This window comes from Vanellus vanellus (genome assembly GCF_965231255.1).
Source record: "Vanellus vanellus genome assembly, chromosome: 3".
NCBI lineage: Eukaryota > Metazoa > Chordata > Aves > Charadriiformes > Charadriidae > Vanellus > Vanellus vanellus.
In genome coordinates this window covers 59084568-59228746 of record NC_138907.1, presented here as the reverse complement: position 1 = coordinate 59228746, position 144179 = coordinate 59084568, and the positions used below count along the sequence as shown (strand labels likewise).

The 144179-nt window shown below is 41.7% G+C and overlaps 1 protein-coding gene across 1 annotated transcript; it reads left to right on the top strand.

Moving 5' to 3' along the window:
* The first annotated feature begins 31644 nt into the window (after nt 1-31644).
* On the top strand, nt 31645-99102 carry CNKSR3 (CNKSR family member 3). The gene is made up of 13 exons (XM_082481326.1): nt 31645-31759; nt 66956-67119; nt 78304-78506; nt 79898-79985; nt 82851-82892; nt 84783-84902; nt 86641-86700; nt 89496-89564; nt 90325-90471; nt 92161-92285; nt 94824-95032; nt 96868-96957; nt 98448-99102. Exons 1-13 carry the CDS (start codon nt 31708-31710, stop codon nt 98744-98746), a joined length of 1668 nt encoding a protein of 555 aa, XP_082337452.1. The 5' UTR covers nt 31645-31707; the 3' UTR covers nt 98747-99102.
* Nucleotides 99103-144179: the final 45077 nt, after the last annotated feature.

The following is a 144179-nucleotide window of genomic DNA, read 5'->3' as shown; positions in this document are numbered from 1 at the left end:
CTGGAGGTTTCAGACAACCATAATTCACACTGTCTGAAATACAGCTCAATTTCTTTTTGAAAGGAGCCTTTCTCAGAAGATTCCTGGCACCTCTTGGGTCCAGCTGGATCAGAAATAAAATACAAATAGCCTCTCTTTGAATTCAGTGTTTCTTCCTTGGCCACAATGTCAATTAGGAAGTCAGCAAGGGTGTGTACGTGTGTGGGTAGATAAATGAATAAGTGAGATTACTTTAGTTATTCCTGTAGATTTAGCTGCCACCTTTGTGGTGATGACTGTAAAAATCTATTTCCAACCTCTCCCTCTTTCATATATAACACTAGACGTGTCATTGGTGTCTTCCTCAATCAGATCTTCTCTATCTCAGTTCCTCCCTCACCCCACCTGGGCTCCTGCCAGGTCACATAGCTTCATAAAAGCCCTGAAATCCATTCCCACAGCCACCAAGATCTGATTCATCCTATGACTCGTTTTTCTCTTGCCTATTGCAGGTTCTTTGTTTCTGTTTGCACAGTCCATAAAACCTGCACTTGTACAAGTAATCGTGTTAGTTACAGCCACTAGTGATGTCCTGTCCTTTCACTGACAAATAAGAAGGGAATTGAGTGCAATGAAATTGCCAGTTTATTGTTTGTTCACCTTGGAGAATCTAGTCAATTTTATTGACTCTGATTTTCTGAATTAATGCAGCTTAGAGGGCCAGAACATGAACAAGCTGAGGAAGCCTCTTCATATTTTCATATTATCGGGTCAGTTGTGGGAGGCTCCAATTTGCTTCCCATCTGGTGGCAGTGGCCTGTGTGGCTCTAGATACTTCTTTGAGTGACAGAGGATGGAAGACAGGATTCAAGGGTGCTATTCTTGATATTATATTTCTGTATGGAAGAAAAAGGTTTTATTTTATTCCTACCCACCACCTATCTAAAAACTCTCCTTTTTTTCCTTGCCGGATTCCTGGAAAGGGAAATCAAAAAGCATATTCACTCAGATTATCCAAATTGAAGTGATATACCCTCACATCTAATAGAGGGTAGTCTGTCTGTTTCTTTAGGTGTGATTTGGGAACTGCTATCAAATGTATTATGTATGTATTATACAGTATTTCCTGAAGATGCTAGTGAAGACCCTATTGTGTTCAACAGTGTTCATACTTACAGTATCTCCAACAAACTTGCCATGCAAATAGCCAAATCAAACTGAAAGGCAAGGAGCTGAAGGGCACTGCTGAGTCAGACACACCCCATGGCTGGCAGTTCTGATGAGAAAAAGACACGATCATCCAAATCTCAGTTCCTGGCTTTTCCCACTGGCTCATTGTCATTGACTGGTGACATGGTTTATAAATCCCTTAAAGAAAAAGAGAGACAGATGGAAATTGCATTTAAGAACAAGTTCGTAATAGCATTTTCCCAGCTCATCCTTCTAATTGCAGGGTTAAAAGACAAGAAAAATTAATTAATATAGAAAGAGATAAATCCTAGTAATTACATTCAGCTGAGGATTTGGATAGGCTGAGGAAATAGGCCTTGACTGCCAGGCTGTGAACAGACCCATTAGTGACCTTGGGCTCAAGCACAGCACTCCCAAGTTAAGCTGCTCCCTTTTTTTATCTGGAAGTGTCTCGTTGCTTCAAAAGGGTTATAGCCCTCTGCAGTCACTGAACCCGAAGACTCGGCTTGGCCATGGATCAAGCGCGTGAAGAACGTGTCATCTTCTCAACATAGAAAACCTTTCTCGAGCAACGAACTCGAGTAGCAACACAGGAAATTTGTACTGGGAATAACTAGAGCCTCTCTGCTCCTCCCATGAAGGGATATATAATTCAACCAGTGTTTGAAAGTGGGAAAAGAAGAGCATATCACAGACAATTGTTACTTTTTTAATCTAAATTTTCCCGGAGTCTTCCTGAGTCCTTGGTGTGAACAGTTATCGCTTCATAATGAGAGGACGCTCGAGAGGACACTATTGTTCTCACACATAGAGCCAAGGGAGGAATTTACTGTTTCTTATTGCTTCGTTTGCCTCCGTTGGCAGGCTCTCCCCTCAGTGAATGAGACAAGAAGCAATGTTGTAGTATCATAATTTGAAAGGGCAAGGGCAAAACCCTCGTTGTTTATATCATCCTCTTTTACCCCTCCAATGTGACTGTAAACACCTGGATGTTGTTTTTTGCCTGTCTACTGATTAGACAGGTTCTGCAAAGGAGAATGACTCTGACGCTGTAATAATATTGACCTGGAAAATTGGTCTGTAGAGCTTCTGTATGAAATTCTAAAACCTTCTTACAAACATTAATGAAAAAGCATTTCACAACCTTCTTGTCTGACAGGAAAGTGTTATTGTCATCATTTGATGTCTGCAAGAACTGGGACAGAGACTGCGAGAGTCGCTCAAAGTCAAGCGACAGAGCTGAGAACAGCATCCAGCTCCCTGTGCCTCAAATACATAAAATGTGGCAGCTTCTCAATCCATTTAATTTCTCTAACAAAACAGATTAGTGTAATGAGGAGGTATGTAAAAAAAATATTAATCTGTGTGGTGACACAGATAACATTTTTTTTTTTCAGTAGAAGTTGTATGAGAATGCTGCAGAGAAGTCACAGCAGATACAAAGGGTAATGTGTCAGTGCAGTGTCCCTGTGTGAGACCCTGGGGTTCTGTTTCTGTGTCCTCTGTTCATCTTCTGGTGAAAGCTGGTGCTTATCTGTGCAAGGATGCACAAATCTAACTATTGCTTGATCGTTACAATTGCTGAAAAAGTCTTAAAAGAAGTCTGTGTTCAGCGTTTGACTACTGACAAACATGCTTGGACCTGCACTGTCCTTTTTGATGTATATAGGAATCAATATATTATATTGGTTCACCCACACCCGAATTTTCTTGCAGCAGAAGTAAGCAGTGATTCCATTCCCATGCAACAGTCACCACATTCTGTTTTTTCACCCAGAAAGAAATGGGTGAAGTTTCTTCAGATACTAGGCAAGTTGCATCACAGTGGATTAAAACAACAGCTTGTTCTACAAATCCTTAAGGATTAAGAACACTTATTTCTAAACATTAAATCCCAGCAAAAGGACAGGAGGAGTTTGTTTTTGGCTTGGAGCAATATCACAGCTGATAGCAGAGACATTGAAGAAGAATATAGTCAGCAAGGCTGGGAAAATATATAAAAATAGAATTAATTTCATTGTTTTTACTTTCTTTTGTTCAACAGGTTATTGCATTGCCATATGCTTATATTAGAGACTACAAACTAAGCTTATACTTTGATTTTGATTTCAAAAATAGTTTATATTCTCTTTTGAGTTAATGAATGAGAAGTATATTATAGGTGGAAATAATTACCCTCATTCATTGGCTACGCATTCTACCTACAACAAATAAATTCCTGCTGAATTTTGGATGCTTACCAGTTTGAGCTATTCCATGTCAAAACAATGAAAATGCATTTTCCCTGAGTTGCGGTGCTGTAAACTTAAAACCAGATGGTGGATTATCTTTAAAATAACCTTATTATAAAAGTCTCTTTATGATCTTGTCTTTTTCTAATTCATTGTATACTCAAGAGTCTTCTTTCCCCATGAACTCCTAACAAATACCAGGGAAATAATTGAGGGGGGCAGGATATTGTATTGTCCTCATTGAACTGAATTCACTCAGAGCCAAACAGGTGTCAAAGTTTTCCAGGGTTTACGAAGAGGTCAGCCACACTGGGAAAACACCAGAATGTGCTACCGTATGTCTACATCAGAGGTGTAAATTGATGAAGCTCCCTAGATGTAAGAAATTTTTTTTTAATCATCTAGCTAAACTTTTGGGGGATGAATTTTAGGCTATAATATATTTGCTCTGTATTTCCCCCAGAATGGTCAACTTGGCCTTTTAGGCTTCTGAGAAAGATGTAGTGGCTGGGAATCTTCCAGGTAAGATTCAGGTTTAAAATCCAGTTTGGTTTATATGTGAGGACCCAAAAAATAGTTTTAAGGAGAAAAAAACCCCTACAGTAGTTTCTTATGTTCCTTCCCACCTTTTCTCTTGTTTTGTTTTGTTTGGTATGTTTTGGAACCCTTTGGGAATGAAAAGATATATTCCTCTTAAATAGTATTAATTATGTGTCCTTGCTACTAAATGAGAAAGAATGTCAGCACTTGCTCTGGTCTTCCAATGCACAATGAGATGTTTTAGCATCTGTCTAAATATTGCATCTACCTGATCTGTGCTTTGTTGTCATCTGGTACTTGTATTTCAAAAAAATCTGATATGGTAAGAAATCACTCAGCAGCCAGGAGGGAAAGAACAATGAAATGTAGCTGTGGAAACTTCTGGCGGTGCATAGACTGTCAGTGTGTATGTAGTAGAGGTCCTCCTCCGTAGCAGTGTTATAAGGCTTAGAGATTGCAACCTGCTTTAGATGTGCAACACTTACCCACGGTGTTTCATTTGGGAGGTTGCCTGCAAACGCTCTGACGTGGTAGGGAAAGAATTCAAACTGAAGTATCTCAAGCTGATGAGCTTTCAGAAAAGTATGTTGCTGCTCCAGCTTATTTGAGTTCTTAAAATTTTAATGCAACTCTACAGTCTCTTTGGGGATAAACCCCCTGACAACAGTGGCATAAAGAATAGGACTGAATCTTCTGTATGCCCCTGTGTGGCTGGGACAGCATCAGTAAAACATGGAAACAGATATACTGCACTTAGCAGCTACTCTAAGAACCACCTGTTGGTAGGGCAGACATTACAACCTTGATGGGTATTTTTGATAACCATCTGTATCCCACAACTGCCCTGTCAACTACCTGGGGTTCTAACAGTTCTCCCGCTATATTTTACTTGGGAAAGGGGTGGCAGGAGGTAAAAGCTTGCCAGTGTGTTTTTTCTGGGTGTTGAAGAAATGTTGCTCTCTCCCTTTGAGTGTCAACAACGAAGTACTTTAACAAGATTCCTGCACTTTCACAATTTGCTTCTGAGATTCAAAGCTTTTCCAAATGATAAAGGTTACGCCTAGACTGTGAGAGGGATACGTTCATGGCTCCCCAACATCCTGTTTTTTTGACTTTCCCAATTGTCCATTGCTCTGTTTTGGCATCCATACCATGGTTATTATTACTACACACACAGTTCAGTTTTAAGTATCGTGAAATAAGCAATGGCAGTAACTCTTATATTCTCACTATGCACGGTCAGACGTCTCTGTATCAGATGGCTCCAGCTGGGTACAGTCCCTCCCCTGACTGTGCTTGTGCCTCTCCTGTGCAGTTGCTGCTGTGCAGCTGCATGACTCCTACTGTAAACAGATTAGCTGGTCCTCCTTAGAAATAATACCGCGTCATCAAATTATTTTTGCTAAATTATCTATGCTTTGATATTTCTTATGCAGACTATTGAAAATCTCCAAAACCGTATAAGGGCATAATAGAGATGAAGGCGGTAGAATGCTATAACTCACTCTCATTCTGTGATAGAAGAAATGTAAACTTTGAGGATGAAGAATTAATATTTTCCTCATTTGCCATATTTAATTAGCTTGTAGGTCTGTTGTATATGTCTAACATAAGTCACACAGATGGGTTGCGCTGGATTTCCTTGGTGCATAAAATAAATATATTTTTAAATAATAGATATATTCCTATTAAATATTACGCAGCTCTTCTATGATAACTTCTTCTAGGTGGAAGTATAATTTGTTATAGTAATATTAGATGCATAACTTCTACTTGTCAGGCTGGAGGAAGCTTTTATTTAAAGGCTCAGCCCTATGAAGTGTTGTATACCTTGGACTGCCACTGACTCCAGGGACAATCTAAGCATCTAAAAGAAATGTTGAGCACTTTTTAGAACTGAACTCTGCTTCCCTTAATGGGGTTGTGAGGAGTAGGTGACAGTGTTGCAAGGCTCCCATGCCCAGTGTGCCCTTAAAAAATGGGGACTCTGCTGATTGGTTGTCTAATTTCATTGTCTGACTACGGGGTGATAGCTGAAGCTGAATTTTTGTTCTGCTGCCTGTGCCACACGCTGAAACAGAAGAATTATTACTTTTCTGTTCACTTTTTTGGGTTTAGCATCCCCGTGTCTAGAGCCCAAGAAACATTTGTCCCAAACCCTAGTTTCTTTGCGTCAGTATCTGGAATAAGTGTTCTCCCTTCAAATACAGTCTTGGGAACTCAGATGTTTAGTATAACCAAAACGCTGTAACCCAAAAGCAAGCTTTCACTGACTCAAATTCACACAGGACGTGTAAAAGCTGTACATCTGATGCAAAAAGAATTGGACTGTATAATTACCATTCTTTCTATGTCCTTTCTGGATCAAAACTGTCTAGGACAATGTCATAAAAGACATCTGGCTGCAAATTATTTGCCTTTCAAGAGCTTATTATTTCCTATTTTTTTTTTTTCTGTAAAATAGAGATGGAACCTCTCTATTGCACAGAAGTACCTTTCTGGCCTTCAAACACAAAGAAACATTGTGTAGCGATTACTGGACTGCATGTTCCTCTCTGTCTTCCTGTACATCAGCATGTTGACATTTCATCAGTGACATGAATTTTCCGTGTGACTTTTATCTAATTATTAAAACCTGCCTGCATATAACTGTTTCAAAGTTATCTACTCAGAATCATTACTATGCTTTAAAGTGCTTACAACTGTGAAAACCCATAGACAGATGTTTCCTAACGAGCAGTGTGTGCCATGGCTGGCCGCATGTGAACAGCAGAAATACGAACTTTTCAAAACAATACACATTTTGTGGTCGAGTTTCTCCAAACTAGTGAGTGTCCCCACCAAAAGCAGTTTCCTGGCAGAACATAAGGGTACAGCAGCTGTTTGAACAAAAAAAAAACAACCCAACCCTGTTGCTGGGGTGGTTTTGTATATCCTCAATAGATTTTTTCTTTTTTAAAAAACCACCCAAATTGGCACTGGGAATTCACAAAATAACATGCATAAAAGGATCCTCCTTCATATGCACTAGATATAGGGCATCACTGCATTTGTGGTGCCATTAATTCTGTATGCCAGGCTTCTTGTTTGGGAAGCTGAGTGAAAAGTTACTTGTCCAGGAGTCAGACACATTTATCAGGAGGGAAAGATACTTGTCTGAGTCCATACTTCCTACCTGACTAAGCCTTGCTTTCGGAGGTCTGCGTATATTCAGATCCCATTAAATCTACTACAAATATTCTTATTTGGCATATCAGCTTATTCTTTCCAAAAAATAAAAAAAAATAATTACCCCAAAAGTGGTAATTTCAGTTTAAGAGGTATATTTTGTTAACAAATAATTTGTGCTTTGGTGATTTTAGGTACATAAATGTATTATTATTACAGAAAAGAACATTAAAATTCATTTCACCCATCATTAATTACAGGCTTTGTTTATGTGTTTGTCTTAGTTTCTGTATTTATCACAGAAGTTTAACAAAGTCAGTGTGTTACATGGGATGCTTTACTGATCATCAGTATTTTTCTGTTATTCATTATTTTTTCTTATGGGAAAGAGGAGAAGGCATACACCATGTTGGTACTCTGATGTTCTAAAATGCTTTAAAATGCTGGCTGAAGGCATTCCCTTATATATAGTAGAGTTTTACATATTTCTTTGGGTTCTGCCTAGAACAGATAGGCTTTGGAATTTTTTTTTTCAGAAGTGAAAGACACATATTTCTTTGTCTTCTTTATTCTAGGCAACATGTACTAAGGAAGACAGATTTTAAAAATAATCATTATGCTTCCAAATATATTTAATATGTATGTATTTGGATACATATTATTCACTTTTGTATTTTGTTTTATTACTTGCTTCACAGAACAAAGAAGGCAAAGAAACTCTTGGAAATACAGGCCAAAGAAATAGCGTGTGAGAGCGTGTGTGTCTGCATGCAATAATTTATATACCAACTTCATTATAAAGTAATATGATCCATCTAGCTAGCAATGTTTCCCTGCTTCATTACACTGTGCACAGAAAAAATCTGAGCTTTACATTAGAGATCTTGTTGTATTCATTGCCATCTGAATCTTTTGCCTCTTTCATTGTTCTGCTCGTCTCAATTTAAAATGCAGTTCCGATTTTGATCTCAGACTACTATAAATCCAAAATAAGTCTAACAACTTCAAAGAAGTTTATTTCTGCTTTACATAGTTATAACTAAGATACAAATCTGGCCCATAGGCACATTCATTTTATAGCGAGTTAAAACATGTACCCTTACTATTGGCAAATCTTTAAGGTTAAGAGGCATACGTGTGCTGTTAGAATAGTAGCGATGGTGCTGCTTTTTTTTTTTTCATTCAGAGCTATTTTCGGTTCCTTCCCCTTTGACACAGATTCCTGGTAACAATTAAAAGCAGCTCTTCTTAGTACAAAATTGAAGCTGATAGCTGAGCACTTTATGTATCAAATTCATTTTCTGTTTAGATGATGATTATCATACATGGAATAGAAATGTGAGGTCAGATTGTCCTTTTCCTTACAGTGGTGTAAACCATCAGAGACGGGGTGAAAGATGGTTTCTGGGCATCTATTCATGTTTGATGTATGGCTGTCAAAAGAAAGTGATGCAGAAACAGGGACTGCTTGTGCCTTTGTGGACTGTCCCTGCTTGTGGACTGTCTGCTTGGAAGGTAAAGCAATGCACTAGGTCATTCACAGCTTTCCCCTCTCAAAGGAGCCCGAGCTGACACTGCAGCACATTGCATTAACGGGGTTTGCCTTGACCTAGGTGGAGATGTAAGACTTGCTGAAAAGGGCTGCTGCCATTGTCCCTGCAGACTGTCACACTGGAGTTACAGCTCCAGTGTGACACAGCTGTTTGACACAGCTGTTGCCCATGCAGGTTGAGATGGACTTGGTATCTGTGCTCTGTCTGTGAACAGACTCTACCCCAAAGGTGAAAGGAGAAGCGAATAACCTTGTCCATCACAAATTCCTACAGCGGGCCTTTAATCTGCCTTAGTCCACAGGTGCTCTTACTGACGTAAACTACTCAGTGCCCCAGCGTCTCACTGATTTCCTCCAGGCACTCAGAGAAGGTGTTCGAACCTTCTTCAGGATCAGTCTTAGGGACTCGGGGCTGTCCTCTTTTCATATGACCTGGGCTAGCCAGTAATATTTCTTGGCATGATTTTAGGCTTACTCCCCGATTTGGATTTCCAGGTGCCGACAACAGAAGGTTCTTAGTGGAAAGTCCCTGGGATGTTGACTCATTTCCTCTTTTTTTCCATTAGGGTCCAGATTTTCTGACTTTCAGCGTGCACAACCAGGGATACTTATTTAATTTAGCATTCCTGAGTCTAGGCATAATGCCGGGAATTTATTTTATCAGTGGGTGGGGTGGGCAGATGGTGGCATGGCTTTGGGCATTTGCCAGCGGTTGGCAATTTCATTTGTTTATTTTTCTTTAACTGTGTACTCTGCCTACACATGACATTATGGTAATGGGGGCAAATACCCATGAATAGTGATGAAGGAGAACAGCTTCTAAGAAGATCTCCATTATGGTGAAAGGGTATTAAACTCACAGCCTACAGTCATCTGCGCGGACTCCGTGCAGCCTATTAACCCAGTTCAACAATGTAAGTTGGTTAAAGTATCAAACTCCGGTTCAGGAAAAGTTTCCCTTCAAGGGCAGTATGAAGGCCTTAAGTTTAAGTCAGTGGGATTTAAGCACACACTTTTTTCCTGAAGTAGGACTTTGCTAAGTTTCATTCTTTCTAGCTAAGCTGCAGCATTGCTGTCCATTCTTCAGAAAGCAAAAGCAACCAGAAAGTGCATTTTCGCCGAGATTAGCTCTTGCATCCAGAGTCAGTGGAAAGTCTCACACTGCAGAGTCCAAACAGACTGCAATTGCATTTGGAAATGGCCAAAAGTAGGGGGGAAAGGGTCCTGTTTCGAAGGTGGTTGCTGGAGTAAATGCTGACAGTGTGGTCACCAATGGATGAAGAAGACTTGCTGTCAGCTTGTGATGTTTTGCCAAACACATACTTCAATGTAAGAGCAGAGGCACTGTAGAGTAGAGAATAAAGGAACAACGCATATGCTCCTTTAATACAGACTAGAGTAGATGTAGGCAGGAGCAGATCCTCCTGGAAACTCTGCTGAGGCACATAGAAAAAAGCATGATCATCTTTCCTACACAAAGGAAAGTCTCATTCACTGTCAGTAAAAATCTTACAGTTGGGCCTTAAAAACAGTATCTGGAAGACAGGAAATGCCATCTGTATCACACACTGAGGGTGTTAGTTAGTGACATTGCCTGAAATTGCTCCAGTGCTTGCAAGCTCACGGTACTGCAGGAGACCAGGGCGCACACAGCAGCGCTACTGGGATCCAGCGCTGTGCAGAACGTGGTGTGGCAGTTGCCTGCGATGCAAAGGCCTGCAACTGATGTTCATTAAAACGCCATCAATACTTTGATCAGGGCTGCAAGTAAGTACTTAGCTGCTTCTGTGTACCTTTGTAGGATAACGCTTTCTTGTGTAAAGTTGATTACTAGAAAAACTTGCAAGGGATAAGCTTCAACCTGGCCTTGACGGGGCAGACTGTTGTGTGAGCGTTACTGTCATATGGGACAGCCTGTGCCTGAATCTCAGAATGTTTATGTGGCTTTTCTGAGTGTTGCAGGTGCTTTGATCATAATTCCTGTAATAGTCCAGCCTGTAAACACTCAGCACAGCACGTAACCAACACTGTTTGGTGCAGCTAAACCTTGTGTTTGCCTCATGGTAGTCAATGTCCATTCTATTTTAAGGGCCAAGCTTTCTGGTTAAGTTATACCTCTCATTACAAACTCTGTTCAAGTGAGTCCTATGATGCACCATGTCATACACTCAGGCGGTGGCTGTTTTGCATCACTGGAGATGTTGTAAAACCCCAATGCCCAGCCCAGCCCTAAGCCAGCAAGGTGCTTGGTCTAGAGCTCATATGAAGCAATGGGCCATGGCAAGGAAAATCAATTCAGCTAACTGACTTAAAATGAAACATCTCAAGTCAATTCAACAACTAAAAATACTGTTTTTCCCAGAAAATGAAATTTAAATATAATTTTCCTCTGGAAAACAACAACTTCACAGGAACTACATTTTCTGCTGGAAAAGCATTACAGTGAGAGAACCTTGATCAGCTCTAATAATTTAAGCACTGTAGCTTTATGGGGTATTATTATTGACTTTGGCAAATAAACAAATGTGTCCTTTGCTCCCCCCCTTTTTTTTTTTTACCTCCTTTGCCCTCCTTTCCCTTTCTCTGCTTCCATTGCATTGGCCCTAAAATGCTAACTAGAGAAACAGATCATCTGACCTCACCCATCTAGTCATTTTTCAGCTAATTAGTTTGTGCTCCCAACCCCCAAGCGATTTTCATGTAAACATGTTTCAGGAAATATGTTTCATTGGGGATAATTCCCTTGCCACCCTCAAGTTCAGGCAGGTGTTCTGTTTGTTTTTGTACAGGTTCTTATTCTCTATCATTAGTCTTTGTAAGTCATTATTTTTAACTGCTTTGATCTATTCAACAACTTCAAACTAGCCTAAGTAAGAGTTGACTCCTGTATGTTTTCATTGATTGATTTTCGTGTTATATTAATGTTCCTAAACACAGCTTAGCTTCGTTCAGCTTTTCATCTATGCTCAAATAAATGAGATTTCTGCCACAAATAGGTCCCACAGACCTTTCTTTCCCACAAGAAGAAATACAGTTCATCACACAGCAACAGCTGTCAGGTAAAACCGCAGCCTACATCTCACTGGGGATGCACGTACTGTGTGGTGGTCTGCAGGAAAGTTCCTGTGGCTCTGCAGGATGCTCAGCTGTGGCAGGTCATGCTGCGGAGGTCCAGGTCTTTCAGAAGAATACCAAAGATGACCAGAGCAACAGCCCCACTCCAAATGCCAACCTTCAGCTTGCGCAAAGGGAGAAACGAGTTCAGGGGAAGCAAATTTATGCCCTGAAATCTTCTTTCTTACCTCCAACTTCTACCTTTCCCATCTCTCATCTCCAGCTGTGACAAAGCTTGGCTTACCTTTAAAATAGGTGATGTTGCTTGATGATTATATTGAGGTATGTAATTATTGTTCTGTATTCTTCAGCAGATGATGCAGTAGGTCATGCTCCTGTTTTCTCATAAGTAGTTCAAAAAATTACATAATCCTAGAGGAAAGGCAGGGCCTCTTGGTATACACATCTTATGAAGAAGAGCAGGTAAATATGCTGCCTAAGAATGTGAGTTTTCAGAGATCCAATCACATGACAAAGTAGACTACAGGGCAGTAGTTTGTTGAGGTGGCCAGTGAACATCGAGTCTTCTCTCTCAACATGCTGAAAGCTGAGATGACATGTCAGACCACTTCTAAATGAATTGGAATTTTATGTTTCATTTACCCAAAGTCCCTTTCAAAACAGAAAAAAAAGTCTGCTGAAGGGAAGGTGTCAAGCTAAAATATTGCCAACTTTTCTTGTATTCAGTGAAAAACATAAAGAAAGGATGCAAAATTACTGAGGGAAATAATAGTATCTATCTAAAGCCTTTCATCACCACACCTAGTCTGGTCAGGTATACATGAACCTGCATCAATGCCATTAGGCTCTTTCTTCCTGAAATGAGCTAGGTGGGTTTGTTTTGTTTTGTTTTGTTTTGTTTTGTTTTGTTTTGTTTTGTTTTCTGTTTGTAAAAGAGAAACAAATAAGAATGCGTAGGATAAGAATTCTCCTCCATTGAATCCTTTGTAGAATTCCTGTTGGCTTCAGCCAGGAGAGCAGCAGAGACACTGCAAGTTTCCAAGAGCCAGCTGTCAAATACAGCACATAGAAAGCTATGATTTAGCATTTCCTCCCTAGGGTTTCCCGGTAGAGAGTCTAAATGCAGATTATGGCTTAGGGAACCCGCATTCTCCCCAGGGAGATAAAACAAACACGCCCAACAGTCAGAAAAGAATCTGTCCTCATAATATTTCCAGCTTGCTTTCAAACCAGCTGGGATTTCCATGCTGTGAAACTTGGATCCGTATGCGAACGACTGTATACTACTCTGACCCTAATTTTACTTTGAAGCTTTAGCGTTTCGTCCACCTCAGGGAATAATGCAAAATGGCATCAGCATGGACCTGGAGGAATAAACGTATTTGTGCAACACATTTGGCCTCACGGTTAGGCATTCTTGCTGCTAAACTCCGTCAGCAAGTCATTCATGGCTTTCATGGGAATTTTTGCCTCTTAGTGCAAAGATAAATAGATGCAAATATTTCTTCCTTCCCAGAAACAGAAGTTATGTGGGCATGATTTGGCTTGACAGTAAAACCAGTGCTGGCCTGGCTGTACCACCAGGGTCTAACAGGCTACAGCTTTAATTCACTTAACTGCCATGTCAGCTTGACTTTCCCTTTCCAGCTGTTGTGAAGACAGAACTACTCTTCTCCTGATTCCTTATACCAGCCTGGCTGATGTGCCCTTCGTATGAACATAGCAGACCCCAAGGTAGATCAGTACATATTTTGTTATTGCTGCCTTCAGGTTAATTCAAAGAGGAATGCATCTACCTTGTCTTCTGTTCCTGTATCTCGATGCTTTATATGGCACTTTGGGGTACGTTCTGACTTTCTTGCTATAGGGTGCAGGCGGGTCTTTTCCAGGTAAGCATAATAACTGCCTTTTCAAGGCACAATAGAATGAATTACCAACACTGTTTGTTCGTGCAGGAGTAGTAGCAATAACGTTATGATAGATACGATGATTGCAGATACAAGAGGGTACTTTCTTGAGCACTCGAAAGCCTTCCTGTGTCTTATACCTACACCACACAAATTAATCTTTTTCTGCATTGCCTACTCCTGTTGGTAACCTTACAGAAAACGTTCACATAAATTCATCTGTAGCTAAGGATTTTAGTTTATTCCCTTCTCTAGGCTTCTGAAACTAATTAGGACATAACTAATTATTAAATATAGGATCCATTCACTTTCCCCTCAACTTGCAAATCTGGAAGCAGAGTGGAAACAGACCTGGCTCAGTGTAATCTGTAACATTACTTACTTTCATGATCTCGTTTTTTCCCTTGAAATCTAGTTCCCTAGGGCTTACAAATCTGAGGCAAATGGGCTGATGATATTTTTCAATTATTTGTTGATGGAAAGGGGGGCAAACTGATCTATGTAACCAAATAAGTTTTAAAATAGGTCTTTTATGGCATGCAAAGACCTGCTTTGTCTTCACAAAATTAGCTTGTTCTTGTAAATAGGCAGTGCTTAACAGAATACAGAGATTTTTTTTTAAAGTGTGTTTTATTTGTATTATCGTGTAGTGTTGTAAGGCCATAGCAGCAGAGAGTTGCTTGAATTTACTCCAGATGTTGCTTAAAAAAAACCAAACTGATTTTTGGCAGATGTTTGAAAATAAAATATAGACCGAGACAACTAAGAACTTCTGAAAATGCAACACTATGTTATAAACTTCTCATCAATGTGTAAAGGCTCATTGAAGTTATTTGCTGCAGTAGAGAAAATTTGTGTTGAAGGTAGTTTCTATAAATGAGCTCAACTGTAATACCAGCCACTAGAAAATGCCACATGGGAGACAGATGATGTCAATTTGGAAATGCTGTGATCAGACACTGCACTTTGTTACAGGAGGAAATAAATCACGTGTCATACAGAGACACAAGAAACTGATCTTCACAGCTCCCACTGCCAGCTAGTCGCTTTGATTTGGACTGTGTTGCATACATCACTGTTGAAATATTATTTTGATAAAAGCAGAACAAAAGTAGAATGTTTGGACTGAAGTTTTAAACAAGACACTTGTATGAGATGGTAGAAATCTAGAACACTATTTATTCCATCTTTCATTTATTTTTTTAATTGTATGAAACCTATCGAGCACCTTGTGCCGGGCACTACTGGGATTGACGCTATCACTAGTTTCCAAGCTTCCAGTCTCCACTTGATGGTCCGACAGATGCCTTGCATGGAATCAATCTGTTTCCTCTCTGTGCCCCACCCCCAGCTGTCCCCTGCACCCTTCTACTGGAGTTTATCTTCTCTGCTGCTGAGTTGCCGCGCAGCCTGAGTGCTTGTGCCTGGGCTGTTCCAGTGCATACGAATAAATAAGGCATGAGCTAGGGCTGAGAAGCATTTCAACGTCCTAATTTAAACCATCTTACCTATATTCATCACTGGATGGTGGCCACTCTCATGAAATAAAGATGCTTTCTCTTCTTTGGTCTCTTGCAGTGATGGCTGTGTTTGGATGAGGCAAGCGGGAGCCTATAGTCTTTTTGTTTGCCGACTGAATGGGTGCAGAAGTCAGGTGCGGTGCAAGCTTCACCAAGCTCCCTAGCAAACAAAGTTAGGTCACGATTAAGAAATGTGCCTAGGTACGTTCTCTGCTTTGAGCACCAGAGTAGTGCTCAGATGCTCAAAATGAACCTGCATGCTTAAGCCAGGCATGATATTCACAGTGCTACTGAATCAGCAGCATGGCTGTGGCTGCAGGCAGAAGATGTGAGCTCTGGGCCTTTATCTGCTATTGATTTTTGAAGGACTGTGTGCAAATCAGTCAATGTTTATCACTTTCTCTACCCTCTGAGACTCAGTTATTTGTGCACTTCCTTGAGCTCCTCAGATGAAAGTCTATGCAAGGACAAATCAAAATACAGTATCATGATGTAATTCAGTGAAAGGAAAATATTCTTTCTGCTTAGCTTTGCCCTATAAGGTCAACATTATATTTTTTCCTTTCCTTTTGAAACCAGACTTCCATTAATGTCAGTGAGACCTCAAAGTGCCTTTTCCAATAATTCTTTTGAAATATCTTTTAGTAACAAATATTACGTTGCTGTTCTGCTAAAGTATTGGGTTCAGCAGATGCTCCTCATGTTTGTAACATCATGATACAACAGATGAACGAGAGTCCTCTTTCTTCTCCGCTAAAATGCATGTGACATTGTGATATACGAGTCTTTTTTCTCCTCCACTAATATACATGTGATACAGATGTCCATCTCAACTTGTTGCATGAGAATTTGGCTGCTCGGTTTCCACTAGCATGAGGAATTCCGTGTATTTATTTGGCAGCACAGATTTTGATCTATGACAACAGCGCTGAAGCATTTTGGGACAAAAAAATGGATAAAAGCCGTTACCTTTCTATTTAAACTTGGACCACATTCTGTCTAACATCAAATGACAGAGTTAATTATATTTCACAGGATTGCTGAGCCCAGTATAACAAAATGACCTTTGGGAAAGAACTGAATATAGACACATGGCCAAAGATCATAAAAAATACCTGATTTGTATTATCTGCTTTATCAGAAAGCAAATTCTCCTTTTGATTTTCTCCTTTCTTTCTCTGTAGAATGATTTTTTCCCAACATTTCTAGAAATATGGGATGTAATCCAAATGGCTATCTTGCTCACTCCTTATATACAAGTGGGTTTTTTCTAGCTTTTACGTTATCTCATTCCTTGGAATTTGGGGGACAAAGGGCAGCTATGGGAAGACACAGAAGTTGAAGTTGCCAAAAAGTAGGCATTGCGGGCTAACTCCCCAGGTAGCCTGCTATGTATTATTACTTTCCTCTGCTGTATCTGTGGTTTTATTTACGCTATTTGCTTTCCTAGTCTTTGACGTGTTGGGCCTGCCAGCTCCTTTCCCTAGAGTTTCTCCATTCCTCTATCACGCTGTCCCTGGCAGTGAAAATACCCTCCTACAGCGAGCGCTGCCTCCTCGAGCCTTCAGTTCGTTCTCTAAAACACGTGAATGTTGCAAGGCCAGTACCAGCTCCAGTGTACTGCTAACTAAAACTAAACAATCCTGCCTTCTTCTTTGGACACCTCCACCCTCAGGAAAATGTGATTTCTCCACCACAATGCTGGGCAGGTGCCCGTAGTTTGGTGGTTATCTCGGTCTGGTTAGAAGATGAGCTCCTTGAGGTACAGGTTAACCTTAGGCTATTGTCTGTATCACCCAAGTACACGACTAGCACATAGCTCTGAGTAACAGACATAACAGCAGCCCACAAAAATCAAAAACTGTTATGCTGTTAAAATCTTTCCAAGCTGCAGGTGTCAAAAGTAAAGTGCTTCAGGAATTGTGAGGAATAAGTCAAGTTTAAAGGGTTGTTAACATATATGGAGAAAATATTTTAAAAATTAAAATAAGTTCATCCAGCTCCTCAAAGCTGAGTACAGATGGAATATATATTGCTTGCCCAGATTGACTCATTCGAACGCTTTGGCTGCCTCAAGTTCTTTCTTTTTCCTTCCCACAAGTGTGTAAATAGCCAGATATTTGGACAAATAAAAACAGATCGACCTTTTTGCAGACTGCTGGATAAGCTGAATGTATAAGGACTGCACAAGAACTGCCTGGTTAGAGATGCTGTCACTTATATAAACCTCCTAAAAAATGATCTGCTAAGTGACTGCTGAAGCCACCAAGACAACTGAGGTAATTATTGCCAACTCCTGTTTTAAGCAAGCTCTGTAGCACAGTTAAAACCACAAAAGCAACATATCACTTGCAAAATGAAACCAAAATCTCAATAGATTTGGAAAATTTTAATATCAGTTACTAGCCAGTTATCAGAAGACTAAGGAGTTAAATGGGGAAGATAAATAGGTGGGAAAACCGTAAAGATAATTAACCAATAATGACCTTTTGAAGCAAAAAATGCTGAATCTAATTTTATTTGTATTGAAGTCAGTGAGAAATCACTCACTGATTTCCTGTACAAAACACTCTGTGTCAACAGAGATTGCTATGAAATAGCATTTGAAAAACGGAGACATACGCAACATCACAAATTGTGACAACAAATGTCACAGTCAGTACTTACAACTTTGACTAAGTTTCAGCAGATTTTGGAAAAGAACAAGGCCAACGTGGGATATCTGAGATTAGCACCAAATGTGGCTTAGTTAATTTAAAAAGATCCAAATAAGGCCGTTGGTCTTTAGAAATAGTAGTTGCTTAGTATTCCCAGGAGAGTCTTAACAGGGGTCTGTATACCCCAAAGAGTCTACACAGAAGTTGCCATAAACCACACATGTGATATCTCAAAACTGTCTGTATAAGCACAAGAACACTGCATGTTTTAAAAGACTGGGAGAATTTAATGTAGTGGTATGTATCCAGGGGAAGATTTATCTGAGGCCTATTCTTATTTCTGTTGGATTGAACAGTTAAATATGTCAACAAGAAGTCATTCAAAAGTTCCAAATATCCTAAAGACCTTATTCTTGCATTTATCAACAAATCTTCTGAAGCATGATATTAAAAGGTAAAAAAAAGTAAAAAACTCATGATGGCAGAAAAAGAAATAAAATCCTACTGTTCTGCTGCCATAAAAAAAAGGATAAATGAATACAAAATCCCACTAGTTCCATGAAAGCATTTCTTTACTTTTTTTTTTTTACAGAGATCTATGAAAAATAGCCCCAAACTGCAGCCATTAGAGACTTTGGTTTACTTGGCAGAGGAGGACAGTATTACTTAAAAACAGAACTTTCTGTTTGTTTGGTTGTTGTTGTTGTTGTTGTTCATGGCACTTTTTGTTCCTGCAGCTACAATGTTTGGAAGAGCTACCCGTTGTAAGTGGCATTAATGAAAAAAACATACGGAATCAGAAAAAGATGAGAAAGCAATACCTGTTTCTGCTTCTGAGATATTTTTGTGTAGAAAACCAAATACTACAAACGCCCACTTGAGCCTTACAAATTTTGTAAACATTCTCAAAGGCAGTGCTAAGAATTGTTTACATAAGTTGTGCCAGCTGCTTAATGGTTAAAGACTTTACCTTTCTTCACATTGAAGCAGCAGGGAAGGAGACACATAGAGGAAGAACTTGCAATTAGGAGCAACGTAATTGATCATCCAAAGACCATCTGGAAAATTTGCCTGGTGATGGACAAACTGCTGATGAAGGTTTCAGGATTTTAACACTTAACACCCAACACTGTACTATGCTTAAAGTATGTGTGGACTTAGGGAAAAACTATCTGGCGCCAGTACTTTCTGCTTGGCCTTGTGCATTACTTAAAACCATGAATGTACGTTTTCAGAACTGTTTCTTCACTTGGAGTTAGCTAAATGATTGATCAGCTATGTTTTGCATTACAGAGATTTTCCTTAAAAAGCTAACAAAGCATCTCTTATTTACATGGACTGTTTTTTATTGCTGCTTATGGGGTTGAATGCTCTTAAATCACATACTAATTATATTACTGAGGTTTGTGCCTCCTGACTTACAATGGTATGGTCAACTAAGAAAAGCTCATCTTTGGAATTTTAATAAAAGCAGCTATTTGATGACTTATAAGGAAGTGGGAATATTTTTTCACATATATGATTTTTTCCCTTAAATGAGTCATCTCAGCTTAGCCCACAGCATTAAGGTTTGATTCTACAAAGTACTTAAACACAAGTGTAACTTTAAACATATGACTAGTGGTACTGTTTCAAAATTAGCCCCATCGGTGATGCCCCTAAATTTACAAATGCTGAAAGACCTTGTTGAATCAGCAGCTTCAGCAAAATTGGCAAAGTTGTGTTGCTCTGGATCACTTTTAGTTGCTCCTTTTTTTTTAAAGCCTAGGTCTTCAGAACAAGAAAACCAGTGGGAAAAATTCATGATTCAACTGACAGTAAACAGACAACGTAGTGATAATACCCAAATATACAGTACTGTGAAACCGTGTCTATTAGTAGATAATTACCTGCAAAGACAGAAAAAGACTCAAGCCCCACCAGGCAAGTACTCCATTTCTAAACCTCTTTTGTTTGAAAATATACCAGCAGCCTTAACTACAGATTGAGTTACCAAACATATAGTAGTGCAATAAAACCCCAGGAACTGATCACAATAAAGCTAGAATTTGTCAAAAGACAGTAAAATATTGCTATATAAAAGTATTTTCCAGTACAGTAATACTGAATGAAAAGGGAGTCATGAAGCCTTTAGTATATATATTTTATTTTTCCTTTGAATTTGGCTCCTTTCAGAAAATAAACAAAAGGTGCACAGTGCTGCCTGGCTCTCCCTTAGTCTTTCAGGAAAAAGGGTTTCTGTTGATTGCTTTCATGTGCAGTGTACATGTTCACCTTTTCCATTAAGAAGAGGTTTGTGTTTTGACACAAACACTGCAGAAGAAACTGCCTGGGATCCAAAGGAGGCAGGCTTCATACAAACCTGCTGGAGGCAGTAAATGAAGAATTTCATTCACGTTAGTTGATTAGGCCTTTACAGGGCAAATCCTGACCCTGCTAAGGGTCAGCGAGTAGAGAAGCTTCTCCTGGCCTCCAGAGCCAGAATTTACCCCAGAAATCCACTGGGAGTCCTGCGTGGAAGTATGCCCTTCCCAATTCTAGTATTAAAATCTTGTAGCATCTTTTTCAGTCATGGTTAAAATTACCGTTGATTTGGTCCTATGGGACCTGAAGGTGTTCAGCTTTGAGATATCTGCCCACCCTTTCCATCTGCAGCCATGGGGCACAACAGCATTGATGAACCCCGGTTTCTCTTTCTTCTTGAACAAATTTGAGTAAAACCTCCTTAGCCCTCCCTTGAAACCATCAGCAAATGACCCAAACCAAGATGTAAACCAAAGAGAAGTATTTCAAGATCACTGGAAGGACTTAAGTCATCAAATCTTGCTAATGTTGACAGGACCTTTGCATATAAATCAGTGGAGGAGGGATTCATCTCACCCCCTTCCCAACTGAACACATTTGCCTTCTGGTGATTTCTCCCTGTGACTACAGAAAGGGAGGAGAGGCACTAAGCAAGGCTGATCGTAGATGAGATCAGTCTTTCTCTTGGACTTGTTTTGAATACTGACACTCAGATGCTCACACAGGACTCGGTATTAAAATGAGCGTCTCCCAGTGGCCGGGCCAATTCCCCTCTGCTTTCTTGAAAAGCTGTCGTTTTAAGAAAACGCAAGCAGGATCCTCACAAATAATTGTCTGTATATAGCAGGCCTGCGATGCTTTGGCACGGCTGCGTAGGGAAAACAGGTTCACCAAAGGCCACCGCTGCCAATGTGCTCAGCGCACCATACCTTTCTGTGCCTTGCTCTGTTAGAGCTTTTGTTCTCTGCATCCTCCCATGACCATGAAAATCACTTCAAAATTGAAGAACAAATGCCAAAAATATACAGTGCCATAAACTAAACCAAAACCACAATAAAAAGAAGTAGGGCCCAAACTAATAAGTTGCAAATACACCTCTGTCTGCATGGGAGGGACGGATAATTGAGGGCTGAATGAGGATTTTGAATTCACGTCGAATCCTTGCAGTGCTGTTTCTCTTTCAAGGAGCATGTGAGAGGTGCCAGCCTTCCAACGAAACACTAAATATTTAAAAACAACAACCCCACTCATCTGGTGGCTGGGTTTGAAAGAACAAACATCAGCCCATTGTCTGGCTTCTGCCGTCATCTTGTGCACACAGAAAGCCAAAGACTCCAAATAATTTTGTGGCCTCAGGCATCAACAATAAACAATGTATATTTGATGTGTTGGCTTAATTTCTGGCCACTGAATCTGCCATTTTAAAGCTGTTTCCATGCCTTTTTTTGTTGTTATGTTCAAGTCTTTATATGCCCTGCAAACTTTTTTTGTTTCTCAAGTCTTCCAGTTTCGTGTTTAGGATGCTGTTACTGAGGAAGAGATGACCAAAGTGCTCTTTTACACCAAAAGACCCCTGTAGACATGAATCTTGCAGAAACTTGCAGTTCCAGTCTGCTGAACTCCTTGCCTGTTGCTAAACTTTCTAATTAAATTGTCAAATTTTGGGGAAAAAGTCCTGAAAGCAGGCGAAAGGAAACATAATTATCCTTGCAGCGGAGACAAAGAATACTTACTGAATGCGGTTTCCAAAGTTTTTTGCCAGACTTGTGCTATGAAAATTATTGTCCAGAAGGGAGGCTGTAAACCTATTTTTGAAGATCAGTATGTTCCAAGAAGGACTATTGTACTTCAGATAATTGCTTTAACCTTTCTCGTATGATTTATAAGGTCTTCCAACACTTGTGGTACCAACATTTGTTTGTGAATTTTATTGCTCTCAAAGCAGTCACTGATTCAAATGACAGACCTACTCTTTGGCCCCTGCAAAGCTGTATTTTCAGAGGATTAAATGATCCCTTTTTCCTCTCCATTCGTCTGAGCTCCTCTACCCCAGGGCTTCACTTTGCATCCCAGGCTCAACACAACCAATGAGTCAACTCTTTACAGAAGCAAGAGTAATAGACAGTCTAAGGAAGTGTTGTACATAATGTAGTAATTTATTAAAGGAAAAAGCTTGTGATGAATGTACAGGACATATTTCAATGCTGCTCCTTGATTAAGGAATGACAGGTATAAACTTCTTATCAATGATGATAAAAAAGCAGTAATGTACAAAGCAAACTGTTGAGCGTGATTAACCATTTCATTTTCAAGCAGTGTTTTATAATAGTGGTACTTTGTCAATACCAACAGCACTTGCCACAAGGGCAAGTGCCACAGAGTCGAGGTATTTGCTTTCTCCTCAGATTGCATAGGCAACGCGTGAGGAGGGCTGGCCACATAAATGGTATAAGCCACAAAATCTAAAAAGCTTTGAAAGAACTAGCTGAGCCAGTCCACTAGGAAACATTGCTAGGGCTAGACTGGGGAGGTGAAACCTGTAGCTAGAAACAGCCCTGGGAAGCAAACCAAAATCCTGTGGGGCAGAGGGGGGATCTGAACCGAGATGCCCCACAGCCTGGGTGAGGCTGCGGCTCACCCAGCTGATGGATGAAGCCCCAGCATTTTCACCCAACTGGTTTGATCAGACCTACTCTGAATATGCCTTTTAATTCAGGATCCCCTTGTGCCACAGGGAAGTGAACAAAGTTAGCACGTGAACCCAGAAAAGGTCTTGGTCAAGAGGTAGTCATTGCTCTGTAGAGCTTGGCCAAGCCTGGACCAAGGGCCTGGGCAGATGTGTGCCAAGACAGCTGCAGCAGTAGTTAAACAGTGGTGTTAAGATATTATTGCTGTCCCTCCTCCCCCTTCTCTGCTCCTTCCAGCAGACCCTCTGCCACAGAGCCTCCCTTTGCAGGGGAGTACATGGAATTATTTTTGGAAGCTCTTCAGGTGCTCCAATGGTCAGTCAGAGGTGAGGTTGTTAGCAGCTGCGGGAGGGTTGTTTGGACTTTGAACCCAAAGATACCCTTAAATCCCCTTAATCTGAAAGCATTTTAACATGTTCTTCCCACTGAATTTAACAGAATTACTCTCATGCCTAAATTTAAAGCACTTCAGGATCAGAGTCTGTCTTAGTCTTGCATAAGCTGGCTGTGACAGAGCAAGGCTTTGAACTTACTTCTTTTGAAATTGAATTGGGCTGTCTTAACCACAAGACCACAGGTATTTTGTGAGACTGCTCATGCAGCATGTTTGCAGCATGTTTTAAGATCTGAAGATTTGAGAATGCTATAGAAGATACTACAACAGTACCTTGCTTTCCAGCTTTCTAGAGAAACTGTTGCTGAAGCTAGTGGGATGTTTGATTCCTGATCAGGTTGATTGTCTTGGCTGCAGTAACCTGTTGTAATACTGCTGCCAACTCTACTCAAAACGTTTAAATACATGACAACTAGTGAAAAAAAAAATAATCAAACCTTCTGCTCAGATTTTAGGTATTATTTTTAATGCTAAGCAAATATTCAGACAATTTTCTTATTTCCCATTACTCTTTTCCCCTTACGAAAAATAACCTCTATTTGCAAGTAAAGCTCTAGCAGGTAGAATAAATGCACCTTTCTTGCATTTCAGAGTCTGCCAGTAAGTTTAGGCTATTAAGAAAACTTCTGCATGAACATACTTGCATATCTAATATCCTTTGCAAAGAAGCAGCAAGAAGGCGGCTGCAAAAGAGAGCAAGAAATTCTGTCTTCTTTTTAAGGCCATATAGCTTTTTAAAAAGCCTGTTTCTAGTTTACTGTTCCACTGCTGCATGTAGGCAGAGGCCCAGGTTCAGCCAACCTGGCTTTAAATCCCTTTGGCTGTTTGTTTCCTGATGTCTGAAGGCTTAAGTAAGAGCGGGAAGGAGGAGTTAGAGTGATTTGGGCAGAACATAGGCTTCTTGAATCAGGGTCTTTATATACAATATAAAAAGGACTATCAGCATGCTCTGTGCAGGAATAGCTCTGGTTTTCCATCAGTAAATTCCTATCTGTTAGACCTTATTTTGGGCAAATTTCCAGACAAACATGGGGACAGGGTGTGCTGACACCATCTCTGATACATGAGAGATGGTCTTCCCTGCTTTGGCCCACATGTCACCCTTCAGCAGGAGGAGGAGGTTTCCACCATCTGCGTGTGGCTTCAGGGGTGGTGGGAACATTCCATCTGTTCCGGTGACCCTTCTCCTGTGCACCGCCTGCCATTGCAGCCGCACTCCCCACGCTTCCTCAGCCCGGAGCAGAGCGATGCCTGAAGGGACCTGAACGGTACCTCTGCCTCCTCCTCTGCTCTTGCGCCGGGGGGGGGGGCTCGGCTGTACTGTGTCTGCTTCACTTGCCAGGGGTACAGCACCCTGCCACATCTCACCCTCTTGGCCCCTCCAGGCATCTGGCAGGATTGGGTCTGGGTCTGCCCCTGTGTGCCTTTGATAAATGACTGCTGGACAAACATCCGCAGCAGATGGGGCAGACACTACTCCTGCTAAATTTGCAAAGTGCTTTCCCTGCTCTACCAGCATAACCTTCTCTTTGCTAGTGTTAAACTCCCAGCAGTTGTTTTCCATTTGGGAACATAATTCTTCTGTATCCTATCAAACTGACTGATGGGGTGCATTCAAAACAAATCTTTCTTCTTGTATGCCATTTGGGCAGGGAAATGCGGACCAGGTAAAATCATCTCCCTATTTCAGTATACAAAAATGCTGTCATTTGACTTTAAGTTTCTCTTTAAGCATTGATATTGGTAAGTTTTGTAGTTTTACGCAAATCATTTTTGTGCTCTGTTTACCTGAGAGTCAGATAGTTTCATAGCCAGGTAAAGGGACCCGAGGTAAGCCAAAATAAATGAATAATCAAATTTCTATTAACTAAAAAAAATATTTATAATAAATTTATGTTTTGCAAAACAGGTTTCTCATCATCTTCTAAAACATGCTACCTCAGCACAGGGTGCAGTGGAGGAAATGACTTCTGTGCAGTGATTTGATACTCACTTAATAAAATTGCCTAGTGGATTAAAAATGTAAATGTATGGCAATTCAGGTCCTATTTCTGCACTCTTGAATGAAAAAAACCCAACTCAATAAAGTTTAGATTTTGCTTTGAGTAAAAACGTCAGGAGACCTTTCTTCTTACTGCTTAGCTCAGTTTAGCGGTGTCATCAATGTACATACATACACACCGATACTTATATGTAGACATATATATACACCTGTAGCAGCAGGCAGTGGCAACTTTTGCCTAACAAGGAACTTTGTGTAGGTTGTTTTAAGGCTGAATGGAAGAAAATAGGGACAATCCAAGTCTAGGATCCAATACAACTCTATCCTTAGGAAATAAATAGTGCAGGAACCTATGATGGGGAAAAAAAAATCTACGAGAAGTCTGATAGAGCCATTGCTATATGTAGGTCTTCCTAACTTAACTTTGGTTACAGATAAACCAGCCATAACTGTATCCCTCATTATTCAATATGTGTTGTACTATGACCAACTGTAGATTCACATAAAATTAAATTAATTTAATTAAATCATTAGAATCACTTTGCATCTGTCTCTTTATCTAACTATTTATTTCTTACTCCTTTGTACTTAGAAACATTTCAGGGCTTAGAAATATTTCCATTAACTGGGGTTAGCAATTTATTTTTATTTCTATAGATATTTCAGTTATTCAGAAAGGAATAAATATGCTAGATAAAGAAAAATAGGGTATTTCTCACCAATGTGAGATTATTAACTTTTGAGCAAAGAGGAGATGGAAATACAGAGATTATATGATTTGACTCAGGTCACCAAGGGAATTGACGTAAATATTATGGCCAGAATTCATACCTTTCTGATGTTTCCTTTTCTTGGCAACCAGTATTTCAGTTAAGGTAAGGCTTTTTATATAGTTGGTCCTATCTGAAATTACGATTTTTGTTTTGCTGAAAAAATAATTGCTTTATCAAAATCATGCTGGATTCATGAGAGTATTATATGAAATGACAGTACACCTCAGTCAGTGGGTTCTCTCCAGGGCACAGGGAAGGCATGGCCAGGCCATTGTTCTTCCAAAGTAAGTGCTCAAGCCAGGAAGACCCTCAGGCTATCCTCCTTATCCCATCCAGCTGAAAACAACCCTCTCTCTTAATACATTGTATTCAAAAAAGGACTAGGCAGACCTATTTCTCTCAACAGGCTACACCAAGATCTCCCACACCAGCATGTATAGAAGACATCCATCACTAACAATTCCAGTATCAAGGTGAGAAGTAGGATGTTGATTCTTATGCAACAGCGGTTTCCCATTAGTATAAATTTTTTTAATTACATGCTTATAGAACCAAACCCAGTTCTGAACCTGACTCACTCTGACTCGGTTACTTTACCTGTTGCAATTTCCAAATGAACTTTAAAGTCTTACTGACCTTACCAGGAAGCCCTAAATTCTAGTCAGGTAAGGTAAAATTCTCTTGCTACTGTGCAAAAAGTCCTAGTGACTTCTGTGGATCATGTGTGTGAGTAAGGTAATGCTTGGAAAATCATACGTAAATCCTAATTTTTTTGTAGTAACAGTAGTAGTGATGGACTGAAACATTATAAGTGACAAAAGGTCAGGGAATGACTATTCCCTGATGATCGTCTGTGGATTGTCAATAGAGGCAAACTGGATTTTCTACCCATATACAGGCTTTTGTTCACAATGCTTTAAATTTGGTAATTTTCAGAGGTTTCAACTGTGAGTATTAAATAAATAGATCTATAAGCCTTTCACAAATAATGTGCTGAAATACAGTGAAACCTTCTTAGACAATGCTTTGCCAAAGAGGATAAACAACTTCTCCTCAAAAACACACTTTGTAATATGCTGACCCCTCTAAAAAATTTGAATCAGTAAGAAAAATAATTTTTTGTGGCCCTGAACAGAAAACACACTTTTTAAACTTGGTATATGACCTTTTTCTAAACATTTATTCACCCCTCTAGAGATAAGTAACAGCGGTTACCTCTCTTTGGAAAGGGGCTTAAGACTCAAATGTGCATCCCCGCAGGCAGAGAGCTCTACAGCTGTGCAGAGCTGGTGCTGCCTGTGCAAATCTGCAGTGTGTGAAGGGGCCGGTGCTGCACAGCTCTGGTAGCTGGTAGCAAATCTGGTAACGGGCAGACTGCGATGCAGCAGTCAGAGGGACACGAGCAGCCATGTGATGTAAAGTCATGACCTGGTCCAAGCTCACTAAAATCTAAACTGTCCAATGGATTTTGCTGTGTTCCCGCTGTACCAACAGGTCTTTGTGCTAGATCAACCATTGTCTGTCCCCCTGATGCAGCTCAAAATTTGAATACAATCCTTGTACACTTCGGCTACTTTGTCAGAAATGTGATCATCTGCCTACCATGCATGATTCAGATTCACACGGGCGGCCTGGGAGGACACAGATTTGTTATTGAAAACTATGACCTACCAGGCAGGGTCAGTCACACTGTGTTTAGATAAAATGGTAAGTCCAGTGTTAAGCCAGACTGGAGCCAACATAGCTGCTGAAACGACACTAAGCCTTTCCAATGATTCAAATACATTTTTTCTTTGAAAGGATAAGTTTTTCCCAGCACACTTTCTGTTATAAAGTATCACCTGCCCTCCTTCTGCTGATCAGCTGCCAGGATAGAAACCTGGAGGTGACAAACACGGTGTAGCTTCCCCTGCCAGCTTGACAGGGGTGAGGCTGTGGGTTGATGACTGTTTTGTAAACCTTTGCTGTGGGGTGATAGGAGATTGCACAGTGCTGCGCCCATGACTGTGGAACCACGATCCTGGTCCGCACTGAGCTGCGTGTTGCCAGACTGCCTGTGCAAACTAACCTGATGTCCCTTTGAAAACCTAGTCTGCAAGGGGAAGTAAAAAGAAAGAAAACAAAGAAAGCGAGGAATCAGCAAACAACTGGTCTGAATCTCCTCCTCAAATCAAATAACCTATCGCTGAAAAATTACAACAAATGAAAAAATGTGCACTTCTGGAGAGCTGGTAGTCTGTTCCTTGCCACAGCAATGAACTCCGGACAAGGCTGTAAGCAGGGAAAGGGAACTCACATCTTTCCTAATACTGGCACATACCTCATAAACTAACCCACAGAAGCTCTGAAGACATACAGAGGGGCAGTGTTACATTTTGATTTGGCCTTACTGTAAATCAGACAGACTTTTTCTGTTTTTTTTTTTTTTTTTTTTTTCATTTCTTTTGGCAATGAGCATTTTTGAACAAAAATACCTTATTCTACAAACAGAACTCCTAATTGCATCATGCCAATTGACTACTAGTTAATCTCATCTCAAATAAAGATGAGATTGAGATGATGCAATCATGAGAAAAATCAGCTCAAAAGAACAGTTGCAATCTGGGCTTGGAGAGAATAACACAGGTAAGCAACTCAGCTACGAATCCCTTTGAGAAACTGGAGACATGCTGCCTTCCCCTGTCAGCCCCATTTCATTTGTCCAGAGCAGGTTGTAAAGCAGCTGGTGTTGGGGGACATAATGTAATAAAAGAACAGAGAGTCACTGCAATATCGTCTTGCTTAAAAAATACTATCAGGGAATAAGCAGATGAATAATGATTTATCAGATTGCCAATCTGCTAGCAAGTGACCAGCTCTGCATGCCTTACTCACAAAATACGGTGCTCATCTTATCCAAACCAGACACAGGGACTGGCCCAAGATGTGTGACAGAGAAGGATGACAACAGATGAATGCTTCAAACACCAACAGCGAGAGACATTTGCTTTCCTGCCTGCAACCTTGGGAAGCATCTGTGTAGTTAAGACAGAAGCACTGTTACATTAACCCTTATGAAACCATTTGTGGGGCACATAGCAAGGCCCAACTGTTTACTCAGGCCTCTGCAAGAGGGGGGAGCTGCTGTTTTGTTGCCCTTTAAGTGTGAATGACACACAGTTCAATGGGGAATCAAGAAACTTTTGGTTGTTGCACCAATATTAAAGCTGTGGTGAGCTGCATTTTAATCTTTCCAATAGGCAGAGCGGTTAACTGACAGGCTTAATGTTTCACAAGCTGAAAAGCAAATAAACAAATTTGCTATAATGACTTGACCTTATAATCAAGAACTAAAAATACAACCTTCAACAAAAAGAATGAACAAATTACTAGTTTTTAGGTATACATGCAAAAAGACTGTTTTTTCAACTATTAACTCCCTGAAGTAGAACTTGTGAAGTATTTCTTCTGCACCTCGTGGCAGCTCTCTGCAGCAGCCCGTACAAGAAGGCAGCTGTTCGTGCTGTGGTGGGAAAGCTGGGCGCTGCACAGCTGGGCGCTGCACAGCCGGGCGCTGCACAGCCACACACAGACCTGATAGCCCCTGTCCCAGAGAGCCTACATTTCAAGTACATGACTCGGGATAACAGATGGGTGGAGATGGGAGCCGATGAAAACAGTGGGATACCGGACAGTCTGAAATCCCAGCTGCTTACCCGCTCTCTAGTATTGCCAAGTTAAAATTTCACAGTGTTATTGTCACAGCAGAGTCCACTCTGCTCTTCCTCACTGAGGAAGAGGAGCAGCGAGACCTTCGTGCATGTTACAAAAGGGCTTTGGGCTGGAATTTGCTGCTGAACCAGATCCCTTAAGTGATGCATAAAAATACCTGGTTTCTCCATGTCTCCTTGCTGCTTCGTTAATGGAAAAGTGGTTGCAGGCTGAGTTATGTGTTCGGTAGCAAGGAATGGCGGAGGTCCCTATGCTGGGCACACAGTTTTGGGGGTCGGCACTTAAACCTCTGAGTAGAGGCTGCCACTCCCTGGGGGTTTACATGGGCTTCAGGAGGCGGCCAAGACACAAACGACACATTTACTCTGAGGAAAGCGAGCCTGAGGTCCAGCTGATGGCTTAATGTACCTCCCAAGCGAGAGCAGCAAAACAGAAGTAATCTATCATGGTGAAACGACCTCTGCACCCAAGGCCGCTTTCAAGTGCAGAATTCAGAAATAAAAAGCCCAAATGCCAATATCGGGACGAGCACGGTTGCAGGCAGGCAGTGGTTGCTGCTAAACTCGCCACGGGGCCATGACTCACACAGAGCTGCCACTGAAGCGGGGTGAAAAGCTTGGCCGCCGCTCCACCCCGTGGGACAGGTTGCCACTCCTGGGGCAGGACACTGAGAAGAGCTAAAGCTGCACCTTTCTTTAAAGAAAAGTGAGATTTGTCCTGGTGACAATGTGCCCTTGTCGCCAGGAAGGCCAATGGAATCCTGGGCTGCATAGGGAAGAGTGTGGCCAGTAGGTCGAGGGAGGTCATTCTCCCCCTCTACTCTGCACTGGTGAGGCCACAACTGGAATACTGTGTCCAGTTCTGGGCTCCCCAGTTCAAGAGGGACAGGGAACTTCTGGAGAGAGTCCAGCGAAGGGCAACTAAGATGATTGAGGGACTGGAGCATCTCCCTTATGAGGAAAGGCTGAGAGAGCTGGGACTCTTTAGCCTGGAGAAGAGAAGGCTGAGGGGAGACCTTATTATGGCGTACAAGTATCTAAAGGGTGGGTTGAAGGAGGATGGAGCCAGGCTCTTTTCAATGGTTCCCAGTGACAGGGCGAGGGGTAATGGGCACAAGTTGGAACATAGGAAGTTCCATTCAAATACACGGAAAAACTTCTTTACGGTGAGGGTGACAGAGCACTGGCACAGGCTGCCCAGGGAGGGTGTGGAGTCCCCTTCTCTGGAGATTTTCAAGACCCGCCTGGATGCAGTCCTGAGTAATGTGCTCTGGGCAATCCTGCTTTGGCAGGGGAGTTGGACTAGATGATCTCTAAAGGTCCCTTCCAACTCTGAAAATTCCGTGATTCCGTGATTTGTGTCACCACGCGGTCCCAAGAGCGGTGGCTTTTCAGACACAACACGCTTGTTCATGTAGTCCCAGGTACCATGCTGTTTCAGAGCGTCCTTCCAGTGCAGACTTATACCTGACAGCAGTCAAAGCTGCATGTGGCTTATAGGCAGTAACGACATTAAAGTGTGAGGTGAAGCGTCAGGTAATTTCAGCCTTTTGGGACTATTTCTTCCTTTCCAGGCAGAGCCTGAAAGGCCACAAGCGTTTAAAAGCGTTGTCCCCAGACGCCCTCCTTTCCTCTTCCTTCCCCTTCCCGGGAGAAGCCGCGGGAACCCAAGAACTTTCTCCTCAGCATTTTTCCAAGCACAGGGCCGGGGCCGGGGCGCAGCCGTTAACGGCCGGTCCCGCCCCGCAGCGGCCGCTAACGGCTGCGCCCCGGCCCCGGCCCCGGCCCCGACCCCGGCCCCGACCCCGGACCCGGCCCGGCGGGCGACTGCACCTGGGGGCGGAGCGGCAGCGGGGCAGGCCCGGTCGCGGCCGGCGGGGAGGAGCCAGGCCGAGGAGGGGGTGGCCGGGAGAGGCGCTGCCGGGATGGGAGCCTGAAGAGGGGACGAGTCGGCGTCTGGAGGAGGGCGGGCGGGTGGCTGCGGTCTCCCGCGGCTGCCGGCGGGGTCGAGCCCGCCATGGAGCCGGTGACCAGGTGGAGCCCGAAGCAAGTGGTGGACTGGACGAAAGGTAAGAGGGTGCCGGCCCGGTTCGTGCCATGGCAGCTTTCCGGTGCGGGGCTCGGAGCCGGGTTCCCCGGCGGGGCGGCCGCATGGCCGGCGGGGCGAGCGGGGCCGCCGCCGGGAGCCTTTGCCAGCGCCGCGCCGCGGTGGTGCCAGCCCCGACCTCGGCTCCGGCTCCGTGGCCGCCCCGCCGCTTGAGCCCCGGGACTGCCCCGGCGTGCGGCTCCCTGCTCCCTGTTGGCTTGTCTCCTTACCTGTTAGTGCACTTGTGCGTACTTTGCGGTGTGGGTTTGAAGTTTGGGGTTTGTTTTTTCTTCTTTTTTTTTGGAGGGGGGGGAGGGGCGTGGGGAAAGGGGGAGTTGAGCTTTGCGCCGTGGCTGACTCGGGGTACGTGTATGAGCCGTGGGGTCTTGCCAGGGCTCGGTCCCCTTCTGCTGTGGTCGTGCTGGTCAGTCTGCTTGCATAGAGATAGTAACTATTCTCTTCCGGGCAAATAGAATAAGTTAACTTCCAACTTTTCAAGCAAAAGCCGGTCGAAAAAAACTTCAGTTTTGTTAGTTAAGCAAAAACTAGCTCAAGTAAGCAAGAACTCATAATCCTGTTTAACGGTGATATGCTGCGCTCCCGCTCGGAGGGTTGAATAGGACCCGCTCCGTCCGTCTGTCCATCCATCCCTCCCTCCCACCCCTCATCTCTGGGGGGGGTGTGTGTGTGTGCTGCTTTCTCTCCCTCTCCCGCCTATCAAAACTTCCTACTCCCTTTCGAGGCTTCTTCACGATGTTGACATAGCTGCGGAAAGCCTCGGCGGGACCGATGTGCGAAGGAGGCGTTTGGGAAGCCCGTCCCTGCGCCAGCTCCGAGGGGCTCTGCCCTGGGAGAGAGGCAGTGGTGGGGATGCAGCGGGCGCTGGGTCGTGGGCTGCACCCGCGGGGTGTCCCGTTCCTGCCGTGGGGGACCTCTGCGGTGTTGGGTATCTTCGGACTTTTTTTCGACGGCAGATTGAACCTCAGTTTTGTCAACTCTGGTTGGTTGGACCCTGTGAGTGCTTTCTGAATGCCGACTGGGATATTGCTGTGGCAGTTCCCACTCTACAGGAAATAAATCGAAAGGGAAATAGCTATGAATTAGGTGAGGGATTTATGAAATGTACTTCTGTTTTCTTGTAGGACTACGTTTTAGTGTAATTATCTTTTGTTACATAAAGTGTTTTCACAGGCTTTGCTGGAGTTGACGTGAAGTTAGGAATGCTTTCAGAGGTGAAAGTTTCCCTGGATTAGAAGCAGCATTTACTTATAGCAGCCATTACTCCTCTGTCTCAGGACCATAATGCTGATTAGACTGCGTGCCTGTGGTCAGCACTTGGCAGTAGTTCTGTTCGAGACCGAGGCAGATTTGGAAAGCAGGCTCATGTTTTCATACGGCAAGGGATGGATACTCCCAGCCCTCTTGAGCGTGAACATGTGCACGGAGGGGCCGGTGCCAGTGAGGGACGGTCCAGGCAGCCTTTGTGAGAGGAGGATTCCATACAAATGTGCTGTGAAGTTATGCGTTAACATATAAATAACTTCCACAGAAAGATCTCTCTTTTGTGATTGGTATTGGTTTAAACAGGAGTGCATTGTTCCAATGAAATAAGCCTTTTGCTTTGGCATGTGGAATATTTATGTAATGCTTTTCCCTCATTGTGTTTTTTCTCTTGGGCGCTGAAAGTTTGTTACCTTGCCAGATTAAAGAGTAAACCTGCTAATCATTTTAAAAGGCTTTATTATACTTAAGCATGCTTGCCTTGCTTTCTTGCATAATTTATTTTACTCGCAGGTTCCTTGAACAGGTAAATCTTTAGCTGGACCCTCAATTAGCGTTATTCAGAATAATTTGAGGGCTGCCTGTAGTTGGGAGGTGGATCTTCTGAGTAATGCAAACACGTGTCCTTTGAAATGCAAAGGAATAAATTAAAGACTGCTGGTGACTTTTGTTTCTCCTGTTGTTTTTCAGTTTCTAGGTAAGCTTTCGACCTCTTTGGTGCACAATGTCATTTTATGTCACTCCCTGCACAACAAGACTGTAATAAAGAAACGAGATGTGGAAAACTTTTCTTTATGGGTACACTTTCATCTCTGCACATTAAAATTGACACTCTAATAGCTATCTAACAGCCTTATTAGCACAATGTTTCATAGTTTTATTTTTAATCTGAAATGGTTATTTACTGTGTGGTTCATAACCATTGGATTTTATCTTTGACCAAAGACCAATAGTTTGTTTTTTACCTTATGAATATTATATTTAATTCTCAAGGTTAGTTTTATAAAACAAGTGATTGGAGGGGAGCTTATGCCATTTTTTTTCTTACATGTGCCATCTAGGAGAAGTGATACCATGGTCTTCACTGAAATGGTCAAGCTCTGGGAGAAAGTATTTGGCTGGTAATATCTACTGTCTGTAGTTAGTGCTGTGGTGGCATGGAGATGTGTTCTAGAAGAATGACATAAATAGCTGGGGGGAGATGCCAGCTCCCAGTGGGGAGATGGGTTTTGCAGTTAACGGTGCATGCTTATCGTACAATGATATAAACATCTTGGAGAGATGCAAGAGTAGCAGATGTAAGTAGTGGATGTAAGATGTAGAGAGTAGCAGAAATAAGTGGTCTGCTTTACTCCATCTTAATGTTCAATGTAAAACTGAGAATATTTCTCCAGGAACGGGTTTTCTTTTTTTTCTTCTTCCAACTCTTTTTACAGTCAAACACCTATAAATTGATTCTTTTTTTTCTAAATCAAAAGAAGCATGGAAACTTCCCCTTCTTCCATGAAACAAACCCCCGAAAGCTAAGTCCAAAAGTAAGCTGTTTGACCACTGCTGGACAGTTAGCTTGTTTACTCTTGGTGAACTAGCCTTTTTTGTTTGTTTGACTGTGTGGGGTTTGTCTGTTTGTGTATTGTGTGTGTTTTTTTTTTTTTTTTTTTTTTTTCTTTGTTTTAAAATGGCTCTTGAACTAAGTTTTCTTAACAAGGTAACTCTTATCCTGAAGAGTTCGGTTCTGTGATTTTTGAGCTGTTCATTCCTGGGTAAATACTGTAAATAGCATCTATCTAGAATTTAAAATAGAACCTATCAAGAATTAGTAAGCTGAACATGAATATTTTTATAGGCAAGTTTTAAATAAAGTGCTCTGTTCATTGTTACCAACAACAGCTGATACAAAACATGGTTGCTTGTCTTCTCTTACTAATTCAGACTAGAATGCTGCTATTTTTTGCGAACAAAGGCGTTTTTTTTCTGGCGGAGAGTGCTGTACTGACAGTAGCAGGCTATATAGCTCATAAGAGTGGGTCTAGTTAAACCAAAGCTGCGAGAAAGAGTTGCGCAACTCTTTAGGGGCCATATTCGGCCATGAAAAGGTACTACTTTGGCTAGGATGCTGTGTTGATTTGACTTGTGGCTGGGTTAACATGGAATTTATGCTCTTTGAGTGATTTAGCCTGTTTTCCTGACTATACTGACAAGATGTATTTTTTTTATATATTTTTTTTATTTAGAATTGATCTTTGTTAGGGTATAAACTAACCTCTGGATGGTGTTGTGGTTGACTGGTGGCCTTGCTCCTGCACAGGCTAAGATGTTAACAGGCTCAGTCCTCACCTGTCTGTCATGGCACTGCCTTGTTGTGCCCATGAGACTGAATTCACCCAGAGCTCCTCAAGAGGGATTCCTAAATTATTCAGATTATTGTGGGACAGATGTATGGCCATGGATGTTGTAGCACATCTGCTGGTATTTGATTGTGGGCTTGCAGTTTTCTGGGCTATCCTGGGTCCACAAACCAGCAAGAACCTGTTTAGTTCCATAGGGCTGTGCACATGGAGAAATATCCAGCGCAGAAGTGACTTGATTGCACTGGTGTAGCAACAATTTGAAGGAAACAGAGTGATATGATGATATGGAGAAACTTTCTCTGGTCTCGGAAGCCCCTTGCTACTGAAAACCCCACAGCTAAGGTCATTCCTCAAAAGATGCAAGGAGGAGGAAAGCTGCATATGGGATAGAGCCTCTTGTGTGAGAAATGTTACTGCCTTATTAGAGAACATCGGTGTGCCTCCTCTTTGTTTGCTGTAGCCTGCCCTGTCTCTTCCCCCTGCCCCCAGGCCTCACATACTTATGTCAGTTGTGACTTCAAGCCAAATTTTACACGGTAAAGACAGTTTGACATGCTTGTGGTTAGAAGCCTCTGTTGTTGTGAGGCTCCATTACAATTTGGCCTTTGTCGCTGTAGCTGTACACTCAGCTAGCTGGGGATCACGCATCTGCTTTGGTCTCTATTGCACTCCAGGTTCGATTATTCCCTTCCTCAGTAATTCATGGATATCACTTATTCCTGTGCCTGTTACATCATGAAATACATTGATTTCCATTCCTGGTAAAGCTTTTGGGCAACTATATTTATTTATAGGTATGGCTGGAAGAAGAAAGAGAAATATGCGAATTTATTAATAGTTAGCAATTAATCGTGAGGGCATGTTGTTCTTTTCTTACAGCTATCTTGCTTATCCAGGGAGATTTCAACAAGGTCAGTTGTGTTAACTGTGTGTGCTGGGAGCTGCAAACCATAGCGGGATTTTAAAAACAATTATGGGTAATGCATAGCACTGGAGTTACTTTTTAGCTTTCCTTTTCTTTTTAGGTAATCTCAAATGAATGCTGTTGTGTTCAAATTATTTGGGAAAACCTAACACTAAGAAACTCGTGGTTATTTAAGACTGTGTATTTTGCTGTCAGTGAAGAATAGTAGAGAGCTGCCTATAACTAAGGCTGCAGAAGAGTCTCTTTCCTCTGTTTATTTAGTTGCTTAAAAAAATATTTGTATAGACTATTTATTAAATAGATCAGAAAATGACATTGAATAACCACTGTTTACAGATCTTAGCTGAAATTCTGAATATAACTGGCCTGTAATGTTTTACTAGCAAAAGGTGAATATACTAAATACATCTCTTTATATTTATTTTGTCTTAAAATTATTCATTGTTGCGAAGATCAATGAATGTGTACACACAAAAAAATATAAACCAAAGTTGGCCTCTGTGTTCATGTGTTTAGGTCATGTTTTTGTGTTTTTTGCTGTGTTGCACTTTCTTGAGCTGCTTGTAGGTTCTGTGATATTTCTTTTTTTTTTTTTTAATTTTTTTTTTGTTCCTCCCTGATCTTTTAATGTTCACAGTCAGCTCTGTTTATTTGCCATTAAGTTGCTGTTCAAACTATTTTAACCAAACATCAGAAAGTCTAAAAGTTTAATACAGTCAGCATAATGTCTGGAAAAACATAATTTTAAATGCTAAAATCACAACGGGCATTAGTGGACTGTTGATTGTAACCTTTGTAGAGGAATGTAGTGAAACTCTGACAATTAATTTTGGGTATGGTCATGGTTTAGGCCAAAATCCACTACTGGGGACCTGGGGAACCCCAGATGGGACCGACAGATGCTCCCCTCTACCCCTCTTCAAAGAGAGAGGCAGAGGAGGAAAAAGAGACTCATGAGTTTAGAAGGAACTAAACTACTTTAATGAAATCTTAATAATAAAATAAAAAGAAATAATGAAAAATATACAAAACCATATCAAGCTCCCAAGATGATAATCACGAGACCAGCTGGCACTGGGGCAATCCCAGGCTGGACTCAGTGACGGACGGGAACTGGATTCCGGATCTGCATTCAGGATTGGGATCACAAGCAGATGAACAGAGTCCTCCTCAGACGACAGCCATTGAAGGAAGAGCACTGACCCTTTGATCCCTCAGCTTTTATACTGAGCATGAGGCAGATGGGATGGAATACCCCGTTGGTCAGTTTTTGGTCACCTGTCCTGTCCGCTCCTCCCCGCAGGTGGGACCCCACTATGATTTTCGACTTCCGACCCTCCAACGGGGCAAATAATGAAGTCGGTTGGCCTTGGCTGTTATAGCAATAAGTGTAAGCAAGAGCCTCTCTGCATGCCATGCCTGGGCATCAGCTATAAACAATTGGCCTTATCACTCTGAGAGAGTGAACACTGTCTGCACAATATGCAGTTAATTTCAGTAGTTAGAGAGGCCCAGCTAAGAAGCGAAGTTACTGAACAAAATTGGTTCTATTTTACCTCAAGCCAGGACAGGTATACGTGGTATATTTGGGTAGTACCTGAACATAGGTAGTAGTGTTAAGAGTGAAGATGCTTGCCCAGTATTAACCAACTAGAGATGTAAGATGTATACTTGTTAAGACAAACTTCTGACTGCTTAGTAGAAGGTGCAGACATTGGCCAGTGGGTCAGTTGCTTTTTTTCTTTCTTTCTTTAAAGCTTTTCCTTGAGTGACAGGATGTCATTTGTATCTAATGTTGGAGACTTCTGTAGGAAAAGCCTAATTTTTGATGAAATGTTATGTGTGTGTGTGTGTCAGATTTTCATAACTCTTGTTATGTGCTTATTCCTTCCACTTCTGCCTGGGACCCCATGTTTTCAGCGTGTGAATCCTCTTGGCCAAGGAACATGCCTCTCTCTGTACTCTTGCAGTGTGCTAGACAGTGCTAAGGGAAGACAAAGTACAGGGTACTGGATAAAATGCATGTTGAATTTGTAATGATGTTTTATTTTCCTAAGTAAAAGACCCTGACAAAAGGCTATTATCCAACACATGCTACTAGATGAATTGCAGTTATGAGCGATGCGTGCATACAGCCTGTCAGCAAGTATTCAGAAATATGTGGGTTGCTCTGGGTGCTGTTTGTTCATGCCTTTTGATTTCTTAAATCTAAACTTCTGGATTGCCTGGTTTAAATCATGGTGTAACAGATGAGCTCCTTCCAGGCATGTCAAACAGACGATGACTAGTGACAGTTAGGGATTGCAAGAGGTGCCAGGACTGCTCAATTTTCAATTTGTTGCATTGTCTTAGGACAATATTTTCACTTGCAGAGAAGCTTCACACAGAAGGTTTGTTAATGAGTAAGTCCAAACAGCGCCTCTGTGAATCAAGTTGAAAAAGTTGATTACCATTGTGTTTTTTTCCATAAATGCGATGATGTTGGTCTTAATTTGTGCTTTGCATTTCCCTAACAATGTCACACAGTCAGGTCTCGTCTCCTTAGAGGGATGATGTTTCCACAGTGCCTCCTCGCTCTATCTGCCCCATACCCCAAATGTAAGTTCTGTCAAAAGGAGGAGGTAGTGAGGTCCTGCTGTTTTCAAGGCTAACTTGGAGTGAGGAAAGGAAGGGTGGACAAGAGTTAATGAAGCTGGGGCCTCTTAAGGAGCAGGCTGTCCCCATGTGTCAAAAGATGAGCTGTCAGGGAAGAAAACTGACCTGGCTGAACAGAGAGCTTTGGCTGGAACTCAGGAGAGAAAAAAAAAAAAAAAAAAAAAAAAATCAGAGTTTATAATCTTTGGAAGAAGGGGCAGGCAACTCAGGATGACTACAAGGATGTTGTGAGGTTTTGCAGGGAGAAAATTAGAAGGGCCGAAGCCCAACTAGAACTTAATCTGGCTACTGCTGTAAAACACAAGTAACATTTTTCTATAATTACACTAGCAGAAAAGGAGGGCTAAGGAGAATCTCCATCCTTTATTGGATGTGGGGAGAAACACAATGACAAAGGATGGGGAAAAGGCTGAGGTACTTAATGCCTTCTCTACCTCAGTCTTTAATAGTAGTAAGACCAGTTGTTCTCGGAGTACCCAGCCCCTTGAGCTGGCAGACAGGGACGGGGAGTGGAATGAAGCCCGCATAGTCCAAGGGGAAATGGTTAGCGACCTGCTACACCAATTAGACACACATAAGTCTATGGGGCTGGATGGGATCCACCCAAGGGTACTGAGGGAGCTGGCGGAAGTGCTCACCAAGCCACTTTCCATCATTTATCAGCAGTCATGGCTAACTGGAGAGGTCCCAGTTGACTGGACATTAGCAAATGTGATGCCCGTCCACAAGAAGGGCTGGAAGGAGGATTTGGAGAACTGCAGGTCTGTCACTCTGACCTCAGTGCCTGGGAAGGTTATGGAGCAGATCATCTTGAGTGCCATCATGTGGCAGGTACAGAACAAGCAGTGATCAGGCCCAGTCAGCATGGGTTTCTGAAAGGCAGGTCCTGCTTGACTAACCTGATCTCCTTCAGGTGACCCTCTTAGTGGATGAGGGAAAAGGCTGTGAATGTTGTCTACCTGGACTTTGGTAGAGCCTTTGACACTGTGTCCCACAGCATTCTCCTGGAGAAACTGGCTGCTCATGGCTTGGATGGGTGTATTCTTCACTGGGTAAAAAAACTGGCTGGGTGGCCAGGCCCAAAGAGTTGTGATGAGTGGAGTTAAATCCAGTGGGCTCAGTATTGGGGCCAGTTCTGTTTAATATGTTTATCAGTGATGTGGATGAGGGGATTGAGTGCACCCTCAAGTAAGTTTGAAGATGACACCGAGCTGGGTAGGAGTGTTGTTCTGCTTAAGGGTAGTATGGCTCTACAACGGGATTTGGACAGGCTGGGTAGATGGGCTGAGGCCAATGGCATAATGTTCAACAAGGCCAAGTGCCAGGTTCTGCAGTTGGGTCACAACAACCCAATACAATGCTACAAGCTTGGGGAAGAGTGGCTGGAAAGCTGTCTGGCAGAGAAGGACCTGGGGTTGTTGTTTGACAGCTGGCTGAATACGAGCTGGCAGTGTGCCCAGGTGACCAAGAAGGCCAATGGCATCCTGGCTTGTATCATTGTGGCCAGCAGGACTAGGGAAGTGATTGTTCCCCTGTACTCAGCACTGGTGAGGCCCCACCTTGAGTACTGTCTTCAGTTTTGGGCCCCTCAGTACAAGAAAGACATAGAGGTGCTGGAGTGTGTCCAAAGAAGGGCAATGAAGCTGGTGAAGGGTCTAGAGCACAAATCTTATGAGGAGCAGCTGAGGGAACTAGGGTTGTTTAGTCTGGAGAAAACGAGGCTCAGGGGAGACCTCATTGCTCTCTACAACTACCTGAAAGGAGGTTTTGTTGAGGTGAGGGCTGATCTCTTCTCCCAAGTAACAAGCAATAGGACTAGAGGAAACGGCTTCAAGTTGCACCAGGGGAGGTTTAGATAGGATATTAGGAAAAACTTCTTCACCGAAAGGGTTCTCAAGCGTTGGACCAGGCTGCCCAGGGAAATGGTTGAATCGCCATCCCTGGAGGTGTTTAAAAGTTGTGTAGGTGTGGTACTTAGGGACATGGCTTAGCAATGGACTTGGCAGCATTAGGTTTATGGTTGGACTTGATATTCTTAAATGTCTTTTCCAACCTAAGCAATACTGTGATTCTCTGTAGCAACCTCTCATGTATTTACTGTAGTTCTTCAGGACCCAGCTTCTTGTGGTCTTGAGGATTCCTCATGGAATTTAGCGTGTTTGTCCACAGGGCTGCAGCAAGAGATAGGAAATTCAAATAAAAATGTTGTTTGACTGTGGATCTCCATCTGATGTTAGGCAGGGTATACAGTCCTTTTGTCATTTGGGCTCTCATTACCAGAGTGAGATGCCTTTGGAGTCTGAGGCTCTCTTTCATATCCCTGGGCCACGCTTTCTTTGCATGAGGAAATTGCCTGCGGGTTTCCATATGCCTGCCCCCATCTTTTAAGAGTACAAGCAATAACACTTCACAGCTTGGAGGATCTGCGGGAGGTACACTGAATTAGATTGATCTGCTTCACTGGCTTTAAAAATTCATTACCTATTAAAATAGATATTTATGATATTATGAAATGTAGCAAATTTTCATCAAACATCACACATGCTGGACAAAACCAAGCATCTGTGTTTGATTTGATGAGATCAAATCACTGACCTCCGTAACTTTGATCTACAGACATGCATTCAGCATCTAGCCGAATTATATTGCATCAGTGCTGAGTTCATGTAGTTTCTTGTACGTGCTTCGATACCCTTTTACATGAAGATAGTTCTTTGTCACTGTAATGACAAAATCTGGTTTTTTGGACTGTTTCTTATACTAGAGGTTAGGCATAGCTAAGCAAAGCATCTGGTGTGCTGTTGCAATCAAAGCTCTGTGGCATAAATGTGATCTTATCTTACTCCTTGATCAAAGGAGAGAGCGCCATTTAAAACTTAATTGGTGTTCATCAAGGGCTAAGGCTTCTGCTAAAGCAAGTGTTGGTACACGCTTCTAGGCTAATGATCCTGATGTCTCTGTCTTGTATGTGCAAAATGAATGTTGCTTAGGTTGCCATCCTTTTATCTTAATGTCTTTCCTTATCTTACCGACTCTTGTATTACTGGAATGAAGTTTGCTGGGTGAATGCTTTATGAATGCAATATGCCCATTTTGTTATTAAATATGAGATATCTTGTCTGATATAGATGCTTTCCTATCCAGACAGAAGGGAAGGGCTCAAGGTATTGTCTCCTTTGGATATATTACATGTTTAGTGGGCCAGTGAGGCAGACTGGTTAAGAGTTTCTGTTGGGCCTTCTAGCTTTGGTAGCTTGTAAAAGACTGTTGTCTAATAAGAGAGGACTTCTGCTTTCTTTTGTGATATTACTGCTGTTGCCTGTTCCAAAGATGCTTTGTTCTGAGCTGCAGGTCTTGGCAGTACTTTTGTCTTCCTCCTGAACTAACATTGTGAAAGAGCCGTATCCTTGCTGTGATGGCCAAAAGGCAACCCTTTGGTGACAGGTGGACATGTAAATAGAAGAATGAAAATTTGTCAGTCTGTTTCATTGGGACAGCAATATCATAACTTCAGTGCCTTAAATTTAATTTTGAGTTGGCTGCTATCCCGCTGCTGCAGGGGGCAGAATGCTGTACCTGAGTAGGTATCTTAGCACAGGTTTGCTGAGAAAATGTGTGCTTGTGTGCTTGGCTGTGGAGCTGGGGAGGGAGAAGGGAACAATAAAGGATGAAAACGGTATTTTTGTTGTGTTGTTCCCCCCCCCCCCCCCCCCCCCCATGTAGGACTTCCTCTGAGGAAGGAGGGCTATAATAACAAGTTCAGACATGCCTGAAGAACGCAGACTGAAATACATGTACTGGGACCAGGGGATGGAGCTGTGCCCAGAGAGTATTGTAGAGGAAAAGTGGGAACCTAGTGAAATGCAGATACCTACTCTGACATGAGTGGTGTGTTGTTTTGGGTTTTTTTTTCTTCTTGCTTTTCTTTTCACCCTGAATAGTTCTAAGTTCTAGTGGTGATGTGTATTCACTGCTTCGCTCCATCCTTTGCAAGGTGCAGGATTCTTGCTGTTTGTATTCTGTTAGCTTCACCAAACACATTTTTAAAACGACTATGGCAAAACATAAAACTCAGTAATTGTTGGCATTCCTAATGCAAGCTGTAATGGAAACTTTGGAAGAAAGAGGATGTGAAAGATAAATATGCTATAAATTCTGTGTGCTTGTATCTTCTTTTCTTTAAAACTTGTGATATTCCACGTAGTATTTGGACTTAGGCTGTACTCACCAGAGGATGTAATATTATACCTCTTGTGAAATACAATCCCTGTGTAAACATAAAAGCATCATAGTTATTTCCTTCTATTAAAAAACAATCCTTCGTATTTTCTTTAACTATACTTACTTTACACTATTTCAGACAATAACACTACATAAATAAATCCATATGTGATCAAAAAAAGAACGTGGAAATCAAACCTGCCAATAACACTTTTATTTCTTTCTGGTATTGATTGTATCTCACAGTAACATGTGTTAGACATCGCTGCATTAAAAAAAAAGTTAAGAACATGGTTTGCCCTCAGTTATGATTAGGATTTAATGGTGATCTTGGAGGAACGTGTAATATTTGCATTTGACTAAGAATGAGATTAATTGTGTATTTGGGATGGTAGGTGTGGGTTTGATGCAGCAGTGTTGAAACTGGAGCATTAAAATGGACTGAGATGGATTCTGTGCTTCCATAGCAGGTACTTGCTGGTAGTGGGGGCTCATCAGTAGTGGGGGATCTATTTTTTTGGTTGCTTTTATGATGGTGTCATGCTTCTTAAATGTTTTGCTGCTTACTACTTTATTAGAGTATGTGTACCAGACTGCTGGCTGGTAGGATTCTGTTGTGGTTGTTTTATTCTGATTTTAAAAGTATCAAGAGAAGATGACTGGAGTAGAACCTTGAGAAACAGTCTCTGGGAGCTGATGAAGTGTTCTTTTGGTGCTTTATGCGTTTCTTATCTTGATTTAACCTTAACACATTGTTATTGCAGAGTGCCTGGTCCTTCGCAGTATTTTATTATTTCAGGACTCCTCTCAGTAGGAATTTGCTGTTATTTTCATTTTAAAGATAGGGGGTTAACATTGTGAGGAATTTGGGATGTGCCTACCTTAGACATTGCAGGTCTAACTAATGTAAAGTAGGTTATCTGTGTAGTAGAAACAGCATTAGCGTGATTGTCTTGGCTATTTTCCTCCTGTGATGCAGTTACATTGCTTGTAAACTCCTGAAACATCTGTTTGGGCTACTTCAAGTGTCCATTTATGGCTCTGTATTGTGGAACATACGGTGAAAGAATGTGATTTGCCTCTGGTCATACAGTGGGTGGCATTCAAATCAGGATTAAGACATGATTAATTTAGATGTCCATACTCCTGTTATAGTCACTGGAGCCTAGATGGTGGCTCAGCAGATCTTGTGCTTGGTGTCTGTCTGTTTTGGAGCAAATTGAATCATGCTCTGAGCTCCATGGAGTACTGAGAAGGTCTCAGTTGAGTATCCTGGGAGTTCAAGCATGTCAGTCTCCAACCGGGTCCATCCCATGATGTCTGCAGCAGAGGAAGAAAACTTGCAGGCCCTGGTTCAGCGTTGTAGTTACTGGATCCTCCTTTCTCCTTCAGTCACCTGAGAACTGCTGGGGTGCAGGGAGTCATAACAACAAACGAGGGGGCACGCTCATTTAAAAATTATGTGTATGCTTGCTTAAGAAAATAGAGCATGGCTGCATTTAGGGTGGTTGGAATACTACTAGTCAGTAGACAGCTGATGTACGAAAGAGCTGTTGAATGTAATCAGTGTGATCTGTATGTGGGAGAGCTGTAATTATCTCATGCTATTCAGCATCTGATTAAAAATTTGGTATATTTTAATGCAGAGTGCTTAAAATATTGCATGTGAGAGTAATAACAGATCCAGGTGTGATAATAACTGACATCTTCTGTCCTTTCTGCTTTGTTTAGCTCCAGTGCAGTGTCTTTAATCCATGGACTACCTTGTAAAGCTACATAGAAAGTTTAGCAGCACCACGTGTTGTTGCATGAAAAGGCAGCATCGAACAATTGTAATTGAATCAGGGTTGCTGATAGTTTTTAGATCTTTGTGGTGTAACTAGAAACACTTGGAGCAGCCTTCTGGGGCTACTGTGGATTCTTTTTACAGCAGAAACCCTCCTACACTATGGTGCTAGCCATGATGGGAAAACAGTTAGAAAATTATGTTTTCTATTGATGTTGCTGGAACCAAACCTTTGATGAAGTGGTTAGTCTTGACTATTTTGGGAAACTGTTTAATATTTTGTCTTCTTAGACCACCTCACGGTGCCTAGGTTCCAAGCTAGTAAGCATCTTTGATGTGTAAAAATGTTTCTTGAAACAAGGCAATTGACAATCGGAGGCTGGGATGTGGCCGACATACCACTAGCAACACTGTATGTCAGCTTTTAGTGTAGTAAGATTCGTACTGGCTTCTCAGGGTGGTGTATTTGGAGAGGAATTCCAGCTCCCAGTAGAGTCAGTTCCATGCTAGGCATGCCTGGAGGCTTTTCTTGGGCTGTCATTCACAGAAGTACTCATTTCCCAAATTGTCAGCTTGTATTTATGCGTACAGGTTTTGCTCGAATGAACATGGCTTGGTTGCTGCAGAATACTGAATGGACTGTGTGGTTTCTAGCTCATGTATAATCGAGCATAATGCATGTAATTTTATTGCCCAATATCATCCTCAATTTTCCAAGGGTTGAGTGTGTTGAAATGATAGTTGGAAACTTACTTAACTACCTCTTGTGGCTTTACTGAAAAATATTTTGCTCTTTAGTATTCCTCCCTGTCATTGGGTGTTCTCAAAAAATCTGTTAACCTTTGAAAACTGGTTTTCTACAGAGATTTAAACTATTTTCATTCTGCCTGCAGCATCCCCCTAGCAGCTTTCTTAGCCATATACATAAGGGCCCTCCCTAGAGGTGCTTCTGGCACCTAGGAATTATGTGCTCCCTGGAAGCTGCACCAATAAAGTTGTATTCTGTAACAGGTCTTTCAAAAAAAAAAAAAAAAAAAAAAAAACAAAAAACCAAACAAAACCCGATCTAGCTGAAATGCTGTGAGAAAGAAGCAAGTAGCCATCAATCGAATTGACTGACTTCCCTACAAATATCTGGTGGTGCTTTGCTGTGCCTTAAAAGTATCAGGAAGAATTGTTTGGAGCTTCAGCAGAGGGTCAGAAATATCTTTTCATAACCCTACTAAGAGGGTAGAATATCTGTTCATGCTCTTGCCTTTTCATAATCACAAAACAATACTGTATAAGGATGTCAGGTGGAGTGGCTGATGTAGATAGAGGGCTCTTTCCTGTCCTCCTCCGCTCCACTTTACATCTAGGAGGAAGGTAGGGCTCCTGGTCAGGTTGGTGGTATTTTGGACTTGTTCAGAGCCCTCAGTCAGCTTTGCCACTGTTGATCTTAAATGCCTTTGGCTTTCTTACAGTTGGGGTGTTGCACTTGAACTCTGATGAGGTCTTTGCTATTTTAGGAAGCAGCAGCATCACTGCACAAGGCTGTAAGATGTTGTGGAATAATGAAAATGTGTCAGGCAGCTAATTGTTTGAAGCAATTGCTTTAGATGTTTAAAACAGTTATAGAAATATGGGGAAGTTTGAGAGCTTTGGTGATTGACTGCTCAGTTGATAAACCTTGGTTTTTGACATAGTCTGTTCAAAGGAATCTGAAGTACTTCAGTGATATGCTTTAAAATGCCTAAATGTCTATTGTATTGGGTGCCTCAAGGCAGGTCTGTCCTGTCAGTGGGATGTTACCAGCATGTTTTGCTGTTGCAAAGGTTGGGGGTTTTGTTGGTTTTGTGTGTGGGTTTTTTTTTTTTTTTGGTTGGTTGATGGTTTTTTTGGTTTGTTTCCCCCCCAGCTAGGTGTGCTAACCTTATCAGTCTTTTCTACACACACACACCCACACACGTCTCTGCTGCTGCCTTTATTGCCTCAAATGTATGCCAGCTGCTTTACCTCTCAGAGATCTTGTCCTAACCTTGCTCTGCACGTCTTCCTTCACCCGTTGTTGGGAATCCAATAGCTACTGTACCTGAACACCTTTAAGCTTCCTGATCCTTTTCACATTGCTGTGAAGCTCTCATGAAAACTGTCAGCTGTGATGATATCAACCTTCCCAGCCCTTGGCAGGTGAAGGTGACGGCTAGTGCAGTGAACTTGTCACCTGTCCAGAGGGGTGGGATGTCATGCCTCATCTTATGTTCCTCTCTCTGTTTCAAGCTCCCTTCGGACAGGGGTTGGGATTTTTGTTCTCTCGTCTTGAGGCTCCTCATGTGTCCTGGCTCATGGAAGGGGCTCCGATGTGCTATATAAAATAATGCAAACAATAACTTTTAAGAAGCTAGAATTCCTGATGTAAATGTTGTGGGGGTTTTAAACATGAAATAATGTATGCATCCAAGTAATGACAGTGTCTCCTAGGAGAATCCAGTAGTGACTCCTGGGGGTTTGTCCATGATGGAAAGAGATATGCACTGTCAGCAATTTTCTGTTAAAGTCATTCAGCTTGCTATGACATATTCATGTGATTAGCAGGTGCTGATTGCTGGTGATCCTCATGTGCCTGTACTTATGCCTCCCTGGTGACTGTGAGATTGTAAGGTGCTAGTCATAAATGTTTCGTAACAGTGTAGGAGGTCGCCATCTAAAAGGTGCTATATCAGCTGTTGCCTTACAGCAAACTGCTTCCTCACTAGCTCATAGGTGTAACAGTAATCACAGTGTTCACAAGGGTGCATACACGAAGGGGAGGCAGATCTGAGTAATGGACTTTGCTGCAATCAGCCAAAACAGTTCCACATGGTGGTGTGAGAAGGCAGCCAAACCAAATTAAAGAGATCACCCCATTTCTTCTTGGGAGCCAAGAGGTAGGCAGTCTTGCAATGTTACCTCTTGTTTCCACTGTGGGAACAGGCATCAGAGTGTTAATTACCAGAGTTCAAGAAAAGGAGCTCTTGTGACTAATGAATGAGTCCTTCAACCACAAAACCCCTGCAACTTTTAAATGGCAAGCTTTTAATTGCATGTTTGAGATGAAGGCCCTAGGGCAGGGGGTTGTTATGCTGTATTAACCACATCAAGTTATCAGGCACACAGGCTTCATGCACTAGAGATACAAACATGGAGAGTCTACTGTTACTGCTTTTAGAAAATTAAATGACTTTCGGCTTGACCTGTGGAAGAGTGTGTTTTTGTGGTGTGGTTTTTTTTTTTTTTTTTTTTTTTTTTTTTTTTTTTAGGATCAGCAACAGCATTTTGCTCTTGCTGGAAAAGTGTTGGCCTAGTTTCCCTGCAGAAGGGGCCTAACCTATTAAAGTTGACAAGTCGTGACGGCAGCCACCTTAGGAAGTACGCTTCAAAGGGGACAGTGCTTTTGTGTTTCCTGTAATCAGTGTGTAATTACTGTGATTAATATTAATATTGCACGTGATTGAATTCTGTGCTCATGCTTACTTTTTATTCCTTTGGGAGAGTATTTGTCCATGCCGTTGTGAAGAAGTTGTTAGCACAGTAGTAAACCAGATGGGCAGAGGCTTGGTGATGGGATGTATGGACTGATGGAAGTCCAGCTCTGGATAAAATTGGCTGAAGTTTTTATTTTTGTCTCCAAGTGGAATGGGTTGGTGTTTTTTTAAGTTGGGTTGTCACTTTGCCAGGGAGTTTTGCTATGCAATTGTCTCTAAAGGCTTCCCTTGCTGGAGGTTTGTTTTGGTGTGAAGATGGAGAGTGTGACTGGGTGGGGGTCTGGCCTGTCCCCTCTGTTCCAAAGCTCCCCAGGCCTGGCTACTTTTCCCTCTAGGAAGAGGGTCTGAGCTGCTGCTGTCAGCTCTGGTCTGCAAGTAAATGCCTGTTTTTAGTTTCTGTGGCTTTCATTCCAGCATCTATTAATCAGAATTAGTCTGTGTGCATGAGAAGGGGAAAAGATAGTTGAAGTTTAGTGTCTGCAGACCAAGAGGTTGATGATGGTTTTATATCTATTAGAATAAAAAATGTTGGGGGGAGAAGAAATATCTACCTTATTCACGTGAGCGGGATGGGATGTGTAGAGAGAGTAACTCAGGGGCTTTTATTGTATGCCTGTAATGCTTTTCTGTAGATTGCTTGCTTTTGAGATACTGCTGCTTCTGTCAATTTTAAATAAACACTAAGATAGGAAAATAATGTAAAAAAAAAATTGTGTGCTTACTGTAGTTGAAGCAGTGTGACTGTCTAAAGGTCAGTTAAATGGTCTCTGAATGAATTTCTCAAATGAAAATTTTCAACAGTAATTTTTCCTCATCTTTTCTCTTGTGGCTGTGTTGTGGTTTGGGCTGTTTCCCCTTATTCCTGGTATTTTCTTGTTATGTGGCCTTCTTTCCCAAGTGGTATTCTGTCATGTTGGTCTTACTTGGGTAGGAGCAGCCTCACTGTCTTCTGACTCCTGTTTTATAACAGTTTTCAGAGGATTTTGGACTTTTTTTCTGTAAAGAAGATGCTTACAGAAGTGACAGAGCAGAAGATGTTTTGATTAATTGCATTAGTCCTTGGGTGGTGAGCCCTCATTCTTTTCCAGCTAATGGTAAGCTGAAGACAGGAGTGCCTGGGAGCCTCTGTGGTAATAGTTTGGAAATAAGTTGGTACTTCACAGCTTTCTGCTTACGGATCTCCATTACTTATGGAGAGGGCACTGCTGGAGTTGGTGAATTTTCTGGAAGCTTTAGTACAGAGCACATGGGGATGGTGCCATCCTCTCAGTAGCAGTCTTGGTTTAGGAATGTGAAGCCAAATCTGCATAAAGAGAGAGTATGTGAGAGAGACACTGTTTCTTGCTGCTGTGTCAATAATGTCTAAAAACCACTAATCCTTTAATTTAGGAAAGAAACCCTCCCCCCCCCCCCCCCCAGCCCTTTACCTTCCCTCACTGTTCTCCACCCTCAGTAAGAATTAATGATTAACTTGGGTGTAAATAAGGTCACTACAGTGCCTGTAAGTGAAGAACAAAGATGAACAGGGATCAAACAGGCTTCCATAAATCATGGTCTTAAAAGTCCATTGCCACGTTGTTAACAAATAGGAGTACTCTCAGAGGTTGAAGAGGAACAACCTTGTTACATGTTCTGTCTTCCCTTATGAAGTAGCACACCAAAGTATTACTTCTAAATTTGCATTTTCAAATGCAGCATTGGGCACAGTGAGCAGTTTCTCATGTTTTGGAAGTTTGAAAACTTGATCACTAGTTGGAGATAACTAGGCAGTACAAACCATGCAGCAGATCAACTTGCAGAAGTCCAACTTGTGAAAATAAGCTCTAGCTTAAAGAGAGTATTTGATCTCTTCAGGTAGCTTGGAAATAAGGCTCTAATACTTGAGTTGAAGTATGCATCCAGGAGAGAGGCTGCTCAGGCAGCTTTCAGTTGGTCTAAACAAACAAATAACTGTATATGAATAAAACTTATGATATTTTGGATCAAATGTAATATATTTTTATTAGTGGACAAACTGCTGCTTCTAAGTCTACATGCCTTTCAGTTATATTAAGTCTTTTTACACATCAGATGGCACTTTTACAAAAATGATGCAACTTTTAAAGATGGGAAGGGGGGGCAGAGGAAAAAAAATTAATTTTTTAAAGGAATTTCCAAACCTTTTACATGTTTTGAATTAACAGCTCCAGTAAGTCCATTCTGTGATTAAGGTGATTTTAACTCCTTTGAAAGATCAGGAGAAGAGAAGAGTATATGAAGATTCAGTTTTGCCCTGGAAAGTTATGTTGAAGACAAGATAAGTATTTATTAGAATAATGGCTTCTCCAGATCTGTACTTCAAGGACCAACAAAGCTTTGAGAACTTTACAGTGCTCATGAAATATAACTCGGTTCTTCTTTCTACCCCATTCTTCTTCTCTTCAAGTATAATGTTAGTCACGGAGCTACCTAAGGCACTCAGTTTCACATGAAACCTTCCATGGAAACTTCTCATTATTTCTACTCTTTGTACTGATTTGCAAAAACCACTGAACTTTGTAATAGCTGTTAGTGGACAGTATAAAACTTCTGAGCACCAAGAGGATGCTTGATTATTTTTTTTTTTTAACTTAATGCTATTTGAAAGGTAAATAGAGGACCAGTAAGTAGAAGAAAGATGAGAAATGAATGTCTAGGTGACATTAGAAATAGAAATTGAGAAGGGGAGCATATTGGATTTAGAAAACATGTGCAAAAAATGATTGCACTCGCTGTTTTTAGGGCATTATTAATACCCTTTGTGTCTAGCCTGTTTTACCACCTATTTCGGAGACTTCTGGATTGTGTTCATTCTTTGTGATTACTACTGTGTTAAGAATAACTGCTCTCTTCCCTCCCCTGCTCTCACATGTCTTCATAACCCAGGATAGGGACATCGCATTACAGAGTTTTGTCTGTATGATTTTATTGTTAATAGGTATCTCATGTTGTTAATGTCCAACTAAAAAGGATATCCTTGTGCTTATGTACTCGGGGTAGCTAAAGCAGGGTCTACATTCAAGAAACTGCAGTATGCTCTGAATCATCAATGTTAGTGTTCAAAAAGTATTCGAGGGGCTTATTTATTTATTTTATAAAAAGAACAACCAAGAAGAGTGAGGAAGCACAACAGGATTTGCTGGGAAGCTGGAACACAAAGCTGTCATAGTTATGCAAAAGTTAACAGGTGACATTTTGATCACTGCTGTAATACAACAGCAGAACTCTAGGTTATTTTTGGTGCTTAAAGTAATGTTACAGGTTCAGGATCAGGACCTCATTGTAAAAGATTGCATGCAATCTCTCACATACACACACGTACACATGTAGTGTGCTCCCCAAGGACTAAATTGTGTCAGACATTAAGAATGCACACTGTTTATGGGATTTTCATCCCTTCGTGCATCTGTTTGGCAAATACTCAAACTCAAAGTCTTAAGGAGAGATTGTCCATTTAATACTCTCTTAGAAGTAGGGCTGTTAAATGGTTAGTTTATCACTTTCACAGAAGTTAAATATTTAGCCTTATTTAAAATCCAATTCCGAGAATACTCTCCCTTGGTTACTGTACAGCTGTAGATGTGGCTTATGGGAAGTTTAATATAACTGAAATTGTGAATATTTGGGATAAGGGAGAAATAAGGTCCTTGCAAGGTGGATCCGCCACTGGGTTAAAAGACATTTTCTCTATGGGTGGCTTGTCAGTTTTTAGGCGGTATCTGCCTGTTTTTGCCTCTTGTAAGGGTTGCCTTTCTCTACCAGTTCCTATTCTTTCAGCTGTTGAATTTGTGCTTAACTGAGACAAGAATGGGAATGGTGATTTTTTTTTTTAATAATTGATTATTGATGAATTTGTTTTATATGAAAGCCAACCCTAATGAAAAAAGTTAACATACAAGTTATTTTGCTAAAACAAGCTTTGAAAGTAACATTGTTATTTTAAAAAAAAAAAAAAAAAAAAAAAGAATGGATAGTGGCATAGAAAAAAAACTTAGTATGAGGAAAAATTTGTTATATATAAGAAATCAGTAATGCTGTGTAGACAAAGAGAATTGTTAAATGCATGAGAATAATGAACGGAAGAAGCATTGCTTTGAAGTGTCAGTAGTCAAAAGATAATATAGGTGGAAATACAGGTGGCTGTATTTTACCGAGGTTAAATCTTTGAAGCAGAAACACTTCCTTGTTCAGATAGCTTTGAATTTTTGACACCTTGAAGTTTCATTTTGTGGTGGTACTGATGTAAACTGCATGTTACTGTGAATACATTAACATTACAATTGAAATTACAAGACTTTATAAGGGGAATGGCTCATTAAATTGTCTTGGACTGCTGCCATGTCTGGTGCTGTTGTGCAAATTGTTTTTAAATTTGCTTGTGATTTACTTTATAGTAATAATGAAATTAGGTGAGCTAGAAAAGTACGGTGATAGGGAGCTGCCTCTTGGTAAGCTTAATTTCATATGTCTGCTTCTTAGAAAACTGCAGCAAGGACAAGTGAGGGATGGGGTGAAACCTGCCAAAGGACATATCCCTTATTACTAAGTTAAATGTTGCTTCACTTTAAGCAATATTATGCAAAATGACTCATGGTAATAACACCTGGGTCCCAGAAGACCAGTCTGACCAGCGAGCTAGGACACTGATGTGACACAGCATAGACAGTTTTGAACACTTAGGCAGTAAATGCACTTGGTGTGTCTTGAATATTTTCTATCTGAAGATATGGTGAGAGCAGTGTCATGCAGGAGGGACTTTATTGTTGTTATGTCAAATACTGACAGTGCAGAGACCTGCTCCATCTATGTCCCATCTTCTTCCCAAACCCCATCTACCCTGCAAACAGAGGAGCAAATAGGTTCATCAGCTATACCTTGTAGGAGCATGTGTTAGCATGTTAGCTGTGCAACCCTCCATCCCACACCACATGATATTCCTCGCTGTCCTCTGTTACGTGGCATTCACTGCCTCTTGTCCAACATCCCATCAGTCATTAAAGTACCTTCTTGTATTCATTAAGTCCATGGTGCCAAGTACAGTCCTGCATCATCTCTCTGGTTCCTCCTATATGGCACCTACATAGTATATTTCCCAAACCCTGTACCTTGCATGGTATCATGTGCTGCCAGGCTCATGAACAGTTTCTCGGGGATCATGTACGTAGGTCCACAACACATCACTTGTCCAGTGTGCTATTTGTAGTGTTTCTGTGGTGCACTCCCGTGCCTCCCAGAAGATGCTCAGACACAGTGAGAGCACCTGACGGGGCTCCTCATCACCTGTAGTTTGGCTGTCACCACTTTTCCTATGGATAGGATCAGGAAGGCTTTCTGGTAAGGAGGTGGTAGGATGGTGCAGGTGAGAAAGAAGAGGATCAGGGATGTTGGAGAAAGGAGTGAGATGAATGATGGGAAGAATGAGACTAGCGAGGTGGTCTTCAGCCATACATACAACATGACTTATAGACTGTCCTAATTCCATAATTTCCACAGCTTCCAGAATTTTTGCCTCTGGGGATTCAAATGATTCCATATTCCTATTATGGATTAAGCTATGGTATGTATTTCAGTAGAACAATAAAATGAAATGAAATTGTTTCCATTAAAAAAATAAAAAAATCTGGTTCCCGTAATCCTGTGGATGACCACAGCTAGCACTGAGACTATTTTAGGTTCAGTGCTTTTATACGTCTGTGAGTGAAATGGTAAAGTGTTTTAAAGGCTTGTTTTGAGTAAAAGTTCTCATGTAGAAAGTATGGGTTAGAATAGTGGTATAAAAAAGAAACCACCCAACAAATTCAGCATGGTCGGGTGAGTTGGAAAATTCTGGGAAATGTATTTCTCTGGTTGCATTGATTTACTAAAAACATCTCTATCTGTTAGAAGCAGAAATAAGATTTCTTTCAGGCTTCTTTTTGGAGCTGTAATGGGTGTGAGGAAATACACCTCTCTCTAAGTGGGGTCCACAGCTGGTCCAGTGGGGGCTGTTGCACAAGGTACAAGTCAGATCTCTGACAGATGAGCTCTACTGGGTGTAGTTGTGCCACTTCCTGCTGTTTATCCCCTGTTCCCCTGAAACTTTCTGCCCTCATCCTGTGCGCAGCAAAGATGGCAAACCCGCTTGTGTCGTCCTACATATTTTCCCAATTTACAGCCCGTTGTACTAGCTGAAGCTGCTGCTGATGTTGAGCTTATAAAGGTTCTATTGCAGTGGTTGAGGCACAGGCATCTGTGCAGCTTGCCTACTCTTGTCAAGATCCTGATGTTAAGTGGATGGGACAAATTCATCTCTGGTGGCGCAGGGGAACTTTACCTCAGTTTTAGATAAAAGCGAGTTGGCAGTAACCAACTAGGCATCCTTTGTGCCATCTAGGATCCAATGAAGTGAACGTTCTGAGGTCATGTTGTCCCCCTGGGTGTGGTGTCCTTACTGAAAGAGTGAGTCAGGGTGTTGGACCAGCCTGAAGATGATATGGCAATTGGTCTCCTATCTCAGTTTTTCTTACCACCTAGCTGGAGAAGAGAAAAATGCTGTGGTATGCCCATGGGTGGTTCATTTCTGAAGTTGTCATCCCATATGCTCTGTACAGGAGAAGGCACGTGGTGAAGCGGATTGATTCCCTACAAAGCTTAGCACTGTATGGAGAGAGGGACAAAGGTCTTGTCTGTAGATTCTTCTCAACTGCAGCTTTCAGTGGCCAGATACCATTCTGCTTTCATTCCTGCTAAAACCCTAGTGTGCATAGGCAAAACTGTTATTTGCATCAGTGGAACGAACAATTAATTTTTCAGTGAGAGAGAAAAACAGACCTACCTTGACTGCAGAAGTTGCAAATTCCTGTTTGAATGTAATTTAAAATGTATTGGACAGTATGTCTTAAAGTATACTTAATATGAAGAAAAAGCCTTAGGAGTGTGAGAAAAAGGAATACTGGAATCATCTGTCTTTCTCCACTTTTTACTATTGATTTTACCACTTGCTTTTGTTTCCTGCTGGAGAAAGACTTAGTGGTTCTTTGAGCCCAGCTGCATTGGGAAACAACTTCTGAACATCCAAAAGGAGTGAGATTTTCAAGCCCAGGGTGTAACAGAACTTTGGTGAAAGTTTTATTTGTCAGAGTTTTGACACAGTAGGTGAGGACAATGATTTATGTCACTAATAACCTCTAGGATACATTAATTTATTCTGATGTATGTGGAACAGTTCTACACTCATTGCTTGAGTGGAATTAATAAAGCCACTCTACCTTGGTGTAATACCCTTTGATTAGTCGCAGGCATCAGTTGCAAGCAACAAAAAAAAAAAGAGAATTTTCTAGAGTGTAGGATGGAGCTTGCAATGTTTTCAGACCTCTTAAATACTGTTGCATCTCTCTCTCACCACAGTCATTTAGTTTTCTTTCTTGCCCTTCCCCTAATACATGCATGCGCGACTAAAGTCACATTGAGTGATTATTCTTTTACCACGCTCTGTATTTGCTGACACTGTCAGTCATGTCTTCATCAGCAAAATGGTTTTGTTAGATTGTGTCAAGCATTAGGGTATGTTCACTGAATGAGATGGCTGTCAAAAGAGTTTGAATAAATTAGTTCAAGAACAATCTTTTTAGCAACAATTAAATGTGTATTTTTCTGCCATTGCAGTAGTCTACTGCAGTATTCAGTGCCAAACTTTGTGGGTTTAAAATAATTTTTATGGGGGTGATACGTTGATTGCTAGATAAAAATGGTTAAAAACTTATGGTGAAAAAGAATAACAAGATCTGGGTCATATTTGCTGGAAGTGTTTCTGCGTGAGTGGAGAGCCATTCTAAACCCATTTAGTTATAGCTATTTTAAATGCAACAACTGACAAATTTGCACACCTTTGCAAGTGTTATTATATTAGGCAAAGAGATGTGTTGTGTTTTTTTTTTTTTTTTTTTTTTTCAGTTTAGAGTTTATAGTAGTTCTTAAGTGCTACTGGAGCAAGAAATCACGGAGTTTTCAGAGTTGGAAGGGACCTCTAGAGATCATCTAGTCCAACTCCCCTGCTACAGCAGGATTGCCCAGAGCACATTACTCAGGACTGCATCCAGGCGGGTCTTGAAAATCTCCAGAGAAGGGGACTCCACACCCTCCCTGGGCAGCCTGTGCCAGTGCTCTGTCACCCTCACCGTAAAGAAGTTTTTCCGTGTACTTGAACAGAACTTCCTATGTTCCAACTTGTGCCCATTTTCCCTCGTCCTGTCACTGGGAACCATTGAAAAGAGTCTGAGTCCATCCTCCTTCAACCCACCCTTTAGATACTTGTACGCCATAATAAGGTCTCCCCTCAGCCTTCTCTTCTCCAGGCTAAAGAGTCCCAGCTCTCTCAGCCTTTCCTCATAAGGCAGATGCTCCAAGCCCTTAATCATCTTAGTTGCCCTTTGCTGGACTCTCTCCAGCAGTTCCCTGTCCCTCTTGAACTGGGGAGCCCAAAACTGGACACAGTATTCCAGTTGTGGCCTCACCAGTGCAGAGTAGAGGGGGAGAATGACCTCTCTCGACCTACTGGCCACACTCTTCCCTATGCAGCCCAGGATTCCATTGGCCTTTTTGGCAACAAGGGCACATTGCTGGGCCATGGATAATTTACAGTCTATCACAACCCCCAGATCCTTCTCCTCCGAGCTGCTTCCCAGCAGGTCCGCCCCTAACCTATACTGGTGCCTAGCATTCTTCCTCCCCAGGTGCAGGACCTTGCACTTGCTTTTGTTCAACCTCATTAGGTTCTTCTCTGCCCAGCTCTCCAGCCTGTCCAGGTCACGCTGGATGGCAGCACGGCCCTCTGGCGTGTCAGCCACCCCACCCAGTTTGGTATCATCAGCAAACTTGCTGAGGATACACTCTGCCCCCTCATCCAGGTCATTAATGAATATATTGAACAAAATTGGACCAAGTATTGACCCCTGGGGGACACCACTGGTTACAGGCCTCCTAGACTCTGTGCCGCTGATCACAACCCTCTGAGTTCTGTCCCGCAGCCAACTCTCGATCCACCTCGCTGTCACCTCATCTAGCCCATAAATGTTGATTAAATAGGAGTGCCTCATTATGGCTACAATATACTGCCATTTTGTGTGGTTCGTGTTGCCTTGCTCATGCTGCAGTATACCCAGGGGATGACCGCAGGTTACATCTTGCCACAAGTAGGATATTTTTTTTACTGTGAAGGCAGGGAGGATGTTGTCAGCAGTGTCCCTGAAGACATCTTGTGGTATTGGCTAGGAAGCTATTTGGGCTTGCCTGCCCAGGGCAGGTGTGTTCTCTATTTTAATGTGTTTTGCGTGCATTTACTGAATGTTGGCTTTCATTGCATGTTTTGTTGAAACTTGAGTGCCAGGTCTAGAGAGAACATATGGATATGTTCTGCTTCCATCTCATTTAATTACTTTGCCAAACAAAATCTGTTAAAACATGGAAAGATTGCTTTTGCCAAGCGTAGCTGGTCAGTGAGTGATGTAGTTGATTCTTAGAAAACCCAAGCATGTGTGTTGTATTGTGTGAAGCTACTTCATCGCATTGAACTTGATCCTTAATGCAGACAGAGAATGTACACCAAAGTCAGCAGGAAAAAGTGATGTGCGTCAGTTTTCTTTTTTTATCGTTCATCTTTCTCTGGTCAGCAGTGCTGTTCTGGTGGTACCTGGGATTAGCAATTACAGCTGAAATACTGCCAGCAAGATATTGTGCTACCAGATGTTTCAGGTCTTGAATATCAGTCCTTGTTTGTGGTTCCTATTCTTCTGTCTTGGAAACCCATTTTTCCAAGATGAGTATTTGGCGTGGTACTACAGAGTCTGGCTGCCTGGGGGTGAGTGGTAAGTCCTGAACAAGGGTGTCTCGTGTCTTCCCTCTTTCTTCCGGGTGAGTCAAAATTTTACCCTTAGAAGCCAAATGATACTTAATGGTCAAATATTCAGAGATGGAGTCAATCGTGTTCTCTCGGGGAAGAGGGTGACATTAGCAAGCATGGTGACAGCAAAGCCCCATTAGGTTATGGCCTAGTATGTGCAGCAGTGGCCCACAGCTGTGCACAGATGTCCAGTCCAGCTCTGCTGGTAAAAGACATGACTGCATGTGTATTCTGGCCCACCTGCCTTCAAATCGGTGGGAATGTAATAAAACGGTTTTGTGGGTGTTGGTTTTTTTTTTTTTTTTCCCTCCTGGTATAGTCTACTTTTTCATTTCTAGAGGGGATGCCTTGTCAAATTGAAAAAGGCTTTAATTTCTATCGCTCTGTGGTTGTCGCACAGTGTTCTGTTTTTCAGTGTAGTAAAGTATGATTGGTCTATGTCTTCATGCTTGTGTCTCTTTTACAAATAAAGGTTTTTTTCTTCTGGTTAAACCTGTATTTCATTATGCTGTGTCCTGGAGTTTTTTTTTGGTGGTGTGTGTTTTTATTTTTTTTTTTTTTTTTTTGAAAAGTGGTATGGCAGTACAATTCACTTTTCAATTTCTGTAGCATTATATTTTAATTTTGCCTTTAATTTGAAGCCTTAAAGCTACGTCGTAATAGGAAACCCCCTATGGAAAATAGTAGAAATAGGTTTATCTTCCCATACCCCAATTTTTTCTTGAGTTGCTTGGAAAGAGCTATTAAAGAAAACTCTAAGTTAAGTTTTAACTTAACTGTTTTTGGAATTGAACAATATTAACTTTTCATTTATTACAGAATTGCTTTTATCTCTGTTTATTGTATGCTACCATTCACTTAAATATATTTTTGCAGTCCTGATGCAAGTTCAGTCATTATCAACTGAAGGTACAATTTCTAAATGAATTCACTCTTGCAGTTTGCCACTCACTGTTAGTATCTCAAGCTGGATTACAACCCACAAGAGCAGCTGTGTGGTTCACGGATCCATTTCCTAGCACTCCTAGGGTCTATTGTTGTTGTGTATTTTTTTGTGGTGTGTTTTTTTTTTTGTGTTTTTTTTTTTTTTTTTTTTTATGCTACACCAGGCTCTAAAAGCTTTGGTTATATCTTTGGGTTAAATTGATATCACAATTCAGTCTTAGTGTTTAGCCTTTTGCTCTACCTCCCACCTCCCTCTTTTTCTCTATATCAGTTTTTGCATTTTGGGGAAAATCTTGTGTCACTGTTACTAAATACTAACACCAATAGTAGCTTTCAGTAGTGAGGAGATAACAATTTGCTTAAGTCTTAGGATAAAAGTAATTAAAAGGAAGCCACTGTCAACATTTTGGTGCTGTCTATGGCACAGCTGTGGAAGTCCTGTGTCCTGTGCTGTCTAGCTCAGTGTTCCATGCTGAATATTTCCCCAAAAGGGATACCTTAATGAGGATCAGAGGAAATATGTCATATGTTTCCTTCTGTAGGCTTCCTCAAGCCTTCAACCATTTCTGTTTGAGTCTTTCAGTCTCAGACATGACTTCTGTGGCATTTTCTTTCATGAACCTGTTGACCTTCCCCTGAACCAGTATGGATGTTGATCATTCATTGCATACTGCTGTGTGAAGAATCACACTTTTATTGCTTGTTTGGACCTGTTACATGCTGGCTTTGTTGGCTCTCCCTAATTCCTGTATTGGAATAGACAATGTATAATCAGTGCTCTTTGGTTGTTTTTTTTTTTTTTTTTTTGTGCCGCTTCTGGCTTTATGGGCCTTTATAGTGTCCTTCTACTCCCTACAACCTTTTCTTCTGTAAAGGCTCCACTCTTAGTTACCCAATGTCTGCTTAGTTTCCTGAAAATATTTTGTGAGGGAAATCTGAGCAATGTTTTCTGGCTTTTGTAGAGAGAGGTCTTGCTTTGCAAACCTGTTGGAGTTCTTGGAAAGGCTCAGCAAGTATGCGGACAGAAGCTGTTTTGACTCGGTCATACTTCATGATTTACCGTGTGAAGTGTTGAAGCTTATTGACCTCAAACTTACAGTCTGGAGCATGATAATGGGGACTGTGGAACGATTTCAATCAATGGCTTTGTAGGGAGGACTGGTAAAAAGTATAGCACAGGGGAAGGCCTGGAAGTCTGAGATTGCATCTATATGGAGCGAGTAAAGGTTAAACACAGTCTCCATAGCCCTCCTGGTCAGGATGGTTTACAACCCAAATTTACCCACCAGTTCTTTTATTACCAAGCAAAGCTTTCAGGTTTGCATTCAAAAGAAGCTAAGGGATATATGGATGGATTTGAATGAAATAAATGGATTTATTTTGAGGTAGTGTGATGAATGCATGTGTATGTAGTCTGTTTTTCCAGGCTAAATATGTTAGTTGGAAGTGCTGAAAATAGGAACATGTTGCAAAAGGCTTCCTGTGCAACTGACAGTCAAGAGGGGATTACAGAGGGGACAGTAAAGCACTCACTATGAAAGTTGAAGGCGTTGCCCTTTCCCTCTGTCCTTCTGTGACCTTCATGAGAGAGCCGCCCTTTGCATCCCTGCTGGCAGGCAGAGGCTGGCAATTTGTCTGGATACATCCCTGTATGAAGAAGGAGACAGACAAGAAACTTCCGTACCATTCTAGGCAATGCCTATCCTCAGCAAAGCAAGACTTATTGCCTGGTGAGGCAACAGATGGTGCCTGCTTGGTTAGGATGCAGATGGTTAAACAGAATTGTGGAAAAGTTGCTTACAGTTGACTAGATGAAGAGAACTTATTTTATAAACAAGCTGGTTTATGCAGGAGACATTTCATGATGCTGATAATAAGCAGCTTTTGTTCTTCTTCACTTTTTTTTTTTAAGAGGATTGATACTTCAGATGGTGGCAGTGTTATGAGTGACTGTGAAACTACTTGGATTAAAAAATTGAATGAGGAAAGGTTTTTACCTTTGTACATTACAGTAATTCAAAGATCTCTTGAATGCGTTTATTTTTTTCCTTGGTAAACTAAGCCTTTGACCTTTTTTTCTGACCCCTATAAGTGGCTCACACCAACTGATAGCTAAACTTTTGTTTTGAAAATTTATGGAAAGATAAATGCTAAAATAATCATGATACCTAAGAAACCATCAGGCATGTGGGTCCTAGAAAGTCAGATGTTACCTAGGCTCAAATTATTACTGGATTAAGTTTCCACTGACTACTCTAGATTTATTTTTTTTATCATCCTTTTAAAGGACCTTGAATTCCTTTGTTAAAGTCATCCCTGTCTGTGTTTGTGTGTAGTATTGCAGGAGGAGAATGGCATCTGCGGTGTTATAGAGGAACAACCTTCCCAGTGCGTTCTATATTAAAGAAAACTATGTGTTTGTTTTCTTTCCCCTTGAACTTTTCAATTTGTTCCTTTTCACCTTTCACCTGTCCTACTGAGCTGCTACAGCTTTTCACTGCTGTCTTGCAGACCTTTTTTCCTTACTTTCATTTGCCTTCTTAGGTGTTGATTCACCCGCTTATGAAGTAGCTGCTTTCTCTTTCTGGTGTTTGTTTGCTGCCTTGATTCCCTCCTGCTTTTTATTTTATTAATTTCTTCCAATCCTGGAAGTAGATGGAGGAATGAAGGCAGGAAGCTATCACAATAACAGTTATAAAACTATGTGGAGTATAAATGATAGTATACAGGCATGTACCATGAGGTATGTCAAAGATTCTCCTAGAATTGATGTTCTTTCAAAGCTTGGGAGGATGGATTGAAGTTGGTGTGTGCAAGGAGTTTTTGGAGACTCGAAGTGGCAACTGAATAGACCCTGAAGGGGAGACTGGAATAAGAATGGCTTTCTTAGTGGGAAGGTCAGATTCTTACAACATTTGAATGTATGTTTCTTAAGGTGATGAGGCAAAAAAGACTTCAGCAGTCCCACCTAGGAGGCTATCCAAGGTGCAAGGGAACCCCTCGATGGGCTGAGGGTTGTAGTTGAACCATGGTGCTACCCTGAGACACCAGGTGCTGCCAGTTTGTTTGAGTCACCCAACAGAGAAGAGATGAGTACATGTTCATAATAATAAGGGTATATTTCCTTGAGACAGTGAGCAATGATCCCCATGGTGGTGCTATGTGAAGGACAAGGTTTTGTACTTATGAATTCTTCCTCTGTTCAGGTGGTTTCTGCTTCTCCCACTTCCTCATGTCAGCTTAGGCATTTTGGGTTATCCTGAGAATCTGTTCAAGTTCCTGAACTAAAGGAAAATGATCCCTGTCATCTTACAGTTCCCCCTCCCTGTTCCTTCATCAGTTTCTTGCCCTGTTTATCTCCCCTTCCCCTTCCTTGCTCTCCCCCATGTTGGAGTATAGAGACTCTGTGGTCCCACAAGAGAAGAGAATGAGGAAGAGTGGGGTGACGGGAAGAAAGAAGAGGTGGTGAGTCAGATGGTTTTAGACCTGTGGCCGTAATAAATGATTTAACTGTTTTTATTGCTTTATGGTGTGTAAATTACTTGGCAATTTCTAGCACAGAAGTTGAGCAAAAAGCATGAAACTACTTAACGACTCTACTTATAGAACACTAGTACTTTGGGAGTCAGATATGTCATTGCTGAATGGCTATCATTTATCAGCTGTAGAAATGTTAATTCTCTCTGAATAGTAAACTGATAGTTATGGCTTGGACCCAAGAGTCCCCCTTAGCCCCCTTAAAGTTGTTTTGTTTCGTTTCCCTCAATTCTTATTCAAAATAACTTTCTTAATCTTGGAAATGGACTGAGATTGGTATCAGTGCAAATCTGTAAGTGTAAACCCTATCCTAATGTTTTTTCATGAGTACAAGGTATTGAATGGCTTCTGGGGCGCTTCGCGTGGTGGTGGAAGGTTATTTTAGACAGAAAAGTCTAGACAGTTCTTAGGATCTGTTGCACATCTCTACACCTGCCAAAATTTGGGGGAGAGTTTTGTTTAAGTTACACTGCAGTTCCTCAGATGGGTTTTCATGATATGAATAACACTAGTTAGACTAGTCTTTCTCTCTCCCTCCTTCCCTCCCCCAAAAAGTTACTGCTACAATTGTTGCAAAACTTGGGTAACATTCTGCAATTGCTATTTCTATTTTCATCTTCTGTCATTCTCTAACAATTATGTAAGTAGGTAGGATGTTATCTTTCATGTGTGGTTTTGATGTATGTGCAAAGAATCATATAAAGATTTCTCATATGCAATTGAGACAAATGCTTTTAAAACACGCTTTGAGCATCAAATGAATAGATTAGACTTCAGAAGGGCTCTTCAGTGGGTAAAGGAGATAAATATAGATATCTCTTCCAATGTTGGAGTCTTAATTGTATTTTTTTGGAAATAGAGAAAACTATTTTCTTGCTTGAACCTGCTAATATTGCACTGTTGAAAATAACCTCACATGTAAGAAAGCAATTTTTTTTTTTTGAGTAATGTTGATGGCCTTTTATAGTTTTTAATTCATCTAACTTTCGCAAAAATGTCTAGGCTTTAGTAATGGGCAGCACCAAGTGTACGTAGTAATGGGCAGCACCAAGTGTACGTGAGGCTCTGAAGTTCACAAGGAAAATACGTGGAAAGAACTGAGATGTTTGGAAGAAGGAGAAAATGAGCAGTTCATTTAGATTACGAGTGGCATTTAAATGCTGACTTTTTAAAATTTACTTAAATATTATTTAGTTTACTTTATTGAACTCATTTATGAGTCCTTTTCCTTCCTTCTCCTTTCCCTCTGGAGAAATAGGAATTTTTTAGTTTGCATATGATGTTTAAACACTTCATTCATATGATGGAAAATGAAACAATAGGCTATAAATGTGGTTGCAATGTCAATTAAAATGTTTAAGATTTTTCCATATGTTTCTTAGGAAAAATAATAACAACACTAATGTTAGTTAAGTTCATCATTAGTGAATATTTTCCATGAGTGTGTGGGTCTGTCTTTGCTTCCTACTTTGCATAGTTTTGGTCCCGTAATCTTAAACACATCTCTAGCTGAGCGGCTGTGTGTCTGTGTTGACTGTTTCGAATTAACGTTTGTGTGATTCTGTAATATTTTCTTTTATAAAATATAGTTGTATGGTGTGGTTGTAGAGGTATTGTTTTCAAGGACTCCTATGAAGAGAAATATTTCAGAAGTAGCTGTTCCAGTTGTAATAAACCTTTGAGAACAGACAATCATGAATTATTAAAAAAAAAAAAAAAAAGCCCAGGCAAGCTGAAAGCCATAGTTGTATTTCTTGGGAGGGAAATATACATTTGTGAGATTCATATTTTAGCACAGAATGAGGATCTAGAAAGTTGAGTCAACACACAGAAAGGATAGGCGAAAGCAACAGTGCATCCGAAAAACTTAAATAAAAACATTGCACACTGAATGAAGTGTTTTGTTTTAGGTGTTTGTGTAATTTGTAATGGAAACTATGGGCTTACAATGGCAAATGATGGGAAACAGTGGTCTGCAAGACAGCATTAAAAATTGGGAATGCCAAATATGTGAGCTGTATGTCAGCCTCAGTTGAGAATTTGTTTTGAAAAAATAAATTGTTAAACAATGAAGGACAGATCTTTTTATTATTTTTCCTGGGAAAAGAGTTTGCATAGCCTAAGGGAGAATTTGGTGCCTGTGGGAAAGAGAACACTGGGCTTAATTTCCAAAATTTATGTGGCCTTGCCAAGACAGATGGGAAGAAACAAGAGTGCACCCCAAACAACTGTAGCCCTGGGATACTCTGCTTATCTTGCACATGGGTTTTCCCATTCATAATTATGCTTAAAAATCAAGCTGTGAGCACTAGTAGCTCTGCATGTGGAGGAGTCAGGCTTGTTCAGCCAGATTTTGATGCACTGCAATAAGTAAACTTGCCCGAGTCATGTAAAGGAGTGACTGTGTGTGCCAGGGTGTCTGTCCTTATTAATTTCTGAGTGAGCATTATAAAGACAAGTGATGTGTGTTAAGTAAGCCTGGGCCTTTGAGAGTTAGTAATCTACAGATCTGCTGTGACCGGACACTGCAAGGCAGCAGTGACTGCTCGTGCTGCTGTTATGAAATGACTATGTTTCATGTGACTCCTAGAATTCCCCCTTGTGATGTCTCAAATGTTTTCTTGGCAGTAGCGTATGCTGGGAGTGCTTGTTTTCCAGGCTGCTACTGCAGCTCCATGAGTGGAACTGAGTGCTGGTCTTCTGGCTCTTGTTTCCATGTAGTTCAGGATGCTGTTCGTGTTTCTCATCTGCAGCATTCAACATCCTGTCCATCTCAATGGCTTCCTTTTGAGCCAGTGTAGTGGATAAACATCCTTTATACAGCTAAAGGTTCAATTTTTTAAAACTGAATGGTCAAACAGTGTAGCTATTGTGGATGCTGCAAAGTAGATGTCAAATGTGTAATGTGATTTTTTTTTTTTTTTTTTTTTTTTGGTCAGGTCAGCTGTTTTTATTGAATGTGATGTATTTCTACACAACAGATCTAATTGGATCTCTTCCTTTTGCTGTAGCTAGTATGTTGAAGTGGAACAGGGCATCAAGAGCACTGCATCATCTTTAAAGTAACGCATACATCCAAATGTTTTCCCCAGATTTTTGCTGCATTCAGGATCTTTAAGAACAGAGGAAATGAGCAGAATACACAAGAAAACAGGATTAACACATGAAGTTTAGTTAAATGAAACAAAATGAAAAGCAGAAATCCTTTCACTAATCACTGGGGAAAAGATACTGTAGAGAACAGGACTATAGAATCACAACTGAAAGTGAGGATTTTGGGGATATTGCTGGCAAAAAATATTCTAAACTGTTTTAAAAATTCTTCATAGATACAAGAGTGAATTAGATTTCTTATTGGTGTGTGCCATTAATCCTTAGAAAGGGGAAGGAATGGCTGATTCAGGAAGCTTCAGTGTCTCATAAATCAAGGAATAATGAGACTTGAGCCAAACATCATTTTGATTGCTTTGCCTTTGATTGTTCCATTTCCTTCTCATCATTCATTCAGGTCTTTTATATGTAAGTGGATGGGGACCTGCAGGTTTTTGTGCTTTTGTTTGCTTGTTTAACTAGGCTTTGGGCAAGATCTTTGTTCTTGCCTTGTTGTGTTTATCTTTTTTTTGTTGTTGTTGTTGTTGTTTTTTGTTTTGGTCAGTTGTCATTTTTTGTTCTTGTTTCTTTGGTTGTCCTTTGGGGGTTTGGTTTACCTCAATAGCCGAGTCTACACATGCTGTCTGATAGCTTTGCCTGTGTAGGCACCAAAAAGACATCCTTACCTGCTTAGTTTGATCCACTGACTTAGGTGACCCAAAGATCCACAAAACCTGTATGTTCCATTTCTGCATCTCTGTGGTACAACTTCCATTTCACTGCAAGTTTCTTTCATAAGAAGAAATGCTTCATATTGCATGAACTTGCCATTTGTGCCTTTCGCAGGGTTTGTGTGGTGGGGTGACGGTGGTGAGGTTTTTGGCTTGTTTGTTTGTTTGTTTGTTTTTTCCTGTTTGTTTTAAATCGGGGAGGAAGGTAAGAAAAACAGAAATCTCTAATCACATCCCCTTCTCTCTTGTGTTTTGGTAGGCCTGGATGATTGCCTGCAGCAGTATGTCCATAAATTTGAACGGGAGAAGATAAATGGTGAACAGCTGTTGCAGATTTCTCACCAGGACCTTGAAGACTTGGGTATCTCACGGATCGGACACCAGGAACTGGTTCTAGAGGCTGTGGATCTCCTGTGTGCACTGGTTAGTTAAGTGGTGAACAGACACGCTAAGAATTTCTTAAGGTGCTCTTTTGGGTGAATAACTAAGGCAAGTCTGACAAAAACAGAATACCTGTGTCTTTTGCTTTCTGTTACACATCATGGTAAAAGAAAACAGTAAGAATTTGCTTAATTTTTGCAACCTTTGTGTTAATAGCTCTAGCTTCCTCATAAGAGACAATGCTAGTTCATTTGGTTGCACTTCTAAAGAAAGAAGTTGTCTGAGTAGCGTTGTTAGATCTTGTGGCTCCTGTTAGTGAACAGAGTGATTAAAATCGCTATTGAGTAGAGCGAATCTGTCAGAAGATAGAAGACATACTGTTGAAATGACAGCTGCTAATGGTTCCTCATATCAGTTGAAATGGGTTTAGGGCAATTCTGTAGTCTACACACAAAGTGAAGAAAATGTTCTTGAAATGAGGGATGTTTTGCTAACTCCGTTACAGTCAAGTTCAACTCTTATTGGATTCAGACTTAAGCTATGCCTCTGTCTTACTCCTGATATATGACTGCACACATAGTTTTAAACCAAACACACTCTGAAAAGAATAAATACATTTGGGGTTGTTTTGCTAGTGCAGGCTTTATTTAAAAGCCGTAATTTGGACATAGTCTTGAAGATGTGTTTGATGTAACACAGTGAATGAGCACCAGAAGTATTTATGGTAACATCAGGGAGAAGGGTGGGAAAGGCTGCCTGATGATTCCTTGGCCAGCACTGACCCAGCTTTGCCTTCATTAGGAAAGACTTGCAGCACCGAGCATACTCTTCTTAAAATGGAGAGTCTTTATTTCCTGTGTGATATGTGCTTTATTTGCTGCAGAAAGGTGCTACAGGGATCATTTGTACTCCATAACCAGGAACAAATTGGAGGGGCTGTACTGAAAGAAGTAGATTTCATCAAATCACTTCATACAGTCTGAAGTGTTTCCCAAAGACTTGCTCTTATATTTGAAAAATGTTTTACTTCCCCTTCAGTATTTGATCTATCAAAATTTTTTAACATTTAACTTGAAAATCTAATAGAAGAATGTAATTAGCCTGAAGGGCAGTTCATGTTGTGGGAAGGGATAATCTGTTGGGCAAGTGAAGGGGTCTGGTGAGTTAGTACATGTACTGTGTGCTGTATACAGTCCTGACTGAAGGAATGGATGTGGCAGCCCCCAAAGGCACTTTCTTCTTCTTACGTTTTAAAATATTAGAATAAAATGAACAAAGCTGGATGACTGCCAGAACCTAAAGCTGTGTTATATCTCCTACAATTTCCTTCTAATTTCCTTTGTAGACAAAAGTTTTGACCTCAGACTCATTTCTGGAAATCCTTTGTGAAATCCTCAAGTTAATGCATTAGACAGAGTTCACATATTGCAGCTGAAATGTCCTTGTTCCCCTTTAAGAGGTGGAGGAACAATTCCTGTGTTTTAGCTATGCCCTTTGTCACCTTCTTGGTTCCCCTTGCCTTGAGTTTTTGGGATTGTTGTATAAAACCACAGTTGATTTTGTTCCCAAGGGGATGGTGTGTTTTAGGTTCCAGTGACAGTGATTTCTTTTTTTTTTTTTTTTTTTCCCCCTGTCTCTTCTTTTTGTGTGAAAGAATAAAGGTTCCCCTATTCCACTTAGATCTTTGAAAGTGGGTCTGTGTATTGGTATCATTTACCGATGTTTGTTTGTTTGTTTTTTGGTGTATGTGTATATGGTGACATTTCGCTAACTTCTGGGGCCTTGAATTAAAAAGCAAAGGCACTATTCTTGTGGGTTTTTTTCTCTCTCTCTTTTTTTTTTTTTTTTTTTTTTTTTTTTTTTTCCCCTCCCTGCTATGCATTGGCTGGGCCAACCTGAGGCCAGGCTTTGAAAGCTGCTGTTCTTGGTGATCGGTTAGGGGTGGGGGGTACCTAGAAGGGGTTTTGGTAGTTCCCCAGTCCTGGAGTTTTCAAGAAGGATTTCCCTTTTTGTCTAGTTTTGCCTTGGCAGTTTTCCAAGAAACACCTGCAGCTCTAAAGGCAGTGAAGCATCTTTTTGGAGCATCTTTCTCCTGCAGTAACCACACAGATCTCTTTTCCCGCCTCAGTAGATCAGTAATAAAAATACAGTGCGAAGGTAGTCCTTTCCTTGAGAAAGGACACCAAATACAACTTTTTTTTTTAAGATTTTTTTTTTTTTTAGTGATATAGGCATCTTTGGCAGCTATGCTGCCAAGCTGAAAATATGTCTGCAAGTTATGGTGTTTGCTGCTATGGTAAGCAAACTCTAGAACCAGTATGGCTGAAAAAAAAAAAGAGAATGCATCTTTTGCTGCTGCTTTGGTGATAAGGCAGTGTTCCATTGTCTCCTCATAGCAGTGGCTGCACGTGCAACAAAGCTGCAGCTGAAGAGGCAGCAGGAGACAGGGTGGACAGGGATAAAAAGTAAAGGTTTCCTGTGAGTACACATTTCTGTTTTTCTTGAGCTGGTCTAATACATTTTTCTGAACAGGTTGAAGACTTATTTAAGGAATTTAGAGGACATATCAAAGAAACTGAATTCCACAGAGGGGAAAAACCCATCATAGAATCATAGAGTGGCTTAGGTTGGAAAGGACCTTGAAGATAATAGAGTTCCAACCCCCCTGCCATAGACAGGGACACCTCCCACTAGACCGGGTTGCCCAAGGCCACGTCCTGCCTGGACTTGAACACCTCCAGGGATGGGGCCTCAACAACATCTCTGTGCAACCTGTGCCAGTGCCTTACCACCCTCAAAGTGAAAAATTCTTCCTAATGTTCAATCTGAACCTGCCCTCTTCCAGTTTAAAGCCATTCCCCCTCGTCCTATTGCTACATGCCCTAGTAAAAAGTCCTTCCCCAGCTCTCCTGTAGGTGCCCTTTAGTTACTGGAAGGCCGCAATAAGATCTCCCCAGAGCCTTCTCTTCTCCAGGCTGAACAGCCCCAACTCTTTCAGCCTCTCCTCATAAGAGAGGTGCTCCAGCCCTCGGATCATCCTTGTGACCCTCCTCTGGACATGCTCCAGCAGGTCCATGTCCTTCTTATGTTGGGGACTCCAGAGCTGGATGCAGTACTCCAGGTAGGGTCTCACAAGAGTGGAGTAGAAGGGCAGAATCACCTCCTTTGACCTGCTGGCCACACTTCTGATGAAGCCCAGGATACGGTTGGCCTTCTGGGCTGCGATTGCGCATTGCTGGCTCGTGTTGAGCTTCTCGTCAATCAGCACCCCCAGGCCCTTCTCCTCAGGGCTGCTCTCCAGCCATTCCCCGCCAAGCCTGTATTTGTGCTTGGATTGCACCAAGCCAGATGTAGGACCTTGCACTTGGCCTTGTTGAACTGCATGAGGTTGGCTTGGGCCCACCTCTCCAGCCTGTCCAGGTCCCTCTACATGGCATCCCTGCACTCCAGCATGTCTACCTCGCCCAACAGCTTGGTATCATCGGCAAACTTGCTGAGGGTGCACTCGACCCCACTGTCCATGTTGCCGACAAAGATGTTGAACAGTACAGGTCCCAGTACCGACCCCTGAGGAACGCCACTCATCACTGCTCTCCACTTGGACATCGAGCTGTTGACTGCAACTCTTTGAGTGCGACCGTCCAGCCAGTTCTTTTAACCATGGAGTGGTCCATTTGTCGAATCCATGTCTCTTCAATTTAGAGACCAGGATATCGTGTGGGACAGTGTCAAACACTTTGCACAAGTCCAAGTAGATGACATCAGTTGGTCTTCCCTTGTCCACTGCTGCTGTAACCCCGTTGTAGAAGGCCACCCAAGTTGTCAGGCATGACTTGCCCTTGGTGAAGCCATGCTGGCTGTCACCAATCACCTCCTTGTTTTCTATGAGCCTCAGCAGAGTTTCCAGGAGGGCCATCTCTATGATCTTGCCATGCACAGAAGTGAGACTGGCCTATAGTTCCTGAGGTCTTCCTTATTTCCCTTTTTGAAAATAGGGGTTATGTTTCCACTTTTCCAGTCAGCAGGAACCTCACCAGATTGCCATGACTTCTCAAATATGATGGCTAATAGCTTAGTGACTTCATCTGCGCGTTCCCTCAGGACCTGCAGCTGTATCTTATCAGGTCCCATGGACTAGTGCACCTTCAGGTTCTTCAGGTGGTCTCGCACTTCATCTTCACCTACAGTGGGTGGTTCTTCATTTTCCCAGTCCTTGTCTTTGCATTCTGCGTCATGGGCAGTATGGCTTCAGTCCTTGCCAGTGAAGACTGAGGCAAAAAAGTCATTGAGTACCTCAGCTCAGTTTCTGTCCTGGGTAACCAGGACAACTTCATCAACTTCAGTGCCTCCACCTTTTTGTCAATGACAATATTTGCATGGGGGAGAAAGAGAAGGGAGGAAGATATTTCTTAGTCAACAAGTGTTTGGGGGAGGGGGCAGAAAACTTACATAAATATGCATTTTAAACTTGTGCAAAACCACAAAATCGGGGACAGGGGTGCAGAAAATAAGCTTTCACAGCCAAATAATTGGGACAAAAAGCATCTAGAGTGGTGGTGAAAACTGAATGCTTACTCATCATTCACTGATGAGTGGACTTGCATGTTTGTGTTTAATGAATATAAAACAATGCAAGCATTAATAGTAAACTGCATGCAAATATTTTCACTTTTAATGTGTTCTTTGGATTAGATTTCTGAATCTTTACCTATGCTTTACAGTGGGAGAATTTGGAAGCAAAAAAGTAGCTGATTTTTCTTGCGGTTAGAACGAAGAGATACTAGTTTTAGGCAATCCGAAAAAAAAAAAAAAAAAAAAACCAAAACACAAACCCAAACAAAACAACCAACCCCCCAAAAAACCAAACAAACCAAAAAGAACATAGCTTTTAGCATTGTGACGTTGATAATTTCACTGGTAGAAATGTTCTGCCAGCATATTTGTAGGGCAACAAAACATAGTATCATAACATAAAATAGAACATGCATACATGAAGACTTATCCTTTGTGGCTAATCCTTGTCAAAAGCACCACCTCTATAGAATCATAGAATTGCTGATGTTGGAAGGGTCCTTTAAGATCATCAAGTCCAACCATTAATCTACCCTGACAAAACCACATCTAAACCATGTCCCTGAGTACCACGTCTACCCCTCTTTTTTGGGTGTGTGTGTGGTTTTTTTTTTTTTTTTTTTTTTTTTTTTTCTCAAACCCCTCCAGGGATGGCGAAACCACCATCTCCCTGGGCAGCCTATTCCAATGTTTAATAACCCTTTCAGTGAAAAAATTTTTCCTAATATCCAGTCTAAACATCCCCTGACAGAACTTGAACCCATTTCCTCTTGTCCTATCTCTTGTCAGCAGGGAGAAGAGTTCAGCCCCCACCTCTCTACAGCCTCCTTTCAGGTAGTTGTAGAGAGCGATAAGGTCTCCCCTCAGCCTCCTCTTCTCCAGGCTAAACAACTCCAGTTCCCTCAGTCATTCCTCATAAGACTTGTATGCACCGCCTCATAAGATTTCATTTTTCTAGAGGTTCTAACTTAAATTTAATGCTGTTTATTAGGAAATTTGGGACTCCAAAGGATTCTTTAGGATGCATTTTTGTTAAAAGGGAGAGAGCAAGAATGGGTGACTGTGATGGTACCTTATGTTAGCTCTAGTGTTTATGTAGGCATGCACTGAGTTGGATTGGCCTGCAGATCTGGCTCATCAGACTGGGGCACGTGAACATGGCTGTGAAGGGGAAGGCCATGCTGCCCCTGGGCAGTAGCAGAGCCCTGGATCAGCCCAAATCAGCTCTGACACAACTGTTGTGCTGTGGTGTTTTTTTGTTTTTTTTTTTTTGTTTTTTTTTTTGTTTTTTTTTTTTTAATTATTATTTGGTGTTGGCTGCCTGAACTTGAGCAATTATTTGGTCAGTGTACTTTTTCTCATGAAATGTAATGGAGTTTGGAAAGAGTGTGCTCTTGTGCACATGTGCACTCTGTCTCTCGCTCCAGCCCTGTGTGTGGCTCCCCAGGTTAATGAGTAACAACCTGGGAATGTTTGACATAGGGTGCTCTTGACTGCTGGCTTCAGCCTGTGTTTTGATGAAAGCAACTTTGTTTTAAATCGGGTGTGACAGGAAAGTGTAACGTGTTTCTTGGTTCATGAGCAACACTGGTTGCTTAAATAATCTGTTAAATATTGTAGCCTTAGTCCTGTAGAAATATTTTGAAAAAAGCCTGCAAAGCTTTGCACTTCAACTGTGTGTCACTGTGAAGGTTGTTTGGTGTGCTGCCACGCTATCAACATTCCTATCTGTCTTGAATTGGGACTACAGCTCCATGACGTGTTAAATTAATCTATGTCAGCGGCTGCTTCCACCCCCTCCTGTCCTCCGATCAGTGCTTGCACTAACCTGGCCCTGAGGTAAACTACTTTAGGGAGCTAAACCAGCTGAGAGCACACTACAGTAAAAAAGGGAATAGACTTTTTGAACGGTTTAGTTTCCCAAACCAGCCCTCCCAACAGACTGGATGCTGCAAGTGAAGCAGCAGAAAAATAGCAGAGATAGGTGGTTATGTATGAGGTGGTCAAGATAGCAATGTTTCTATTCAAGCTGACACTATATCTGATAAAGGGGCATAATGTTTTCTGTGTATTGAAGCAAATACATAGACAGTAAATTATCCATGACCCAGCAATGTGCCCTTGTCGCCAAAAAGGCCAATGGAATCCTGGGCTGCATAGGGAAGAGTGTGGCCAGTAGGTCGAGGGAGGTCATTCTCCCCCTCTACTTGGCACTGGTGAGGCCACAACTGGAATACTGTGTCCAGTTTTGGGCTCCCCAGTTCAAGAGGGACAGGGAACTTCTGGAGAGAGTCCAGCGAAGGGCAACTAAGATGATTGAGGGACTGGAGCATCTCCCTTATGAGGAAAGTCTGAGAGAGCTGGGACTCTTTAGCCTGGAGAAGAGAAGGCTGAGGGGAGACCTTATTATGGCGTACAAGTATCTAAAGGGTGGGTTGAAGGAGGATGGAGCCAGGCTCTTTTCAATGGTTCGCAGTGACAGGACGAGGGGAAATGGGCACAAGTTAGAACACAGGAAGTTCCGTTCAAATACACGGAAACACTTCTTTACGGTGAGGGTGGCAGAGCACTGGCACAGGCTGCCCAGGGAGGTGGTGGAGTCCCCTTCTCTGGAGATTTTCAAGACCCGCCTGGATGCAGTCCTGAGTAATGTGCTCTGGGCAATCCTGCTGTAGCAGGGGAGTTGGACTAGATGATCTGTAGAGGTCCCTTCCAACTCTGAAACTCTGTGATTCCATGAAATGGGTGAGGAGACTGGCTTGCCCCTGGAGCAGAGGTGGTTTAGGTTGTGACGATCCTTTGTTCTGGGGAATTTCATCCTTCAGGGTTGATCCATAGTTGGAGAATTCAGTCACCTGTACTGAAGAGCTGCGTGCTCCCTGTTGTGCGGCATAAACATAGTGCTTAGGCAGGACTTTTCCTAGAGCACAAACTATACCTCAGGTGCACTCCTTAGAGTCTCTTTTTGTAGGAAAGCTTAGTGTGGTGACTGGAGAGCTTGGCTGTGATGTGCTGTTGGCATGCTGTTGTGGACACCAGTTGCAGTCATAAGCTGGAGCCCCTATATCTCCAGAGACAATACCTGTGTTGCTGAAGTCCACCTCAAAACTGAGAACTACTTGACAGAATTATTTAAAAAATAGCTGAACTGGAAAAGTCACATTGGACTGACCCGCTGTATAAATAAGATGAAAGAGGTGTGATAAGAAGTATGTGAATATTTTTGGGCCAAACCCAAAATCTGATGTGGTATATCAACATGTGCCCTGTTAAATGCTGGGGCCATCTCTAATTGCAGATATCCACAGGTGATGGGTACAATTTCTGCACCTGAATGACAGAAAGACCTGGAGATACTTAAATATATGAACTCTTTCAAGTTCTGACCAGAGTGAATAGGTAATGTCATGATTTAGGCCAAATCGGCTACTGGGGACCTGGGGAACCCCAGATGGGACTGACAGATGCTCCCCTCTACCCCTCTTCAAAGAGAGAGGCAGAGGAGGAAAAAGAGACTCATGAGTTTAGAAGGAACTAAACTACTTTAATGAAATATTAATAATAAAATAAAAAGAAATAATGAAAAATATACAAAACCATATCAAGCTCCCAAGATGATAATCACGAGACCAGGCAATCCCAGGCTGGACTCAGTGACGGACGGGAACTGTATTCCGGATCTGCATTCAGGATTGGGATCACAAGCAGATGAACAGAGTCCTCCTCAGACGACAGCCATTGAAGGAAGAGCACTGACCCTTTGATCACTCAGCTTTTATACTGAGCATGAGGCAGATGGGATGGAATACCCCGTTGGTCAGTTTTGGGTCACCTGTCCTGTCTGCTCCTCCCCACAGGTGGGACCCCACTATGATTTTCGACTTCCGACCCTCCAACGGGACAAATAACGAAGTCGGTTGGCCTTGGCTGTTATAGCAATAAGTATAAGCAGGAGCCTCTCTGCATGCCATGCCCGGGCATCAGCTATAAACAATTGGTCTTATCCCTCTGAGAGAGTGAACACTGTCTACACAATATGCAGTTAATTTCAGTAGTTAGAGAGGCCCAGCTAAGAAGCGAAGTTACTGAACAAAATTGGACCAGGACAGGTAGTCATACAACTGTACAGGAAAAGATCTTTTGTATTTTCTGTCCCTTTATGGAAGGAGGGGGGGCAGCGTCCTCTAATTCCCCTGTTAAAGGGGGAGATTTCTGGCACAGAATTCTCGTGGTCACAGGAACTTGCCCCACATCCAGACCTGTTGGTGAAAAAGTATTCCTCCAAAAGTAAACTAATATGCAGTTGTTTTTTTTGTGTGTGTTTTGTTTTGGTTTTTTTCTTTTTTTTTGTTGTTGTTAAAATTCAAAGGCGATAAGGTCACTCACGACAGTATGCAAGTACTTTAACATTGTTTAGAAATACAAATCATTCCCTCTCTGTGATCCTGGAAAATTTAAGGATATCCTTTGCTGTTGCAACAGTGGCATTTTTTTAATTGGATATATCCTCTCAACCCCTACTCCTGGCTGCACTTTAAGGGTACTTCCTTGCCAAGAGCCCTCAGGGGGAGAAGGCAGGCAGTTGTGTAACTTAGACCTACTGGGATCTTATCCATAGGAGGTGGTAAGCATTTTAAAGGTAGCTAAGTAGCTGAAACCTCTCATCACACTGGTGGGTTTATTGGGGAAAAGGTTCTGTTTCATCTTTTGTTAATGACTTAATCTGAGATATTCCAGCCTGTTTTATGGATGCTAGACTGTGGAGGGAGTGGAGCCACAAACCGACAGTGTGCTCTGGCAGCAAAGAAGTTAGCAGCATCCTGTGCTGTGTTAATCGGAGCAGGGCCAGGAGAGGGAGGGAAGTGATTATTGCCCTTTACTCGGCACTTGTTAGTCTACCTATGCCTCCCACCCCCAAGTACAGGAAAGACATGGACAAACTAGAGCAAGCTCAGTGGAGGGCTACCAGGTTCATCAGGGCTTGAGTACTCACCTATGAGGAGAGGCTTGGGGACTGGGACTTTTTCAGCCTGGGGAAGAGATGGCTTCAGGGAAGCCTAACAGCAGATCCCCTGTATCTGTCGTCAGGGAAACAGGGTTAGCAGGGTGACAGAGCAGGGCTGTTTGTGGTGGTCTATGGTGGGAGGATGAGAGACTTCAGGCAGAAGTTGAGACGAGAGGTTCAGGCTGCATTTAAGGAAACACTTTCTCACCCTGAGGACAATCAGATGGTAGATCAGGTTGCCTGGAAAGGTTATGCAGTCTCTGTCCTTGGAGGTGTTCAAGATTTGACTGGATAAAGCCCTGAACAAGGTGGTCTGAGCTCACAGCTAAGCCTGCTGTGAGCAGAAGGTTGGTCTGAGAGCTCCTGAGCTCCCCTTCAGCCTGGGTGATGCTGTGATCCTGAGTGGAGGCATTGGGAACCCCTGGAAACTTGGAATTTAATGGAATTAAGATTTGCTTCAGTTGCTTTAGTTTTTTGAGGCAGAAAGGAGAAAGAGTAGATGGTATAGCTGACTAAACTGTGGAACTTGGAGGTTGGTAGCAAAAGAATAGAGAAAGGCAGCGTATTTTGTATTTTTGGGTGTGTGGGTTGTTTGTTTCTTTTTGTTTGTGGTGTTTGTTTTTTTTTTTTAAAGAAAAGTAGGAACTTCCACTCTAAAAGAGCTAAGCATTGCCCAGGACTTTCAGAAGATGCCCACAGAGATTTTGCAAGGTGGGATAACTCAAAAGCAACGATATTCAGCAACATTTGCACACTGACAGCAAAAAGAAGAAAATCTTGATTACAAAACTGAGTTGCCTTCAGGACAGATATAGCATAGCATTTCTTGTGTTTGGAACGAAATGATCAATGTGTTGCTTAAAACAATTGAATTTTAATCTTGTGGAGCGTGGTTTGGTTGTATTTGAATTTATAAAGTTGAAGTTACACGCAGGACTTGCAGATTTTTTCTTTTTTTTTTGTTAGGCTTCAAAATTTTTTATAAAGATGTGTTGAATGAAACATACGACATCTAAGGATGGTTTTAATTACTATGTGTAGTGTTAATGCAGTCCTCAAACTTGCGAATAATTGCACTACTCTAATCAAGGAGCACAGTTACTGAAGCCTTCTGATCCAAATATTTATTCCAGCTTTTGACTGTGAAATTACATTTGCTTCCTGTTGATGTTTTTTATCTCTTGCCAGATTAAATTTATCTTTAGTTGTGAATGAAATGTTACTTCAGTGTTTACATACCACAGTATAGAAAACATTTTAAGCAAAAACAGCATTTGCTTTCCTTTAACAAAAGGAAAAACAACACAATCCTGTTATTCCAACTACATTTTAAATGTCATCTGATAGGACATTGGGATTTCATTCTGATTGAGAAGTGTCCTCAAATCTCATGTCAGAAACTGAGGGGGTTTGGCACCCACAAAAGTACTCTATAGTGTAGAGTAGAACAAATCTTAGAAGGCATTTTTGGAAGAGAGAAAAAAAAACCAAAAAAACAAACAAAAAAAAAAAAACCCCAACCACAAACCACCAGAAAAACATAGAGCAAATCCTCAGACCTTTCATCCCATATGAGTTTGTAACTTGTGGTATAATAATGAGGAGGACTCAATAGAGAGATTTATCAAGCGTAATAATATTCCTTGCAGAACTATGGCCTTGAAACAGACAATATGAAGAATCTGGTTCTCAAGTTGCGAGCGTCATCCAACAATCTGCAAAATTACATCAGCAGCCGTAGGAAAAGTTCAAATTACGATGGAAATACCTCTCGCAAGCCCCCCAATGAATTCCTTACTTCTGTGGTAGAGCTGATTGGTGCTGCTAAAGCCTTGCTTGCATGGTTGGACAGGTAAGAATAAAATCTTTATATTTTAATTTACTGCTCTAATGAATTGCTTCTCCTTGTAGGGCAAGGTGTAAAGTTCTTCTTGATCTCGCTCACCCCTTTTTTGGTGTTGCCAGGAGGCTTCTAGTGGACGAATTTAATCTAGAGTTTCTGCTCTTGAGCTTCCTGTCTTGCTAAACCCAGTGAAACTGTTAACATTGCATCCAAACTGGTATTTATAAAAGTAGGAATCTTCCTGTTCAGGTCAGTTTCGCACAGGTGCAACTTCTTCCTCTCCCCTTCACACCTTCTAAATTACTTGTCATTGGCAGGTCGCTTTCTAAAAGAATTTTTAATGTTCTGCTGAAATCGTGGCCTTAGCTCTGCAATTTGAAAACTGAACAGCAGGAGAGACTTTCCCTCTGCCTGTTTTGGTTTTATGGTTTTTGTTTGTTTTTTGTTTTTTTTTTTTTCCCCTTTAATTCTTTTTTTTCCTGGCAAGAGCCAGAGTTGTTTTGTGACAGCTGCAGCGGAAGCAAACGGGCAACAGAGCTGGTCGGATGCTGGCAGGGATGCTGTCCGTGATAACAGATGAATGTAAATTCTCAAGTCCCTTGCCAGCTTTCCTGAGAAGAAAGGTTAGGAGGAGAGCTGCACAGGGACTGGCAGCAAGAAGAGGTTTTATCCTTCAGTATCCCTTCTGTCCAACAAGGAATTGGTCCTGTGTCCAGGCAGTGATATCTTGTGCCTCTCACCTGGTCCTCTCCTCTCACTCTGTTGCTGGCAGCTTGCCCTAAATTTCTTCTGCACCTCACCGTCAGCAAGATGGCTGGCTTGTCCATTCCCAAACCTGCTGGGGTTTCTTCTGAGCCCCCCTTCTGGTCCTTTCAGCTGTCTGGAGGGTCTGAGGTGAGACTCTGTAGGCTCTAAAGCTAGCCTACCTATAATGATCCTTTTCTAAGATTTTTTTTTTTTTTTCCGAAGATTGAGCCTCACTGCACCTCTCTGTAAAATGGGAAAATTCATTTTTCTTCTTTTAGAGACTTTCTTTTCTTTCCAGTCTGAGATTAGTAATGAAAGAAGATAGAAATCTACTCACTGGCAAACCCAAAGGCGTAATTTTTACAACACAGTCAGTGTGAACTGACTCGAGCATGCAGCTGAGAGAAGTGTAATTTGGAAAATTGACAGTTTTTTTTCTGGTTTTGCTCTCTGAACTTGCTTACCACTGGGCTAGACATTCACCAATTTTGGCGCAAGGAAGGAGCGGAATTATGCAGTCAGGAATATTTATATAGTAAAACTGTGTCTCACGCTTATGCGGATGTCAGCTCTCGCATACTATTCCTCACTGATAAGGTAGGATAGGAGAAGACTGGCCCCTTCAATCTAAGGGGTATTTTCTCTTGTTGCAGGACCCCATTTACAGGTATTGCTGACTTCTCTTCAATGAAGAACAGAATCATTCAACTCTGCTTGGACCTCACTACTACTGTTCAGAAGGTCAGCTGGTTTCTTTTCCTCTTTGCTTTCCAAAAGGGAAGGAAGGGGGGTGTTTGGGGAAGTAATGTGCTTGCTGTGTGCAGAGTGCTAATTGGAAGGCAGATCTGGAAATGAGAGCTTACTTCAAACTTTGCAGGTCAGTTTCAGTTGTCCAATTTTCTGAGTTGTCTTTTTTCCCCCACTTAATTTCCAATTTTGCTATTGCTGGCTTTATCTTAAGTGACTGTGGTTTAAAGGCTACTCGTATTTTCTTCAGCTTTAACGAAAAGAGGGTTAATTTTTGAAATAGTTGGTCTGAATTTGAAGATTTTTCAAGCTCCAAACAACATGTTGAAAAACAGTTATCAGTGCTAACTCTAAAAAAATTATGACTCTGTTGGTTATTATACCCATGCTTGCAGACTTCTTAGGTCTTGTCCCATATAGAGTGTTTGAGCCATCAGATGGGAAATGCTGCATGTAATGGAAAAAGCTGCCACCTTTATGATACAAATCCCACTAGCCAGGCTTCTTCTGCTCATAGTGTGAGACCACAGTGTTCTGTTTCAAAACTTTCCATTTATCCACTGTGTAATGAGCATTTGTATTGGTAACTGCTAAAAGAACACACAACTCTGGCAGTCTTGGCAAATGACATCATTTTGCTCTCTAAGTAATACTGCCTGTCTTCGAAACCATTCTGATGGTGTGCCACTGCTTTGGCTGCTTTGGTGTGCAGGCTTCAGCTCCTGCTGAACTTGCTTGTAGCTGTTAATCCATGGCTGTATGTTGTTTGAACTCAGAAGAGTCATGTCCTGTGAGATGGGTGATTCTCTCTCCATTTTGGGGGAATGATGTCAAAGAACAGAAACATCCTGTGTGTTGTCAAGCTATGATGACACCCAATTATATCAGTTGGATCGCTGTGAAAGGATAGTGTCTGGATATTATAAGTTCAAGGGCACAGAAGTTTGGCTTGCTGCTGAATGCCTTTCTTGTTTGGGCGCTGCATGTGCAATCGCAGAAAGTCAGTGATTTACAGCTACAGATTTGCAGATTGTGAAGTAGAACAGTAAGCGCTTCTAGCAGCAGATGGTGCTCACCCAAGAGTGCTACAGGAACTAAGATATGAGATTGCTGAGTTGTATTAATAAAACTACTAAAAATGGTGTCTAATCTGTCAGTTAAATCAGCCTTTGATGTCAGGGGAATGGAAGTTGGTGGATACAACCCTAGCCTTTTAAAACGTGTCAGAGTACTTCTCTGCTAATTTGATAGGAGCTACAATAAAGAATGGGGTTGATGCATATGAGGAAAAGCATTAATGGGGGAAGAATCAACACTATTTTGTACTGAGTCACTGCAGATATACATTAGAATGGTCTGAAGGAGTCTACTGAAGTGGAAGACATAGATAAAATGGAAAAATCTCTAGGTGAGAATTTTAGACTTCAGAAGTATTTCTTATTAGGGAATAGAGCATAAGGAATAAATGGTTGGTTCTCATAGTGGAGAAGAGACCAGTGTGGCTCTTGTGGAAGCAATGCTGCTCTGCATAATCATAAATGATGTGTAAAAGTCGCTGAACAATAAAGCAAGGCAGGAATGCAGTAAGATTCCAGTTTACTTTAATGACAGCTATGCAGGCAAAAGGAACAGAGTTTACTCCACTGTTTCTTAAAGTTTTGTGGCAAACTTTAAGCTTAAACTAATAATTGGTGTAAATAGAAATGAAGAGGAGCAGAAGGATTTTGCAATATTGAGCAACTGGGCTGCATGATGATAGGTGACCTTCACTATCGACTCATGCAGATGTGTTTAGCAGAGAACTATGCTGATGCACAACAATGGAGTCTAAACTTCGTAGTGGTGTTCAGGAAAGGTCTTGAAGCTTTTGGTGACAGAATGTAAAAAGTGTGACCTCAGTCCTTGGTGGTCATTAAAACAGTGAACAGGGTGTTAAGACTTACGAAAATATAAAAGAGAACATAGATGAGCTATTTTATATATCCCTGGTGTGTCCATATCTGGAGGACATTTTTTTGATTTCTGTTTTTAAAAGCACAGAATAGAGCTAGGAGGGAACAGAAAAAGTGTTGAGGATGATTAGAAGTATGGAACAGCTTCAATTCACAGCTCCTGGATGCTCCTCGGGTGTTGTGTGGTAGTTATGCAGGTTGACGTCAATGGCAAATATCTTGGAATTTAAGCTTGTTTAAATGCTTGGGGTTTAGGGGTTTTCTCCTTGTAGATATTGTAAATCATGTTTCATTACTTGCTGTTTTAACTTTTTAATCTGAGAATGTGATACCATTCTCTAGCTCAGCTGTTCTTGCAGAAAACAATGACAACTTCTGTAGTCTGTTACATGAACTTGTTTCAGTTCAAAGGCTTTTGTACCTGGGCTGTGTAAATAATGCTTTGTGTGCAGTCCTCTGGCCCTCAGGAACGTCATCGATAGCATATTTTTAAAAATCACTTTTCTTGCTATTTTTAACAGTTTATTTTATATCCATTTTGATGCCTGGGACAGAAGAGTGCCTGAGTCAGGGTTTATCGGTATAAGGCAAACTCATGTGCCTGGCCTTCTAAGAGTCTAGTTTTATTGTGCAGGGTTCTGCTTTTCTGGAATAATCTGCTGCTGTAATTAAATCCCATGTTCTCTTAGTTTTCAAAGTTTATTATTGCTTTCTACCAGAGCCAGAAAATAGTTGTTTAACAGTACATTTAAGCCCTGCTGGGTGAAACTAATCTGATTAATCCCTGCAGCATAAATATCTCTATTTCAGTTTGAGGTTAAAGTGGCAGTTTTGCAGCATTTTCAGAGATGATGTATTTACATGTTTATTGATTGATGTAGGGCTTTTGTTCTTGTTTTGTTTTTAGGACTGCACTGTGGCTGACATGGAAGATAAAGTTCAGACTGTAGTAAGTACACGTTTCTGTTGAAACACAGCTGCCTGCATTCACATTTACTTCAGTGACTTTTATGCTGACTGTGCTGACAACTTTCAATCACACACATACAAGCATATAATTCAAGTAAACATTGTTATGGGCCATTTTGTGAATATTCTTTACTGTAGAGAAAATCAATGAAATTTGAACAGATGGGTAGTATGTGTAATAGCACGGAGTGAAGTATTCCTTGAAGCTTCATTGCACGGCTATTTTTTCAAGAGCATTTAGACCTCAGATATTCAAGGGAGGGGTAGTAGCAGAAAGATCATAGGCTAAATAAACCAATTATGCCTGTGATGTGCATTAATAAGCATACACTGTGATATGCCTTAATAAGCATACACTATGCCTTATTAAGCTGCTTCATGTAAAAGAACTGCCCTGCCACAGAACTAGAGTTCTGTCTCTGATTGTACTTGAGCTTGAAAGATGTGAATTTTCAGGGTTGTTTGAAGCAGCAAATGAGGAGAGCAATGGAATGCTTTTTATATTTTGTAATAGTTAATCATCGCTTCCTGCTTTTGACATGAACCAGGCTGTGCTCTTTGATAAGGCCTTCCGCTAGCTCATAGATGCTTAGGAATTTAGTAGCACAATAACTAAAAATAACTTTGTCTGTAAATAATGAGACCACGTAAAAGGGAGGGTTTTTTCATCTTTCTTTTTCCATTTGTGCACACCCGCTCTGGAAGTAGGTATTGTTGTTTGGAGTTCCCTTGTTTGAGCAGTTCCTCGCATTCAGACTTAGGCATTGTTTTGATTTATTTTATTGTTGCTCTATAATTCTCATGTAAAACAAAACAAAAACCATTGGAACTATTGTTTCCTGGGACCACTGTAATCCAGACCAACATCTTCCTACAAGACAGTTCCCCCCATCCTGTAATTACATATGAAGGATTGAAACCTGTTGTGAAAGGTGGCTTGCCATGCAGGCTCCCAGATTGTGTATAACTAACTACTGTACTATGTCCTGATCCTCCCTTTCCTCTCCTTTAAGCTTTTCTAACCTAATTTAACTGAAGCAATGTTGAAATTCAATGTCAAGACCCAGAACACACTCTGGGGCATTAGTGAAATTTGTGAGTGTAGGGACAGCACAGATTTTTAACTATGATGTTTTTTTTTTTTTCTGATTAATTAGCCATTCTGGTAGTTAAAAGTTCTATAAGACAAAGCCATGCTACCTCTTGACTTTACTCACACACACATACACACACACACACACACACACACAAAATCAAAATTTGCCTTTAGTTGTAATGTTGGCTTAGGATCAGTTATGTTTTGGTCAAAGGGAAATATGAACCTTGCCAATGTAAGCGTTCCGGAAGAGGTCAGCTCAGAGGCACAGTGGAGAGAAGTAATGCTGAACTGCGTAAGTGGTAGATGTCCTATCTTATACTGTAAAGCTTTGTACAGATAAGTCAGTGGCCAGCATCTAATTTTGTTCTCATAACAGAAATAAAGAACAACATGAAAAACTGTCAGCTGGTCCCCCAAGGAATCATCAGCATGTTTCACTATTTTAATGGGTTATGTTTTGGTTAAAGCAAACAAACCCCAAACCCATTTCTTTTGCTGTGTTTTGTGTGTTCGTTTTTCTAAACAGAGGGTGTGTTGGCATCTGTTAGCAATGATGAGGTGATACTAATGGAAACAGGTTGTGTGTTACAGTATGAAGATAGACATGCTGTAGAACAGATCTGTACAAACAAATCTTCTATTTTGGTGATTCTTAACTATGCTTTATTAGTGGACCAAGTGTTAGAACTCATTTTGTTTCCGTTTTTGAAAACTGAAAGAAGAAGAAGTCAGAGAAATTTTGTAACTGTTTTTTGGATGTTCTCATTGTAGGCCAAAACTTTAAATGGCATTTGCGATAAAGCCATCCGATCAACTACGGATCCATTGATGAGCCAGTGTGCGTGTCTGGAGGAGGTTCATTTAACCAACATTAAACCTGGGGAGGGCCTGGTAAGAACTGATTCTAGAGTGTCCTGATGTCCTCAGTGTTTAATAGGTAGTCTTGTGAGACTGTGTGTGTGTGTATAGCAAGCTATTTCAAAACTACTAATATCCTGTGGGGAACAGAAAGAGGCATGGGGAGGAACTCTGAAGGGTAATTGTCAGGTGGTGTGCTGGAGTGGCTGCCAGAGATGGGTATGCATGTTAATATGTTTGATCCCAAATATAATTTTTGATGGTGAAGTATTGCAGGTTTGTGTCTTAACCAGGGTATTGGGGCATTTTACAGATGCTTGTGAAATCAGACATTTTATTTCTGCAGGTTACCTTAACCAGCTGGTTTTGGGGAGGGTGGGGGGGAGAAGGTGATAAGAAATGGTGTTTGTGTTTCTAAAAGACACGTTTTTGTGTGTGTTTATAGCAAGATTGTGAAGAACATGAGGATTTTTGAGGTTTGCTGTTATCAGAAATTTGAGAAATCCTTTTAAATGTTCGGTCGTATAATATTACTGAAACTAGTTTGTTCAGTGGATGCTACTTAGCTCAGTGCTGGTTATGAGAAACTGGGTTTGAAATCTTGGTGTTTTTTCTGGCTGGGGAACAGACATGTTAAAATGAGTTGGAGGGAATTGAAATCCTTAAATGCATTTGTATTCCCCTCCTGGTCCTGAAGGCAGAAGAGATGAACGCTTTCAGAGGAAGCTTTAGAGTCTAACGGTGCTATGTAGTTTTATGTTGGCCACTGGATTTGGCTGAATGCATTCTTGAAATTATGGGGACCTCTTTGTTAATGCACAAGCTACAACAAAGCGGAATCAGCCTGGCTTGGACTAAGTAAGAAATGAGGAATTAGGTGCACACAATTGGCTACTGACAGGCAAACAGGGAAGAGAATTGGCTGGAGAGGAAAAGGCAAAAAAAATTGAATTTTTCCTTGTACTTCTAAGCAAGTGTGGTAACTTCAGGCAGATAATCTGCCTAAGACTGCTGAATAACATCCAGTTCTGTACAACTCAGTGTGAGTGCTTCTAACAACAGATGTAGGTAGGAAAAGTAGAGATGTATTTGTTCATAAATGATGAAACCAATGTACTGGTCACCTCTTGTGGGGAAATCTATGCAATTATTAGGTAATAGACTGTTGGTGATTTTTAATTTGGTGTTCATATGATCAACACCCACTTTATCTGTTTTTGTCCTCACATGTGGACTCAGCATTACCCTATAGAGCCACAGATAGTTCTGCCAGAGCTTTTATTGCTTATGTCAGCACTGTGGTTGCAAGGCAGTCTGTGTATTGACTTGCCAAGAGAAATTGTAAAAGAACATGTAGGCAATAGCCCACCTGTGTGCTACCTGTGCTTTGTATAGAGAGATCTGGTGACCCATCTAGTAAAACCTGTAATTCCCTAGTGCAGACAGGGCAGTAAGGAAATAAAGTTTTGTTTAAAGTCAAAGACTGACAAGGCAGCAAAACCAGCAGTGTTCAGTATTACCAACCAGACAGTGTTTCTAAACTGCATTCTGCATATTAGTTTCTTTAAGTCATTATAAATATTATAATTAATTACAGTAAAAGTGATCTGTTTAGAATGTTGTAATATTAGACCCCACACTTTTCTAGGGAAAATATGTGAATTAAGTGTTTTTAATAATGTTTTGTCTGTTGCCAGCAGTTGTTTAATCAGATGAGTTACATGGGTTTTTTTGCCTTTAAAGTTGATTTTCATTTTCTGCTTACACTTAGGGAATGTACATCAAATCAACTTATGATGGATTACATGTAATTACTGGAACTACAGAAAACGTAAGTGAAGTAAACGTAGATTAACTCAGGCTATCTGACAGTAGCTTTGAGTCAGTTTGACGTTTTTTACTGCTTTTCCCTGCTTTACATATGACTTTCATGATATTACTGCTTTAAATATTGTGATGCATCATTTGTTTATCCACAATTTGTAAATATTTGTGCCTGCATGTTTCACTCTTAATCTAATTAAACCAGTTTCTGCAAGTACATGAGTTAGTTCAAACACTTGGCATTAAAATAATTGCTTTAATAAGTTACTCTATCTGCTGTTTTGAGTGCTTATGGTATCTTGCTTAACAAAGTCCTAAACATATTTGCTCTTCGTTGGCAAAGGCAATCTCCCCTAATGGGAAAGTTTAGGTGGTAGTCTGCTAAATTCAGTAATGAGTGATGAAATCAATGAACTGTCCTGTGACAAAATTACCTTGCACTGTAAAAAAGACTGAAAAAGTAAGACTTTGAGTGGTTTGTTGGAAAGAAATGGTTGGCATGATTGGCAACTGTATTTTTTGCTGCAGATGGTTGCTTGTTTTGTTCTTACACTGTGAGTTCTCTGTAGCTGGGACTTTATTAAAGGCTTCTGGGCAGTCATTGCAGTGGACCTCTGGCCAGCAGCTGAGGCTGGCAAGTGATGCTGTGTTGTTGTCAGACATGCTGCTCTACAGGAGCAATGGCTGAAAGAAAAAGGAGCAAAGGAACTTGGCTTTTTGCGGTGATGCTTTTTTTTTTTTTTTTTTTTTTTTTTGTGTGTGTGAACAGGAAAGAACCAGTGGTTCTAGTTGTACCCCTGCCAAGTCTAGGGCCCAGGGAGGAGTGGGTGGAAATCTGTGCTTGCAGTTCAGAGTAAAAACTGAAGGCTTTTATGCTATTGCCCTGGCATAACTCCCTATAGGGTCTGAAACATAGACCGAGGCCACTTTGTCAGCAATTTCAACATCCGATAAATGCGAAAGAATGTAACATTTACTGCCGCCAAGCTCCTTGTGCATCTAGATCTCATTTTGGACGCCAGGAGTGGGGCAATATTGCTTCTATAGCTTTGAGTGTTGACCTAAACTTCCACTTTTGGGTGTGTGTGTGTGTGTTGTTTTTATTTTTTTTTTTTTTTTTTTTTTTGAACATTGGCTCTTCCTTTGGGAAGCTCTTGCCGTTGGAGCAACAAAGCTTGAGAAGTGACAGACAGCTGCAAACAACTGGTCTTTCTGGTGGCATGGGATCAGGCTGGGTCTTAGCTCAGTTTTCTTGCTAGGTTCAGAATGTTATTTTAGTAGCTAACCCCAGAAGCCAGTGTGTTGGAATGCAGTGGAATTGCACCCCAAAATTAACAGTACTGTACATTGGAAGGACCAGGGAAGTCCATGAATTTGATACCGGTCAGCCAAGAGGATTTCTGAGTTGTGCTGTCCTAGTTGTGACTCCTCGCATCACATCAGCCTGGATTTAAACTCTGCCCTTTTCTCCGTTCTCACAATGTGATTGCAGTGACTGCTATGCTATCTGGCACTTGTTGTAGGAGTCCTCTGTGTAAGGGTCCCCTACCCTCCTCCAGCCAGGCTCTTGATCACCCAAAGGACAGCTTGAAATGAGCTTTGTTTTTCATAAACTTGACTTTGGCCCAGCATTTTTTCATGATCTTGGTTGACTCATATATATGCAGCCTTCCACAGAGGCATTTCCTTTTGGAGGAAGTGAGAAGACAATGAAGAAATGGGGTTACTCAGGATAGCTGGAGCCTCCCACATATTTCCCCATTTTGTCTTCCCTGTTGCACTGTTTATTCCTACAGTTCCTTCTAATAAAAAGATTACTTGAGCTCTGAAGGTGTGATGATGAGATCCAGGTGCTTAGTTCTGGAGTCATAAGGAAGTGCTGGCCTGGTGCCAGGTGTTTACTCATGGGGTGGGGGGAGTGGGAGAAGTTGTCCCATGACCAGGGTGCAATATGCCAAGGTACTATGCCTGGGCGCTTTGGGTGTTGTCAAGGCTGGTCAGAGTTGGTGTGTTGTAGTAGTGAGACTGGTTGTAATAACTGCAGTGATAGCTGGTGCATGGCACCAGCTGTAGATAAATCTAAATAAATATTGACACATTTAGACATTCCTCGCTAATGGTTCCCCAGAGCTTGGTTTTTGTTCCAAGAAAACTGCATTTTAAGGTGTATTAATACTAGATGGGTATTTGAAAAATAACTGTCTCCACACGCTTGATGTCTGCAAGCATATATTTTATCTGTTGACCTTGATGATGAAGGCAATTAATTCCACATTAAAGTTGGTATCCCTTATTTACATTAAGAAACAAAAAGAGAAAGTGAAATGGATTTATTTTGTGGGTTGGAGGGTTTTTTGGTCCTTTGTTCTGTACGTTCAAAATTTTAGTGTATTTTTTTAAATCAGTATGCACTTATTTGAAAGCTAAGTTTAAGATAGTTGCTGTGTTAGGACAGAAGTCGTCTTTTCAGTTCTCTCCTGTTGCTGTCTGAAACTACAGTACAAACTGGAAGCAAAAGGACAGTGGAGACCATCCCATGATTTAAGTACAATTTAGCCTGTGACAGATGTAGGCTATGCCTTCTCTCTTTCGCTCTGGTTCCCCCAGTATAAAAAATAAATCACAAGTTGAATTTGTTTTGCATTTGCCAAGTCATCAATGGATGTAATACGTGATCTAGCTCTGTGAAAATTTTCAGCAATGCTCTTCATTATAGCTACAACCTTTGACTTAGCTTGGTGGGGGTTGTTATGGGAGGGAAGAAAACCTGCTGAAGCATGTCTCTTGTTTTCCTCTTTATAGTCCCCTGCTGATCGATCTCAGAAGATTCATGCTGGTGATGAAGTGATCCAGGTTAATCGGCAAACCGTGGTTAGTAACAAATGGCCTTACCGATCTTCCCTTATGCTTCTTCTACAAAGCTCGCTCCCCACAGGTTTTGAATGGATGGGGTCAGGAGATGGTTCCGGTGTTTTCTTGTTGAAATCTTTGAGGCTTTTTAACATTTTGCTTTCAAGACAAATTTTACTTGGACTTAAAATTAATTATTTGCAATATTTTGATAATAAAAATATGCAATATTTTGTGTTTGAATGCATCGTAGAGTAATATACTACATGTTATATTTAAGGCCTGATTTAAAATGCATTGTTACAATCTGATGGAATTCAGATTCAGAAAAATTCAGATAAAAACCCCAAGTATTTGTCAAACCATTTGCACCTGGGAATTTAAATGAAAAGATTACATTTTTGCCTAGCACAGATAAGCAAAGCCTTTCAATGTGAGAAAGAAACATGACAAGTAGTTCACTGTAAATCCCTGTGTTACTCAATTTGAGCACATCCATGCATCCTTTTAGGACTGGAGCTGAGGCATAAAGAGCATTTCTTGATACCTCAGAGTTCAATTTTCAGCTTAAGTAGAGATCTTTCTTTGAAACAGAACAAAGGAGATCTTTCCAAAAAAAAAAAAAAGCTTTCCAATTTTTTCTTCATTCTGGCTTTTTTGGATCTCTTTGCTCTCTTTAAGTTCATATTAAAGCAGACATTTTGACTTGGGGATTTTTTTCTTGTTTATTTGCTTTCAGAAAAAGCAATACTAAATAAAAGATGTCTTTATTCTCTTCCAGGTTGGATGGCAACTAAAAAACCTGGTGGCAAAGTTGCGAGAGAATCCTGCTGGAGTTAGGCTGCTGCTTAAGAAACGTCCCACTGGCTCTTTCCATTTCACTCCCGCTCCACTAAAGAACCTGCGATGGAAACCACCCTTGGTGCAGGTGAGAACCTGCCGGCTCAACTGTAACATCAGCATGGGAATGCCTTGGTTGCAATTTGAAAAAGAGAAATATCAGAGATGCTCCCAGATACTCGTGTTTAAGTATAGGTCAAGGAAGGTTAGGTGAAATGGCTGTCTTCCTTTGGTTCCTAGATGAGAGGGAAAATGTTTGCTTTTTTTTTTTTTTAAACCTCAGATAATGCCCTCTTGATACATGAAGGGACTAGGTGTGTTGAGCATTTTAATCAGTCAGCGTGCCACTGGGAGAACTTATCTGAGGCAAAACTGCTGAAACCACTGATACGTATGGAATTCATCAGCATGGAGTAATAAATGCTGCTTCTGTTAAGCAGAGTAATAAGTTTTTGCTGAAATAACTTAGGTTATTGCATGTATTTGTCTTTTTTAGTCTGGTGAAGTGTGGGAAAGAGTGAGTTTTTTGAGAAGTTATTTAAAGTGCTTGTTTAAATATGATTTGGTTGTTTTGGGCAATTCAGATTGGGTAATGAGTGGGCAGAGAAAGTGAAGTTAACTTAAATAATCATGTTGAGGAATGGCTTGTATTAGGAGGAAATAATCTAACTGAATCTAAACTGATTACTTGAAATAAAGAAACCCAGGGAGAGTTCCCATTCCTACTCCTGTTCGGAAACAAGTCTTCCTACAACTGTGAAGATACTTTATCAGCCTGTGAAATGCTGGTGGCTATTGCAAGTCTTAAGGCAGGAAGATTTTTCTCAAGCTGGGTAGGGGATGCATGACTGACTCCTTTCTCATCCTTTCTTTCACCAATGCCTGTGTCTTCTTTTTGTGGCATTGTGCCTGCCAGTTAATCAGAGCCATAAAAATACCACCCTGTGAGTTTTCCAGGGTTACCCAAAGCAAGGACTGTGTTACTGGCATGAAGAACTGGGCTGGGATATAGGCTGTGGCAAGCAGTGTTTTCTTGGGGGAATGAGTGATTGCCTGTTGACAGTTCTGGGCTCTGGTGTACTGACAGGTAAAAGGTAGATGCTGTCATTAACTGAGTGACCAGAATGAAAGCCTGGGCAGGTTCTCGATAAAAAGGGGAGAGCGCAGACCTCTTGCCTGACAAAAGTGAAAGAGTCCTTCAAGCTTTTGCTTTCTTAGAGGCAGACAGGAGACTGGCAAGATGCTGGAGACACAGAAGTGTGAGCCATAGAGAGCAAAATGGCAAACTTGCTCAGATGAGCAATACCAAATATATTTTTCTTTTGCTTCCCTTACCCTAGTTCTATCACTTGATGCAATTTGTGGTGAACTTTACCACATTCCTGTTCGTGCCCATGCTCCAGGCATTGGACTGTATAGAATAAGGGTAGCGTGAGCTAGCTTAGTAGGTATTGCAGATCCCATCTGTATTTAACAAATTGCATCCTTTTGATTGATCTAAAAATAGAAGAAGGGGGTTTGTCTTTATTGCTTTTTCTGTCTATGGAATTTGCAGGGAAAATAGATCTGGAAAGAGCAAAATATTCTTGAGCAATGCATTACCTGTGATAGGATTTCTGTAGGAGGGACTGCAAAGCTAGCCAAAACTGGGGGTGGAGGAAAATGTAAATGCTTTTTAACATGTTTGTTAAGCATAGAAATAGTTCACTAGGGGGTGAAATGGTACTGTTGATTGTTGAATTATCTTCTTGTGAATGATAGCTGTCTAACATTTCAGACCAGTCTTCCGCCAACTTCAACCCAGTCACCAGAAAGCACCATGGATACCTCACTGAAAAAAGAGAAGCCAGCCATTTTGGATCTGTACATACCGCCTCCACCAGCTGTTCCATATTCTCCTCGGTATGCAAATAAATATGCACCAGTGAACAAAAAACTCCTTTATAACACTTGTTTCTGAGCTGGCTTGTTGTCAGACCTCTGTGAAAATTAACTTGAGGAAACTGCAGATCTCTCAGACTTTCTTCTAGTTGCTTAAATGCATAAACTACCAGAATTGTAATAGATTTTATTATTGGAAGATTATTGTGTGCCACTTATGAGAGTTGTTCCCGAAACATGAACTGATGTCATCTCTGATTTTATTGTGGGGTTATGTTTGTGTTTGTTTTTTTTTGTTTAAATCCGACAGCATGTAACAAGAAGTCATTTTTGTCTCTAACTTTTTTCCACTGTTTGTTTTTTGTGGTTTTTTTTTGTAGTTTTTTTTTGTGTGTGTGTGTGTGGTTTTTTTTTTTTTTTTTTAACAAGTTAAGTAACTGTTGTGGGAGTTAGGATAGACAAGAACTTGTTTGAAATTGTTAAACTTGCAAGTTGTATAAAACAGGAATGTTTCCACTGAAGGGAAAGGAGAGTCAATTTGTTCAACTTCATTTTTTTCCTTGCGGTGTAAGCTATAAAAAAGAGGGGGACCAGGGATATGGTATGGTTAATTTTTGTTTGTTCTCAAGTCCATGTCAACTCATGCCAGAACCCTACCGGCTGACCTGGGATGGTGATGGACAAAAGGGTTTTCAGGGAAGGCATGCTTCCTGGCCTGGCCTGACACTTAATGTTACGTGTAGATAGCCCAGCACAGAGACTCTGACCTTTTGCTGTAGGGCTCACATAGAAGGAGAGCTTGTGTCCTGTCATGTAACGCCTGATACAAAGACAGAGGTTGTATTACTGCAGTCTTCAGGGCAGTACTGGGGCAGGGGGAGAGGGTTTCCCCAATGTGAGGTCTCTTTACTGAAGTTGAACACACCTTGACTTGCTGTCTCCGTTTTTCGTGTTTATGCATTCTTAGTTCTTAAAACAAATAGTAAAAATAATCAAATTTCTTGGCACAAAAACAAGTATGTAGATTTAACAGCTGAGTTTAGAATGCCTTGGTCTTTTCTTTAAATCATTACATTTCAAACACATTGGTGAATTATGTGCATGTCCTCAGTTTATCTCTCTCCTAAAGAGTCACAAAATTATATCTAGCTTCAGATGCCTTTAGACCTGAGTCCCTGTTGACAAGGAAGAAAGTAGCAATACAAACTGTAAAACTTGTTCTGGATGATGTGTAGAAAAGGGAAGGCTTCTTGACTTTGACTTCAAAAGAAAGCAAATGTGGGAAGCTGTTGCAGTCAGGAAGAGGAGAAAGGGCAGTTCTCTCACCTTCTGTTTGGCTATTTAAATTCAACTCTGCACGTTTTAGTCTTCTCTTGAAACTGTGATGCATTTGTGTGGTTGTTTCTTCCCCCCAAACCCCTGCTCATTATTATTGTTCTCTTCCCTTCCTGGCATGAACCTTCTCTGCTCCACACTGAGGAGGCAGAGAGCAGTGGCTGATTTCCCTCCCCACAGCACAGTCTCCACATGGTGGTGTTGTAGGAGAGTTCTCTGTGTACATACAGTTGTGGTGTAACCTTCTGTGCAATTTTTGGTCCCTGAAACTCCATAAATAGCTCCCTTCCATTCACTGAACTCTAGCATTGTTCTTGATGGAGAGCTGGAAAAAGTGGTGTGCGCTGGCCAGGGGACTGTTGTAAATACTGGGGTATGTATGGGCTTAGACAGTCAGCTGTGTATTTTTATGCCTGACTTGGCTGATGATTGCTTCAAGCATTAAGATTGTAGCATGTACAGGGAAGGGGAAAAAACAAAAACAGACAAACCTTAATTTGGAGGATAGGCTTTCTTCAAAAAGTACTCACAAAGGACTGGTTCTAAAAATGGCAGTTTCTGGCCTTTGGAATGAAGGATTGTTCTGGGAAGGGAGTTCCTGCAGAAATTGCTCAAAATCATATATATACATATATACACACTGTGAATTTATTACTGAAACGCTTAAGGGGGTCTCGCTTTTGGATGGAGAGAGAAGGTGATGAATATCCAGTGGAGTTATTTGGCTCTTAAAATGATTGAAAAGCATAGTCCCTCAATTGGAGGCAATAGGTGTTGCCATTACACAGAGATGGATAAACCTATGCATGTGCTCCTCTGTCATAACTGTGTGCTGAACAGGCATAAATCGGGAGCTTTGATACCCTCAGGGCAGAAAGGTCTAATTTCTCAAAAGTTTTTTCAGAGATGGTACATCTAAACTTCTATGTGTTAAATTACTGGCTCATTAAATGTGAATAGCATGAGGGGAGTAGCTGTCTTTTCTCCTTGGTAAAAATGTTTATAATGAAGTCTTCCATCACCTGACTTGTGGTTTGGTGTTGTTTTTGTTGTTGTTTTTGTTTTTTTTTTTTTGTTTGGGTTTTTTTTTTTTTTAGCTTGTTTGCAGCTCAATGCCAGTTGTCAAAAGCATGACTTAGGTTTGAAAGATACTTCTTAGTCCCTACTCATGACTGTAGTGTGAAACTCTTTTAAGCTACTAACTGAAGTGAAATGTCCTTTCAGAGACGAAAAGGGGAGTTTTGTATATGGAGGAAGCAACAAACCTGGTCAGCCACTACCTGGGTCCAAGGGTGCCGAGTCTCCCAATTCTTTTCTGGATCAGGAGAGTCGAAGACGAAGGTTTACTATTGCTGATTCAGATCAGTTGCCTGGGTATCCAATGGAAGCAAACATCCTACCAGCCAAGATGAGGGAAAAAACACAGTCCTATGGTGAGTTCATTCCTCTTTCATTATTGCTGTTACGATAAATGCTTTGGTCCATTTGGAACAATTTATATTGGAAAACCGCTGGTCAGACTTGATGGATATTAAAGGCAGTCTGTGTGAATTGTGAATGTGAATTAAATTGCACATCTGAAATAATTTCACCTAAAAGCTGTTATTTCTTTAATGAATGTCACTCAGCTGGGCTCTGTTGCCATGTTTGGCAATTTCCATATGTGATTTGGTTATGAGAACTATAGGCCAGTCAGTCTCACCTCTGTGCCTGGCAAGATCATGGAGCAGACCCTCCTAGAAACTCTGCTGAGGCTCATAGAAAACAAGGAGGTGATTGGTGACAGCCAGCATGGCTTCACCAAGGGCAAGTCATGCCTGACAACTTGGGTGGCCTTCTATGAAGGGGTTACAGCAGCAGTGGACAAGGGAAGACCAACTGATGTCATCTACTTGGACTTGTGCAAAGCGTTTGACACTGTCCCACACGATATCCTGGTCTCTAAATTGAAGAGACATGGATTCGACAAATGGACCACTCCATGGTTAAAGAACTGGCTGGACGGTCGCACTCAAAGAGTTGCGGTCAACAGCTCGATGTCCAAGTGGAGAGCAGTGACGAGTGGCGTTCCTCAGGGGTCAGTACTGGGACCTGTACTGTTCAACATCTTTGTCGGCAACATGGACAGTGGGGTCGAGTGCACCCTCAGCAAGTTTGCCGATGATACCAAGCTGTTGGGCGAGGTAGACACGCTGGAGTGCAGGGATGCCATGTAGAAGGACCTGGACAGGCTGGAGAGGTGGGCCCAAGCCAACCTCATGCAGTTCAACAGGGCAAGTGCAACGTCTTACATCTGGTTCGGGGCAATCCCAAGCACAAATACAGGCTTGGCGGGGAATGGCTGGAGAGCAGCCCTGAGGAGAAGAACCTGGGGGTGCTGATTGACGAGAAGGTCAACACGAGCCAGCAATGTGTGATGGCAGCCCAGAAGGCCAACCGTATCCTGGGCTGCATCAGAAGTGTGGCCAGCAGGTCAAAGGAGGTGATTCTGCCCTTCTACTCCACTCTCATGAGACCCCACCTGGAGTACTGCATCCAGCTCTGGAGTCCCCAACATAAGAAGGACATGGACCTGCTGGAGGATGTCCAGAGGAGAGCCATGAGGATGATCTGAGGGCTGGAGCACCTCTCCTATGAGGAGAGGCTGAAAGAGTTGGGGCTGTTGAGCCTGGAGAAGAGAAGGCTCTGGGGAGATCTTATTGCGGCCTTCCAGTACCTAAAGGGGGCCTACAGGAGAGCTGGGGAAGGACTTTTTACCATGGCATGTAGCGATAGGACGAGGGGGAATAGCTTTAAACTGGAAGAAGGCAGGTTCAGATTGAACATTAGGAAGAATTTTTTCACTCTGAGGGTGGTGAGGCACTGGAACATGTTGCCCAGAGAGGTTGTTGAGGCCCCATCCCTGGAGGTGTTCAAGTCCAGGCGGGACGTGGCCTTGGGCAACCCGGTCTAGTGGGAGGTGTCCCTGCCTATGGCAGGGGGGTTGTAACTCGATGATCTTCAAGGTCCTTTCCAACCTAAACCATTCTATGATGATTTTTGGTCATTATGTTCATTGCTGCTGTAAACGGGCAAGAGCGTGGCTGTTCAGTCTCAGCATGTTGCTTTCTTATATTTCACTGGTAGAAGTATCTTGAAATATGTTTTTCTGCAACTTTAATTTCTTATTGCTGTATCTCTCCCTTTGCTTAATTGTGAAAATTATCCATCTAAAAATTGGTTTCCTAAAATTAATGTAATTCCTCATAACATTCTGTGTTGCCTTTAGGAAAACCTCGTCCTTTGTCAATGCCTGCAGACGGGAGCTGGATAGGAGCTGCAGAACCCTTCTCCAGGCCACGAGCACCAGGGAGAAAAGGCAAGGCTTTAGGTCTTCTCTCTTTCTCTCGTCCCTTCATCTCCAAAACTTCCTTGGGGTGAACTGGATGGAAGTGTCTAAATTAGGAATGGAGTATTAGTGCTTGCGTATTGCTGAGCTGATGCAAGATGATGATTGTTGGTTTTAGCTGTTGGTTTCTGGATGGTACTTGTGAAATTTGTGAGGCTATTCAGTGCTGGACTCAAACTTCTGATGTCCTGTCTTAGAATTCTTGAGTCTTAAAAGTAGGCTAGAATGACTAGGGTAGGCCTATACTTGTTGGTTTGGTTTTTTTTTTAGCACAAGTTTACCATTTTTCTCTTACACATACCACTTTCCCTTTCTCCTGCATTTAATATTGATCAAAATCTGCTTTTTTTTGATAAGGCTTTCTGTTTAGTTCACTGGGGGAGGCTGTTGTAGAAGCAAGCTTGTTCTCAAAAGTAAAATGCAGGGCCTTTTAGAAGTGTTTTTTACTGCGACTGCTGTTGGAAAACAACATATTCTGCAGATGTGACAGAATGGGAGAGAAAACAGAAACTGATAATGTTGGGTGTTAGGTTGGGTGTCTTTTTTTTTTCCTTCCTCCACTGCCCTTCTCTCCCTTCCCCCTTTTGCATCTGAAAGGGTATGAGTCCTGTTAGAGCAGGAAATAAGAAAGGATGACTATTTAGTTTATTCTTGAAATCAGTTATGAAAGCTAATGTGTAATTCTAGGGAAAATAGAAGCTGGATTCTATGATTTTAATGCAAAAATAGAATCTGTTAACAAGAAGCAGCAACCTGGAGGGATATTAGAAGCAAGCTAAGTAACAAATCTAACAGAACGATCACCAGGTGGCAGGGCTGTTTTTTGTGTGTATGTTTATTGGTTGGTTTTGCTTTTGATTTTGTGTTGGCTTTTTTAAACACTTGAAATGTACCGAAGTGTTGCAGGCTTGTATGTAAGCTGGGTCGGGACAAAGGCCTGTCTAGCCCAGTAGGATGTTTCTAGCAGCAGCTGCTATGGGCAGGTTTCTAGGGAAGAGTAAAAACAGAGAAAGCTTTACAAATCAGTGGTCAAAACCAGGGAAGTGCTTACATCTTTATCTGCAAAATTAATTTCTGTTGTCCAGGGTAATATTTGTAGCTTTTAAGTTAGTTATGAGTTACACGCTACGAGAAGGTTTGTTAGGTCTCACTCGTGATAAGGATTCACATGAAGGTAGTCTGTACTAGCAGTTTTGGTGTGTGTGAATCTGGAATTTCACAGTCAAATGGTATCCTCTTTCTGCATGAACTTATTTTGTTGTTCTTTGTATTGCTTAAAAAAATATTGAAGATGCAAAACACCATAAATCTATTGTCAGCTGCTTATGTCCAGGTGTGTTATGAAAGGTAACTAAAATCTGGGCAATTTAAAATGTAACCAGAATATTTTTATAAAAATAGAAAATGTTAATGGAGGGTTTTGAAGTCAGCAATAACTGTTTTTCCTCCTGTTCACACAGGTGAAGATGTCCTCTGCAGGTACTTCAGTAATGAAAGGATACCCCCGATCATCGAAGAAAACCCCTCCACACAACACCCCCTCTCAAGGCCAGTGTCTGACAAGCAGTTAGTGAGGGGAACGGATTATATTCGAGGCAGCAGGTGTTTTATGAATGCAGACCTCCACAACAGTGCAACAATTCCTTTTCAAGAGGAAGGTGCTAAAAAATCTTCTGTTACGTCGTCCACAAAATCTTCCTCTGCAGAGCCTTCACTATTGGTCAGTTGGATCACGAGACTGAAATTGTTGACTCATTGACTGTTGTTCACAGGACTGTTACCAAGTGCCTTTGCTCGTTGGTCAGACTTCTCTACTTTTCAGCTAAACTGATGCATAGTGACTAATGCGGTGTTCTTTTCCTGGAGAATCTTACATTTTTGCTTTTTTGTTTGTGATTTTTGATGGATCAGAAGGTGTCATAGCGCAAGGAGGGAAGAAAGGTAAAGATCAAGTTCCTCTTTGTGGCCAAAAGCTGAGGGCGTTTATTCCCCTGGAAGTGAGTAAAATTTCAGTGATGTAGAGGCCACATGTGACGTGAAATCTGCATAATGGCTCAGAGGAAATCATTGCATTACTGTAAAGTCCAGTGGCACTTCATTTGTCTGAATGCTCAGAGGCTGGTATGACTGGCTGTGTGTCAGAGCATGTAGAGCTCAGCGAAAGTTGTGCTACTCTCCTGACCAGGAAAGATAAGCAGGGAAATGGCAGTTTCATGCAAATTAGTGATGCTCTTGCAAGTACTGCATGAGATCAACCTTGTGAGGAAGAAGTACTAGTGTTGCCATTCTTTCTCTGATATCCAGAGATCTTAGGAAGTCTTAGGAAGAGATTTCTCTTATTCAGAGATCTTAGGAAGTTGGACTAATTTAATTATAAATCAATCCAACCCGATACATAATCCATTTTATTGAAATCACAGTACAAATAAAGAGTGCTGAACAGCTGCTGAGCTCGTCTGTAAAGATAAATGGATTGCTACAACATGCCAAGGAAATGCATCTGTAGAGGTGGTTAAAGAATATATATTTTTTCCTTAATTGTTTAAGAATGATTTGCTGTTAACCAAAGTAAGCTTTTAAAAACAGTCCTGTTGGACTTATGAGAACTTTTACAGTGGTTCAGTTTTTGAATGATGTGTTGTTTTTATGAAAGATATGTGCTATTATACATTACAGTTGTAAGACATCTTGCTATTTTCTATATAGCTCAAATTTTTTCCCCTCCAGAATTTTAAAGTAGCAGTGGGTATTTTGGGAGGAAAATAAAACTTGTTTAACAAAAGAGGAGGATATTAAAGAGGTATTGTTTAAAACTGAATGTACATAGATTGTTAGTATGCAAACAGTTGTGTTTAAAAGTAATTTAAATGTTAAATATAGTTGTATATATTTTTTACACTTAAACAGATACAGTTTGTACCTTCCTGTCTGCGGTACTGGGAACAGATTAGTCAAATGAAAAGAAAGTCTATTATATTCCTTGCTAATTAATTATAAGATTAACTATTTTCATAGATGATGCATTGCCAACATCCTTTACTCCTTTGGTCTTGCTGAAGAAAAGAAGAATAATTTGTATTTAGTAATTGGTGGGGAAAGAGGGAGGTTAAATGCTAGCTTGCACTTTGGACTGAGGCAGGAATCATGTTATAACACAAGTGTTAAAAACATACCATAATTCTGACTGTGAAGATGTGACTATTCTGCTGCAACAAGTTAATGAAGATGTGCTATAGCCCTGCAGAGACACAGGGTGTTAAATTCCATTCTCAATTATGTTTGATTCTGATTCACTGGTGACTTAGGTGGGGGCTGGTTTGGACCTTTGTGATCAAAGTAGATTATAATATGGCTGTCTTGTGCCACTCTTCTCCACACCTCCCCCACTCCCCCCAAGATGGAAGTCTGTACTAGAGATGTGACCAAACACAGCCGCAGTGCAGTTGAATCCTAGACCAGTTTGGTCCCGCCTCTGAGGAGAGGGTTGAAACTGTGATGTTATAGTATAGTCCATCCCCAAATTGACAACAGAACTTTTGCTTGTCTTTAATGTCCTGTTTTCCATGTTTTAAAAATGAATGGGGAAGGGTACACTTTGGTGTATGCATTCATGCATATTGGATGTGGAAGGATGTATGGATGCACTCGGTTTCTTTAAATTGTACCTGGGCACTTTTTAAGGCACTGAAGTTTCCTGCCTTTGTTCGGTTAAGTTCTCTTGATGTTCTAAGAGCAGTGAAATAAGCTTGCCCTAATTTAACAAGTAGATTTAAATCACTGCAGCTATGAGGAAAGAGAAATTTTGTAAGCATTTAGGCAGAGCGACACTTTCAAAATCTGTGTTGTTGCCTAAATACAAGCTAATTCCACACACCCTCCAAAAAAAAACCCAAACAGCCCAACAAACCCAACCAACCAATGTGTTCTCTATGTTCATCCTCTCCATGCTCCAGCATCCTAATCATGCTGAGTTAAGGTACTGAATTTAACCTTCTGTCAGTCATAAGGGTATCCAATAGCTGATTGTCCAGGGAAAGAGTTGCCTGGCTCTTATGAACAGAAGAAACAGAGGTACTCTTCTGGAAATTACCAGAAGTGTGGTATTGCAGGTTCACAGAATCACAGACTGGTTGAGGTTGGAAGGAATCTCTGGAGGTCATCTGGTCCAACTTCCCTGCTCAGGCAGGGCCAGCTAGAGCTGGTTGCCCAGGACTATATCTGGATGGCTTTTGAATATCTCAAAGGATAGAGACTCCACAACCTCCCTGGGCAACTTGCGCCAGTGCTCAGTCACCCTCACAGTGAAAACGTGTTTTCTGAGGCTCGGAGGGAACCTTCTGTGTTCCAGTTTTTGTCCCTTGCCTCCGGTCCTGTCACTGGGTGCCACTGAAAAGAGCCTCACTCTGTTGTCTTTGGACTCTCCCTTCGGGTGTTTATACACATTGATAAGATGTCCTTGAGCTTTCTCTTCTCCGGGCTGAACAGTTCCATCTCTCAGCCTTTCCTCATCTGAGAGGTGCTCCAGTCCCTTCATCATCTTGGTGTCACTTCGTTGGACTCTCTCCAATATGTCCATTTCTCTCTTGTATTGGGGAGCCCAGAAATAGACACGGTACCCCAAGTGTGACCCCACCATTGCTGAGTAGAGGGAAAGGTTCACCTCCCTCAACCTGCTGGTAATACTAATGCAGCTGAATTTCCACTGTAAATTAGCCAAGATCATTGAAAACAGTCATGCATGGTGTCACAATCAAAAAGGCAAATAATATTGGGGTTTTCTTGCTCCTCTTGAGCTTTATCCATCATTGTTGATGGACTTTTCACCATTGGATTGTATGTATGCAGAATAAATGTAGCAGAACACAATATGCCTGTTTTTGTTGCGAAAGCCATATCCTTACTACTGTGAACTTACCGTGTGCTCTAGTAAGCTACCTTGACTTCTTAATACTTTTGTCTGCAAGTACTGCTTACTGCTTGCTATATGCTGCAAATCTTTTCATGGTTTGTATGGTGTGTAGGAATCTTTCTCTGGGAAGCTGGCATTTTACTGGCCTTGGCGCAGAGGTCGTCCGCCCCCCCCCCTCCCCCTTTGATTATCAGATGGAAAAGCTCCAATATCTGTTCTTGATAATAATAGATAGGCTATTTTGGGTTGCAGTATGAATTGCAGATACTGGATGCATGCACTCTTCCCCTGCCCTTCTACCTGTCGTGATTTTTTTAAAGCAGTGACTTCACTTACAGGAGCAAGCAGTTTAACACAGTGACTTAAAATGTGGCCATATCTCTGTTTTTTGAAACATGAGATAAGTGCAGTTGAAACACTTACGGGAGCAGGCCCTACTCTTTCTAAGATATATAAATTAGAGCTTTTTGCTTCCTGTGCTGGTGACATTGATTACTGAAAAGTAAATGCATCAAGGAAATTTAAAAGAACAATAAAATAGATAGCTGTAACTTTAAGCCCTTGATAATGTGAATTAAACACCAGACCCCTTTTCCACTGCCTGTATAACTCTAACATATGTAACTTGACCTTTTTCCAAGTGTCTGCATTTGTTTAAAGACCTGATCTGATCTTGCTGTGCAGGGGTAGCTGTTAAGGTATTGGCTGCAAGATTCTCCTCTAATAGAAATTTTTATCAGCTGTTGTTGGGCTTTATGGTTATGCAGAAATCTAGAAATCTTGATTCAAAGTGAAAACGATTTTTAATTGACCCATTTTGTCCCTTTTCCTGAGAGAAAAGAAGGCAAAGAAGGGAATATCTATGGGAGACAAATTATGTCAGGTTCAAGGAGACGTAACAGTTCCCTCTCTTCCTGCATGGATTGGGGAGGAAGTCTGAAGAACTTGGGAAAGGCTGTAAGTCCATAGCCACCTGCAGTCCAGGTATTTTCACAGAATCACAGAATTTTCAGAGTTGGAAGGGACCTCTAGAGATCATCTAGTCCAACTCCCCTGCTAAAGCAGGATTGCCCAGAGCACATTACTCAGGACTGCATCCAGGCGGGTCTTGAAAATCTCCAGAGAAGGGGACTCCACAACCTCCCTGGGCAGCCTGTGCCAGTGCTCTGTCACCCTCACCGTAAAGAAGTGTTTCTGTGTATTTGAACGGAACTTCCTGTGTTCTAACTTGTGCCCGTTACCCCTCGTCCTGTCACTTGGAACCATTGAAGAGAGCCTGGCTCCATTCTCCTTCAAGCCACCCTTTAGATACTTGTATGCCATAATAAGGTCTCCCCTCAGCCTTCTCTTCTCCAGGCTAAAGAGTCCCAGCTCTCTCAGCCTTTCCTCATAAGGGACATGCTCCAAGCCCTTAATCATCTTAGTTGCCCTTCGCTGGACTTGCTCCAGCAGTTCCCTGTCCCTCTTGAACTGGGGAGCCCAGAACTGGACACAGTATTCCAGTTGTGGCCTCATCAGTGCCGAGTAGAGGGGGAGAATGACCTCCCTCGACCTACTGGCCGCATTTTGAGAGAGGACCACTGCTCCATAGCCCTCCTCTGTTCAATATGCTTAACCAGTATGGCCAACCCTAGCAGAAGGAACCTCACTCATCTCTTCATGGACTTTCCAGTAGCTGCTTTGCCTATGTATATGTCATACCAAAGCTTCTCCCCTCTATCCTGTGGAGCCTCTTGCTATGCGGAGTGGTTGTATGTGGCTCCGAGAGGTGACCACTAAGCAAGGGTGCTTCTTGGCTCGGGTATGCACTAATAATGTCCAAATGATTTCTTTACCAAAGAAGGAAGCATGTAGCTCTTTACTTCCTTTTCTTTATATTTGTAACAAAATGTTAATAATACCAAAAAGGGCTTTCCAAGAGAACCAATGGAGTAGATGGGGGAGTCAGGAGGTCTGGAGGCGGGCTTGGTGTTGTGTAAAGAACAAGTGTGCTGTTGCCACTGGATGATAGTGCAATCAGTTGAACAAGCTGCTGCAGATGTGTGGCAGCAGCTAATAAATTCCTATATTTTGTTTCAAAGAAACATTGAAGTTCCTCACTGCATGAACACCAAATGAGGGGGAAACCAGAAGTACCAGTGTAGGAAGAGAAATAAAGTGAAGTTGCAAGGAACTGGTAGAAAGCAGATCTTTAAGAGCAGGTTTTATGCTGTTCCATGAAAAGCACTCGGGCTTTGGATGGTTTGCTTCCCTGCGTGACCCCTCTTCCCTAGCGAAGAGTAGAAATTAAAATCCCAGCTTTCTCTATGTCTGTGCACAATGTGCAATATTAACCAGCTGATGTTTAGCAAATAGGAACATAGCACAGATAATTTACCACTATCGTTACTATTTGGGAGAAATGCCACTGTTGGTTTGCGAGAATGGTTTAAAAAGCAGGAAAATCCCATAGCAGTGCATGTCACAATATTCCTGAGTGTGGTTATTTTTCTTTACAGTAACAGCTCCGGTTAGAACTTCTAGTGGAAAGTGTTAAAAATTTAAGTTTTTCAGATTGTTCCTTTTGTGTTTTAATCTCATTCAGAGAGGGTGAAATCTGCCCTGTGTTTGTGGAATAATTTCACCTATCCACTTCTTCCAGTCTTCCTCTTTGTATCATATTAACTGAAAAGCGAGGGGAGACATCTGAAAAGTCTGAACTCCCAAAGACTAGCACACATTCTTTGTCCAAGAGGTTAAATTTGAAAGATGTTGGTTGCCTAACTTCTTGCTGTGTATAGTGAATAGAGAGGGTACTCTCTAGTTTGGGGATGAAAAGAAAGATCCACAGATCTAGGAATAAATCCCAGGCAATATCTTTCTGTCTTAACCTGAGAAAAATGTAGGTAACAAGTTAGAAACTGCTATTATGCAGAAACTTGTCTTGTCTCTCGATATTGAAGGTACATGTATCTGTTATAACAAAAACTATGCCTAGGTTGACTTCCCTAATGAGTACAACATATGTACCCAGATATCCTGCTGTGGTACAGCGCTCCGGAATGCTCTGAATACTCTGTCACAGTGGCAAAACAAGGCAGTTCATTGGAAAAGATTGTAAAACTCACAAAAATGTAAGAGACTTTGGCACTCTTGCATACATTTAGTGAGGTTTCAGGAATGTGCAGTTCGGAAATATTGAGCAGGCTTCTCTTTGGTCTGTAGAGTATTTGCAAGACAATACCTTGGGTGTTCCCTTACATAACCATTGTTAGAAAATACTATTCTAGATGGTAATACAAAAGAGGAAATAAGATATAAAAGTGAATACTAATGGCTTGTAGAGGCAGAGTTCAGGGCAGCTCTTCAAGAAATGTGTTTCCTCTAATATTATGGATAATGAAATTAATCAGTGTTTGAATTCTAGATGGCCAACAGAGGTGGACAGAGGACTGTCGGTATAGTAATTTTATACTAATCAATGAACTGATAACCTTTTTTCCTCCTAAGCAGAGCTTGTTTTAAAAACAACATGCTCCACAAGCTGCGTGCTCGTTGAACAGAAAGAGCAGGGGAAAAAAAATAAATATAAAACTTAGCCAAACCAGGAAACAGATGGTGAAGACTAGCTTTCTAGCTGGAGAGGATAAAGAATTTTCTTTTTATGAAAATAAGTTGTTTTTTTTTTTTTTTTTGTCCAAACCATATGTTCTGTTTTTTATTAAGTTGCCAACAGGCAGTCTTCATAAACTGCTCTATACCTCAGCCACATCCTGAATTGACCAAGTTAAACCCCTCATCAGGCTTATAACTTGGATCTTGATGATAAATTCAGCTCAAACCTTTTCTGCATTTTTTTGCTTCCTTGGGAGCTTTTCTGTATTCATCAGTCAATGTTTGGGGTCCTGATCTGGGCAGCAAGACTCTTGTGTGCATGCATTGTCAGAAGTGCCTTTGCCAGCAGGATTGGTATCTTGGAGGAGGGTGGGTGCTGGACTGTGTTGTGCTTTCTGCACTTACCTATGTACTACTTCTGCCGGCTTCCACCGTATACCCTAGTGTACCATCTCAGACCATGAGTTAGAAATGCTCATGCCCAATTGGAAAGAAGTGTTGAGTCCTTTGGACTAAACTGACTTTGTCCTGCTGTACAACTGTGGCTTCTTTCTTCTCTTTAGTCTGAGTTTTCCTTTGCACATACTGTGGTTGTGGAGTACACGTGCTTTGTGGCCAGCACATAGAAATGCTTTTGTTATCTTGCAGGCTGTAAGGTTTTATAATCGACAAGAGCTCTCGAGAAAGTCATTGACTTAAACTGAAATGTAGAAAGAGCACTCCAAAAAGACTTGGTTTGGAGAATGAAGAAAGAGGGGCTGGGCTAAGCTGAATGTATGGGTCTGTGTTGTGTTGAGCACCCTTTCGGCAGCAGAGCAGTAACTCTGCAGAGAAAACAGCCCACACAAGTGCTACATGACCTGTTGTTTCTACTGCTACATTTGTGTGGTGCCGGAATATGAAACAAGGGCAGTCACTCAGAGGAGTTATATATAGTTCCATGCGCAGCACTTGAACTGTAAGATGCATGACAAAAGCAGTCAAGAGCTGCTGTCAATATATAATTTCACCAAATTCCACTGCCTACTCTGCTGCTGCATCAGTTTAAAATAGTAACCCCTCTTTATCCTGTTGCCTGCATAATGTGAACCCAGCTCTCTGGCAAGTGTGTACCCATCAGTTTTGCTTTCTTTTGTGATTGTTGGTAACTCTTGGTGAGATTGTGTCACTCCCATGGGGCCTCATGCAGTGGTCCAAAAGCTTAGTAAGTTTGGGTTATGCTGGAGTCAGTCCTGAAGTGGAGAGCCAAATTTTAAAACTATATTGCTGGGCCAATATCACTTAGAGTTGGAATTTTTTTATACATACTGAATATGAAACAGGCAGGAGTTGTCTGTTGCACATACTTTGCCAGTAGGAAGAAAAATGAGGATTACATATTTGGTGGAAGAAAAAAACCTAGACCTTTGGGTGTCCTCCAGTTCCTGCCAGTGGGAGAAATGTGTTTGTTTTAGCATGACATAGAATAGATGTAAACATTTCTTTTTAAACCTCCCTGTGTGGCCACCTCAGTTGTTCAGGATGATGTAAGCCACTGACTCCCCCTTAAGTGGTTATGGAGTTAACCTAATATATATTTTTGGGAGGGGGCAAAGATACCTCTTATGTGATTGTGATTTTTTTAACTGGCTATAGAGACAGAGAAATTAACCATAAAATACATGCTGAACAGTGCTGATTTGCAGGGAAAGTCCTCGGGGACAACTTGTGATTGCAATTTCTGTTTGTTCCCTGGGCTCTGTTGAGGATGTAAGCTCACCACACGTGGTGGCAGTTTAGCAGCTAGGCAGTAGCCAAGGATCAGAGGATAACCAAGTCCAATTAACAGTGCCACTTTCAGCAAAGTGGGTTAGTTGCTGCTTTTTTTTTTTTTTTTTTTTTTTTTTTTTTTCCTTCTTCTGTAAGAATAGTGCTCCTTCAGTATGGATGGGCCGGAGTAGGACCTGTTGGAATGGGCACAGGGTGCAAACCCGATGAAGCAGCAGGCTGTCCTTGCTGCTGGTGCTCAGCTGCCGAGTGTTTTGGTGTACTCTGGGAGTGCCTTCACAGGTAGTGAGGCTCAGACCCTCATGGCCTTGGCTTAGAGGCTTTTTTGCTTGGGAAATATTTACTGAGAGCGGTAGAAAATGCCACAGTCTAAACTGATACATGCATTTAATGGCTTTTCCAAGTAATTGCATGCTTCTCAGCGCTACTTATTAATGTGTTTCCCTTCCATCCTCTGTTAGCTGTTTCCAGTGCAAATGCTTCTGATGAAATCCTTGCATATTTCCAGTGAAAATGTTAATAATACCAAGTAGTCACAAAGGAGCCGTGAAGTTTTATCTGTAAACTGTAAAACACCAAACAAACAAAAAAAAACCCAACAAAAAACCAAAACAAAAGCCGAAACACAGGAAGAAACCCTTTTTTCTACCTTATGACTTCATGAATGATGATAATAATGAACTAAGGTTCATCACCCTGGTGAAATGATCAGCCAGACTTTAGTGGGTGCAGCTTGGGTGATTTATATAGTTTCATTACATGGTAGTAGGAAGCAAGGGCAGTAGTTCAGGTGTTGTAGGCTCTTGTAGAGCAACTGTGGTGTTTAAATTTCTCTCCACAGAACTCGAACAAAGGTTTTGTTAAGCATAACGCAGCTCTGGCTGAGACTCTTCCCCAAGGTCACTGAATGTCCCACTGAATGCGCGGAAGTTTTAATATCTTCTGGCACAGCTCTTGACTGTTTGTTTCTGGTGGGAAGTTGGTGTAAGTTGCTGTAACGGAGTAGGTTAAGAACAAAATCGCTAATCTCCAAAATGAATTATTTCCCTTTCCCTTCTTCCTGCTTCCTCTCTGACCTTCTCCCTACATTAAAGCCAAGGGACTTTCCAGGAATTTCTTGCACAAACAAACAGCTATAAAGCTTTTAATATTTATAGCATAATCTAGTTTGTTTTGTTGTCCGAGATAGCTTTGGCCAGACCTTTCCAGTAAAAATAGCGCTGCTGGCAAGACAGTATTTCCAAACTCTTGATGCACATAAGAATTCCTCTCTGTTTAGTAAGCTGTCGGCTTAGACTCTGCTTTGAAGCTGCTTAGACCACCCCAAGCAGTCCTTGTCCATTTAGCTCCAAACACATCGGCTTCTTATCACTGGAGAGGAAGAAAGGCCTGCTTTTTCTCCTCGCTCTGAGTTTTGTAACCTTGGATTCTCAAACTACAAATTCAGAAAGTTTTTGACTGCGGAGGCAACAAGTAATTGTTCAGGGTTTTTTTAGAAGCAATAAGGACAGGAAATGCAAACATTTAGGATCGAGTGCACCTAATTATTTCCCAGTCCAAAGGCTTGTCTGGGATGCTGCCGATGTGACCCTTGAAGCAGCAGGCCACTAGTGAGCTCCATGGCCCTCTCTCCTGCTGTCATGCAAGGGCTGCTCTGTGGCTTTTTTTTTTTTTTTTTTTTTTTTCTTTTCTTTTCAGGAATGGGCTGGATTTTTAATAACAGCATCTGCACTGACAGCTTCCTGCTGTTGTGTAGTCAACTAGAGGATTGCCTTCCCCAGTATGGCTTTTTTTCCCCTGTGAGCTGGGAGCCAGGTGAGACTCGCTCCCCATTAGCAGGGAGAGGGGAGAGGCTGGCGTGGTATGCTGGGTCATAGATGGTCCACATCAGCTGTGCGGTGTCCTGCAGTGACTAACCAGCACGTGATTGCTGTGACTGCAGTCCCAGTGAGCTGTAGGTTAGAATTAGCTTATGAGTATACTTGAGTAGCAAAGGAATCTGTGTCTAGAAAACTAAAAACCGGAATAAAAAGCTAATATGATAAGATACATGAGTTATTCTTGGACTTGCAAAGTTTATTTCCCTGTGGAAGTGTGGGAACAGTTTGGAGGGTCGATGTGTCCCACAGCACAGTATTAACGCACAGGTAATGTGAGGGAGCCGTTATTTAAGAAACAAAAAAGGTTTGGCAGCGTATGAGCTCCTTGTATGGCAAGGGCAGGATTCACCTAGCGCTGTGCAGAAAGGCCTCTATTAAAGTGAAGTGGGCAAGTGAGCTGGGGTTGTCTGGGAGAGACTGCAAAGTGAAGCACTGAGGCAGACACCCATGGGTACTCACGTGTGGGTGAGCCTGCCCACAAGAAATGCATTTGACTTGCTACTGACTGGAGTTTGCTGTTGTGCTTGGGATGGATGTGGTCTGTGTGTGGGGAACAAGGCCTCTAGCAGGATGTGGAAGAGGCTCAGGTTTCAGTATCATGACTCATTTTCCCAGTGGTTGACCAAAGAGGGGGTGAGTGTGATAGGAAGTGTGATAGTACTCCCGTTGCTATCAAGAAATGGTGAGGAATGAAAAAAAACATTGCCAGAATTTTGAAGTTCAGAAAATCTGAACCACCCCTGGTAACCAAAGCATGTGACATCTCCCACAGCTTGCTTCTGCAAATGTGGATTTTTCATCTAGCTTCCAATGAAGTATTTGACATGTTCTCAAAATGCAGAAGATTTCAGGCACCCTCTGATCTCCCACAGTGCTTGCTGCTTACGTGGCTGGATGTGATCAAAGACATCTTGGTGAGGGTGGGTGAGTCTGCCAGTGTTTACTCAGGGCAGGATCTGCAAGGTGAGAGTTGCAGGAGCCTGACTGGTTTGGTACAATCTCTTCGGGTTGGACATACTTAATATGTCTACATCTTAAATTGAAGTGAAAAACCAAAACCAAACAGAAGCCATTAGATGCTGCCAAAACATTGTTCTCTGCTTGCTTTCCAATACACCTTACCTTGCACCCCTAAGGTAAAATCCCATGTAGTGCCCTAATGGGAATGTGCACACTAGGTGACCCCAAAGGTTTCCTTCTGTTGATAAAGCACCAGGCCAAGCAACATTTCTGTTGTTTTTGTCTAGCTCTTAAGCAACTTCCAGTGATGACCAATCCATTCAATCTGTTGCTGTCTTCAACCCTTTGCTTAAGCGAGGTGGCCAGTGATGGCATGGGTGCTGCGTGTGCACTTGGGCAACAGTCGTGTGTTCCTCTAGAGGGCTCCAGTTGGGCTGCCCTCACTGAGCACCTTGGGCAGTTTCTGCATTTTCACACTTGTGTGTCTGCAGAAGGCAGTGTTGTGTTTGCTGTGTGTGTGTTCTCTAGGATAAATAAGCATTTCTCCTGGTAAGTAAACAGGGCTTGTCTGGCAAGAGGTTCTGTCCAAGGCAGTGCTAGGTCTGATTCTTCTTTTTACTTTTTGTGTCAGAACTGTTTGGTTTATTAGAGCTGTTTCTGATTTATGGCTGCAGGGCTGAAACGAAAATAGGATCTTGTTGATGAAGAGGATTCAAGTGAATATTTGAACAGATGAGAAAAGGCCAAGGAAATAAGAGAAGTAAAACCAGGCACTGTTTCTACATCTTTTGCTAAACCAAAAATACACCGAGTAAATGTCTATGCATTTTGCATTCGTGTTGGTTTGTTTTTTTTTTTTTTTTTTTTTCCCCCCCCCTCTCAGCCTACTGTCTGGACACTTAATATTATTCTCCTACAAGTTTCTAGACAATGAGAATATCTCGAACTTCCAAAATGTAGCTGCAAGTAACTTGGTGGGACGTTCGCGATCGGGCTGCTGCTTATTGTGCTGCTGTATCTGGGAGAGCAGGCTGCTTGCAACAGCTGGCTTTTCTGTTCCTTCCCAGCCCTCCCACTCTAAAACCAATGCACATCACATCAGGTGGCTTTCAATATGATAAGCTCATCACTAGATCCTCTTTCCACTGCCCTGTTTGGTGCGACTTTCGAGAACAATATAAAATGGATTTTTAAAGGCTGGATACTGCAGTATAGGAGCACAGTTGGAAGTAATTATTAGGAGGTTTGAGAACTGGAGCTGTTGTAAGGTAAAGTATACACTGCTGCATTTTAGACAAAAATTTGTTCTTCAAATAGAAATTGTGTTGATATGTACTTGGACTATTAATTACGCGTTTGATTCAGAAATGCACAAAGCAGCATTTGTGTGCTACTTCAGTGAACTTCACGTGGAAAAGCTGAATCATCCAAGCCATCTGAATGATGCATGCTATTTGGTGGTTGTTTTCTTCAGAAGGCAGCTGGTGATCTCTCTTCCTGTATTTGGGGCGAGGGGGAGGTAGAAAAGGAAGACGGGAAGGAGTCTCTGTGGGGGGGCAGCCCTCTTGGTTCATGCCTGCAAACTTTACAATTTTCCTGAGATATCTCTTGATTTGCGGTAAGTTAAAACTGTATTCAGAGGATTGAAGAGGCAATATATATTGCAACTAGGTTAGAAAGTGCTTTTTATTTTAAAGTAATAATGCTTTATAGATTATTTCGGGCATGATTTGCTTAGTGGAAGCTATATTTCAAGCAGTGCTTCATGGGGAGGATATGGGAGTTGTGCTGGGGCCGTGGATCTTTCAGACTGGGTGGCTCCTGTGTCGCCTGCCGCCCCCTTGAAATCACGAGGTGAGCTGTGAGATTTGGTGCCTCTCCAGCCAGAAAACGATAACTTGACTTACCTCTTGTGCTGCCTATCTTATAAACTCAATTTGCACGTCTACCTACCTAAGCTCAATGGTAGTGATGGGCTGTCTAAAGCTGGAAAAACTCCCAGCTAAGGCATGGGACACACCAGGTGCTGGGGTGGGGAGGGAAGCAGTAGTTTTGCAGACACCCCTGCCACACTTCCTGCAGCTGCAACTTCTTTACTTTTCCACATTTAGGATGTATCTAGTTGTCCGTGGGGTATTTTGTTTATGTTGCTTGTGGCAAACAAGTTAACTCTTTTTATGTTCTATCCCTTTATTACAATCTGTCTTATCTATTTAGATAGTAAGGTTTTGTTTTTTTTTTTTTTTTTTTTTCATGTAGCAAGCCATATCTTACAGTTGCAACTTCCTAAGCACGCTGGGATGGTGATTTAATTGGCTACTAACCACTTTCATACTAAATAGTAATGATACAGTTCAAAAGGCCTAAAGAGAGCAGCAAGAGCCTTGGTTTGGTATGGAAAAAGCAACACAGAGGAGCTTTGCTCAGACATCTTTTTGGCTTGAATTTGAATTTTCTTTTCAGCTTGATTTTTCTTTTTTTTTTTTTTTTCTTTTTTTTTTTTTTTTTTTTCATTCCCAAAGCTGAAGAGGGACCCAACAAGCAGGCATTCAAGTCTTCTTTTGAGTCTGTACCAACCTCTGTGACTATGTCAGTATGAATAATAATCTGCCTGGGAAATGATGGTAAACTGCTTGTATTTCTAGCTTACACAGAACAGGAAAAAAAGGATTGGGGATCTTGTTTTAGGCAGGTTCTTCAAGAGTCTCTCATTGACTGTGCTGGGGGGCACTTCCATTCCTTTTGGTGACTGTCGTTTTAGTGCTGGCAGTGCCAGTCACATAACCTGAAGTACACCACAGCAGGTGTTTTTCATGAGGGGGCAACAGCCCCCTTACCTCTCTTTGCTTGGAAAACATTGGCCTTTGAGGAAATATTAAATAAAATAACATTGCATAGTCTTAAGAAGAGGTAACTGAATTGGTCTCATAAGAACAAGCATGAAAAAGATTTATGTAAGAAATGTATAGGACAGATTTTTATACAAGAGATAATAGGCTTAAATTACGGCACGGAGCTTGAAGTTGGTAGAAAAATCTAAAGTCAAGAAGAGTTGAGCACTGGTTTAGGCTGCTGAAGGAAGCTGGGGAACCTCCACTAATTGATGTCTTTAAGAACAGGTTAGGCAGCCTCTGTCAGGAATAGCCCAAGTATAATTGGTCCTGCTGGGAGGGACAGACTTAATGATCTCTTCATGTCTCTTTCCAACCTTATAAATCTGCAGAGATGTGAGTGGGCCCTGTATAATTGCATTCTGATAGAGTTCATCAAGCACTTTTAGGTCATTCTGGATAAAAGCCACCATATGCACTTCAAATCACTATAACTGTAGTGAAGTTTTGAGGTTTAAAGGAGCCCGAGGCAATCGAGTGAATGCATGAGAAGGTTCAGTTTAGTGGAAAAACAACAATCCAACAATCACTACAGTGGAAATCAATACTTTTGCAAGTTTGCAGTTGTCTAGAATAAAATCGTCTTCTGCAATTACCATTGTCATTACTTCAGTTGAGGCACCTGCAGAACATAGAAAAAACATAGCTATTTAATTTGAGTAACTATATTGTTCCCTGCCCCCCCCCCCCCCCCCCTGCCCCCCGCCCCCCTTAACTAAAGGAAAGTGTTAGAGATGGCTCTACAGTTTCAGGTCTTCAAGGGAGAGCACACTGATAGCTCTAAAAGATATTTTAATCTTTGAAAACCAAAACAACAGATCTATGAAATCCACTCTTCTTTATATCACTTCCTTTGACAGGATAGAGTTGAACACATCCCTCCCCTGCCTCCCCTTCCTGTTGTAATCCTTAGTTTTTAAAAAAGGAAAATAAATTGTGGACAGGCAGCGTAGCTCAGTGCTTATGGAAGTAGCTTGTTTCTGTATTTAAATTCTTGTTTTAACAAGTTGTGAGTCAGAAAAGTAATTACCCTCCTCTTCTTTCAACCAATGGGTGGCTCAGGGATAAGAGCTTTGTGGGGAGGCACAGTGATGGCATTATATATATTAATTTCCCACACAGTACAAGTCATTGGTGGCCAGAGTTTCCACAAAGCAGCACCAGATACTCTGAATATTTTGGAATGTGAGTCTGTAGAAAGCTCTAAAGAGGAGGAAGTGAAAGAACGGTGGCAAGTCTCTTGCAAGCGATTTTAGAGATGTGGGGCTTCGTTTGCACATGAGTATGACAGGTCTCTTCAGCAAAAAGCATGGCGGGAAGTGGGATAGACTGTGTCTTTTCAAAGCACTGAGCCATCTGCTTTTCCATGTCATCACTGAATGCTGCCTGGTCTGCTTGTCTTTATCTCTTCTATGGACTCTTCATTCTTTCCGTAAGTAACACATATGCTTCTTCAGGCCTGTCACTATTACCCTCACTGCAATTCAATGCACATGTAAAGGCAGTAGTTATTTTAGGAAGCAATAGCTGCGTCTGTGCGTCAGATTCCAAGACATGTTCTTGGGCAAGTTTTCAGATAATCCATTTATATGCAATTAAAGCGCTTTGAAGACATAAAGTGCCATGTTACTGATAAATACTGATTAGTCATGCAAATAAATGGAAATATTTTAATTAGGGCAACTTCAACATGACTCGTACTGTGGAAAAGAGCCTATATAAACATATTAAATAGATAATTTATTAGCGGGAACAACCTGTGATTAAGGGCGTTGTGTTTTAATTTTCTTTTTTGGGGGAGGCAATAATATACGTAGCAAAGTAGCAATGCAAAATCTGATAAGCTAAGAAACAATAACTAATAACCTCTGTTTTTCAAAGTATGCAGAAAGCTACAAATAAGATATTTATGTCTCTTAATCTCTGCTTGAGCCACAGTACAATTCTGAGTAGGCTGGGGATGCTCGGGTATGTAGTCCTGAAATGTGGCAGCTTTGCTAGCTGGTCGCTGCTCGAGTCTACCTACATGTCCTATGGTTTCTTTTTCTTTTTTTTTTTTTTTTTTTCTTTCCTTTTGTTCTAGGATTTACCATCACTTTTCTGCCAGGACCCTTCTTTCTCGCAAAGGTTTTTTTTTGGGGGGGTTGTGTTGGGTTTGTTGGGGTGTTTTTTTGAGATCTGCCAGCATCCTGACTGAGAGTAACAGCAAGTGGCTGGAGCATTTGCCATGAGGTGGTCTGGTGTTTTGTAGATGTGTGTCAAATGTTGCTAGGTCAGTTTATATCTACTTCATAGTCACTTTTGCACGTGTGTACAATTACATGTAAGGTGAATAGAAATGGAAGGCCAGAATCAAGGTATCATGTTATGCTATACGTGTTCAGGAAGGCTTCAGAGAGAGCCAGAGCTGTCACGTTCCTGAATGTGGTTATACCCTGTGCTTTTGCTTCCCTTGGAAAGCATGGTCAGGTACCTCTGTGATGGGGGATGGAGCAGAATATCAGACTATTGTTATTGATATGTGTGTCTTTATCACCTTTGACAATATATCTGGGCAATGTAAGTGATGAACGTTTGATGGACTATGGGGATACATTCATGAAATTGTCTTGTCTTTTTGGTTTTAGTGCCGGGACTTGTTTATAGTGGAGTGTGTCAGAGTTCAGTTAACCTCCAGTTAAAAATCAGGAGAAGGAACAGTTTACCTCATGGTAAACACCATGTAGTGCCTCAATTTACTGTCTGTCAGTTAGTCACAACACCCACAGTCTATTTAATTTATGATTAAAATGCAAAGGCTTAGTGTAAAGTGACTCTTCCAGTCTGCCTTCCTAGTTTCGGTGGAATTTGCCTGAGCTGTGTATGACTGCATTTAGACGTGTGTATGTCTGTGGTTATATGTATACATACCCATGTGTTTTTTAATCCTGCCTGAATTTAAACTACTTATCTATAATATTTATCAGAGATGGAATTGCAGGACTTGTCAGCTCTGTCTTTCAGAGACACTCCTTCACCTTTGCTGCAACTCTTCCCAAAGAGCTTAGACTTACAAACTAGAGCCAAGGCACACGGGTATACCAGTTTCCCCATTTCCCTGTCCCCACAGCAGGTCCCCTTACCTGGAAAGGGGGTAAAACCAGGCTCAAGTGGAAGATTTAAAGATGCAGCTCATGTGTAACTCGCAATTTTATGCCTGTACAAAAGGTATATTTCTCCTGCTTTTGTTTTATTTTTTTCCTTTAAACTGAGAATATACAACAATAAATTTTCAGTCATTGATGTTATGATGCCTACTGAGTAGGTATTTAAATTTTTTATGGCTGTCTACACAAAGTTCAGTGCAAAACATCTTGTTAATCATTGCTATTCTCTTTCTAGTGTAAGGCTTACACTCCAAGTGCAGCTGTGTCTGCCTCTGCCTTTAAAAAGAGGTCAAATTGACATTTAGAGTTGTGCTTTGAAAAAACTACTGTGACTTCATGACCTTTCTGAAACTGGTATTCTCTGCCTTTTAAATGGGGACTTTCACTTGAAGGAATTTACAACAGATTTGCCTCTCAGTCCTTCACACTTAGATCCTGGCTTCATTCCAGATTGTAGAAACTGGATTTGTAAATGCCTTATTTACAAGGTAAGGTTTCCCCCTCCTTGTTTGCTTAACTTGACAGATTGTAGACTATCAGGCGCCACTTAACCTTTGTAAAAAAATGTTTTATTTCAATTCCTTTTGTCTTAAAGATCCATTTATTCTCTCTCAAAACCTTCATCAGAATGAACAAGAAAAGTTGATTACTCTGGATTAAATTTGTAATACCAGAGACTGTGTAAATTGTGAGTTTACCAGAATAGGAGAAACTAGATTAAAGCTGTGCTCAGTTTTATTAGCAGAGAATTTGTCTTAAAAGTCTTGTTTTATTTTTCCCATGAATTTGGACATTCAGATAAAATTTGGATAAAACAGTGGTCTGAATTTCCATTCCAAGCTTAAACTAAGCCTCTAACATGGTAAATAGTTCAAGGAACAAACCCCTCACCCCAAATGGCTTCTGGCTTAAGAACGTGGACTATTTATTTGGTTTTTACCTTCAGTCTCTGCTCTTTGATACCTGAATGGCACTAGACGTCTGAAGCACAGCTGGGAAGAAGACACAGACAGCACAGGGACACTCATTGGGAAGACTTGTGCGTTCAGGACATTCTCAAGCCTTTCTCTCCCAAACGTGCTATCATGTGTCCTTCTGCCTCCTTGCTGCTTAAACCAGCTCCTTCTCAGTACCTTCTTCCCAATGACTGTACCAGCAGGTCTTGGGCCCAGCCTTTTCTTTGGGAAGAGACAGTTGATGGGTGAGAGAGGGTGCATTCCAGTTTGTTTTGGGACCAATGGGCTTTAAGAAAACTCTTGAGTGAACTGATTGTCGTCCTGGTGCCTGTGGTTCTCCACTGGACTCCTCCCACTGTGGGAGAGGGCTGCAGCAATGCCAGGTCCTGCTCATGAGGGTGGAGGTGGAGGAAGAAACGTGCCTCCTTTTTGCCCTGGTAGGGACTGGACCATGGCTGGAGGAGCCGGAGTGTCTGTCTGATTATCCTGTTGTGCCGGCAGCACTGGGTGTTGCTGAAGATCCCTGAGGAGGATTGTAGATTAGAGCAAGAGGAGGATACCCTGCACCAAACCATGTTTGATATCTGCAGAGTCCATCCACACAGCACCGTCATCATGTGAGTTGAAATCAGGCGCAGTGGTACCACCACTGAACCTTGTGCTTCCTCACTCCTTCAAGACTGACACCGAGTGACTTCCTAGCATTGGTGCCCTGAGCCATTTGTGCCTGTAGTGCTGGTCAGAAGGTCTATGTCTGAGGAATATTTCTCTTGGATGGAATACCCTTTGCTGTTCACCTGCTCATACTGAAGACATTAGAGCTACAGCTGAAGAGATTTGGTGCTTTTCTGCACACTGCAGCCTCTTGTGTTGGTAACCCTGGCAAACCCTCCATCAATCTCTGCTGGTTTTGGCCAAGATGGGAACTTCTGTGTGACTGTGCAGCAAAACATGTATTATTTATACAGCATATTCTCATATTACTTTCTACAGATTTCTTTCAAAAGGATCCACGCAAAAGGCTAGCCTTTATCTGGAATTTCTGACAATGTTTTGTTGCTGTAGTATTTAACATTTTTTTTTCAAGTCTCACTGTGTGAGCAGATGGCGCTTGCAGTCTGGTTGGGCAGTCAGGCTCCTATCTGAATGACTCTGCCATAGGAGAGAGGAGAGCACAACAGTAACGATTCAGCTAGCCGGGCTACTGAGTTGTCAGTTGTGACTAGTGCTGGTTGGATTTTCTGGTCTGCTCAGCCCTCTTTTTTTTTTTTTTTTTGTTTATTCTGAATTGTACAAATTGACTTATCGTCTGTAGCAGTGGGACAAGCAGCTCGCGTATAACAGCCTGGTGTACAAGTCCTTTGGAAACTGTTTGCTTCCTTGGTTTCCTGTTTGCTGTTTGTGGCGTTTGATTGCCTGGCTGAGCTGTGTGGGTCCCTTTCTGCTCCCTAACAAACCTTTGCAGTGGAAGAAAGATGTTTTTTTGTCCTCTGTGGATGAATACGGGTATTCATAAAAAGAACAGACTGTCCAGTCATGCACATAAATAAAAATCCATTCAAGATAATGATGATGAAAAAGGAATACAAGTCGGATAGATTGTCTTCTGTAAATCCAGATAATAGTGAAGTCTGTAGAATCTACTTAATTTCAGCCCTGGTCCTGCAAGCATTTATCAGCGTGTGAATACGTTTACGTAACACTGTTGACTTCCAGATGACTGCTCGAGTTTATAAGGTTAGTCCAAAGGCCTATGGAGTAACTAGAGTCACTTTGTTAAATATCATCTATTTTAATATCTTAGCATCTTCCGGCTGTGGTCAAATGTATTTCGTATTTCATAGGCAGGGGAAGGCTATCCCAGATGTGAGTAACTGTTAATTGGGAACTTGCAAGTTGTGGGCGCGGGTCCCAGGGCTGCTGCAGCCTGCCTGCAGTCTTGCGTCTTGGTGGTAGGAAAAGGAAGGTCACGGTAGAGAAAGTAACGTTTAACTCTCATATTTCAAAGTGTTATAAGAGTGAATACTTTCAAAAATGTGAGGCAATCAAAAACTAGCCATGTTTTTTTATATTTCCTATTTGGGCTCAACAGGTTGACTGACATCTGATAGCGCATGTAGCGTATTGCAAGGTTCAGATGTGAAATTTCTTATAAATACCTTTGGGTTTGTCATCAGGAAGAAAACTTAGAATGAGTTATTTGGCCTCATCCACAAGCTGAAACAAGCAAAGAAAAAGGGCTTTGTCTGGTAGAGAAGATCGAATTTATTAGATTTTTTCAAAGAAGAGAGATTTAAAGCATGTATACGTTAAATACGATGGCAATGAACCTTGATAGTAATTTATAACTATACTCCTTTTTGATACATTGAAGACTTGTAAGCTGTGGTCTCTCAGTAGACACTGAGCAGGAGAATGATGCTCATTCCTGCACCATCATTGCATTTTTGTTGAACTGACTGAAATGTGAAAGTCCAGATGTCTCTTCAGGGAATAGTCTCATGCTTTATCATGTGCATGTGTATTATCAGAATTCATGTTTGAATTGATTCCGTGCCAGTGAAAAATAATTTATAGCTGAGTTGTAATGGAAACCTGGATACAATGAATAACAAGAGAAGAACTTGAAGGGAAAGAATGAGAACAGGAAGTCTAATCTACAGCTTTTCTATATATAGAAAACACCTCAAGGGTAAGCACATACTGTTTTGTATAAATACATTTAAAATGTGTTTTGTAGGCACATATTTTCGATGTGTTGTCATGATCGGAAACACATGTAGACTCTGAAAAAATTTTGTGAAGCATGCAGAGCCCTTGCCCGTGCACATAAGTAAAAGCTATGCGCAGTGTATACGTGTGTAAATATTTAGCTGGAGGTACAGCCACATGAGAACTACTTCAGAACAATCCCCAAGTCAGGAAGCCACAAATTATAGGTCTGAAATTGACCACACTGGCATGTCTACATAAATAAAACCAACTGGGAAGATAGGAGGGAAGAAAAACACGTTTACAAATAGTATTAGATTAGAGAAGAAAAATGCTAAACCTTTTTCTTGGCTCTAATCAGACGGCAGGAAGATTATTACAGGCAGGAGCTTGCAGACTTCAGCTAAACAACTTCCCGGCTCTGAGGTTGAGTCTTGATTTTTATTTACGTGTATGCATACAATCAGGGCTTTAGACATAGTCATTATTTTGGCAGAGGCCAAGAGGAGGCATGGTTGGATTTGTTTTTTCCCTTTCCAGGAATGTTACCGTCATCTTACTCCCTCTTTATCTTTGCCAGCTATTTGGGATGGGATGATGTCATCTTCTTTATCTACCTAGTATCTACCATGATGAAGCCTTGATCCTGACCAAGGGTGTTGGCTGTTTCATGAATGTTGAATTGGGAAGGAGCCGTAGGAAACCTGAATTTCTATTGCAGACGGCAACACTTCAGCTAGAGTAAATACAACTGATACTTGTAAAACCACCGAGACAACTGCTAGTTTTCACAAGGCCTTATACAGGCATTGGTACGTCAGTCCTCTTCCAGTCCTCCCACCCTCAGCCTACGCTGGAGCAGGCTCCCAGAGCTTCTCTCCCCACTCAGTTGTCACACTTGCGACTCGACCTGAGCTGCAGCCAGGCTGCTGGAGGCTTGGAAAAAGGAGCTGCTCAGAAGGACCGGTTGCTTCTCAGATTCAGGTGTTCCTGGAGTTGGAGTAAGGACAGCAGGTAAAATACAATCCTTTGAGCTGAAGAGTAGGAAAAGGGGATGTCGCTAGGTCTAAAGAGAGAAAGCCATGCAACTGTGTATGTTTGTCTGGAGTTGTCTTTTCCTTCTGTCTCTCTGAAGAGAATGGCTGAGGAGAGGCGTAATTGTCCCTGATGCGGAGCATCCCCACCTGGTAGAGAAAGTCCGGCGCTCACCTCACCTCCCGGTTGGGTCTGGGAGGTCTGTAGCACAACCGGCGAGAATATAGCAAGGACCGCTGCTCTTCCTCATGCAGACTTCTTTGGGCTTTGTCCACGTCCTCTGCTTCACCGGCTTGGAGGATGTAAGGGAAGAGGAGGAGAAGGGAAAGCATTATGTAAGTTGGGGAAACTCCCTTATTATCTAGCAATGTCTGAAACTTTTAAATAGGGGGGTAAAAGCAAGCGTTTTCTCAAGACCACGTGTCATGAAACTAGAATTGAAGACACGGGTTCAGTTCCATTGCCTGGCTTCTCTGGAAAACAAATATGGGGAGTTTATTCTATAAAAGCCTGGAAGCTGGAGGCTTGGCATAGGGAACTCTCTTGCTACGGGAGAAGGATCGGTATCTATCCTTGGGCTCTGCTGTCAGAGGTCATAAGCGGACGCTGCATATAACCCTAAGGAAAATAGCTGTCAAGAATGCATCAGTGTAAATGTTATGATGTGTCAACTCCTGGGAGCTGGAGCGCTGGTAGGACCTGGATCAGAGGTGTTTCTGTGAGAGGGTACCTCCTGTTCTGGTACCAAGATCTGACTTCTGTGCCATTGTAGCTATGGCATTGTCATCAGCTTTATTAACTTAAAATCCTGGGAGTTTCATCAGCAATTAGTAATCTTTGCATCGTTTTAGGTCCTCTGGTTGAAAGGCTAACTGCTGCTATTAATAGGATAGATTGGTCTCAACTGGCATCTAATAATGAATACTTGTTTCGGGTGGTACCTGGGGACTGCAGTCCCCCACAGCTGGGGAGCCAAAGTTGCCTATAGTGTTTAGTGGATTTATGCCTGCTCTTCACAATGCTTCCATCTGCAGGAGAGAACAGCTGTGGCTTTCCTCAGGTGATTTGGGGAACTGAGACGGAGGTAAGCCAAGCTCGCTCAGCACTGCAAAGCAGATGGGGGAATGGAAAGCCCTTGAATAGTAAACTAGTGCTCCTCTACAGCTGGGCTAGCTTCCCTGTTGTCAGTCTCTTAACTATTCAGTGGCTGTGGATCATTCAGTGGTACATGGTGGTGGTCACTACCAGTTATTCAGTCCTTGGAACGACCTCTGCTTGATGGGGTTCCTATGCCTGCGGGGAATTCACTGTATTTAATGAAGGACATGAAAAACATAAGTCTGCAAATTAGCACTGAGAAAAACATCCGGTTGGGTATTTCTCTGTCCAGAATGAGTTTTCATTTTCTGCTAAGAATTTGATCTGCTTGAAGTGATTCCGCTTTGTTTTTGTGGCAACAGAAGGAGTCAGGGAATACATTTTATTTCTGTTTAAATCTCCTGGGTTAGAATGTACACGGTGCTCCTTACTGGAGAAGGGGGAAGGAAATGTTTTGAGCTGTGTTACGGAAAAGTTGTGTAACGGGAGGCTCAAGGTTTGTGGCTTGTGATGTTTCCACTGCCCACTCCGTTGTGCACGTATGGAATGTGGTGTCTTTGGGGACAAGACATGCATACTGTTGTCCCCTTCTGCAGCAGAAGGCTGAGTAGACAGCTGCAGGAGGGAAAGTCTCTGCTGGGTTGTAATCATTGGAACAAAGCTGTTATCTTCTACAGATTTCGGTAGAGTCAGATTTGTATGTGGCAATTCTTTCAAGATATCTTCCTACGTATTTCCCAAAAGCTTTTTAGCTGTGTGTAAGGTTCCTTTTGGATTTCCCTATATGTGAAAGGGCAGGGTTGGGAAAGGACGCTTGAGTATTTAGTCTGACTGCCATTCATGGGGTTAAAAATTAGTCATAACTACTGCTTTCTTGAGTATCTTGTATAACTGTAATCTCTAACATTTTACACAAGTGAATGCTTTTCCGGCATAACCATGCTGCTTCTGTGCTTTGATTAGATGGAGCTGATGGAGTCATGCACAGAAACTAAATGTCTTATGAGACTCTTCTTATGTCATCTCAGAGTATAAGAGGTCCAAGGGAGCCTTGCACAGAAACCTGAGCCCTGCATGCTAGCGTAGGCCCCTGCTTCCCTCTCTGGTGGAGGAGGTCACTCCACCAGCTGTCACGTTCTGCTCTTTAAACCAGCCCTTCATCCAGCTATTCAAAACAGCGACTGGACCAGGAAGTGTGCTGCTGATATAAATCTTCCGTGGTCCAATGCGTAGTTAATAGTTAAACATGCTAGGGCTGGTGGAGGCTGGGTCATATGCTGGTTCAAATTTTTTATGTGGGGTTAGGCTATAGAGAAATCTTGAAATGCGGCAGTTGAGTGTTTCTGGCAGGCAGCCCAAGGGGTGGGATAGAAAGGCTTTTGCAAATGCACTGTTGTACAAATGCATGCTTAATGTGTGCACGCATACATAGCATTTATTAAAAAAGTGGCTTTGCATAGCAGGAGAGGCGAGCAGCTGTTCTGCATATGGCTGGGGCATGGTGCTGCTTCCTGGCAGAGCCTGTCCCCTGCCCTCTCCTGCCAGGTGCCACCAGCCCCAGAGCACGGCGGCGGTGGCAGCAGCATCCTTCTGCCTACTGCAACCTCCCTGCAGCTGTGCAGGTACTGCACAAGAAAGCCCGGAGGGTACCTTGGTAGTTTCTGAGTGTGGGGAGCAGCAGGGAGGTTACAGGTGTGGTTACAACTGTTGTAGCAGGCTGTACCACAGGAAGGGAACTGCTTTACAGTGACGACACTGGGGAAAACGTGTAGAGCTCCTCAGAGAGCTGTAATCGGAAGACCATGTGGGTGGGTGTCCTGGCAAGCAGAACCTGCCCAGGGGGCCGTGGAGAGCTCCTCAAAAGATATGGTAGTCTTCTAAATTTCAAGGATCCTTTGAACTCTTCAGCAAGGACTCATGCAGGCTCTTAGAGAAAAGGCGAGTGGCAAAGCAGAAATCTGTACCTCTGGCTTGTCTAGTCATATCTTCTCTTTTGCCTTCTCACTTCCCCTTTTTCACTCTTTCCGTAACCTTTCACCTTTGTTCGCCTTTGTCTCTTTTTTGAATAGACAAGGAATTCCTATATAACAGGAACTGTTGGAACTAAAAATATGCGAGCTTGATGCATTTGTTGAAGTGCTGTTATGCCCGAAGCCTTGCACGAGGAGTTGTTTGGATCTCGGCAGCTGTTTATAGCAGTGGAACAACTCTGTGGGAGTAGTGGTGGGGTGGAGGAGCTCTGAGCCCTGCTTGAAGTGTCGGAGGACGGTGTGTGGCAATGCCACTGAGTCACGCTGGTAACAGGGGTGGAGAGCAGCAGAAAGGCTCTTCATCTGCTGCATTTCCAACATCTTGCTGCTTTCAGAGGAGCTTGCCCAAAGACCGGTCAGTTCCCAAATAAAAAGAAAATAAATTTCTGCTAGTTGGTGATGAGCTTGAAAGTTAGAGTGGACAATATCATAGATAACGTTGTCTTTTTAATCAAGGAGTATTTGGAAGACTCTTCTGAGAGCTGGGTAAACAATTGCTCCTTTATGGCCAAGTGGAAACCATTGTGATATACTCAGTGTGATAACCTCACTGTGCCTGCACGGGAAGTTTTCAGTGCCTTTGCACAGAATTGCTGTCATAAACAATGTAAAAGTGTTGGTAGAGGTGTCACACAAGTTCTTAGGGTTTTGTTTGTTTTTATTTAATCAGGGTACAATCCAGTACTACCATTTTCACATTCTTTATCTATACAATGGGCTTAACACAGCTGTCTGTCTTAAGATGTTTGGAGATCTCCAGACTTAGGTCTTTATCAAGTGCCTACATGTGAATCCAGAAGAAAAATGACTTGATAAAAAAAGGATCAGCGCGTCTCAATTACATTTCTTGAAGCCTAGTGCTTAGCTACTATTGTAGGAGCCTAGTCAAAAGAGAGAGAGAGATTTTAACCACTAGACCACAATGACTCAAACTTTTACTAAGACGTATCGCTTAATACGTTTATTCCATTCTCTCACCTTACTATGATGGATTGTTGACGATGAAACATGCAAAAAAGCTGGGGGAGTGGAGGAAAGGTAAAAATCAAAGCTGGGCAGAAAGAGTGACTGGAGAGCATCCTTCACCCTCCTCATCCTGGTAGGTTCGTTGGTGTGCTGGTGACAAATGCTGTGGGGGAGGAAGAGAGAGAAAGAGGAAGTAGCAATCGCAGATGCTTTGCAACCTCAGCAGAAACTAGTGAAAAGCAACAACAAACACACAGCTGAGGTCGGTGCTCTTCCTGGTGAATGTGTCAGAGTTGCTGCATGACCCCTTTTGCTCCTCAGAGGTGTGAGAGCTCAGCAGTCAGTTTTCCTCAGCCCAAGGATGCGCACAAAGGAGAAAAAAAAAAAAGGAGGGAATTTGATCTGGGGAAATTCAGTGAATCCAAATGAATACGGATGATGGATGATGTGTGTATACATAATGACAGTATAATTTGAAAAGCCACTATTTGATAAACAGGTGTGCAAGCAAAAAGACCACAGTATGTCAGCCTTTTCTTACCAGTGTTTCAAAAATTGACCTTTTGTAAGGTAAAGATTTTTGGAGGCTCTGTATTTCAGATGGCTGTACCGATTTAAATGCAGCTCATGTGACTGTATGGTATGATTGAATTCAGTGCTCTCCCAGTGGCTTGTAGACAAAGTTTATTGATGAATTGTTGATGAAATGTTGAATTTGATGACACAAGTTAACGGCTGCGTTAGCTTTTTATCTATCTTCCAGCTGAAGTGGGACATCCCTCTTTTGGGCTCTTTACAAGTAATTAGATGGGTTAGCCTTAGGAAGCTTAGAGCACAACTCCAGAGTTATTTGAAAAAATCAATTTGAGATATGTGGAAATAATGATTCTTTTCAAAAGACTTTCAAGCACTTTAAAATATTTTCATTTTCAAGAAATGCTAGGGTTTTTTTTTTCCTTTTTAATTTTTGCTTTTGCGAAATGACCCTTTGTTTGGAAATGGTTGAGTGAGAATGCAAAAAATGTGTGGGGGGTTGTTTTACTTTTTCTGTTTAATTTTTTTTTTAAAGAAAAACATTGCCGCCAGAGATTCCTCCTTTTTCTCAAACAGTTTGTTAAACATGAAATAGTTGTATAAAGGTCTTATTCCTTTTTCTGACTGTGGAAAAAAAAAAAACAACCATGCTTTAAAAACTTCCAGTTTGGATGACTTAAGCAGAACAGCTGAAATGTATGCGTGAAGAAGGGTATGTTGGCTTAGTGAGGAAAAAAATATAAAGGAGCTTGGTTTTGAAGGTGTATAGTCTCAGTTTATTGCCATATGCCTAACTGATATTTTGCAGTTGCATTTTAGCATAGATTTTTACAAATATGTGCAGGTACACAGGTTATCCTAAATTTGTATTTATATTCATACATAACCTGCTTTTGGAAAATACATGCATCTTTCTACTTCCAGAAAGACTTTTTAATATCTTCACTACAGGTTTGTGGGTGATCTGCTAGTCAGAAGTAGGTTTGGATCTAACAGGGCATGACAGGCTTATTGCACTAACCAGGCTGGAGGGCAGCTGGGGAGGTCTTGGTCCAACCTCCTGCTCGCAGCAGGCTCAGCTGTGAGCTCAGACCACCTTGTTCAGGGCTTTATGCTGTTGGGTCTTGAAAACCTCCAAGGACAGAGACTGCACAACCTCTCTGTGTGACTGGTCCTGCTGTTCTTATGGGGAAAGAGGTTTTCTTTATAACTAGTCTGAAGCTCTCCAATTTCAACTTCTGCCTGTTGTCTCATCCTTCTGCCATGCTCCACTGGGAAGAGCCCATCTCCATCATCGTGCTGGCCCCCTCGTAGGTGGTGAAGGGCTGCTGTTAGGTGGCCCCTGAAGCTGTCCCGTCTCCAAGCTGGAAATATCCCAGTCCCTCAGCTTCTTGCAGAAGTGCTCCAGCTCCAACCATCTCGATGTCCCTCACTCGAGCTTGTTCCAGTTTGTCACCATCTTTCCTATGTTGGGGCAGGGTCCCAAACTGGATACAGTATTGAGATGTGGTTCAAACCAAGCAAAGGGGGATAATTATACCCCGTGATCTTGGCTATGTTCCTATCAATATAACCTACGATGCTGCTGGCCTTCTTGCAAGCCCACCACGCTCCCAGTGTATCTGGAACACCCAGTTTCTGTCACAGGGTTAGTGACGAAATTGTGCGTGAAAATATTTACAATGGGAAGCTGCTGCAGGCTTTCTGGCAGGTCAATGCATTTTGAACATATACAGCCACAACAAGCAGCAGTAGTGTTAATATGGCTGGAACTGCTGGGGGCTTTTTATCAGAGATGAAAGGAAAGCAGTGGCATAAGGTTGTGCAAGAAATGACTTTGAAGCAAAAGGTGGGATTTAGGATTCTGTACATATGCTAAACTCCTTGATTAGTATAGTGCTGCAATAAAACCAGTGTCTAATGTTCAACTTTGGAAACCATTGGTTTTCAAGACATTTAAGCAATTTTTTAGTCACTTTAGAGGTGTTCTGTTTTTCTTTTCTGATAATGCTATCATTATAAAGATAGCTAATATACTGCCCTCCTGCAAAACAGTTAATCTGGGGAACTGCAAACACTTTAGAGGTATTAATTAGCACATTTTCATAACATTCCTCCAATGTAGGTAATTACTGTGTACCTCCTTTAAAAGTGTGGAGGGAAAGCTATGGAAGAGGTCGATTCAAAGTCAAGTGGTAAATCAGTGCCAGAGTCAGGGCTGGAGCTTCTGAGTGCTCTTTCCCTGCTCAAAGGTTGCCAATCCCATGTCATCCATTAGCATTTTAGTCTCCAAGACTCACACTGGCATTTAGCCAAGTCGTAGAGGTAAATATACAGCTGATTTCCTCTCTTTTGATTTTGCAAATAGTGCTCGCACAAGGTTGTCTTGATCTGAGGGAGAGAGAAATACAAGACTGAAGTGTTGTGTATAAAACCCCACTGTTCTCTTAACACTGGAGTGTTCAAGGGCTGGTTAGTGCTCTCAGTTTCAAATTCACAAGTTAAAATAGAAAAGAAACCTCACAGAGGAAGCTGGAACATCTTTACTGCTTAGAAGGAAAACTTTATGATGGTGGGAGTCGGTAGCTTTCAACCATAAAAGTTAAGTGCCAGCAGCAACTAGTTTGCATGTAACAGATGGGTATGGCAAATATGAATCATATTGGTTGATAGAGACTCATCTCATCCCACTTGTGGTCTCCACAGCCTGTGGCAGAAGTCAGGCAACCAATAGGGTTTGTTGGTAAGTGATATGTAATCTGCTTTCAGTGGCTCTCCCGTACCTTTTGGTACATTCATCAGTTACTTAGTTGGCTGACTAGGCAAAGGAAGGCTCAGATGATACCTTACTTTCCTGTCTGGTGAGAAATAGATACTCACAGTACATGTTTTGAATAAAAAAGACACAGTGTCTAATGGGATTCCATTGCAAATAAGCTGTGAACTAGGTCACTTTTTTTTTTTTTCTGATTCCTGTGACAACTGCTGCTTGGCTCAAGGAGAAAATACAGATGCTATGTCTTGAATTTTTAACAGGACGGATGTGTTTTCCCGTGCACAATGCCCACATCCCATGGACCAATTTGAAATCTGCTGTAGGAGCACAATGGAAAAGTTTAACCTGCCAGTTTTCAGCAAGCCTTACTCTTCTCATCTCTGTGAGCTGCCTTCATGTTCCTGGTACCTGTGATTTTGGTTGTTCTGCTTCCACAATCCTTTGCTTCCTCACAGGGAGCTTGCCAGATAAATGGGAATTAGGAATTCCTAAATTTTTGTTGTTCCTCCCCCCTCCCCCCCCCCCCCCCCCCAATTTTCTTGTGTCCTTGTAGCCACGTTGGCAAGCTGTCAAGGACTTGGAAGTCCCTTCAGAAATTTCTATTCTGCTCCAGCCTCCCCCACTTCCCTGGATGGAAGCCTAGTGATTTCTACAGCCTGTATTTGCACAATTCTATGCACAATTTTTTAACTCTCTGCATCACTCATCCTACTGAATTTCTTTTACCTGTGATGTGCAGCACCTACCTCAAAAGTTAGTGAAGGTCTCTTACTCTTCATCACTGCTGTGGCCATAAGAAGCTAGTAAAATTGAGAGAACAATTTTCTTATGCTGTGAAATTTGCTATGTACGTTTCAACCTAATGTTCCTAGAAATTACCTCATTTACTGCTCTTTGCACGCAGTGAATCAGTATTTGCCGTGCTTCACAGAGTAATATTTTCAGTTCTGCACCAACTTCCACGCTTGGCTTACTGTAGCAGTGAGTTCCAAATACTGTGCTTAAACACACTTCCTTCTGTCCATTTTGTTTATCACCTTTAATTGTTTGTTCCTTCCCTTTTTGTTTTATATGACCAAGAAAGAGTTGTGTTTTCCCCTATATAAATCATAATTTTAAATATTTATGTTGAAACCCTTATCAGTTATGCCACACTACAAAACATTGTTTGTATTAAAATACACCTTCCTATAAGAGCTTTTTTTCCTGGCAATTCTCGATCATTCTTTTCACTCTTTGCTATTTAGTCTTACAGAATTCTTTCTATTGTTTGTTGGTGATGGTTATTTTGCATCATATTCCACACAAAACTGCCATTGATTTAAACAAAAGCATTCTTAAGTCCATTATATTATTTGCCGTTCCCTTCCTCATTTGCCTTAAAGTTTTGTTCTGGTTTTGACCACAGATGAACGTTAAGCAGAAGCTGCCTTTGAACATGTTGTACACCTCCTCTTTTAAGTTTGTTTGCAGCAACAGAGCTATTAAGTTAAGCAGTTGAGTATTTTCCACTTCAAATGTTATTAACAGAAATTTAACAACAAAGGTACATACACTTACTTTTTTCTTACTGTGTATCTTCAAGTGATACGTCGGAGAGAAGTCTTTACAGACATCACCTTTGCTATGGGTTGGAAAAGTGAAAAGTGATGCTGTTGGTAAAGGGGAGGAAAAAGAGAAAGCAACATAAAATATATAGTATATTCTGAAGGATATACGAGTGCTTCCCAATGCTGATGCAAAGTACCATATGCATGCAATGTGAATACCGGTCACTGAAGTGTGATACACCAAATTACACAGTCAATAACTAAGAAGTAAATTAGAAGTGGAAATGTTTAAAAAAACAAAAAAATAAAAAAAAATTTCTTCAGATTCATCTGCTTGAAGGTGATGTCTGTCTTGATTAGAAGCAGTTGAGGATGTGGTGGTTCTCTCCTGGCTACAGTGGCACTAAGGTGGATGGACTATGAGTGTATTACATTGGCGTATCCCCCTCCCACAAAAGATTCATCTTTGTAGCAAAACACCCTCTTCTGGGTGCGCCGAGGTACTTAAAACAATGTATGTTGCTCAGTGTGAACAAGGCTTTCAAGTTACTCCCTGTAGACTGACGTGAGTCATCTGTTTTTTATGTTATTATAATTCTGCCAAAACTACTAGGAAGCCCTATAATTATAACAACTGGCATTTGTGGCATGAGCAAGGCCCAAATTAAATTTCTTCTGGGTGTCCTACAGGTGGCACTGTAATTTCGGTGTCATGAATAGTAAAGCATTCAGATCTCTGGATGTCTCCTTTACCTGTCTTTGGACCTTGGAATTTCCCTGCCACAGCAGAGAGAGATCTGAGGAAACACAGGAGAATCCCTAGGCAGCAGCATCCCGCCATCCAGCTTTGAAGAAACCGACCTGTAATATTCCAGTGAGTCAAAAAGGAAAACCTCCCTTCAAAGCGTGCAATGATCTACCTTATTTTTAGCAATGCCTATCACTTTGAAGAGGGATGAGATTAACAGAGTGTGTGCTCTGTCTTTTCTACACTAATGTGGCGTATGAAATAGGTAAAGTTGTGTAGAAAGACCAATGAAAATTCTTTAGATGTTTGTGCTATAATTAGATGCTTATTCATCCTTGAAGTCCATATACCTGTGGCTGAAACTGTTGAATACACAAGCCGGAAAAGTACCCAAAACTACAAGGCCCTGATTTTATTTTTCTTTATTCCCCAAGCCTAGTGAAAATATAACTTATAGAAGCATCTGCCTCATATTTTGAATAGGGCTATTAATTTTTGGCTTGTCATCGCATCAGGTAGTAAAAAAGGGAAAATGGGAAATAAAGATTGTTGAGTTTAAACTATTAGACGCAGGTGCTCTCCTGCAGACCTTGCTGTCAGCCCCATCCCTGCCTGGATGGTGTTTCCTGGGACACACCTTGCAGGTGACCCAGAAAAACCAAACCGGTAGCACTTCATGCCCCATCCTTCCTTTTGTCCCAAGGGCTCCCGAGCCTCGGCGTGGCTGGGCTTGGGCTGCCCTGAGCTCTCCCACACCTCGGGGTGCAGGGTTGGACCCTGGAGGGCCCCTGGGGAGACTGGGGCTGAAGGGGTGCTCTGGGGAATGGGTTACCAACAGAGGCTGTGCTGAAGCTCGGATAGTGCTACTTGTTATGGAGCATCTATGATAAGCTTTCTCCTGTCTCCCACAATGCACTCTGAGCCTCTTCTCAGAAGTATTTCACAGCACAATTTTTAAACCAATTTCCATTTGTGAAACAAAAAAAAAAAAACCTAAAAACTGGGTCTCTGGGAATATTTCTAATTTTTTTTTTTAGTTTCGTCCCTTACCTTATTTCCACCTAGTTTGGTTCTAGTATCAATAGTTCTGTCAGGCATGGCTTTTAGCACTTGCTTTGGTGCCTGACTTCTGGTTTGCGTAGTCATGACTTGTAAAAGAGACACCAGTTTCCTCTTGGGCAATTTCAGCATTGCAACCAATTTCTGTAAGAGTTTCTTCACTGCTTTGTGAGGTGTGGGAGTTGACTGGACAAGAGTGGCTCTTCGTCAGAATTCCTTGCTGGTAAGGTTGTGGCTTATTTCTTTCCTCTGAAATGACAAACGTTAGTTGTTTCTTTTTAATGACATCTACTTTTTGTGTTTGGTGGTTTTGTTTTTTTTTTAATGTAGTTTTAGCTGATGAGAAACAACACTTACTTGGTACAATAAAGGAAGTTCACTTTGGCAAGTAATTGCCCTTTTTTTAAGGGCTGCGTAAAATATCTTGTGCTTTCCCCCCCTTTTTTTTTTTCTTCCCTTTTGGTTAAAAATGAAAATGGATTACTTAAAAATAATGAAATCATTAGAAATAATGGAGTTTGTGGAGTGAAGACAAGTGACAGCATGTACGTGAATGATTTGATTCCTATTTTGGACAAGTTTAATTCAGTTATGTTTTAAGATCCATCAAAGGACAGGGTGACAGTCTAGTCATGACTGTTACATGTAAATTGGATATTTGTGAAGACAAGTGCGTAATATGGAAATGAAAGCAATTTCTTTACTGATTTTAGGTTCCTAGAGAAAAATGTGCAACTCTAGTATCATGTAAAAAGTATTTAAGGTGCAATATGGGGGTAGACTGTAATGTGCTGTGGTGACAGCACCGAGAAGACTGATTCCTGTTTTTAATGTATTCTAAAATTATTTTCACATTAATGTTTTTTCTCATAGACATGAAATTGTGTGAGTAAAGACACAGCAAAAGTACTATGTGAACAGGCTTACACATATCGAGAACAAAAGGGCATCTGGAACTAAAATCTCCTGTCTTCTGCACCAAAACAGAAACCCCAAAATCCTGACTGCATATCTGGACTCGAATTTTCCTCAACAAAATGTGCCTCTGGTGAAAGCTGCGATTTACAGCTTGTTTCACCATTCTCTTACCTACTTGCTTCCAACAAATTCTTTTTGGGGTGTAGGGTAATATCTTTACTGGGCTCAATTGTAGTAATTGGGTTTCTTGGAGGGTTTATTATCCGTGCTCAGGCGATGCAGTTCAGTTCAGTGGGATTTTCCTGTCTGCCAGTTATGCCAACGTTTAATGGTTTGTGACAATTCATAAAGGGGAGAGAAATTTTTTGGTGGCTTCTTGTGAAATGGCCTTTCTGTACCTCCCCCTGTGGGAAACTTTACAATTTCTAGAGGCAAAAAGTGCCTCTGGGAAGGAGAGACTCCCATCCTACCCCTCTCTTGGAGTTGACTCTGGTGACCCAGCTGCACAAGATTTGATCAGCCCTGTGGCACGGTGGAGGCTGCGTGCCCCGGCTCAGGGATGTTGAAGCTCCCTGCTTTCAGATGCTGCAAGGCTTGGACTCTGCCCTATGTGCTGCCTCACCGCTGCCCCCCATCCCCCGAGAGGTTTGCTCCTCGAAGCAGAGAGAGCGGGTCCTCCCACACTGAGTTCTGACACCTGCTTTCTCTTGGGAAGTCATACTGGTTTCGTAGGTGGGAAAGGTGAAAGGGCACATTAAAAAAGCGTGCTTCCCGACAGCATCGGTACCAGAGCCAGGAAGAAAAAGGGTGATGGAAAGCTCTGTTTCACTCAGTTAAATGGCAAAAGCCATTAATGTCAGGCTGCTGATTTTCACATGAACTTTTTGTACAAGCTGCTTGCTACCTATCCCCCAGCATACTGGGAGACACGATTTCTTGTGGGGCTCTCTGGTGGCCAGAGAGCATTTGCATCTCACTTTGTTGGGTGAGTTTCCCTGAGTGGGTGCAGCAGCCGGATACTGCACGCTCAGCAGGGCCCGCTCGCCATCAGTGTCTGCGCAGTCGCTGCGAGGCGGCTGGGGAAGGCATCGAGCTGACGTGGGCTGAAGAGCTTCCACAGTTGTTAAAATGGTCTCCGTTTTGTCCTTGTTAATTCCAGATGTTTCCCCTTGTCCCCCAAATCCGTCCCTTCCACGCTCCCACATGATCTAGCTAAACTAGGCTTGGTTGTGGGTGAATAGGATGAGGGCTGGTTTGGATAATGACGCAACAGTAGGACACTGTACAGACAACAGTATTGTGCACTGGCTTGATTAAATGGTACAGATGTGCAGCCTGCTGCTAATCAGCTTGTCATGTGGAGGTTCTAGCAGATTCTCAGCTGGTGTTGGATCCTGAGGTAGGAGCAGTAACCCAGAGAGAGGGCTGTGTCGCTAAATGACAAGCTGAATAGCTTCAATATTTTAGGTGCGGAACTGTCTTCAAGTGATCACTCAACCACCTGCTAACGCACCTAGAACTATTTATGGGCCTGGAGAAAGTATCCTGTCTGATGCAGCTCTTACTGCTAATGAAATCATGCTGGGTGTGGTTACACAGTCACTGAACAGGGAGATGGGCACTCAGGTAATGTTGCACGTGAAACCATACTTATTAACCCCTTTCTGCATCTCAATTTCCCTCTCACCTGAAGCAGAGCCACGTTTCTATCTATCAAGACTTTTTCTGAAAAGCAATACATAGAATCATAGAATGGTTTAGGTTGGAATGGACCTTAAAGATCATCTAGCTCCACCCCCCTGCCATGGGCAGGGACACCTCCCACTAGACCAGGTTGCTCAAAGCCCCATCCAACCTGGCCTTGAACACCTCCAGGGATGGGGCATCCACAACTTCCCTGGGCAACCTGTTCCAGTGCCTCACCACCCTCATAGTGAAAAATTTCTTCCTAATATCTATTCTAAATCTCCCCTCTTCCGGTTTAAAGCCATTACCTCTCACCCTATCACTACATGCCCTCGTAAAAAGTCCCTCTCCAGCTTTCTTGTAGGCACCCTTCAGATACTGCAAAGCTGCTATAAGGTCTCCCCTGAGTCTTCTCTTCTCCAGGCAGTTAAAGGCATAGCTCATCAAAGTCTATATGTGCGTGCGCTATGTTTATGCCTTAGTGACATAACATTTCTAAAAATATTTCCCGTCTGCAGTCTCCTATACCCTCTAATTTTTCACTTCTCTTTCCTTTCATCAAGTTACGTGCTGGCTGCCCTCCAGTGTCTGCCTCTTGCTTTTGCTATGGGGCATCTCTGGCAGAGGTCCCATGACTGAATTATTCTGCCACGGTAAGTGCGTCTGTCCTTCTTTAGCTCTATCCTCTAGCTGAGTCACGCTTTCTTTGTGCATATGCTTTCAGTTGTCCCCATGTTTTTGTGTCTTTCCTCTCCAAAGAGGTCTTGCTGATTGTTTCCAAGAAGAAGGAGGGGGAATCAACAAAGTGACATGGCCTCGCCTCACCTACTACTTCTTTAACTGCTTCTTCTCCTGCAGAAATTGCTTCCTCACCTGGGCAGAGCTCATCTTCCTTTGACTTCCTTACCTTGCTTTTCCCCAGAACCTCCTCTAGTCTCTCTCCCTTTTCTCAGCTTGTATGTTTTTATTTCTTCTACTAAATACAGTCAACCAACAAAAATCCCTGTTCTCTGCCATCATTTTATCCTTGCACTTACCTTTGATTTTATCTGAAAATCTCTTTTTGAAACCTTACTGTCTGTGATTCTGTCTGCCAATGGTTCTCCGCTTGTTTTCTGAGACACACTTACATGTTGCTTTTCAGAAGGTCCGCGTATGCTCCAAAATACTGTCTATGCTCTACTAAATATCCTGTCCTTGGATCCATTTTTTATCTGCGTCTTATGTCCGAGTAATTTTCTTCACAAACATCAGCATGGCTTCTGCCCCTATGAAGGGCAGATATGTTCCTGTAACACAGAGTTGTATTTTCTTTTTTTTTTTTTTTTTTTTTTGACCAAATGTAGAGCTTGGCCTATCTCTCTAATATATCATGGCTCAGCCTTTAGTTGAACCCAGCTTGATCAACTTCTGCCTCTCCTAAGTCATCCTTGCTCATTACTGACAATGAAATTACGGTCCAAGTGCCTTCTTCAATTCTCCGTGTCCTCATTTCCAAGCTATGTTTAAATTTTGTACACACTTTCAAATGTCTTCACTCTCCATACACGGAAATAAACTGTTATCCAAGTTGTCATTACCTCATGTCGCATTTACTGAAATCTATTTTCTGGCCTTGACAAAAGCAATTTCACCACCTCACATCAATTCAGAAACTGATTGCAGGATAATTTTCTTGCTCTGCTTCTTTGCTGAATCTCTCAGCCTGTCTGTTTACACTTCTGGGCAGCATCAAACACAGTGAGCCTTAACTCTGATTTTGGACTCCCTAGGATCCCGCCCTTCCTGGGATCTCTCTCTTTGTTTTACAAACATTTGTAAACATTATGTCTCGTAAATTTTCAAAGCCACTTGCTAGGGCACTACCACAAACCTTAACGATGTCCACAAGCATGCTGAGACCCAACATATGATCCTCATGACTCTTGTCTCACTGTTGTCTTGGACTCTGTCTTATTCCTGTCTGCATCCTCCTGTTGTATCCTGTCTCAAACTGGAAGCTGCCAGGAGCAGAGTTACCTTCTCTTTTCTTCCATGTTCCTACAGTACCTGACGTGGTCCATTTTAATGGAATTAAACGTACTGCAATCCCTATTGCTAATACTTCAGAAAAGTTTCTTCAACAATGTTTATTGTTGAATTGAATTGTTCTTATTGAAGAAAATGAACAATGTAAATCATTTTACAGAGCTCCCTGCTTTGTTACATTGTGTAGCTGCTTCATTATCCTCATTCCTTCTTGCAAGGTCTCAGGAGAAACCATGCTCTTATTCTTTGGTGCATCCAAGTCTATAGGCTTATTCCAGGAACAGCTTCTGGGTACAAGCACCATCAAAATACCGTACCAGCTGAGTCATATTAATTGTGCTTATTTTCTTTTAATATAAAGCAAATGCTGCAACTGCTAGGAAATTCAGTTTAGCTTAAATCTTTTTCATAGTTAATCTGTCTCAGCCGACACACAGTAACTTGCTTATGTTTCTGAGCTTTCTGTAGCTCCCTAATACAGCCTTTAAATGATTTGTATGGATCTCACAAAGTGCGAGGAGAATGGAGATGATGTCAAATAGTCAAATTTTCTCAGAAAGCAACAGTGTGAAGGTGTTTGTAGTAAGTAGGAGGCAGCACTTCCCAAATTTGTTATCGAACGTCTCTTCAGTTAAGAGCAAAATAGGGAATTGGGAGGGGAGAGAAGAGGGGGTGGAATGGGGAAACAGAAATTATTATTATTATGTACTAGCAATTTAGTGCACTGGAGGAGTTCTTTTCAGATATGACTTTTGTCTTGTGTCTCTATCTGGAGTCTTCTGCGCTACCAGCACACTTAAAGCACTTTTCCTCCTGCTGAGATGAAGACTTAAGCTTTACTCTAAAGCACCGCGTAGTACATGCCATTGCAGGGGTAAGCAAGATACTCCAGCAGTTTTCTGTCTTCTGGATGCGTTGTCTGTGCTTGGCATAAACTGTGTTTCCAGTAAAGATGCATTGTGGAGATACAGTCCTAGAAACACAGTGAATCACAGCAACTTAACCCTGGTCTTGGGTTCCTGCAAGAAAAGAGGAGACATTTTACTCTTTTTTTTTTTTTTTTTTTTTTTTTTTTTTGTTAATTGCTGAGTCCGTAGGGCTTTCTCCAGTTCCTCCCTTTGATAATTTCTGATGAGATCTACTTTCAGGTGGCAGTTGCATTGTAGCCTGTCTGTCTCCTGATAGAAACCTTTGGACAGCTACTCAGCATGCTTAACTATTTTGCTTCTACTTTGGGGCTTTACAGTATATCACATTATATTATATTTGGGCCATATGTTGCTGCCAGTGGATGTGGAAGGACATCAGGTGCTCAGTTAAAGTTTGCATCTTTTCTCCACTGTTGCATCCGCCTTCTTTCACTTTTAATGAAGTGACACAGTAGGAATATATTGGTTGCACATGCAACACATTTCATAATGTGCTGAAAACTTGACTGACATCCAGTTTGAACAGCTGTTTGACCTTCTGACCTGACTTACAAAGCCCTGTGGAGTTTCAAACTTGGCTACCTTGAATTTAACACTTCAGCGTTCTTTTATCCTAATATGTGTGGTCAGCTCACTTTCTTCTGCTACAAATTGGAGCTTAGACTCTGGAGTGGCAGACATTTAAAGAAAACCCACAAAAACCAAACACAAACATTTTGAGAGTGACTCCTACAGAAAAGTTCGATTTTCTTGTTTGGAGTAGCTTGGATTTTTTTCCTCCTCACTGGTCTCAATAAAGCCCAGATCGATGGTCAAAAGTCTGTCCACTTCATGAGAAGTGGGTTTCTCGTGCCAACTTTCTTAGGAATTTGAATGCATTTTATATTATTGCTCAAATGTATGTAAATTATCAAATTGAAATTTTAGGCCTCTAATAGAATTTGAAAAAGAAATCTTTTAAAATGGGGACATAATGAACTTCAGACATGATATTGTGGCTAGATTCCAATTAAAGATTTTATCCTATGTTGGGCTATAGATTTCAGCAAAAGGAAAGATTAATGAAAAAAGGAAATAATATTATGAGATGATACAATTGAAAAAAAAAAAATTTGCCTGAATAGACATTTAGGTGTTAGACGGTTATCTAAATTATGTTTTTAGATAAAAACAATTCCCTTCATTTTTTTCATGATAAGAAGGCAGGAATTTTCCTTCAAAGCTGTACATTTTTTTAACAAAGTTATTATATTTTCTGTTTTAAAAACTCTGGGGTTTGGGAGGAGACCAAGTGTGGTTGGTTTTGTTTGGTGTTTTTTTTTTTTTTTAATAAAAACATTTTTTTTCCTCTGAGATTCTCAGTGGAAGAGAAGTACAAAGTAGAACTAATGATAGCTTGAGGATGAGAAATCACCGTGATTATGGTGTTAACTTCTTAGTGAGTAAAACTCACATTAGTTGATGGGATTTAAGATTGTCATATTGGCATGTTGAAGTCATTGAAGTGTGATGCTTATCTTGTTCACGCTTTGTAGACTTTCTTTAAGATATTTCTTCAGAAATACTTCAGTGTGGAATGGACAGTAACAGCTCTTGCAGAGAAAGACAAAGTGCTTACTGGTATTGAGTTGGACTTTTGCATTCAGATGGTCCGCTCAGAGCTCTGTGTGCTCACTGAGGTGTTTCTGGTCATGCCTATGTGTCTGAAAAGCACCACCACCCATCATGAGGTAGTAATTCAGTTGTCTTCTGCCGGTGATGTGCCTAGAGGAGTTGTATCCGAATCTTTTGATGATCTCTCAATCTTTCCAATCTTTTCCATGACTTTACCAAGTCAGAAGTACTATAATCTTGCTGTGCTTGACAATGCTTGCAAAACAAATGTGCTAAATTATATCTGGTCAGAAGGCATGAGGAGTTATCTAGCTGCCAACAGAAACAGGATGCATCATGGTACTTACTTGAGTAAAGCTTGAGAGATCAGCTAGGAATACAAATACACCATTCCTTCCCCATGCGAGAAAAAGTGTGTGTTGAAAGTTGTGTCATCGAGTGAGCTGATTTAAACTGAGACAATTTAAATTATGGATGCTTCAAATCCTTATGTTAGCCTCAGACTCTTTAACTGATACAAATTATAGCTCTGCTGCAGTGGGAAATACCAAGCGTGGGGTTTCTTTTCTCCAAGCATTTACTGCTCGTTAATTATTTGTACTACCATGGGGGTTTTCTTGCCAAATTTCCTTGTCGCCAAAATAGCACACGGCATGAAAGGAAAACTGAAGTAACAATTAAAAATAATTTATTTAAAGAGGATCGTAAAAGTAAAAGTAAGAGTTGAGGCTGCAATTACTGTGAGCTATACAGTGCCATTAAATGGTTGATAACACTAATTTTATTTTGTCTTTATTAATATTGTTTATCGGTGGGAAGTCTAAAAGCTTTTTGTCTATTTGCTTTTCTTGTGTAAAACTTGAAAGGTATTTGTATAAGAATTAGTTTAAAAAATGCAGGTAGTCTATATTAGAATACACTCATCTAAATATAAAAGGACATAAACAGCTGGGTACTGGTTTAGAAAAAAAACCAAACACCAAAAACCAGAGAAGAGAGAGAATCTCTTTTTAGAGGACAAAGAAGGGAGACAGACAGAGCTTTAACATTGTATAAAGCATTGGGAGAGCCATGATGTGGTGGAAGTTAAGAGAAAATACTGGGTGAAATACACCTTATGACATAAAAAAAAATCCAAATCTGAGAAAACCTGGAAATCTTTCCTGTGAAAGAACAAGTTCAGTGTTTAGGTTTGTGCAACTAGTTTTACCATATTACCTTCTCCTTTAGAAAAATGCTCACTGCTTTCCTTTCAGATTTTACTACAATGAGGGCAACCCCAGAGAAAAGGAGTAAGGAAAAGTGTTCATTTCTGTAAGATACAAGAAGAAGGTGTCTGATGTAGTCAGAGCTGCATTTGCAGGAGTAACAAATAGTCATCTTTAATGATTTATTTCTGTGTGCAGATGTTCTGGCAAAGGCTATAGTGTTTATGAAGCAAGAATCGTAGTAAATCCTGAATGCCTAGAGGCACTGATGGCTGCAGAAAAGTATTGCAGCAATCTTTTGCACCCAGTAACAGTTTTTTCTAAGTTTTACTCCATTTCCCAGAGCGAGCCAGCTTGTAATGCTGCTCATCTTGGACAAGACCCCCTTTTCATGCCGGTGGGAGGCTATCTTCTAGCAGATATTCTTACTATGCTCTTTATAGGTGGTGTAGCAGGCTTTCTTCCTTTGCTCATTACAAGCATAAGTTAAAATAGAGATGGCTGATAGCAATTTCTACAGATAATAAGAGTTAGTGTGATTAAAAAAACCCAAATCTACTGGTGAAATAGTCTAGAAGCAGGGAAGCAACTAATGATTAGACTGGATTCCCAGGGCAAAGTGTTTCCAAGAGCACCTTATCATTTGAATAATCAGCCACGGGAATAATCTCCCCAGGGAAGTGGGGGATTCCCCAGTATTGGAAACTTTTTTTTGGACAGGGTGCTTGGCCATTTGTCTAGACTGTGCTTTTGCCAAGAAAGGTTGGACCAGATGATCTTCGAGGTCCCTTCCAACCTGCCATTCCATGATACTATGGTCATACCTTTGAGCTTTTATCCTAGAGGTGATTATTTTGCTTCCCAGCAGTCCATATCTGATCTAACTCAGATGTACTGAGAACAGCACTGGGCTCCCAGTCGCCTGCTCAGCTTGCTGGTCTGCCTGTCCTGGACCTTGGAGAAGCTCAATGTTACATACATGCATGTGCACCTGGGTGTTGATTTGGGGAATAGGTGCCAGTTAAATTTCTCTGGAAAAGCTCTGATGTGTAGTCCACTTTTCTCTGTTTTCTTGTTCCTGGGGGAATGCCTTTCACTCATGGGGAAAAGAAGACCACGTGCAAATCTTTACAGCTGACAAAGCTTCGTTGTAGCGCAGGAGCAGTTTCACTCTTGTGGTGCAGTTTGCCATAGCTATACCTCACTCCACTGAGGTTGCTCTGTTGCAGAGGTGATGTTACTGTACAGTGTCTGTACTTTGAGTATTGTGAAGGGTGAAAGGAAGATAAACTCTTCAATGCTCCTGATCTTTTAATAAAGAATCAAACAGGACTCTCAAGACTTCTGTTTGATGTGAACCATGTGAATGTGGTGTGCAAATCTTTGATGGAAGAAGCAGCAAGTCCCCCAGCTATTTCTTCCTTACTTCATCCTCATGATCACCAGCATAACAATTTTTCCTTACTTTTTAAAAGCTCTTGACATTTCTCTGCAAGTGTGAATGCTGGCCTTTTGTATAGGGCTGTTGATATAATAAACATTGCCTGTATGGAAGAGAGGAGGAGAGCATTCATACCTAAGCTTCAGAGAGTGAAAATGGTAGCAATTTTGTGTGGCCTTTTGTTCTCAAATGCAGGAGCCAAAAGTGTGCTCCTGTTATCCTGGTGTATTGCATTACAGTTGTGGCCAGTTGCAACGGGACCGAATGTCCCTGTTGCATCTCTCATCAGGGTGGCACCTTGGGAAATATTGCTCAGATAACTCTGGTTTTTTGGACATAGGAGAAAACTCCATCTGCAGTGCCCTGGAGGGAAGCTGCAAATAGAGGGAAGGACTGGTCAGCTTCTGCTCTAGCCTTGGCTCTGCTACCTTAAATCAAATTATCGCTGCCTACAAGATGGCTTGGGCAATGTGTGGGTGGATGCTAAGCCCCTCTGGGCAGCAGGAAGCCCTTCCTTGCCTGGTGGACTCCTGCCTCAGAGGCAGGTTTTCATCCCAATGGTCACTGGAGGGGAGATAGTAAAAATTCTCCAAAAGGAAAACGCCACTGTGTGTGCTGAGGGAAGCACCCCAGAGCCGGTTTGTCCTTGAAATGGTGCGGGGCAAAGCTGGAAGCTGGGGTGTGCCAGGCAGCCTCCCCATGTCAGCTCTGTCTCGCAGAATTTTCTTTCAGTCTTATCTTAGGAATTCTGGTTCATTTTGGTGACAATACCTTTTCTCTTCCTTTTTTCCTCCAAACCTCGTCCTCCAAATTCACAAAACGTTTTGCAGCAGTTTGTCATGATCAATTTTTTTTTTCAATTTTTACCTTCCATTGGATGCATAAAACCTGTGATGTCTTGACAGCAAATGATTGTCAGAACTGCCTTGCAGTGAGGATGTCTCTGTTTCCTGTCACTGCGATGATCCACATTTACGATTAGTGCAGTGGTTCTGTGCCTTTGTGCTGGGGGGAAACATCCCCCTCATTCTCTCCTTACATTTGCTGAATGGCTGATCTGAAAAAACAGAGGAGGGAATGATGTTCACTCTCTCATCATCTATATGGGGACTTGCTTCAAGAGAAACCCCTTAGATGGCTGTCTCAAGAGGGGCTATAAGCTTTAAGCTTTTTTTTTCCTGCCTCCCCAGGGAAGGCAGGAAGCACCAGGGAAGTGCTTCTTTAGACCTGGAGTGTTTCCTTACCCCTTAGCTGCACTAACTCTTCAATTTCTCCAGCCAACATAACTTTGCTTGCTTTGATTGAGATGATTAAGGGCTTGGAGCATCTCCCTTATGAGGAAAGGCTGAAAGAGCTGGGACTCCAGCCTGGAGAAGAGAAGGCTGAGGGGAGACCTTATTAATACTTACAAGTATCTAAAGGGTGGGTTGAAGGAGGATGGAGCCAGGCTCTTTTCAATGGTTTCCAGTGACAGGACGAGGGGAAATGGGCACAAGTTAGAACACAGGAAGTTCCGTTCAAATACACGGAAACACTTCTTTACGGTGAGGGTGACAGAGCACTGGCACAGGCTGCCCAGGGAGGGTGTGGAGTCCCCTTCTCTGGAGATTTTCAAGACCCGCCTGGATGCAGTCCGGAGTAATGTGCTCTGGGCAATCCTGCTTTGGCAGGGGAGTTGGACTAGATGTTCTCGAGGTCCCTTCCAGCTCTGAAAATTCTGTGATTCTGTGATTAAGATATCTGTGATTGCCTGCCACAGCAGAAGAGCCAGCTAGGAGGCAGCAGTAATTGCAATATTGCACTTAATGTTTCTGCAAACTCTTCCTTGATGTTCAAACAGAACAGCATTAGGAATCAGCTCAACACTATAAGGAGTCTGAGTGCAAACTCGCATTTGGGGCAGACACAGTTCGCTAAGCACGCCATTTTGATTTTTCGTTTTTGTCTGTGAGGCCACAGAGGCAGCTGGAGCATCTCTCTTCTTTTGAACCTCTTCTTTCTTTCCAGCCCTTCTCCTCCCAAAAGCAGTGAGCGTGGGCTCCTGCAACTGCTTGCTCAGAGCTGTCGACACCTGTAATCTGCTGCTTTTGGGCTTCCTGGCTGGACTGACAGGACCTGGCCGTGATCCAAGCAGGGCGATGTCTTCAGACCCTTTCTGTCTCCGAGATGGGAGCAGTGAACTTTGTTCCAGTTTTTCCTGGCCCTCCCCCAAATGGAGTCAGAAGTTGTCTTTTTGAATTGCTTGCAGGTGAGGGGATGGAATAATTTCAAATGCATTTGAAAATAAGGTTATAACCAGCGGTATTATAATGGGACAAATGCAGTTTCTCACTGTGAGGCCTGTGATAAGAACCCTTTTGGCTTTTCAAAGGGTAATTTTTATTTAACAAGCTTAAATTTATCTATTGTGGTCAAATTTGAAGGTGTACTCTGACAATTATGAATTATGATGATACATTAATGGACTTCTTGTTTCTGATGCCAAGGGTGAGTCTGTAGTTTCATCTGCAATTCGAAACATGAAGTCATGGGGACCAGGGTGGGTGGAACACTTCACTGGGCTGGAATGGTCCATGACCTTTTGTGAAAAGTACCTTAATGTCTGCTTTGCTGTGGCAAAACACCAGATTAATATCAACTTTCCTGGTGAACCCGTAAATGAGAGCATATCTGCAGATCAAGAAACTCCTTGTACAAGTAAGATAATCGATTTAGATAGCTAATTAACCACTTAAGTAACTAACTAGATCTGATTAA

Excerpts from the sequence above, each read along its gene's own strand:
- CNKSR3 (XM_082481326.1), top strand. The coding sequence starts at position 31,708 with ATGGAGCCGGTGACCAGGTGGAGCCCGAAGCAAGTGGTGGACTGGACG. Across the intron at positions 78,507-79,897 it reads TTGCTTGCATGGTTGGACAG|GACCCCATTTACAGGTATTG; the intron begins GTAAGAATAAAA and ends CTCTTGTTGCAG. Across the intron at positions 90,472-92,160 it reads GGAAACCACCCTTGGTGCAG|ACCAGTCTTCCGCCAACTTC; the intron begins GTGAGAACCTGC and ends CTAACATTTCAG.